Here is a 113,317-nt window from a genome sequence, read left to right on the forward strand (position 1 = left end):
TAATGGAAGGGTTCATTTTTACTTGGCTTCAGCTCAGAGGAATATATGTAGTCACTGGGGCTTGCCTTACTGTTAATGAATGGAAACAGGCACCTTACAGGGACAGATAAATCATATCTAAGAATAGTAACATTCTTGTTCAGACCCGTGCAAGACCAGTGGTACAAAGGTATGGGCGTAACATAAACAGCAGCTGCTCTTATGCTTGATACCTGGAAACTCAAGAATGTAGACATTTTTCCAGCTTTTTGCTATCCAGTGAATTTTCAAGTGTATGGCTCTGCATAACCTTGAAAACAGTTTCTATTGTCTGCTGCAATAGAAACCCACACTTTTGAGAAGCCAGGTTTCATCTGCAATAAAGTTTCTGATAACACAGGCTCTGTGTGCAGTAGATTTTGGCCCAAAGGCTGTGCCAAGTGGAGTCATGCACACACAAGTTCAGAAAATATAAGGGGAACACAACTAGAACAGACAAATCTTGAAAAAAGCATATTTATTTTAAAGTACAACCCAAAGTTGTATCTGTAAGAAATGCACATGGTATCTTGTTTTTTGCACAAGTCTTGGCTGTGTGCATTTCACTTCAACTTAAAAATGCATTCAGGTTTACAAATGTACAAACAGCATAAAGTGTATTACAGTCTCAACAGAATGCTCTTACATTCAGCCACTTTGCTCTTAAGGTTTTGTGTTGGTTTTGTTGGTATTTTTTGTTGATTTTTTCCTTTTTTACATTCTTACAACCTGTGTTAACAAAGACAGCCTTATTTTAAAAAAATACTCTGCATTTTAGCACAAAGTGCCTTTTGATTTTAAATTAGAACTTGGATAACACTGGAAAAAATTTAAAAACCCAAACTTTTCATGAAAGTATTGCATGCCAGGACCATTTTAGAGTTCAAATTGTTTCCTAAATAAAGATGGCAGATGGTAAAATATGAAACCAGTGAAACTGTTCATATTTACAGGCTTTAGCCATAGTTGGGATTTGTGACCACACCCAGACATTTCCAAGCTTATCTGCAATCTCACACTACCATATCGCAGGACAGACTTTAGAAAGGAGCGAGTGATGAAAGCATGACTGATGGGGAGTGGGGCAGGGGGAAGCAACGGCCTGAAAACGACGTTTCAAAAATTTGCATTCAGAATTGTATCATGACCTGAATTAAGAGTTCTTTCTTTTTGCTTTAGTTTTCATGAGGATAGTGTGAATTTGACCAAGGATCTGAACTTCTTCTTCCAATCGTTGGGCTCCAAATTCTCCAAGGATTGTAGGTCTGTCCCATGTCTTCAGCAGGACTGGCAACGGTGGCAGCAGCGGGCGGCGGCGGAGCAGCAGCGGAGTTTTCACTACCCATGAGATCAATGCCTGACAATGTGTTTGTTGGAGTGGTGAAGGGAAGGCCACTGTTGAGATTACTTGACCAAATGGAACTGCTGAATGGAGTGGTAGACCACAGGCCACTGGGGTTGCCCAGGATTGACTGCAGTAAAAAACAGAGCAAGGTAAGTGGCAGGCTGGTACGCCTCAATTTCCACCTTGTTTACAGCCCCCCAAAAGAAAAGTATCCAAGCAGCAGCAACAAGGAGCCTGCTCTGGAACCCCTTCCATTGTCACTGCAACACAGAGCTCTGGCCTCTCTGTACAAGAGCTTGCCCAGATGAACCACACTGCTCCTGCAGCTGAATGCTCCAGAGCTGCGCGGGCTGCAGGGTGCAGTCATGTTACTCTCTTTGAGCTGTTTTCATTTCAGCTGAGGTGTCCCATACCAGTGCTAATTTAAGCACTATGAGTATTCAACACACGAGGGCCAGAACACTTAAGCTCAAACATACTAGTTAAAATGAGGTAAATAAACATGGTTTAAGTCTCAAAAAACAAAAAAAAAAAATTTGTAAGATAGCAGTGGAAGATAATAGCAAAGTCCTTTTTTCATCTTTTTGCTGTTGCAAATTTATCTCCCTGTAGTCAGACCTTGTCTCTTTTGGATGAATCTACTTGTGTTCAGTCCCACTGTACCTATTCCACATTCCCAGTATATACTTTTTCCCCATCCAGAATTTCTCCAGATGAAGGGAGAGGGGATAGGAGAGCTGGCCGTTTATCACTGAATTCCATAAAGTCTGTCCTGGCTCAAGACACTTTGAAGTCTCTGACAAATGGTCATGGTGCAGATGCAGGTGAGTTCCAGCACATCACAAATGCATCTGGGATATATAGGACAGGTATGGCAAGCCTAGAGAACATATGCAGTAACACAAGGCTCAGGTTCTGTCTCAACTGTATTTTACTAAAGCCCAAACAGTAGCAGACAGAAAGCAGAGGAACCTGACCCGTGGTGTGGTGGAAAGTGATACCCGGAAGCAGCCAAAGATGGAAATGAGAAAGGTTAGCATAACTTTCTGCTAATATTAGCACAGAACCTGCTACATGTAAGGCTTCTGGCACTACATAACCCAGTGCCAACAGATTTAATGTACATATCCTGTAAATTCAATTTGTAAATATATTGGAAACTTGATACACCCAACAGGCAGCAGACTTGTTGATAAGTGCTGTTAGGTACAAACATCTTTATGTTTGGATTTAGTGGCTGGAGATAGGGCATCCCTTCCCAAGATCTCTGCCCTTAGATAACATACACTAAAGGTTAACCAGTATCAGTGTACCCTGCATCTGAAAATCTAAATAAAAATTCCTTTAGGAAAGAAAACAAAGTAGAATCTGAAAATTTCTTTCCTTTAGGTTTTTGTTCTTTGCTCTGGAATGAAGAAGACAGGCTCAGTCTAATGATACCTGAAATTGGCTTGATGCTAACACACAACAAAATTTGCTGCCAAGGGCTGGAGAGGAGTTCTGAGCATTACTTGGGGGACTGACCAGGCCAATGACATCAGGACTCTCCAATGTCATTGAGAAACTGAGCCAGACCAGGGTCACAGTGTATTATTGTCACATAAATAAATGGTTGTATTTAAGCTATACCAGCATTAGACTACTAAACCTACAGTAGGAAACACTCACTATGCTGCTTGGGAACCTACTCTAACATACTAAAAATCCACCCTATTACCTGCTGCAGGCAAGAGGCAGGAACTATTTGTTCCTGCTTGTCCCAAGTGTTTGGGAGATAGTGTTAGAAAGGCACTGGCTCAGAAATCAGAAGCAACCAGGAAAGGAGCAGCAGAGAAGAGCACCTGCTATGCCCTTTCAAGGCTGGTGGAAGGAGGTACAAAGTGGCTGGCAGGCAGAACTACACACAAACAGAAGAAGGGGGAGTTGGAGAACGTGGTTAGAAAGGAACCTGGGGAGAAGTACCAGCAAGGCAGCAAGGCTAAGGGAAGACAGGATCCAGAAGGCAAAATGGTACTTAGCACAGAAACAGAGTTGTTCATACAAAGAAAAAGCAAAAGGAATAAGGAAGGAGAACAACCAAAATCAACTCTCCAGAAACCTTCCTAGAAAAAAAGGGTAACACAGAAACCACTGCCTAAATGCTGTTTGCAATAATAGCTTGATTGGCTCTTGTCCCAGAACAGAGGAAAGGGCAGGCCCTGGCCTGGTACCTGCTTTCTTATCAGGCACCTAGAGCAAGGAGAAAAGCCAGGCTTTCCTGTTCTGGCTTGCCATAAGCACTTGAAAATACCACTATCATTTATAACAGCTTTGAGTATTTCAGTCAGTTTGCTGCTTTCTTCTTGTTTATTATGTGATCTCCTTGAGAAAGCTCCTAAAATATCCCCTCTCAAACCAAAGTACTTAAATGGAGTACCTGACACTACTTCTATACTATCTGTCTGGCTTCCATCTTGATGCTTCCCAAAGCACACTTCTAAATCTTTTTCAGAAGCAGCTGGGAAATACAGGTTAAGAGCTAGAGAGCTTGTTCTGGTTGTCCTCAAGCCCTCCCTCTATCAAATACTGAGAAACTTGCCCTCCATGTGACCAAAATCCAAGCACCTTTCCTTACATAGCTTCAGTGAGGTTCCAGCTCTGGTTGTAACCACATGACAAGGACGGGATCTGCAACCCTGTGTCTATAAGAAGCTGTGTGACCTTCTTTGGCTTCCCCTGTCCCTGCCTTCCCCCACTCCATCTGAACTGCTCCCAGGTGAAGTAAACACTGCCTCTTACTCACTACAAAAACATTTTCAGAAGTCAACATGAAGAAGGATTTCAGCTGGCAGTGAAGACAGCTGTTGCAGCATAAGTTCTAGTCTGACACAAGGATGACAGTGCAGCACTGCAATCTGTAAAGTTGGGGTTTTTCTCCTTTTGCTATACTCAAAATTTTCATCCAAGTAAGTAATCAGTTTAAAGACTTCACCTTGTGTTCAGTCCTTTAGTATTTTTTCCTAAACTGAAAAGAATATATTCAAGTTGTTTTAGATAGCTTTTTTGGGACTTTGTGTTAATTTACAAACAGGTACAATACTGGATTCAGAAAGCAGAATCAAAGTGTGAAAGTTATCATATTGCCTATTTTCCAACTGTCTATCAAACTGGAAGTAACATATGCAGTGTCCAGCCATGGCACAGAAGCAAACCTGAAGGATCTGTGGGAGCAGAACACACTTTTTTAAGTGCTGCAAGGCACTCTTGTGAGAAATATTTTTATGGGAAGCAGTGTACATGGATTCATCATCCCCAAGTGAGGAGACTATTGTCCAACAGCCATGTCAACTTAAATACACCAAGATGAATATGTGTAAGTTCCCTCTTCCTTTATTCTTCAGTTGATTCCTTTCCATCCCAAATTTCTCTGTATTAAATTGGATGGCACATACAAAACAGGTTGGTAACAGTAATAAACCACTGTATTTGGATGGACTGAATACTTACTGCAGTTGTATGAGTTGGGGAACTTGAGCTTGTTGGCCAGGAGGGTACAGAATCTGCAGCTGAAGGATCCCAGATGGATGATGGAACATTATTGAATTCATTCCAGTTTCTCTGAACATCCTGCCCATAAGCAGATCGAGCTGAACCAAGCTTGCTAAAAACCTCTAAAAATAAAATGAAATAAAAATGAGTAAATTACTCTTCTTTTTCCAAGAACAATACCTTTCACAGTTATTTCCCATATTTTTCTAGCAGGTCCTGCTGCAGTGATATTAGAAGAGGTCACATAATAATACAAATCTCATCTCATGTGAACAACATCAGACAGGGCCACAAACTTGTCATGGTTACAGTGGGGAAAGAGAGTTGAACACTCGCTGTGGGTAATTCAGTCCAGCCTAAGCACAGCAGTACTGAGTCCTGGCAGTTCTCTGTGACAGCAGCACTCATTTGCCTTGCAGCACTCCCTTCCCAGGTGACTCCGGGTAGGAGGCAGCACAGGGAGTGCCCCAGCTCTGATCCCATCTCTGCTAAGAGAAGGAAAAGGAAGCACCAGCAGTCGTGGCTTGCCTGCTTCTCACACACACAGAACTGATCCCAGGCATTTTACTGGTGCACTCAGAGCCACGGGTGCCAGGTGTTGCTAATGAAGAGGAGAGAACCCCACAGCAGAAGCTGCCATTGTTTGGATTTCCAGCAGACATCAAACTGTTGCAGTAAAAAGCATTTTTTTCAGTAGACACCAATGCCACATCCAAAAGCTTACTTTGCTTATCATCTTTTCAGCCACCTCAAAACATACCACATGTGCCCAAGTACACAAATTTTCTTAAGCACAAAGAGCATCCACACCCTGCAATCTCAATGCCTGGCCATCTCTATTACATTTATGGAAATTTACCTGAATATTTAAATACATTAATTAATTGCTGGGTTTGGTATGCATCAGTTCATTGTGCAGCTATACAAATACTGCAGGAAAACACAAGAGGAAAGCAACACAAGGGTTGGGCCACTGCCTCACTTAACAGAGCCATGTTTTTAGGCAGGTGTTTATGCTAGGAAACCACAGGCCTGCTGGCACATTTGTGGAACCTACAGTAAAGTTTTGAGGGAGGGATGGAGAGGAAGAAAACTAAGGAAATAATCCCTGAAATCTAGAAATTTTACTGCAACAGAGAAACTCTAAACTCAAGCATTCTCAGCCCATTGAACATTCTATGATATTTCACTAACTTTCTCTGGAGTGAAACACAGAATGTATCACCAAATTTTTAACAAATGTCCCTACAGAGTCTTCCCTTTCAGGAGTGAGGATGGAAACACTGTCTGTACTTAGACCAGTGGAATGAAGGCACAACATTTCTCTACCTGCATTTGAATATGGAAAAATATTTGAACAGAAAAACTCACCTCCAGTTAAATTAAAAGAGTGTCCAAATGCAGAGAAGGAGTTGAGGGGTGTGAAATCAGGACTGCTGGGATTGCTGATAGGACTCCACAAACCCGAACTACATTTTATGGAGGAACAGGAAGGCAATGCACAACTTATTAACACCGTACTATTGACAATATTAACCTATGATCTCTATGCAAATGTATGTGTATATATGTTTAGTTATATATATTTATATATATCCATATAAAAATATATAGTTAAAGATATACTAAATAAATATTTAATGGTGATCAAGAGTTAAGAAATCAGTTTGGTTTTGTTTTAACGATAGATTTTCGTGATAGACATTTTCCTGTGTTAACACCCACCTTGGAGTAACACAGTAATATAGACACAGTGCTCTTTAATCTGCAGAATGAGCATCAAACGAACATGAGAGTAGCTCTTTTGACTAGTTTTCCAGAAAACTCATGGAGTTCAAGCCATATTAGAGTTTTTTTTCTCAAGCAAATAAAACTTAGTCACTTGGAAGGGATAAAAATACACTCATGGACAAGCTTCTTAAAAGTAACGAGTGAGTTAAATGGAACCAGTGTTAAACATCCACCAAAACAAAGAAAACTCCAACACACAAACCTCACTCACAAAGCAGCTCCTTTGCATATGGAAACTTGAATTCAAGTCTCTTTCCCACTCCAGAAAGGTTACTGCTTTTTACAACTGAGGGGCTCAGTGCCAAAATGTCATAAAAGACATGTCCCTTAGGGAATGTGACTCAGTGCAGCTCTATCCTGCGCCTACAGAAAGCACAAAGCTCACTGACAACTCTGGTCTTGGTGTTAAAACAGGAGTGAAAGGTGTTGCTGTACAGCAAGGTACTTTGCCTGTGAAACTCCAAGTGACCTTGGTACACACTCCTCAGTACTGACAGAGCCAAGCTGATTTCTCATTGTGTGGATGCCCAGGAACACAAGGTTGTTCAGTTACTTGGAATGAGAAGAAAAAAAAGCTCCCATCACATCCAGAACATCCTTCTCTCTATTTTTGAGTCACTTGCAACTCCTAAACTTTCCTGCAAGGTGAGAGGTGCTGTGCCTAGACTTTAAAAAAGTTAAAAAAAAACCTAACCAAAATTAATTCTGTCACTCCTTTCAAAATGGCATTAATAGCATAATCTTATTTTCTAGGGGTCCAGGTATTTGCCTAGAGAATATAAAAATTACCTGTCAGAGCCATCACTGTCAACAACTGTGTGAGAAATGCTGATATTGCTGGATACATCTGTCTTGCTTGGAGAAACCTTTGGTAAACCACTGCCACCTGCAAGAATGTGTATATAAAAAGTTGGTACAATAAACCCCAGCAAAATATCATAATATTCAGGAAATATTTGGAATTACTAATAACTCCAAACAGGTTCTAGTACCTGGACTTTTGTCATAACCTGCAGCTACAGCAGCGAAAGTGGGGTTTCCATTCCTGCCTGGAAGAGAAGCTGCCTTTGCCAGCTTATGTTTGGTACCATTAGGCTGCTTGGGTTTTGTTTCACTAAAATGAGAAAGATACAAAAAAAAAAAAAGAGGGGAAAAAAAAAGAGTAAGGTTTTGGACTTCAGCAGCTTGATTTAAAAAGCAGCAATTTAAGCTAGCATTCAAGAAAACGTTTAAAACAGCTCAAGAGTTTATGTAATTGCACATTTTGCCAATCTACCAAGCTGTACAGCAAAGCAAGATATGCACAGTGGTGTATCTGCAGAAAAGCAGTTTCTGTGGAAAGAGGAAACAGGTATGAAAATAGGGAGATGCCCGCAGTGAAGCATAGTTCCACAGGTGCTCAGTGCCTGGGAAATCAGTAGGAAGTAGGATCTGGACTCACTTGCTGCAGCTGCTGTTGACGATGCTGCTGTAAGTGCCTCCTCGTGGCCCAAAAGTGAAGGATGTGGGAGGAGGAGGGGGAGATGGAGAGGCGGGTGTTGGAGAGGGGTGGCGCTGCTTCAGGAAAGCATCTGCATTCAGGGTTTGCAGAGAGAGCTTATACAGGTTGTCTGTGGCTATAAAGAGAAACACAAAACATCTTCCTGTAGGATTTACATTACAGAAAAGGCTTCTTGAACTTCTGTTATCCCTTCTGTTCAAATGGGGGAATTACGAAAAGGCTGTTTTCTCCCAGCGATGGAAGCAGCAGCTCCTCTATGCTTAGCTGTGGTTATTCAAGTCTGCTGTTTGTTTTCAGAGAGACTGATTTGCAACAAAACAACCAGGAGGAGGTGAGTTGGTTCCCGCACAAGGGGTTTACAATGCAACCAAAAAACTGTAACAGTGTTCTAAGCTAATGACTGCATTAAGGTGTTTTCAGTGTTCCCTCTCAAGGAAAAATAATCTAATTAGTTCCAAATTCAGCTGGACAAGACCAAGCAAAACCCCATCTACTGTAGAAAATACATATATTTTGAGCAGTAATTCTCATTTTCTCAATTTCCCCAGAAGCTTCTGAATCCTGTTAATCACTGGAGAGCTGTAGAGTGACCCATGTTCTGCCCACATTTTCAAACCTCCCAAATCATATCAGATGCTATATCAATATCAATATGGGGCCCACAGCAGAAAAATGGAGTTCAGCTATGAGCTGAAAAGGAGACAGGAAGATCTATAAACACATCAAGCCTATCTACAGATATTAATTGGACAACACTCATTCTGCCACTGTCTAGTGATTACTTACAGCTGCCAGCCTTGTGGAGAGGCACAGAGTCCCACTCTGGTGGTGGAGAATCCTTTTCCCCTTCTGAGCTGCTGGTGTTTCCTAGCTCCTGTGCAGAACCACTGGGGAGAAATTTTGCTAATACTGATGGTCTGTTCTCCATTAACTTACTGCTTGGACCTATTAAAACAAGAAAAAGCAAGTGTGTGGGTAACAAACTGAACAGCTGTCTTCTCACACCAGACTTAGAATTCAGCACTCAAGAGGGGTTACAGACAATGATATAAAACTCTTGAGGTATTTACAAAAACCACCTCACACTACCTCTTGTTTTGGGGAGGTTTCTTGATTTAGAGCCACTTGACAGAAGGTGTGGTGTAGAGATCTTGGATGGAAAGGTTTTTCGCTGCTTGTTTTCCAGTGGGGGAGTATAAGACAATTCCAAGGGACTAGAAGATAACAGAAATGCTTTTATTTTAAAGCTCTGAAGTACTGAAAAGCACTTTTATTTATTTATATATATATATATATATATATACACACATATATATATGTATCTAGAGAGAGAGAGAGAGAGAGAGATAGATATACATATATGACCCACATTGCTCCACACGTTTTAGGTTCACTCACATTCCAGAAGCAGCTTTCACCCTGGAGCTCCAGGATCACAAAACCCATTTGATTATACAGAGGCAACAAGGAATGGCAGCTGCCCTTTTTCTACTCTGCCCCTACACACCCCTGTCAGATCCCATGGTCCTAGTATGCTATTGCCTCAAATGTACAGGATTGTTTTTTAATCAATAATATAAAACTACTAAAATGCACCACCAAATTAAATTGGCTGTATGTCACTTTTTTCCTCCAGGTATTTGATTCTGTCTCTCAAACTTCCTAGGGGAGGAACTGTTTTCCCCATGTCTTGCAGAAGAATTTCAAGCCAGCTCTCACTGTGGCCTTTGAAAACTGTCACATGTAATGAACTTGTGAGTTATAAGATAAAGCAAAGTACATAATTATAAGAATAAATAAGGAAGAGACTTTGCCAGACAATGTTTTCAGAAGTATTTTGAAGAACATTAATTTCTTCTAACTATAAACTCAACCTACTATTAATTACGACAAGAAAAACACAGCTGATATACCATACCTCAGTTTGGTAAAGTTTACTTTTGTGGCACTTGGATACCAATCTGATTTCACAATACTATTTTGGAATGCACTAGGTATGGTATGACTAAGATTCTTCATGTTTCTCCCTGTCTATGCTCTGCAATCAATCACATGCCAGTAAGGGGCAGGGACTGGCAATGGCAGCAGCCTCCTTTAATGAAGTACCCAAGCCTGACCCTACTCTATGATACAAAAAAGGAAACTGAGGCTGCAGTTTCCCAAGGGCAGCTAAAGGCACTCACATCAATGCTGGCTCAGTGTGCTGCCCCTAGAAACATTAACCCCACTTTTTGTATGCAATACCTGTTATAAAAACCTTAACATCGCTTCGCCTGACTTTCATCGCTGGATTTAGCTCTCACTTATGCGCTGTGTTTCCATTAAGTAATTTATTATTTGCAAGCTTCAGATATTCCCTGACATCAGGAAGAAAGAGGAAGTTGCTTTAAAGGTACCTGTTGTTGGTATTTGCCAAACTGGCAGCTAAAACAGCCAAATGCAGATATTTTTATCAATCCATCTTCCCTGTAAACATGACACATTCCCTACTAGACAGCTTCATTATGCTTACCTGGTTTTCACATCTACAGGGATTTCTTTCTTGATACTTGTAAGCATTTTTTTGGTTTTCTGTTTTACTGGGACTATTTCATTTTCAGGTTTTTCTGCTATAACTTTTCCCTTTTGTTTCTCAGGCTCCTATAAAAGACATAATGACACATTAATATTCACAAAAAACAAAGTCCCTCTTGCATCAGAACACATGTAACAAATAGGGCTGAGGAAAGAATGCTGTTGGTAAGCATGAGCATTTTTGCAGTTTTGAAGGTCTTTTTTTCATGACTTAATGAGTTTGCCTATAAAATATGGTTTCTATTTTTTCTATTTGGAGAAACAGAAATGGAAATAGCAAATTAATGAGCTTTAAGCAAATCTGATGTTTGCAAATACACAGCTCCTCTGGCCATGGCCTCTGAGTCTACTTAATAAGATACTAGCTCTGTACTGAGACCTTTACTGCATCTGCTGCATGCAGTCCAGGCCACCTAAAACAGACTTTTCAAGAAAGCAAATAATATGAGCAACTTCACAATTCAATTTATTATTTTCTTTAAAGCACTTCTAAGTGTCTAAATAAACTTCTAAGACTTTCTAAATAAAGTATATCTCAAATAGCCATCCTGAAAAAATCAACAGCAACTTTCAAGCGACAACTTACTAAACTGTAACCTTTAAAATATATCCTACAGATTTCTTTTTTCCCACAGCTATAATCCCTGTCTTTTACAAAGTTCAAATTTAAGAAATCAAAATTTATGATTGGTTTTCTCCCCTTTGGCATTACCTCTCCTTTCTTCGTCAGAGTTTTCTTTAGGACAAAATATTTATGACAATCCAACCACTACACAAATTATAGACATTACTTAATTACCTTGGAGCATGTGAGCTGAGTAAGTTAAGCAAAGGCAGGGGTACTGTATAAGGTAATTAAGTTAACTACATGCTGACAAGTTACCACCATTGATCTGAGCCTTTTTAATTGACAAAAGGCATGATTTAGCATGCACCTTAATTATTGAATGAAATTAGCACCCGTACTTTGGCGTTTTATTCTGCAAATAGAACTGGCCAGGAGACAATTACCATAATGCTGCTGACAGCTGCTTGCTAATTCAAGCCACAGTCACCTGGGCATTTTCAGTCCTGAGACTATAGAACTTAAGCATGTTCACAGTCAGAGGTGGAGATTTGATACAGTGAAGGCAAGAATTGGGAAAGGTGCTTTTTAATTAACATTCTTCCTTTATTAGGTATTATATGAAACCTGAGAATGGTGTGGGGGAGAGAGACTGTGTTCCTACTCCAACAGGTGACACATGGCCATACAAGGGCCTCCTTTTCTCAGTGGCGCCGTACCTCTTTGAGAAGTGGTTCTGTGTCTGGGTTGGAGGTTTCTGTTGTGGTTGAAGAACTGTCATCATCTGCCAAGGAATCCTTCAGCTCATCCTCCTGTTGCTTTCCTTTCCCTCTTCTGTCCTTTTCTTCCCGTTTCTTCTGTGGCTTAGCCTTGCGCTGAACTGTTTTCCCTTTTCCTAGAAAGATAAGGATGCTTCAGATTCTCAGCAGCAGTGCCAGCGATGGGCTAGCTCCCTTCATTTCGGAGGCTACCCCATGTGATTAAGCCTCTGAAGCTTGTTGCCTGTTATGACACACCAACCACTTTTGCCCCTTTGCACCAAATGTGAGCAAAAGAAGAACCCTGATCTCCACCACTGCATTTATGTTCCTGAGCAGTGTCCCCATTGCCTCTCTGTGGATATGGGCACCTGGCTGCCTGTAATTCCTCTCTGCCCTGTTCCTGACATTCCTTTTAAACACCACAGAATCCAGTTTGACAGTTTAACCACATAACATTAGATTTAAATTTCTGAGGATGGCAAAAGCTCTATCATCCAAACAAATGAAGAACAGAAATGACCAGCATGCTTGTCAGTTGAAAAAAACCCCAACAAAACACAAAACAACTTGAAATAAGACTACTGTGGATGAGCAAAATCAGTAATAGTATTTATCTAGCAAAGAGGTAAAACACCCAAATGACCAAAACCTGAAAATCTCACACCCAAGTATAATTTCTCCTCCTGACATATTTTATTCCTTTAAAGTGGACTGTATAGAGTCTCAATACAAAGTAGCTGTGCATGCTTGTGCATGGAGTCTTCATGAGCTTACCATTGCCTGCTGCTGGATTTGAGCCTTCACAACAGTCTTATGTCTTACTAGTTGTAGTATGTGCCTTTACTCATAGGATCCTTCTTAAGATACTGCTCTTCAAAATATGCATTCTCATTTATAAGCTACACAGTACCTTCATACAGCCTCCTGGATGGATGTAATTGTTCACTCAAAGACTCAAGTAACCTGTGCTGAATAACTAGATTCTGCTTCTTCTAGAATTTGTGCTAGCTTGAGCTGGAATTGAGACTAAAAGCACCATGACAGCTGTTATATTTTATTGGCAAAATGGTAAAGTTTGTACCAAACAAGAAATTTGCCTTCAGTATTTTGGCAAATACCAGAGACATATCAGTGCCTTCAGACTTTGTTTTTTAAGACATAAATATCAGTGTTTTCAGTATCTAGGACAACAAAAATATTAGAGATAAAAATATTCTTTTTGAATGCAAATAGATACGTAAATACAAGCAGATCTTCCTATGAACACTTTTTTCAAGGTTGGCTTCCAGCATATTAAGGGCATTTTGGCTGGGCCTCAGAAGGCCTCATTCCAAAATTTGCTTGAAATGTAATCCACATTCAGGATTGCCAAACAGTTTGATGTTCATAATTAGAATATCTATGTAAAATGTTACCATGACATTAAAACGTAACATAAAGCAGCTGTTTAACAAAAATCTAATGCAGCCTCCACTGCACTCTGCTAGGACCCAGGTATTGGGAAGCTGAAACAAGACTATATAAGACAGCAATTCTGCACAGTATTTTACGACAAACAGTTTTTGTCCAGAAGCTGCTGCTTCTGCAAAAGTTTGTGATTAGCTCTGAATACTTATCTAAAGACAAATACCTATGTATGCATATAGGTGCAGATAGATTATCAAACTTCCCCTATAGTTTTATGTTTTTACATTTTAAAGAGGACAAATGGAAATGGACACACTACATTATCTGGAGTGGGAATATGCTTTTGAAATCAAACTTGGTGCTCTCCACATATTGTATAAAGCTGCATCACAAAACTCTCTCAAGTGCAAGAGCTGCTTCCTTCTTAGGAGGAGCTAGAAATGGAAGATGTGCTCCCAAGTGCTTTCAGGCATTCAGTATGTGGACTGGATCAGTCCACTGTACACCCATGTACGCTCATATGTGACCCATGAGAATGTTGCATCCTTAATACCAGACACTTTGCTTTCCAGAGCTCCAACACTGCACTGTTTGCCATTATGGACACCATCCACGAAACCTCCCTACCATCACATCACCTTCTGTTGTCCTATTTAGCCTTTATGGAATGAATACCTGACAAACTGATGTCAGTTCTCTTAATTCCTCCAACCACCTCCCACTGTGAAAACTAAAAGCAGCCCAAAAACAGAGAAGTGTATTTTAGCAAGATACCAAAACCTCACATCACTTCAGAGTCTTCACTTTGAAAGTCCAAACACATCCTAACATCCACTCTGAACTAATTAAGAACTTTCTACTCATTACCACCTAACAGAGTGAAGTTAGTTCTTTGGTGAGGCACAATCTTACAGATGGTGCAGTGTTTATATGCCTTCCCATGATTCATTTTCTTAACTTAAATAAGCAACACAGTATCAGTGGCATTTCTGTACAAGTGTTGGTAGCAAAAAGTGTAAAAATGTTTAGAAATAAACATATTAACACTAAATAATCATATAACTCTGGGATGCAATTGAAATTGCTGATATAAAAATCATAATTAGAAATCCTACTTCAAGAAGTGTTCAAAAGAAGACAATAACTGACAATTTCAAAAGTCTAAACATATCTAATGTAAGAAATTCAATTAATTATTTTAAGCACTACACAACTGCAAAGATGAGCAAGTCCAACTCAACTCTAGCCTCATACAAAAATGAATGCAATGTATAGACACAGGTGCCTTATACTAATTTGCTGACCACCTGACATTAAGGATTTTCTACAACTACAAGTCTGGGCATGAAGAATTCCATTCCTAAACAATAACACAGGGGCTATTTGCCCATCTCTCTCTCTCTCTCTCTCTCTTCCCCTCCTCCCTTTCTCCCTGCCTGACTTTTCACAACACACTAAAACAACTTCCTTTTCCCTTCCCTGAGCCCCAAGCCCAAATGATGGACGTGGGAGGGACGGATGCCAACTCAAAGGCAAAGGAGTAACAACAAATAGCATTTTTCTTCTTCAGAGAAATCAGGTGTCTAGATATTCACACCTGCTTTCATCAAAACATGCCACTGTTTTTGCAGGAAGAATGACAAGCTAGCTCTGCACAGTGCATTTCACTACCATAAGGTAACACAAGTGTTCAAGACAGGCACACAGCACAGGCAGGGACCACAAAGAAACACTCCTTTTCCACACTACGAAAATGTGACCTTTACAGTCAATTAAATCTTGTTCTGTGTTTTACACAGGGAATCATCCCATTAAAACAGAATTGTATTATTACCTTTGTTTTTTGCAAGTGGAGATGGGGGCTGTTCTGTAAACACATCAGGGGAAGGGGATTCTGGGTGGTCAAAGTCTTTTTCCATAGTTTCTATGAGCCCAGTGAGATCTGAATCCTCTGAGCTGTGCCTTCTGCTGCTGGCACATTCGCCGTGAGGCGGGCTGAGAAGCGGGAGCTGTGGCAAAGCACTTTCAGTCTGTTGCTCTTGCTGCTGGGGCCCGGATACTGGGGGTTGCTGGTGGGGCTGCTCTGCCAAAGCTGGTGCCTGCTGCTGCTGCATTAGCTGCTGGTTCTGCCTTGTGCCCTTGGCTCTTTTGCCTGCGGCATGAGTCTGAGGTGTGGCACCTGAATCCAAGGTAAAGGGCCCCGTTCTGTTTACTGACTGCATGGAAGCTGCTTGTGCTGAAGTCCTGTTAGTTATACTTGAATTGGTTTTGGATTTGATGTTTTCAACATCAGGTGCATTTCTATTGCTGTGAAGGTGTGCTGTTGCATTGCATTGCTTATGATTCCCTGCACCGGATCGTGAAGACGAACTGCCTGCTCCATAAATTCCTCTGGACGAACTGTGATTAGAATCCGATCCAAGTGTATTCAAGCTGTAAGAGTAACACATGTTTAAATGTACTCCACAATGTTTCCACTCTTCACCATGAAAAGAGAATCACTATAGTCAAAAGAAGCCTTGAACTATACTATTCTTGGCATACAACCAGCAAAAATGCCTAAAATTGTTTTGGCAAGTCAGTAGCCTTTACCATTTCCTGTTCACTCGCCTGCAGTACATAGGAACAAGAACACAGTAAAATGACTGTTGATACATATGATGGAGGGAACACTGAAAGGAGATGATGTTAACTTAAGACACCTAAGATAGGAACTTCTGGTCTGCAATTTTTTTTTTTGCAGTCTGTACATTCCATTTTTGAGAATATTAAAAGGAAACTTGGCAGGGTTTGGTTTTTGGCGAATATCTTTTTTTCCTTTTTTTTTTTTTTTCCCCCAAAAGAAGAATATTCCTGACAATCAAAAAATTCATTTTTTCATCCAAGCCATATTTTTACAAGCATCTGTGGGGATATCTTTATTCACTCACCTGTTCTATACAGCAGTATTACTTTCTTACTGGCCTGATAACTAAATAAATAAATGGTAAAAGTACCTCAAGAAGCCCAAACATTTACTTACTTTCCATCAGATGAAATTCCAACTATTCTCCTGAGATCAAGTGGCCTTCCCATATCAAAGGGAGGGTTTGAGGCCTCAAAGGACAAGCGTCTTCTAAATGGCTCCCAAATTCCTTGAGCTTCTAGATAGGCTGTTCCAATTACCAAGAGAAAGAGTACACTGGAGAGAAGAAAGGTAGTCATCTAAGAATTTATTTCTTAGTTTTGAGCATTTAAAAATTAATGACTAATCACACAGGACAAAAAGTTTGTATCCTGTACTAAAAATACTAAAAATTGCATCCAAACCACAATTTTGTCTGACAGAAACATAACATACACAAGACTGGCATGATCTGCAAATCACAAGCACTGAGAATGGGAGCTAGATGCAAGCCTGACATGCAGCTGCCAAGCGTATTAATGTAAAAGAAAAGAAATTGGACTTCAAAACCTGGAGCCACAAGCACATAACTATTCAAAGCAACAGAGATGATTTAGGGAAGGCAAAAATAAAAATCAAATTTAAAAAATTGGACTATACAAACTCCTAGTGTTCATTCCTAGAAATTAAGGATAACTTTGCAGTGATATAAAAGAGTTATTTTAGGGGCAACTAGCAAACACATATATGATGGCAAACCAAAAGTTAGAGGCAGTTTATGCACAGGAATCTTGGAATATTATAAAATGTATTAGGACTCTTCTCTAGTCTGCTGCTAAGAAGGATTTTTGTATCTTTAGGAAAAAGACACAGTAAGGGAATGGATTAGTATTCTCTATTCTTTATAAAGTCTAATTAACAAATACAGCACATATAAAATTATCAAAGCAAACTAAACCTATGAGCTGAGAAACATTACTTACTCTGTCAAAATTAAAACCAAACTCAGCCTATACATTTCTAGCACATATATAGAAGAAAACCACATAAGTACTCACTCAGCACTTTAAGTAATGCAGTGTTAGTGATGACACAAAATTTCCTAAGTAACAGAAATTTTCTTCTTACTTTGGAAAATGCAGTTTCCTCACTAAACACTGCATTACTTAGGAAAGTGCTGAAGAGTCAAAAAAGAAAATGAAGTGGGCTGTAACTTCATCTTCTCTTTTTCTCTTGTTAATCCCTACAAGGAAAGACAGCCTAAGTGAACAGTTGCAAAATGAAGAGCCAGTAACTTACTGTGGGGAAAAAAAAGGAACATGACATTTATGTGATAATGTTTTGGATTTGCAGAACACAGAAAGACCACTTTTTCTTCAGAGGCATCTACAGTGCCAAAACATTTCACACTAAGATATAAGCTTAACACTAATGAAAAGAAAAGCAGCATTTGTTGCTATTGATAAGTAAAAACTCATACTGGTAAGTTTCCATGCTAGGGTTTTCTCTGCATGAAAGCAGTGGGGTAAAGTGTCTCACATCCAAGAGGTGAGCAGGACATAGGGTTTATAACTCTTGATTTCAAATAAAGAAGGTAGAGGTTAGACTGTGGTTAGACTTAGAGGTGGCATTTTCAACGCATAATTCAACAAGGTATAATTAATGTCTGTTTGCTGAGGAAAAATGTGCATTAATATCCTACTACGTAACCTGTGAGTGTGCAGTATTACAAACAATGTCCTTCAGGTTCTCAGAAATCCCATTATTAGTATCACCAGTTGTCTGTCACATAACAAGCAGCAGCAAAGTTAAATTCATCCAAGGCATCTGCTAAGCTCATTACAGTCACTGCCTTCTATCTCTAAAGCACAGTACTCCAGAAGGATGCTTGCAGTTCTACAGGAATTCACTGCCATCAGTGCTTTAATACCTGATACGTTTCAAGTTTGGCTTATTTATCAAAATCCCTAAAGATTATCAGAGCTAACAGGAGTATGTACCTCACTTAAGGAAATAGGTTCGAGCAAGAAGTGTATTATTTTGTCCTTGGTTTGAGCAGAAAGTCAGCACTCCTTTGCCTTAAACAGCTCACACTCAATCTATAGGAATGTTTATCAATTTGATCTCCTTTTAGCCTATTTTATTTTACAACAATTAGAGCATGTGCTGAATACCCATGTGCTTCTCTGTAACCCATATTCGAGCAGTGGCAGTTTGTGCCCGTACAGCAGTAAGAACAAACACACACACAACCTCATTATTCCTGAGATGATTATGTACAGTGCCAGTTCCCAGTTGGGCCTGGGCAGTGCTTCTGCACACGTTGCCAACATGTGATATGGAAGCGATGCATTCAAGATAAATACAAATTCAGAGCCTCCTGCAGTGATGAATTTTAATTCACGTATAACTCTGGAAGCAGTGAAATCTGGTGTAAACCTGGAAACAACATAAAGCACATTAGAACTTTTCATATGAACAGCACAAAGGTTTTAGGCAATTTTTATAATTCATAAATTACAAATTTAAAAAAAACCCCTGTAATTCAACCCCATCAATTACAACACAGCCTAAAAATACTTGTGTATCTTTCAAATACCTCGAGATGTGTTTGATTATGTTCATTAACACTTAATGATTCTAGATTACTCCTGCGGTACCATATGAAGTTATAATACCTGAAAAAAAGGTTTTACCACACCTGTTAATGAAAGCTATGAATGCAGCAAAAATGCAGCAGCAGGTCTAAGTAAGTAATGGAACCAACACTTCACCTTTGAGTCACAAAACTGACTGTTCAAAAACATCACCTCTATGTCACAGTCTCATCTCAAACTAACTGTTCAGAAATACTATTTCACTGCAGCAATATTTCCTACATCCACCTGCAGAACAGAAGCAACTTCTGAACTTTTTAGATACCAGTTTCTGAATAGTTAACTTTACAACAAAGCACTGTTAGAAGATCAGTGTTTGGTGCAGAGATTTTTTACAATAAAAAATTGTAAAAATGATAGAACTACACAATCACTGTCATTAAGGCAACAGACAAAATATTCAAGACTAAAATACTGTGCATTACAATAAAAATCCTTGGACCAAAGGCTCTCTTCTTCATACTGCAATGCACCAAAAGCATATGTAGGTCTAGGTCCCATGTGCATTCACAAGTTAAATGAGGGAAATTTATATAACCCCATATAGTAAGATTATTCCAACACAGCAAGTTATACTTGCTAGATAGTAATAGAAGTAATAGTACAGTCAGTCACAAAAACACGGTATAATGAAAAATCAAATAGAATTTGCAAGAAGAGAGAAAAATGTCATTTTGTTGACAATTGCATAATAATGTAAAAAACCCCTATATACACAAAACTTCAGTAAAACCCCTTAGAATTTAACCACGAGATGTCTGAAACAAAATTGAAATTCCAAATATAATCCTCCATTTAGATGTAAGAAAAAACACTTACAATATGACAATGTCTTTAGAGGCATTGGCACTTAGTGCAAATTCCTGACAGTTAACTACTTTAAATCCATATCCTTCACATGTGTAGCCACTGATTTCCATCGTTTTCACATTAATTTGCAGCTGCCCTGTATTTTCCACTTTGAACATTCTCCTCAGTGTGAAATTCGGTTCTTTGTATTTCATTTCTAGAAACAAACAGCAGCGGTTAGTGTTACGCTAAGCAGATATCCTTCACTAAATTAATATTTTGCAGCAGAAGAGAGTTGTGTCAGTATTACAGCATGAGGGAGACTAGCAAGGTCCACTGAAATTAACTTGTAGGCAGATTCCAATCACTGTCAAGATAGGGCACCTGTACACTTCCAGAACTCCCTAACCTCTGACAGCACTGCTGCCCCACAAAATCACCTAAGCTGCAAAGTGCTTTAATGTACTGCCTAATGTTGTGGTATTTTGTGAACAGTCCCACGAAGAGAAGAATTAAAACAGGGTTTTTTTGTTTCTTTTTTGTGGTGTGTCTTAAAAACAAAAATACATGGCTTAACTACATATATCTTATTAGCAAAATATCCCTAACCACAGGGGGTAAAAGGCAATGACTAAGCTTTACTTCAAGTTTTCTTACTCACCCCTCACAAAAAGCAGAATAATTAACATGGCACTTAGAAATGTCTGGAAAAATGTGAACTAGCAAAGCAGATTTTAATACCAGATATAACTAAAACTCTTTTACCAATTTCCTAGGTAATATAGGTACTCTTAGCTCTCATCTCAGAAGCAAGCCTGAGGCCATAGAGCAGAAAACCTCTCTGATCTCAGAGCAGAATCTGGCTGAGATTTCATTTTCATCAAGGAACATGCCCAATGTTTTTTCCCCATTGGCTATGAGCTTAAAGATTATGAAAGTGTGAAGAAAAGAAGTACACAGGAAGTTACACCCATGATCCAATTTATATTAAATTTAGGAACTAGAGACTTTGATAGTAAATATGCCAAGATCTTTACCTCCTCTGTCTTGAATTTAAGTGGACAAAGACCTGTTTTATTTCCTAGTTCTCACATTAAAACAAAAAACATAGTATATTTTGTATTCTGCCTAAATAAAGTACCAATTTTAATGTATTTAAAGGAGTTAAATTTCTGGGTCACTAGAAGAGGGGAAAAGTATTTCCACACATTTCAAGTTTTACACATAAAGTATGATTTCTGTTCAGCATATTAGCTCAAGAAGTACTCACTTTCTGAACAGTCTTTTAATAATGCTTCTGTGATTTTAAAGCGTAAAGAACTTCCTGGACCAGGAGGTTTGCCTGCAACCTTCAAGCTCTCAGTTGTTCCTTGTCCTTCTACCATTATGGCATCTACTACAGTCAAATTATTTCTGTGGGAAAAAAAAAAGTGAGGGGAAACATTCATAAAAGCTTCTCTATAGACTATGAGCTCATATCCCAAATCTGGAGAATAAATATATGTTCTGTTCCACAGCTAATTCCCCACATTACAGAATTAAACAGCAGGGGTCTCAAACATGGTGTTTACAAGACAAAACTCTAAGAAATCACAGCATAACATACACATTCAAACCCCAGTGAAACACTAGTTAAAAGCTGTAACTCTTACTAAGGCATCACACCTGATACAAAAGCAAACTCAATGCTCTTCACTGGAAAGACTGAACTTGCATTGTAGCTTGATCTTGCAAAGGGCATCTCTAACCAGAGACTCTTCTTTCAAGACAGTGTAGGATGTATTTCAGAAATCTAGTCTCCACGTATTGGTGGGTGAGAGGCTGGACATGACCCAGCAATGCACACTCACAACCCAGAAAGACAATCATACTCTGGGCTGCATCAAAAGCAGTGTGGCCAGCAGGGTAAGGGAGGGGATTCTGCCCCTCTACTCGGTTCTGGTGAGACTCCACCAGGACTGCTGCATCACCTCTGGGGTCACCAGCTCAGGAAGGACACAGGCCTGTTGGAACAAGTCCAGATGAGAGGTACCAAGGTGATCAGAGGGATGGAGCACCTCTGCTATGATGAGAGGCTGAGAGAATTTGGATTATTCAGCCTGGAGAAGAGAAAGTTTCCTGGTGACCATACAGGAGCTCCAGTACTTAAAGGAAGCCCTTATGAAATATGGGGACAAAGTTTTCAATAGGCCCTGTAGTGACAGGAAAAGGGGTGATGGTTTTAAAACTAAAATGGGGTAGATTCAGAGTAGATACAGGAAGAAAAAAATTTTTACAATGAGGGTACTGAAACACTGGAACAGATTGCCCAGAGAGGTGGCAGATGTCCCATCCCTGGAAACATTCAAGATTAGGTTTGACAGGGCTTTGAGAAACTTGAAGGTGTCCCTGTTCATTGTAGGGGGGTTGGATTAATGACTTTCAAAAGCCCCTTCCAAACCAAGCCCTTCTGTGATTCCGTGGTAACAGTGGCTTATATATTTATGTTGCTGAATATGGACTGAATACAGTTAAAATGCAGTTAGAATACTGTTAAAAGACATGTCAGAATTACATTTACATTAAATCTTTCTGCAGACACATAGGATTCTACAATTATTCTTATAAAAGAAATAGTTTCTTTATAGCTGATCGCAAGTATGATCTTATATATAAATAGAAAAACAGATAAAAACTCACACTTATTTCAGAAATTTCTCTTACCTGATAACAATCAATGATGAAACAGTTTTATTAAGAACTGGAGTGAACTTTACTTTGACTGACTTTCTCTCACCAGGTTTTAATATTAGACTTAAAACGGAATGGCGAGCCAGGCCCTTTTTAAGTCCCACAGTGGTCTGTAGTGGTTGGACCTTAAGAAGGTGGAGAAAACAAAGCAATGCTTTAAAAAACGGGACATTCTTACATTTATTTGATAGAAATGGTATTATTTTAGCTAGAAAATCGGTCTTGTCCTAAAAAAGGATATTACTCAATGACATATTTTGGATTTTTAACCAGAAACTCTGATAGCACAGGGATTTCCCTACTTATTAGTAAACTGCTTGTGTTTCTACTACTGGAGAAGCAGAACAACACAACAAAACAGAACTGAGCACCCATATAGATTCATAAATTTCTAGTGGAAGAAAGAGATTAGAAATTCTTACATATACATTTTGAACACTAAATTAAAATCTAAATCAAGCCATTTTGGAATACTTTTTCTCCTCAGAATTTTTCATGATTAAGCAAACAAAATAGAAGAACTACTCAAAGTAGTTATTTAACTTATTTAGCTAAGTTTGTTATTTGTCTTGAGACACTGAATAAGCACTGAATGGTAATCTAAAAGAAACTGAAAATGGAGGGGAAAAGTCAGATAAAGAAAGAAGTGCTTAAGATGCGGCATGCTCTATATGAAAAAGCACACACTTAAAAGTAGTTCACAATACTCAAATCACTTAAAAGAACCAACAAAGAAATGAAATAATCAATTCTTTGCTAATTTTAGAACTAGTAAGCACTAAACTGAAGAAAATAATCCTGTCACTAAGAAAATGAGAAAATGCAGTTTTCCTGTAACTTTCACAGTTGCATTATAATGTAAGCATATAGAAAAAGTGACACTTTATTTTTTACATTTGAAGAAATATTTCTCTTCCTAATTTCCTGATAGCCAACAGATACTACATTTATATTACATTTTCCACATTAAAACCTGAAGACATGTATGACTGAAGTCTTATTAAAACATTAAAATACCTAAATTTAAAATTACCAGGAATGTATTGAAATACTTACACAATTTCTGAAGACCTGGAACTCTAGAGTCCTCTGATTGAAATTAGTTGGTTTACTCAAATTAAACCTGAAATGAAATTGCAATTTTTATTTTCTCACACATCAGGGAAGATAATGACATACTTGCATTTATGGATTTTAGCACAAATCAAGTATCTATGGTATATGCAGCTGAACACATCACTTGATTTTATTATTTCTTATTTCCACACCCCCCCTCCCCCACTGTATATCAAGTTAAGGAAGAAACGTAAACACATTTTACCTCAGTGAAAAATACCGATGTGTGTTCAATGGCAATAGATTCAATTCTCAACTGGCCTAATGATTCAGATTCTAGAGGTGGCCAATACTAATTACCAACACAACTGCCATATGACACAATCATTCCTTGCACAATGCATTTTTTCTGCCAAGTGAGAACACCCCAAGGATTCCACAACAACACTTACCGTTCTAACAGCTTATCAACAAAAATGGATGGGTTAGAATACAGAGCTACTGGAAGAAACTGAATATACACAGGAGCATCAGCTGGATTTTCTAGAAAAACTTCTTCTTCCTATTGAGAAAGAATTTTTTTATAAATTTACATTACCATTAATGCAATTACAAACACTTTTTAAAATTATACTATCACTAAAATAACTTACTGATGAGCTGTTTGTGTTGGTAAGAGGGAAGTTTAGATGGCGTGGTGAACTAAGGATGGAAGGCCAGGACATTTCCGCTGTAATTTTCAACTGAACATCCTTCTGAAGATCTGTGTCTACTTCAAATACAGCATTCAGTCTGGAGAAACAGATATACAACTCACTTTTACATTTTGCAGAAACAAATTTTGAGAATATAACTGAGATTCAGATCAGTAAGAAAAATAACCCAAAATGTATTTGATGATTTGCAAAGGAACAAACAGTAGAAAGGAAAAAAATTCCAATAAAGCAACCAAAATTCAGAAAATGTATTTTGCCTGCATATAGACAGTAAATCAGTACATCTGCTCTAAATGCAACGGATACACAGACTGTGTGCCTGCACACCTGTCTAATAAACCTAAAGCAAAGCTGAACAAGTCAAACTAGGTGCTATCCACTATTTCCATCAGTCAATGAAGTTCTTTGCTATTAAACAACCTCCATAAGAGACTTGGGTCCTCTTCTCATACAAGCTCTCCAGCATAAACTGAAACTAAAATAAAAGTACTGAGTTCTCCAGTCAGCAGAACAGACAAAACACTAGGCTTCAAACCCAGAGAAATATTTTGGAGAAACTCCAAATGTCCAAGTCACAACCCCTGTGTTTTCAGAAGCTGTCTCTCCTTTCCCTGAATGATCCTTTGAACAGTTGGGTAATCTTAGCTCTCTTTGAAAGTATCCAATACTTTAACATACATTATAATAAATAATATTAAAGCATATTATATTCAAGCTAGAACTACTGCTTATTCAGAACTAATCTTTAGTAGCATTCTCCTTTACTGTTCTCTTACTGTAGGGGATAGAATATTCTTGAAAGTTACTGGTGTGACTAAATAGAGGATCCTATCTAGGTCAAATTTTCTCAGGAGTTAATAATATATCACCATTATAACACAGAAGAGATAAAGGAGGAATGCTTTTGTTATTCTTTTTAGTTGCATACAGACATTTTGTTTCTTCACATACCTTTTTTTGAAAGGGTAATCTGGATGCTATCAACACAAACGATACACACACTTGCTGTTTATGTTAACTAGTGTCTTGGAGATTAAATCAACTTTATGCATGAGAAGGCAGATGTTTAAAAGGTATGCAGCAGTCTATAGAATTTAACTTTTCTAAATATTAAGTGGCAACCATTTAATCTCAAGGTGTAATACAAGAAAATTTTGTAATTCACTGAAATGCAAAAATCCTGGTATAGTAATGACAGAAAACTTTATGCAATCTTAAAAGTGATATTGAGGATACTATCTTAAAACAGTTTAAGCAGGGATACCGAACAACAGGTATAATCTGGTTTTGGAATTTTTTGCAGAGTAGAGACTGCCTTGTTGTTACAATCTTTTCAAGAACTCCAGCAACTCAGTGAATAATAACTTTGAAAGTTTTCTTTATTTTGAGGAAATTATTACTGTTTTTTAACTTTTAAAATGCTCTCTTTAAAGGCTTTGCAGAGAAGGCCAAGCAATACCTTCTTGGCCCCCTCCCAAAGAGCACAGCAATATTAAGAAGCCTTGTATTCTATAAGAGCACACATATCACAGAATTTTTACTGACTTAAGGCCCGAGCAAAAAAACAGGAATAAAATACTTACCTATGGCTTGAGTTCTGTTTTATTTCTGTCCATTCTCTGAATAAGTTCTCATGCAAATCCCAGTCAGAATCCCATGCATCTTCTTGCATTGCTATGCTGTGTTGAACTTTAGATTCCGCTGTAAGAAATAATGTGTTCTTATAAATCTTAAAGTAAAACCATTACTTAAGGAGAAAAGAAAATTTATTTTAAAGGATTTTCATTATAAAGTTGAACTTTACTTACATTTAGATAGAAAAGGCAATCCTACATAACAATGATCTCCACACTGCAAACCAGGATCAAAATAAATATTTGCAATCTGCAAAACATGTAAGAGCTGATCAACTAAACAGCACAGTTAATCTAACGACCAAAGAAAAAAGAAGGAATATTTCTGTTAAACACAGAAACTTAACATATGCTATAGAGAAAAGAGAACTTACAAATGTTTAGAAATAAGACATAAACAAACCTTTGATTTTTTTCCTGGCTCTAAATCTTCTTTATTACCTCTTAGCCTCTTATAATAAAACCTTACATCTTCTGACAGGGACCGTATGTGTTGTATTTTCACTTTCTGAGAAAAGGAGTTCATAATGTTCAGGCTCTGGTGAACTACTTTTCCCTAAAGAAAATAAAAGGAAAAAAGTCTGCAGGATATGCAATTTTTCCTAGCATATGTATCTATTTATGCAGGCTGGCAAAGACCACAGCACTGCTGAAATGTTAAATTGAGATTTTAACTATGCTATCTTAAAGAAATGCCATTTGCAACACTTCAAGATAGTAAGTTTCTGTAAAGTTGTATTTTTCCCTCCATCTGCTTCCAAACACAGTTCATCCTTCTTCGAAAATTAAGAAAACCTGAAGTATCTTGGAAGAGCTAGGACAACAGCTCTCCTTAATCAAATCATGATAAAAAAAAGTATCAGAAGAAGAAAGGCAAGAAAAAAACCTCAGTTAGATGAGCCTCCTATTACTAAAGGGAAACAGTCTTTCTATAAAAGATCACTGCTAGCAATTAGAAATAGTAATTAATTGCTATTAATTAGAAATAATCTGAAAGGAAGAGTAAAGGGAAGCTACAATTACGAAAACTACAGGTGATGGGGGCTTTTAAAACCCTCCTTCCTGCTCCCAAATGCAATTAAGACAGCACACATCAAAACATTTAAGAAGACACATTTAAGAAGACATTTAAGAAGAAAACAGGAAGTTTTTTCCCCACACCTTTAGAGCCTCCCTTCTTTTCTGAGTCAAACATTATTTTACCTTTTAAGCACAGAAAATGCAGTTTAATTGTCAAGATCAAAATCCTTACAACGCTCAAGCTCTACCCCTGCCTCAGTTGTAAATCAGTGATTCTGTGGTCATATTTTACACCTTACCTCAACACCCAGCCCTGATATGTACAGAGGAAACGAATAATAGAAAGAAAAGCAGAAGAAAAGTCCAACTCAGGACTGATGGGGAGACTTCAGATTTATGTAAAAGAAAAAAAAAATCAGTATGAGGAAATATAAATATCCAAGACTATCTTTTAATGTACACATTTTTCTTGTTTCCCTTAAATAAGTAGTTTAGATTTTTAAAAAATTCTCTAAATTTAAGTGGAGACATGGGAGAGGTCTCTTGCAGGTTCAAAATTTGACTGTGGCCTCAGGAAACACTCACATATTTCAAGTCTCAATAGTAGTAATTGCAGAGGGAAAGAAACTAAAAGAATAAATCCTTAATGGTACAGTCCTGTTAAACTGAATTAGGAGCTATGTCTGACTTGCATCTGTGGATTCCAATGAGTAACAAACTATCATTATTATGGGACAAGATACAGGCTGAAAAGATACATTGTGAGGTAAAGATGACACTATGAAGCAGAAGTCAATCAGCTAACATTTGTTTAAATCAAGACACTGACCTTTACAAGGTCTGTATACACTGTCAGTGTATTGCTGACAACCTTCAACAGAATACCAGAAACCACACTTAGGTACAAATACACTAAAATTATAAACAGACAGACAGCTCTGGGAACCAGGCAGCTGCAGGAGAATTACATCCTAAGTATAAACTGAAAAGCATGTGTTACTAAAATAGTAGCACCTAGTTATTCCTGGATGGTGTAGCTGTCAAGTTTCTTTACCAAACACTGAAACAAAAAGAACTGACACTATTTTTGGGTTATTTTCATAAGTAATAGAGGCATTACAGAAGAAATAAATGCAAGAGTAGCCTGAATTCAGTGAGCGTAAGTTTAGTTTGAAATTAATCCAAGAAAAAGTAAAAGAAAGTCTGCTGTTAATGTTCTCAAATATAAAAAGAGCTAAGTGCTAAACTAATGGAAGTAGTAAGCAAAGCTGAGTGCTCTGAAAAGCTGGGGGCTTGAACACAGTAAATAGTCTATAATCTTGTCAAAGGTGGTAATTATATCTGAATCTATATAGTCCCAAACAAAATGCAGAAGGCCAGAGATCCCCTGAATGAATAATTGTTTGAAAACATTACTAGAAAAAGCATGAAGACAATAAAAACCACAGTAATCTAGGGAAGAGAAAAAATAATGACAGCAAGAAAGCTATGCCTGAGAAACACAGGTGCTATAAGAAGTAGTGTCTGCCAAAACAAAATAAAGCAAAAGGAAATAAATAAAACAAAACCCCCTGAATCAAAACCAAAACATCACAAACAAAATACAAACCAAATAGAGCCTCCCCCTGAAAATAAAGCTGACATGACTGTGGCCTTATTACTGTGAAATACTGGGAACTTTTTTAGTCATTTCAGCCAGAACAAACTCAAAGAAGATTAAAAAAATATTACTTCTTCATGGTCCAACAAGGAATAAAATATTTAAAGTGGCACTCAAAAGGGACATTCTTCACAGGCATTCATCATCATCATCATAATAATAATGATTTCTAATAATTCTAGTAGATTCAAATAGAGAATACAGAAACTGCTTTATCTCCAGTGAATGAAAGGGAAGTGGATCTTTAAGCTATTTTAACTTATTAAAAGTTATGAACCAGTTCGTAATGAAGTTCTAGATGTGCCACCAAGTGTAATAAGTATCCATATAATGATGAGGCTATATAGTAAAAAAATAAATACATACAGATCTTAAAGATAAAAAAACCACTGTAGGGCATGACTGTTTGACCTCAAGAGTAGCAAAAGACTAATTTTTGACATAGGAGACCAGAAAGAAGATGGAATATGTTGCAATTGCAGCAAACATTCACTGAAGTCCTGCTGACTGACCCATCTTCCCTCTGATGAGATCTATCCCATTACATGAGTATTCCAAGATCCCATCCAAGTGAGCTGCTGAGGAGATGTAGGAACAACTCACACTTGGAACATGTGGTGCAAAAATCCCAAGCAACCCCCAAAATAATGACAAACTGATCATAATAGTTCAATAGCACAATCTCTCCAGCAGTTTGACATAGAATTCAGGACAGTGGTCTCCCTTGGAAAAGGACATATAAAGAAAAAAACACAGCAAGTAAACATTTAATCCTCCCCAACTCTCTTACCGGAAAAGAGGGTGGAAGAAAAACATGTTTTGGGGAGCAGGTCAATGAGCCTACAGCAATCACAGCCTTCACTGGTATAGTTAAAATCTGAACAACAAAAAAGAAAAAAAAAATTAGAAAAAAAACCCTTACATTTCCAACCTTTAAATGCCTCTTCCACTTCTAAATTCTATATTCTATATTCTATATTCTATATTCTATTCTATAAATAGAATAACAAAACCCTGAAATTCTATAATTAATCCAGTCTAGGATTATATAGACATTTAAAACATGGAGACATGAATTAAGATTTCAAGCCATCATCATATTCTGAACAATCATTCCATACTGTCAGGAACCACTCCTTTACTCAGTCATCTTCATATCTCTTCTACATGGAACAGAAAAATGTGGTATTATATAGGTCTCATTTGAATGAGGCTTACTCTTTTGGAAAACAGAGGGTAACATCTTTAAAGTTAATGAGGGAAGAAGATACACCCAACTTTTTGAAACATCATGTTATTGTAATACCCTGAGACACACATAGAAAAAGTAGCCTGGAAGGGATGGCAATGAGATTCAAGTACCAATACAGGTAGAATAACTTGTGACAAGCAAGAAAATAAAATGCTTCAGAATCTGTAACTGAAAGGTCACATACATGTGTGGATATACTAAAAAAGGCTTAAAATCTCTGATAACTGGCAGAAATTGGGAATTTCCCATTTTCTGTAGCACCATCAGAACCACACAATCAGTGGTATAATTTCCTGACTTCATAAGCACAGGGTCACATTTGTGTTTTTTCCATATATCACACAAAGATATTAAATAGAGATTGCATTATTGATTAGACTGTCTCCTGCAAAAGCAAGGCATACGACATTGAGGCAACCAGTTGTTCCCTCCCATAATAATCAGTGAAAGGATTCTGTTTCATCAACTGCCAGCAAACTGTGGTGAACTGTAGTATGGTTTAGTGGGCATGGTGGCATGCACTCTTTTCCAACCTTTATGATTCTATGACTCTCCAAAACAGCTTTCACATTGCATTTTGACAAAAAAAGGCTGATATTGCAGCTCAGTTTCAGTAGCTGATAATGTACAGAGAAGCACATTATCAGTGCATGATACGCCACAAGATCCACGCATTGATGCTTTGAGGATATGTCATGTCACTGAAAAACCCAAACTGCAAAGCATTAGGTCAGATTTAAATGGATATTTCTGAAAGCTGGACAAAAATCATAATAAAAGCGTAAGTAGCATTCCCATTGAGTGATGCAGGGTTAACTTGCAAAGATAACCTGACCTCTCAAGTTCACCTCCAGCCTTAACTTCTTCCTCATGCTACAGTCTATCCACTAATACAACACTGAAAGACTAAACAGATCTTTTGGGCAATACCCATTTATTATACAATAAATATACCTCATAATCTGTTGTGATTTGTACAGCTCCATCATGAATTCCTTCAAGTTCCTTTGCTATTAGATTAACTCGGAACACCGCATAATAGCCTGATGCGAGGATCACCTGTAAATGGTAGAACAAGTCACCAATGTATTCCATTTCACTAAAACCAGACTCAAAATCTATTTAAAAATCACTGTCAGTGATAAACACATAAGTGACTAACACAAAAATTATCATTTCCTTGTGGTGATAAATTTCCACTCATCCCAGATTAAGGACAAGCCTCATCTGAGGGTACTGAGATTGGTTGGATTTGGAAAGGGTAAACTTCAGAAACAGCAATTTGATTACAATTCTGCTCCTTAAAATAAATTTAGGAAGCCTACATGCTTTATCAAACTCAAGTTCAGACAAAAATTAAGAATTCTTACCTTTCCTCTGCTAAAATGAAACTGAAAGAAGTCACAGAGGTCTTCCCTCCTACATCTAGCTTTAAGCAATGGGGATTCAAAGGTTTACTTACTGAAGACTGATCAGATGCAGAAGCATTTTGTAGTTCGTGGTGGTTTGCAATTATTGTTGTTCTGTTTCCCTTTTCAGTTGTTAGAAGTTCTACAGCCAAACCATCCCCTATAATATGCCAACTTTTTATGGCCAGCTTAAAAGGAACAAAGGTACTGTTTTCAGTAACAATACTGATGTAAATTTTTTAAAAGATAAACTAAAAATAAATGCATCCTCACCTCTATCGGATTGCTGTTGATGACTACAAATAAAATGCTGGTAGCTTCTGTTGCACTCAATATGCCAAAATCTATAAATCGCTCCTCAGTTTTTGGAGACAGTACAAAGTACTAGAAATATTGATAAAAGTATTTTAGCATAAGTGAAATGTAAAGTGTGCTCAAACTCTAAGCTCATTAAAAAATGCATTAATAACTTTAATACAACACTACCATGACAATCTCAAAATTCTACAGTAATAAATTTCCTATGTAAAACTAAAGATTTAAAGGGAACAAAAAAGAATTTTTCAGCAGACACCAAAGTAGAATAAAGAATTAAAGAGTCCTATAAAGTCTGCCTCTAATTAGACAGAAGTTGCCAAAAAAAAAAGAAAATACTTACATCTAGAAATCCTGTGTACGCTCGGACAGGTAGGTGAAATTTAGAAGCATTGGTGATAAGTAGGATATTGTTATCTACGTGAACAGATGATGTGGAAGGCATAAAACGAAGTGTAAAAATGTATCTGGATTCATTGGGTGGAATTAAGACTGGTTTACTGAAGTTCTGGACCTAGACCAGTGAACAATGAAGACCAAGGTTACAACTGAACCAAGTGCATCACATTTAAGCATTTACTAACAGGTAAAAGCATTCAGTGAAACAGGACTTACTTTAAACATTGGCTTTGCTTCTTTTGGTAACACAACGTCATGTATAAGGACTGCAAAACTGAACGTGTTTGTTAGGTAGATCAGCCTTTCCACAGAATCAGCAGCACTGTCACGGATGTGAAAGAGTGTGGCAGCATGATCAAATCCTAAGTAACTATTAAAAGAAAAGAGTGTAAAGAAAATAAAGATTTTCCTCAAACTGCTTTCCTTACACAAAGACTAAAATTAATTACTTCAAACAGCAGAAAAGGTACATACCCCACACCATTGCATGCTGAAACTATATTACCAGCATTACAGGGGCGTTATTAACAAAGTAATTAAAATAAGAAAAACATGTAATTCAGAATAATAGAAGGACTAAAAGAAAATGTTGAAGCATTAAGATAACTTGCAAATTGTGTATTTCTTATTAGCCAAATCATGTCTCTGCAGCACGAAAATTCTCATAGGTAAGGTTTAGTTTGTTTGCCTTTAAAATACTCTGCCAGTTCTGTTGAAAAAATAGCACCTCATTCAAAATGTTTTTAAAGTCAGCTTAGTCATACTTTGTAAATAAGTAACAAAACCCAAGGAAGCACTGAGAGTTCTTCCAAAATTTTGCTTAAAACCAGAAGTATTTTCTCTACTGTTAATTCATACAGCAATAGAACAGTGAATGCAAAAGCAGAAATATTTCCATACTGCATTTTTAAAATGTCACATCTGCAGTTTTCAGCTGCTCTGAAAAACAACTCACTAAGGTAAATTTTAACTGAAGCCTTGAAACCAACTTATGAATGGCTAAAACTACCTCATCCATTTGTTTCCTGAAAAGCAGGAATATTCCCTTCTAATTTAGAACATCTAGTTTGTGAACTATGTTTGGTTACTGGAAGCTTACCCATCCAACACTTCTGCTTGATATGGTATTTCAAGTTTGGAATAGCTCTTCTCTTTTGCTTTAACAGTTATTTTCCCAGAAGACTGTGATGCTCTTTTTGCTTTTGATGCTGTACACACAAGAATATAAGAAGTTTGTTAAAGCTGACAAAAATTGATCCATTAAGTTAGACTAGAATGAGTGGAAGAATAAAATCACAGAGCTAGCCCAAAAATTAATTATCCATTTCCATGGAAGGAAAAAAAGTGGAGCTTAAGGAAATTCCAATAAGCAAACTGACATGGTATAAAGTCTATGAAGCAAGAGATTCCTGTTCTGAATTCTTTCCATTTAGCACCAGTAAGATGACCTGACGGATTTAGTATGCTTTTCTACAATAGGGAAGCCTGACTGTTGCTGTCATAAATAACTTGAACATGTCCAGAGGATAATTTGGATCCCAGAATTAAACTCTTCACTGAGAATATGGAATAAAACTATCCCTTCCCTAACAGAACAGAAGTCTGAGATTTCTGGGCCCCTCACTTGGAACTACCAGTTGAGAAGAACTTTGGGCCAGAAATGAAACAACTTCTTAATAAAGAAATGAAAGACAAGCTAAAGGTTGCAATAAAGAGAAACAGAATGCATGTAAGAACTCAAACTACACAAGGCTAAGAATGATGCTCACAGGTCTAGCTCCAAGATCACAGAACAAGCAATGTTAGCCTGGTAGCAATAGTGCTCAAAAAAAAAAAAAAAAAGGTATTCAAATACCAATTACGAGAAGCCACTGAGCCCCTAAAGCCCCTGCAGGCAATTAGGACAGCTGAAATTGCAAATATTTAGGGCTGGCTGCTTCACTTATAAGAATTCATCAAGTCAATTCCTGAAATACATTAATACATTAAGTAGCTTAAATTTTTTAACTTAAATTTTTCCCAGGAACCACCATTCCTTCTAAGACGTACCATACGTTAGCCAGGAGGTCCTCATAAACAATTCCCACCAGCTTCAAAATCTGAATGTATTATTACCTCAAGTTGACAGAATTCCTCTCTTTCAGAATTTATAAGCTAAAACATATTTCACTTGTTTTAGAAACCATGAGATAATAAATTTCTGAAGTGCTAATCCATAAATGATAATAAAAAAATCAATCCTCTTTATCCACGCAACTTCTAAAATTATGTCTAACTCACCTACTGCAGGTGAAAGATTCGCTTTTTAAGCAATTCAGGCAGAAAGACTTACAGCACCAACTAGTATCATAAAGCAGTAAGTCACCACTGCTCTAACAGTTCATTAAAATCTCTATAAAAACAGAGGTACCTTTCTACAAAATGTCAGCATATTATTTAAAGTCACACTATGAAGGAGAAAAATCATTGAATAACAAGGTTGGAAGGAGACCTCAAGGACCACTCAGTCCAACCTTTCCTGGCAGAAGTACAGTTTAAACAAGATATCTCAGCACCTGGCCAGACGGATCTTAAGTGCCCAGCACTTAATCCACCCCTTCTAGGGGAGACTATTTCAGTGGCTGATTGTTTTCATTGTGAAAAATTTTCTTCTTGTGTCTAACTGAAACTTCCCCAGGAATAACTTGTACATGTTACTTCATTCATTAGGATTTCTCAAAAACAAATGTCTGTTTAAAATGAAAATACATTTAAATTATCAGTGCCTTAACACACGAATACAGCTATGTTTATTAGAAAAATTAAGAATACCCTCTCATCTGTATTTACCAGTCTAAGACACTTGTTGATCATGAACAAAGACAATCCTTTCAGGAATAACTGAAGTTCAGAAGCCTTTTTCCCGGTAGGAAAATCTGATTTTCTTCTCAAAATTATAAACAGTGTTTTATTGAGAGTGAAAATAATCAAGGAAACTTCAGTAAGTTTTCAGAAGCACTTGACAAGTTCTAAGAAGAGAGGAGCAGTACTTACCATCAAAGCTAATGCTTGCAACTTTGGTATATTTACTTTCAGAGGCTTTTAACGTAACGGGCTTGAAATGTACTGTTATAGCTTCATTCTGTGGTGTAGGTCTAACACTCTGCAAACAATCAAAATATGAAGTATCTGTAAATTTATCATTGCTAACAGGCTGTGAAACCTTCATCTGTCTTTCACAGTGATAAAATTGAAACTAGTTTTGGTCAAGCTCTTACAGGTCTGTCTTTCCTATAACAAAGCAGCATTACAAGTGATTTTAGAATTTTTTTTCAGGTCCTACTCAGTCAATAGACAGGAAAGTGAGTTCTCCTTGGGGACATTTAATTAAGTGGCATTATGGCCAGAAAGATATTAATGAAAGAAAACAAACCTTATTTAAATTAAGGTTTAATTTTCATTCTTAATGCTGCAGGGCTACAATAGCTAGGCTATTTGTTTCTGGTACACTCACTAACAAAACTCTTAACTGACTTGTGCAACTACCAGAGAGAATACAGACATCTCCCTTGTCTCTAATCCCATGCTAAGTCTTAGAGAAAAAAGCAACTAACAGCATAGCAAACGTTTTGTAGGCCTGTGATGACGTTCATTCCACTCTAACACTTTACAAGGTCACCCTTGACATCTGTTTTAACTAAAGGGAAAAGGTAAATGGGCATTACTGGAAGAGCCATTGTGTCATTATTGTGCATTTGTGTGTATTAGCCAGAGCTGATTTGTAGAGGTACTCATTGCTATGCAGCAGGATAAGGGATTCCATGTCATCTGAAGACTATAAAGATTGCTAGCAAACCCTTGAACTAGATTCCATGGAGAAACTGCGCATGAAGCATTTAAATGCTCTTATTCTTGTTTTTCTTAAAATTAGGGTGGCTGCCATGATTCTTCTTCCTCAGCTGACTTTTCCTGCTTTAGGAACAGCTCAGCTGCTCACGTACCAGCTGTTAAGCCACACCAAATTACAGGATACTGAATTAAGGAAACTGAAATGAGTGCTGCCTTACCTTCTGCTGGGCTGCAGAGGTTTAGCACCTTCTTAATAAGCAGCTGAGCCTTTCTTGGTTAGGGAGGAGGAAGGCAGACAGCTAGTGGTACAAACCAATTACAGTTCTGCCAAGCCAAGCTGTCCTTGATTGTAAATTAAAGCCATGAAAGTGTGCATAAATAACTAAGTTCTGCAGACCATATGATCCTTACTGGAAACAAGCAGCACAACTACTGCAGCTAATGAAAAATCTCTGTTAACTCAACCAGAAGTTTCGTATTTTAGATTTACAGCATTGACCTTTGTCCACCACAATATCTGCATACATGGGGTGCAGATATTTGGTATTTCTCTTCCTAAGTCAATTAATAGCTATCTCAATTTTCTTCTAATGAGATCCACATTACAAAAGTGAAATCTTGACACATCTTTTTAAAAAAACCCCTCTTAAAGCAGATGAAATCAAAGCTGTGATAAAGTTCACAACTTCTGGATGAAGGAGATGATAAACATATTTAGAAGCTCTTTTCATGCAAAATGCTTTAATTACTGGTTTGAAATAATGCTGATTTCATTTAGTAAATAAAATTGGAAATAGTCATAAGGACAGCCTGTTACCAGAAAAATGGCAGGTTTCAGAGGTATATACCTCTTATACCACATGTGTAACAAACCTACATGTATTTATTCAAAATGTCTATAGCTGTAAATTTAGTTAAGGAAGGAATTTACACTGTTTTGTTGAAATTTTCTGAACGACATAATGCACATTTCCCATTTGTTGCTTGATTACATGCTATAAAGGAATATACAGAATTAAGACAACTAAGGAAAAAAACAAACATCCTTAAGAATCCTTTCAACATCACCTTCCTCAAATTTCAACCTATTTCAAAATAAAGCTCAAGTAAAACCTGTCCTGAAATATGCATTAAAAATTATCAGATATAGACAGGTCCTTAAAATACATACAAAATAAGTTCCGTCAAGAACATAATATGACCAATTTTCTCAGAAAATTTCCTAACAACAACTTTTGTAAGGAAGAATAATTTTAAATGCTTCAGTAACACATGGCTCTCCCACAGAATGACCCACTCAAGATTCCTGACCCTGTTCTGTGAAGACACATTCAATATTTAGCATAACTGCAAAAAATTAAGACTTTAGATGTTCTAAATGACACAAAGATGGGCTAAAGCTTTGTGCTTCTGCAGTTCTTGAGAAAGACTTTGAAGGTTTAAGGACTCTTGGGCTATATGTATTCTAATAAATTAAAGATTATGGGTTGGAAGACTGACACATGTTCATCTATACTGTTTACCAGTCAGAAGCTGAACCCAGTTTTGTCTTGCCCACCTAGCAAGATGAAAAAGCCCTGTGGCTACAGGTAGCAGATTAAGGCTGGTTCCACTGGCGTCAGAACCACCTCTGAACTGTTTTTTTCTCTTTTACAGACACAACTGCCAGAAATTTCCTGGCCTTGTGTTTAAACAGAGAAACACCTAATTAATTAAAGTTCACTTTCTCCATAAAGAACCATCCAGAACATGGAACAAACTACTACTAAACTGTAATCCTTGATAATTTTGAGATGCATGCACCCAAAGGTGGAGATAAAAACACAACAGAGAAGCAAGATTGCTAAGAGAAATTAACCTCTATTCTAAAGCTGGGACAGAACTTAATACTTCCTTATACAAACACTTTTCAAACTGATATAATTCAGCATCACTAAGGCTATCCTGAAGTTCCCGGTTCTTCATGCATCAAACATGATCAGGACCTCAAGTTTTGAAGAGTCCCTTTGCTTTTAGCAGTCAAACAGGCTTAAAGTGCCTTAAGGAAACAAAAAAATTTCATTAAAGAGAAGGGATAAAACAAAGTGTTCAACAATTAACATTTACCAGATTTTTGATAGAACGGCTTAATTCTTGCAGCATGACTGGTTTATACAGTCATGAAATAAGCATTATTCTCCTTAATAATGGAACGAACCCTACAAAGTGAGGGAGATATTATAAGGAGTTTCAGAACTCAAAAAAGAAAATTACTTGCTCTTATTTTCCTCAACGAGTTTGTTGGACCACAGCATGACTAAGTACTTGAAGGCAGAACAGCTACAAGTCTGGCAACAGTATTAGCGGTCTCTCACACACTGATGACCTGAAGATATTTAGTTCCTCCAGCACCCAGCTTAAACATATGCTAAATATAGCCTTGGCCTTTTCTTCTGACATTAAGGTGAAATTTGTAACACAGCTCTGTCTCACTACTTTTAAACCCTAGCTCTAAAGGGTCAGAAGTCTATTTGTCAAGCTTTCCTAGAAGTAAGCTATTCACCAAGCTCCTTCCAAAAATTCTTTACTCTTGCTTTCCGCTTTGAAATTCATCAATTGGCACAGCAGCAGAAAGTCACACAGTAATTCAAAAGTGAGAAAGGTTACAAACTTCCCATCAAAGCTGTCACTTAATGAAAAGAACAAGTGACTTGATGTGCCATGTGATATACTTAAAAACACATCATGTCTGGACCTGTGTGGTAGCTTTTTCCCTGCAAAAGTGAGTCCCAGAGGCTTTAAAAACACCAAATCAACTGTTTTGATACACAGTAAAAAAATAATTTATTTGGGAAAGTTTTGTCATGACATGTATAATAGTTATCAAGTGGCAGCCTTCAATTTGATCAGTATTTATGGTTTATAGACCATAGTCTGAAGACCACAGATGTTTTAAAAAAAAAAAAAAATGGATATGCTTGGGTCTTTTTTTAAATAGAGGAGTATGAATTAGGCACTACACTACCAGGTATTAGAAGTGATACTGATGTCTGAAAATATGGCTATTTGCATTGTACTCAGCAAGTATATTATACACTTGAAAAAAATAAAAAAGACAACAAGCAAGCTGTCAAATCTAAGACGACAAACATGCAAATATAGCTGGAAAAATAGTTTACTGAATTTACTAACCCTCTCAATGCAAAAATCATACTGGTCTTTTTAGTTTTTAAAATCCTCTATGGAAGTTGTGCTATAACTTACAAAGCTATGACTCCTATAGGATCATCTGACCTCATTAATGCAGTAAGCATCAAGACCTCAATTACCTTTTCGCACTATACTGTAAGTTCCTCTAGTCTTGAAAACTGTAAGTAACCGCTTAGCAAGCACTACAATAGTCCATTGTCACTGTGAAAACTTATAATCACTAAATATTTTTCCCGTTTCTATTTTAAATTCATCTAGCCTCAGTTTCCAGTATCCTAAGATTTTGCTAGATTTCTACTATTAAAACACTGTTCCTCATAGTTACAGCTTCAAGCTTTATAAACACAGAAACGCTCTCCAAGATCTCAGTAAGGAACCTTTGCCAATCCTTCAGTCATTCTTCTGGCTCCTCTGGTTTCTTTTCAACACTTCAACACTTTTTGAAGTGCCCTGGGACAAGGTATAGCTAGCTACACAACTAAATCTGGAAATGAAGGAAGACAGGAAGGGGAGAAGGAAGAAGTGAGAAAAATAGTGGGCAATGAGAAAAATCACACAGGAAAAAAGTATGAATGAGCAAAGGTGGACTACCAGACTAGTGTCAAAATTCTGAAATAAAAACAGAAAGTAGAAAATCCAAGTGCTAGAATTCTGAAGCTGGCTGCACTTCATGTTCATCCCCACTGGTCTTAATGCCCTAAAGTGTTTGGGTTTTTTTGTTATTTCAAGCAGCAAAGCAGATAAGCTCAAGGAAAAAAGGGTAATTTTACAGGCAGCTCTTGAAAGCTACTCTTTGCTTATCTTAAAAAATTATGCTAGGGAAACGCTTTATACACTGATGTGTAAATGTGATGCGCACAAAAAATCTTACAGACTCACATTAATCTCTCACTCACTGAACATGAATTACTGTTCTCAAGTATAAAAGTTTCCAAAGGTTCAGATATTGCAGGTACAGCCTAAAAATGCTGCTCAGAGCATTCAAAGTGGGCCATGGCACAAATTAATTTTACCATGAAGAAAAATTATCTGTTCTGCTATTAAGATACATTTTCAGTCACACATCACCTAGCTTCTAATTCTGAACACTACATGGTGAACTTGTGAATGATCAATTTTTATGAGAAAAAGTAAATCCAAGCAGAAAGATTCAAACTGAAAGAAATTAAACTTACTGTAATTGGCACATCTTTTGTTCCTGAATTTAATAAATGCAGATTTAAAATTTTTGGCAGATCTGTTAAAGAACAAAAAACACACCTGTCTATTAGGCTATTTTAACACGTGAATCTTATACAAAGTCATTTATACTAACTGGTTTTTTATATACCTCCACTGTTCAGTGTTAAAATTTATACTAACATGACAGAATAGCCAGTCAAAACAGCTAGTCCCAAGAATCTGACACAAACTGCATTTTTGTGTATTAGTAGGTATTCCATCCTTCAGCTTACCACTCATATTTCTAACACATTAGGAAGTGAACAGGCTAAAAATACTACGATCAATGACTCTGTCAGATGCACCATGTTCAGAAGAAATTACTCTTACTTGAAAATCTTTACATGTTAAGGAAGTAGTATGGAAAAGTTCTTCAGAAGCTATTTTTTTTTTAGCTGAACAAAAGAGATATACTGTTTTTCATCAGCAATAAATCCCTCTTTACAGTTTCAAAAAAAAAATCTCTGGTTTTTCTGCTTTCTGATATAAACTTTTTTATCACTAAACAATATTAATGGAAGTGTAAAATTTTAAGCCCAAATGTGTTAGAGGCAATTAAAAAAGATCCTATCATAAAACACTTGATCAAGTTTGCATACTTTCAGTTTTCCCTGTGTCTGAAAATTATTGAAATTTACCCAGAAGTGAAGCAATTTTCATAAGTTCACAGAATAACTGAACCAAAATGCTTTTCAGACTAAGCCACGTGTAACTGTGTAACATTAACTTTACTACTGGACTTACAACCTGGTGTGCTAACTACTGCTTGCTTGTACACACCCCAAGTACTCTTGCATTTGTGCACTGTTGTAACCTGCTGTTGTTATCTGTCTTTTTAAAAGCATCATTCCACAAGCAACCCTGACCAGTACAAAGGTATCTGGGCTTTATAGTTTATACCTCTCCCCACCCTATTCCTGATAAACACTTTGAGAACTGAAGAATGGTTTACCTTGTGTTCGTAGTGTACCGAAATCTAGCATTTCTGTTGATGAATAGATTCCTGGTGCTTTAAAAAAAAAAGATACAAGTTTCTTATTATGCTAAGAGTTATTTATTTGAATAACTGAAAAAACCCCAGCCAAAACACAAAACAGACCCAAAAATCAACAAAACCCCAACCACTCTTTCACAAACCTGTTGTAACTTCTACTTCAACAGGCAGAATAATAACTTCTGTGTTGTCTGAGGCATTCGTTTTTATTCTAATGAAGGCTGTATGATTATCTGCTTCTCTTGAAGAAAAGCTGGCTCTCATCACTCCTTTTGTTTCATAGGGAGGTATTTCCTGGTTAATAATCAAAGCACATCTATGAGAGCGCAGTAATTACAAAAAAAGCTGTCACACCAAATAATTACAGTAGAAACATTGAGTATAACTTAAGAGAAAAAGCTACAATAGCAGGAAAATATAGGCTTCATATAACTAAAATTACCATTAAATTTATAAAGGATAGTTGTAATCATCTAATATGACACTGACTAAAACTAGGTAAGATGCAAGAGAACTTTCATGTCCCCTTTGATTAAGTTAACAATTCTATGATTCTAAGTTTTATGTATTCAATTTGTGGTAAAAAGACAGTAGACTAAACTAGCATAGTCTGGCAATAAATGGAAGATATTCAGAAAAAATGTTGACAGTAATATCAAATATTAACTTTGCATATTCTAAGTGTTTTTTCTCCAAAGCAGACAAGCCATACAGTTTCAGTGCTAAATACAAACTAAAACAGTGCATATCATCTCTGTGCAGCCAGAACATTGTGGAGCTCCACATTTATTAGTCACCATGTAATTTACAAGAAAAAGTTAAAATTAATTTTAGTTTCTGTACCATGCCTATTCTATCAATTCTAATCTGCATTCAGGGTTTGAAAGACATCTCTTTCTTTCTGTATTTTCTGGACGCAGCTGCAGCACATGATTAACTTCAGCACTACAGCTGAAATACTAATATTGGATTGTCTTCCTCATCACATCACAGAAGGTCTGAGGATTGGGTTTTTGGTTGGTTGCTTGGTTTTTGTTTTTAAATAGAAGATGAAAACCTTGACTGAAACTTTCTAAGGCACAATGACTGCAGGTGTATTCTTTGAAAACTGTTGCATATCTTAGTAAGAAGATTTCAAGTTCTGTTTTCAGACCCAACATAATGCAGCCATTCATTAAACGTATCAAAGAATGTGATCTGACTCTTCCATATGTGTAACTAGGGATCCAAAGTTGGTCAGATCAAAAAATACTCCTCCATATGCGGACTGCTCCATCCAATCATTCAAGCATTTGGCATCAGAACAGTTTTGTACAATTATGTATATCCATATGTCAAAGTATCATCACCATATCTCAAATAATTTCTGTTACTTTGAAGCTTTTTCTAACTGCAGTGCAGCTCTTGACATAACCAATACAATGATGTATCTGTGTGTTTCCTCCTACTGGTTTGATTTCTTCAAGCTGCCTTATTGTTTTGAAATACCAATGGTTATATGAAAATGCCTACCAATGGTATGAAAACGGATGGATAGAGGAAACAAGAAGATTAGTCTTTGCCAGACACTGGAAGCTTTCACATGTGAGACATCATTGCTTCAACTGGCAACCTGGCCAAGAGAAGCTGAAAAGCTTCATGCTCTGAAACACATCCCCCTTAACTTCTCCTGACAACTCTGAAGGGGCTATCTCTAGGAGCAATGCAATTTGACTAAAGCAATGTCAAAACATTAGGACATTAATGTTTTAAAATCCATTTTCATGTGAACATCTAACCCTCAGCATCTGTTTCCACTGCATTTTTTAAAATATTGTTATCTCTGTTAATACTTATTTCCTTGCAATTTTTGTACCTAAAACTAAAGTACTGCCATTCTAATGGACTTTCTCCAGAGAAGACAAGAATTAAGTATTGTGATTGTCCCTTATAACTCACTTGGAAATACCTTCTTAAAACAAATATAACTGTCACATTACTGTAATGATACACTTGAGCAAGAGACAAACTTAGGAGCCCAATGGCTCTGAAGTCTCTCCCAGACCAAAAACCAGTCATCAAAAAACCAAATAATTCTAACTGAAAAGGAAAACATGTTTTGTATCTTGCTGGACATTATCAATAGTGTGACATACAGCATGGTGCCAAGAACTGTACCTTTGGAACACTTACAAATTTTATTTCACTTAAAGGTATCAGTATGTGTTACTTCAAACTAGATTCAATGAGCCAGACCACAAGTCCATCCAATCCACTACCTTGTCTGTAGCAGCAGGCATGATGAGTAGCAAGTAGCTGCAGGGCATACATGTAGGAATATGCTCCAGAACAGTTTCTAGAACACTCTCAGCTCATGATCTAGGGATTTACTTCATTTATACACACTGATACTTTATTTAGTAGTCTGTAATAGATTTTTCTTCCCTAAGTTTGTTCAGATTCATTTTCAACCCATGTGTGCATTCATAGTAATCTGCAGGAAGGACTTCGTAAATTAAAAACCCCAGCACCATCAAAAAAGCCAAGAAAAATAAAAAAACCCTAACCAACAAACCAAATGGGAAAAAATGTACACTTTTACTGTGGGTTAGTTCCAGCTCACAGGACTCCAGGACTGAAAGCTCAGGTAGGTGTAATTCATTCTAATGGGAATCATTTTATGCTTCATATTTCAAAACAGCACAGCTCAATACATATGGCTTATCTTAATTAAACCTTTCATTCAACTCCTACTACCATAACATTTACAGACCCTGTCATTGTTTCCATTTTTATGGGTTATATTAAATGACTACATGACAAGACAAAAAGTTAGTAAAAAAAACCCAAAGCCTAAACTCTTACCAAACTAAAACCTCTCAAACAAGTACAGTAAGTGCTGCAAGACACGACTACTCACCCATAGCTTTCTTGTACCTCCCTGCTGACCTGTTGGAAGCTCTAAATGGAGATCACCTCCACTGGAATACACTTCTACCACCTGAGGTGGATAACAGGAAAATGTTAGCACTCAACCTTAAAGGGATCCTGTTTATTTATCAGGCATTATCATGTGCGATGGCACAGGTTAGTGACTATTTGACCAGTGGAATACCTTACAAATTCACTTTAATGCTGATATAGCCATTTGTTAGTGCTACACTTTATGTGCTTTCTTGAGAATTTTACTGTTTGTGAATCACTTAACAGAATCAGAATTTGGTTAGGTAAAGACATCAATCCTGCCTGAACATAAGAATGTTTTCCAAGATTACATACTGGGGTATATTGAAACAACACCTTATGCTGCACAAACCACAAAAGATCTGTTTGTTTGCTTCAGTATTCTTTCTAATTACCAGTGAAGTTTAAGTCTTTATTTTTCAGAAATTACAACCATTTTAATAACTGAAATTTCACTGGAAAACCTCAGTTTAGGAAATTAAGAGATCTGTGACTATAATCTACAATGTCTAGAACATCATCTGCATTTGAGCAGAAAAAAAAAGTCTTATAATATGAAAGACATGACCTCAAATAGTTCTAGAGTTTAATCAGAATTTTAAGAAGTACCAAATTACACAAAATTTCAGTATAATACCATAAACAAGCATTTAATGATTTTTCTCTTATGCTCACCTGCAAAGGTTCACTGTGAGGGTTATGGATATTTATTATAGGAGAGAAACTGCTATTTACAGGAACTCGTGCCCCAATAAATGGGCGCAATCGATAGGGGTTCGGAACTCCAATGCCAAACACCTGGTCCAGAAAAAGAAACGCAAACTTAAGTAGCTGTATGTAATTGTTACAAAGCCTAACATGCACACACATTTTAGCAATCCAAAAATAACTCTTTGATTAGTTTTATAGTATACTTATAACTGAACCTTTAAAACCAGTATCATACCAAAGCTCTGAAATAAACTGGTTTCATTTATCTTAATTTATCTTAATTGTGGCTAAAGGCTATTCCTCATTTCTACTATTTACTTACATGTATACTGAAAAACAGGCAATCAAAAAACCACCTTTTTTCTGACACTCTGGAGTAGAATGTCAGATATAGATACCAGCTAAAGGTTAACAAAATATTTCTTTAATCATATCATTATGAAACTACCCATATTAGGAAGCACTTTTGTTGTTGTTTGCAAAACATTGTTATAGTAAGAGTTATATTCTTTCAACAAGGGGATTTCTCTCATTTTTCACTTTTCAGTCTCTCTCATCTGTCTAAATTATCTTTCCGACTCTCCAGGGAGTATTTTTTTTTCCAGCTTAATGAATAACATTGTCTTGCCACTGGACCAGATAGGTAAAGAGCTAAAGGATGAGCTAGCTCCCTACAACAAGCCACCAAAATAACACATGTAAAAAAGGTATTGGGAGGATTTTAAATCCTGTGTAATTTCATTGATCTGGCTTAGAGTACTGCTCTACCCATCTTTACAACGCTGTATCTGCGTTACAACAAACAACAGGGATGGAAACTTCTTCAACTGGGTTGATGGGGAAAAAAACCCAAACCAACAACCCACCACTACTGTGCAAGTATCCTTGGGTGGTTAAGCATCCCACAATAGATACTGCCTTGCCTGATTCACCCTTCACTTTTCTGGAAAGCATGTGATTCTCTTACCTGATAAGTAAATACCCCATGATTAGAAGTGTTAATAAATAAAGTGTTCTCTACATTTCCCACTACTCTTGCGAGGAAAACTACATCGAAGGATGTATTCCCTCCTGGAAGAATTTTCTGGAAAAAACAAAAGCAAATAAGCAGAGGGATAAGGAAAACTGTTTACTGAATAAATAGCATCATGCAGATGAACAATAGTTTTTGTGCTGCAGAAGATCCTCATCTGTTCTTTGTGGAATACAACTGCAGATTTGGAAAGAAAAAAGTAGAACTTGCAAACAAATGAAATGTGTAACATGTACATAAATGTGTAAAAGGCAATAGTAAAAATAATTTAAAACTATTATCTGGTGCAGAATCATATTTAATTGAATTTTTGCACTGAATTCTGAATTTAGAATTCAGCTTACAACAAAAATATTTTAGACTGACAGTTCAAAAGTCACTGGAGAAATGCAACTGCTACAAGACTTCTATAAATGCAACAGGTTGCTTATTATAGACAGGTTTTCTGAATTTTTTCATGCTTACATGGCTCTTGCTAAGCCACAGGCCCTGCAGACAAAACTGAAACTAGAGGAGTATCTGACAGCGATGTGGTTAGGGGTTAACCCTGCCGACACCATGCTTTTGAATATGCAAGTTCCTGTAAAACAATTACTTACAGCTGTAAGTACACTGGAGTGACTACTGCACACCAACACTACTTCACGTGACAGAACATTAGGAAAATTCATAGCAACAGCCTTTTTCTTTAAGTGATCTGAGGAAATGTGCTCACTTCAGCAACAAAGGAGATCTGCTGTTAAACCATCAGCTATAATATACATTTTCAATGTAGTCAGGACTCCTTGTGTTCCTGTGCTCAGCTCAAATTTGCCCTGATATGAGATGAACTGCACTATCTTAATACTTCTAGGTATGTAATTATTGCAATAAATCACTCTTTTAGAGAAGCTTCCATTCAGATTCAAGAGGAGGAAGAAAAGCTAATTTTAAGAAAGTAAAAAAAAACTTACCCTATTTTGGAAAAATGATGCATGAAAATGTGATGTTGTAGCAGATATTGATACTAATGTAATTGTTTCTTCTGAGCTAGGGTTATGTAGGTAAACTTTTTCCATTTTTGGCATTCCAACTGGCCTATCAAAAGAGAGAGAGAAAAAATTTACAAAGTGTCAGAAATCTAGACAATAAAGCATTGGACTTTTTTCCCATTACACCAGATAGGAGCAGAAAAGTGATGAACACTGACAACAGAGTTTTGCATTTAATTCTTTTTTCAAGTAACATATGTATCCTGGACCTGTGAGAATTACTTAGTTAGTATATTTTCCATTATTTTATTGTTTACTTCTCCTGAAGTTTTACCTAACGTTGCATCACGCTCATGAAATTCTATTGTCAAATTTTTACTTCAGAATGAAAAGAAGCAAAGTTTTCTACTCCTATGCCAGAACCTCTAAATGATTATCTTCAGACAGGATGTACACAGGAACTGAAAATAAACAGAACCCAACCGAGACAAAAGTCTAAATGCAAATTTTTTTCCATGATAGATTATAAGTAGTCTTACCCAGAACACAGAATTTTTCTGGTATTACATTTTATAATGTGCTCTGCAGAATTAAGTATGCAGACATCTGCAGCAACAACTATTTCATTTCTATATTGTATTTGAATTCATACCTTATGTAAAAAAATAAAGGCTTGAGATAAATTCTAGCATTTAGGAACCCTAAAACAAGGAAGTCACACTGTCAAACAATTGCACAATTTTTCAGTAACAAGACATGCTAACAAATTTATTTGACACAAGCTTTTGGCCAGTTTCTTTCTGCTTACAACAGCTGAGGTGACAAAAGATGCTTCAATTGCAGCAATTATTTTTCAAACTACTGTCTCTTCAGATTTTTTTCATGCCTCTTAACTCTTACATGTTAAGTATCAGCACCAAAGCACTAATAAAGCATGCAGTTTACAGATTAAAAATTGCTGCATTTTGAATTCTGGAATTCAAAATAGTTAATTCTTAACTTTCAGGCCACATGTAGTCCATGTAGCACTCTCTCCCATGTCACTTGCTCCAGACACTGCAAGGACACCAAAACTACTGGTAAGAATTACTACCTGTAGTACCTGCAGCAATGATGACCAGAAACAGGAAGCTGTTCCACCATCCTCAATTAACCTTAACAAATCAAATTAATACGTGCTATTGCAGTCAGTTTTTCATCTTAGAGCAGGGTATGGAATACATCTCAAAAGATGAAGCAACATAACTTTTGTTGTAAATTAAAGGTTCCAGTGAATGGAGAATTTAGTGACAATAAAGAAACTATGCCACAATTCACAAAGTGATTGTGGTTACAGAACCTCCTACGCATGAGACATGGGCTAAAGAAGCAGATACTAAAGATGATGTTACCAATTCAAAGACACAATTATTAACCATCAATAATTGATATCATCACTAACAAAAATATATGTGCAGTCTCCCACTGTGAAACTCTTCGCTTTGCTTGCTGAGTTCACCTAATTTCATGACTCCATCAGCAAACACTTGTTTTTGATCCTTCTTTCACTGTCAAAGAATCTCATTTTGACTCCTCTAACTTCACTAGTGACAAATTTCTATCACCTTCCAAAACATGTACAAAATGAAACATCCGGGTTAAACCCTAACAGAAAATATTTTCATCTCTTGCTAGCATACGTGGGGATGTCAGAAAAGGAAATGGTTTATCAGCTGTGACATTTTGCATTAACTACTGTAACTGCTACACTGTTGATCAATGGAATTAAACACTAAACCTATGCACCTGTTTTTCTTTTGCTAGGAAAAAGCTTACCAGACCAGAGGAATCCAAGTGAGAGCCAGCCCTCCAAATTTCCTCATCTCTACCCCCACCCCCACCAGAAATCCCACCATAAAAACAAACATGCAAATCCACAACCAAGAAAAGTGTCTGCTGATAGGGAGTTACCCAGCACACCCTGAATTATGAACCCACTGCTTTAAACACTCTTTCATTGACATCACTACAGGTGGCCTTGAGTATTTTAGCTGCTTGGTAACTATGAAAAGCAGAAGCTTCTATACCACTCAGCATTTTTGCAGCAAATTCCTTGTTTAGAGAAAGTGGTCAAACCTTAAAGCAGTACATTGATTCTACCAACACCACAATTTTTTTTAAAAAGGGAAGAAATAAAACAGTCAGTCTCCTCCAACACTGAAGAAAGCCCTTGCAGTCTGAGGATCAGCTGTCTGCTACCTAGTTCTTACTACGATTTTTCACTCTCCTTAGTGGAAGACATGCTCCCAGTGCCTTAGTGCAACTCCTCTGCTTGCCACAGTGCAGGTTTTGGGTACTTCTCTTCCCCACAGCATGTTCAGCAGCCCATCAAGAAGAGGAAATCATTCTCCTACTCTGTAACAAAGCACTCCAATCACTCTTCATATGAGGACTTAACAGCAAAAACTAGAATCAAACTGAACAGTTCCTTCCAAGCACAACAGCAAGAAGAGAGAGTTGAGTAGATTTTAATCACTGTATTATATGTAAACAAATGGCATGACTAGCGTATCATCTCTGGCCTCTAAAGAGAAACAGCTATGTACTGAAAACTGAAGATCAGAGTTGACTTCACTGACGCTTGTGATGCATCATGTGTGAAATATTACAAAGCCAAGAAAAAGATCTTGAGTGAACTGGCAATATTGAAGCACCAGTCTGCTCACATCAGAAAGGTAGTTTGCAAATAATACTCTTTAGCCAGGAAATATTTCAAATATTAACAATCTTTAAGACCTTCATGCTTTTCCAGTTCTGAAAAGAAGGGACTATACTTCTGTTTGAGAAGCTCAAGTCTATAAAAACAAAATGGTAGGGAAACAGCCATAACCAACACCACATCTCACTAATTTAATATTCCAGACTTAAGTGCCACAGGATAATTATAGGTAATAAAGGCAGAAGACACTAAAAAGGAATTCTGATGTCAGGATTTTGTTTTTTTTTTAATTTTACCGTTTTGCTGATTATTCTGAATTTGAAACAGCAAGTCTCACATTTGGCTGAGATACAGCTCTCCTTGTATTCTTTAAGTGTGATGTTATCCAAATATACAGAAATAGGACCTCATAAACCTCATCTGTTTTTCCTGCCATCAGACATGGTAAAATCCAGGTACGGCAATGTGCAGCAGACAGCTCTAATGAACCTGCATTCCAAGCAATAATCTCATATGGGATGCTCTCCAAACTGCAGATTATCAAACCACAATGATCTGCACAAGTATGGTTGTAGGTGATGCCAAATTTTAGAGCAGAATTTCCCAGAGCAGTCACAGCTAGTACTTTTCATTGTGAGAAGATAGTATAGACACAGACCTTCAGGCACACATGAACTATCAAAGCATGTAAGATTTTGCTTCTGATTCTTTGTCCTCGCATAATGCTAGGTGAATCTACACTGATAAAAAACCCTGATACCATCATCTAGATGAGAAGATGCTAATTAACAAGGGTGAGGTGCCTGGTCAAATGGGTAAAGAAGCCTGTGTTAATGATCTTTACTGCTGCAACTCAGCTCTTTCCAAAGTCTGAGTTAGTACCTACAGTGTTTTGTAAGCATGTCCTTGTAATGGAATTCATGGCTGTTCCAGTGATCAAAAGGTAGATTATTTTAACAATGGAAATCAGCTCTTGTAAATTTTGGAGAGATGAGTTCTTGACTTACTGGCCCAAAACTGACTTGAAAAAATATATAGCTATTCATTGTGAAGCAAACACATACTGAGAAAATGCTCTTTTGAAAAAGAAACTAACTTTTTTTCTTACTGCATATAGTTTAAGCATCTCTGTAAAATGCTTACTTGATTTATGAAAACTGATACAAATCTATTACAGAAAAGCAAAATATATGAATTCAGCAGATACATTCTTCCTCTTCCATCTCTTATTCCTTCTAATGAGACTGGAAAGAGATTTGAAGTCAATCAAAAGCTTCCTAGATACATTTTGAAATGCTGGGAATATAGGTAAATATACTCAGTATTAAATTCTGGTAAATTTTTCATGCATTTTGGAATTTGACATGTTTTCCCCCCATGTATTTTTTTTCATTTAGCATCTTTGGCAACTGTGGAAACAATTGTAAATAAAATGAGTTGTCACACAACATATCAGAAGTGTCACAAGGGTTAAATCAGTATCCTGTCGTACAGTATCCTGTCAGACAGGGGTGAATAACAGATGCCTAAAGGCAGAAGCGTAATGTGGAAAGCATACAAAGTCAGGTGCCCTGGACACTGTCCTAGGCTCAGGAGCTTCCTGAACCAATGAAGACAGTTCCCCAGCCAGAAGATTAGACCGAGCAACCTCCAACAGTAAGAACTTGGGTGTTAGCTTGTAACGTATACAAAACAAGCTGGTCTTACAAGGTTACTTCTAGAGACTGAAAAAGAATGCCTTTTGTGCCCCATTTTGAAGAAAATGCTAGTCTCCTTAGACAAAGGAAGCCTGCATAATGTACAAAATTAGAGAATTAGTGAGTAGAGCATTCTTCCTGCTTCACACAAAACCAGTTGAGTGGCACAGGCACTCAAGTGGTTTCTTTACCTGAAGTTAAGAGTAGCTGAAGCATGTACATCTGCATTCTCAAACATGTCTCCAACTCAGAAAAGCAAAAGAAAACAGAAGGGTTTTGGTTTTGTGTATGTACTAACCTATAAGTTGGTTGTTTCTTAGCTTCCAGATTTCACTGACTTAACAGAGAAAGTTCTTTGACACTAGACAAAAAGTTGGTGCCAATGTAACATACTAAATAGAGCAAATGCTCCATTTTAAGTTAGGAATCTTACTTAGACTGCACACAACAAAATCATGCCTTTTCCAAACAGTTATCAAAACCACATATACAAGTAGTAGAGTTTATCCAACCATGTCACCAAGTGTGATTGGAATGAATTTAGGAGTATAATGAACTTTCAGCAGCATTGTGCGGTCTAGCATGATATGTGAACAAAACCTGAGGCAGATCTGGATGAAATGTAAATTTACTGTCAACAATTTCTCACATTCAACAAACTCCAAGGGAAACAAAGTTTCCTTTACCAATATTTCTTTAAAATTCCAACAGTCTCAAACTCTCAAACTTTAGAAGTGTACCGTATGTACTGTGTAAACATTTGGATGCACATTATAGGCAACTTACTTTTAAGTAAATGTACTTAAAATGTAGGAAAATTAGCAATCTAAATTATTAAATCTAAATAATTACTCTAGTTGCTAAAATTCTTCATTTTTTTTTTTATACAAGAGTTCTTGAAGAAAACAGACCATTTTGCTAAACTTTTACCAACCTCATATTACTTGAAGGCTTTGAGGGTATTTGTATCTACTGTATATATAGTAGATGCAAACATTTCATCTACAGCTCAGGAAAATTTGCAGTAGCTAAATTGTTAACAATATCATTTCTCCATTTTCTTACCATGCTAGTCCTCCCTTAAGTTTTACACCAGTCAAGCCTTACAAGAGTGTAAATCAGTTTACACTGCAGTACAGCACATTCGTGATACGCCTTGACTTTCTAAATGCCCCCTTTTCATTTGTCTTGTTCTTAGTTCATGTAACGTACATGAAGTACAACTGTAGGTAATGCAGTCTAGATTCAAAGGGAGGTATATTAAGAAAGGTTTAAGATAGGCTGATCTACAGATTTTTACCCACTCTGACACTATCCTGTCCTTAAAGTAAAGCGTGTCCCTTACATTACTTAGAGTAACATAAGGTCTCCACGCCTGCAAGAGGGTCTCAATATTTGAACATTGCCAAGCAATTGCTTTCAAGCCCACCTTAAGCTTTCATAGAATATTCTGCCAAATACTAGAGCTCACAAACAAGAAACATGATAACATTACAAAAATCCCCTAATCAAAACACTTCAAAGGAAATTCAAAATGAGATTATCAATATAAAACTGAAACAAAAAAAACTTCAGAATACTGCCCTACCATGAGAAAATTTTGTCTGAGAATGGGACCTTGCTCAAATTGAGCGAATGAAGAATGTCCATTCACCATAGAAGAATATGCTGATCAAGGATTAAAATATTACTGTAACCAAAAGTATAATTTCATACATTACCAACCATTTCTATAAAACAGGGATAGAATGTAAACTTCATTTAAAAAAAAAAATTGATAACCAGTTCTAGCTTATGTTATATTTTATATCCTAAAATACTCAATACACAAGCGGTCCATTATCAAAAGGGACTTCTATCAAAAAATTTAGTTGAAGAACATAAATTTAACTTTTGGTACTGTCAGAACTGAATTAACAAAGGTGAAGGCAATGTACTGAGATATGTGAAGACCCACATTCTCCCATAAAGTAGTTGCAAGGACCGAATAGAAACTGCCCTGTAAAAGTATTTTTTTAGCCTTCACCCCAGGTGGCCATCTGTAAGACCCTCTAATATGAAGACATGTCTTAAGCACAGAAAGTCATATAGATAATGACTATTATGCCAAAGTAGCTTCTGAGCAACCAACTCCCAAAGCTACAGAGAATAACATAACAATTACTGTTTGTAGGTTAGAGCACCTCAGTTATTTCCATTTAACAGCAGGAGAAAGTAACAGTTTAGTAGAGAGAATACAAGGAACAGAATGCTGGTAAAAATGAAGTCAGCTAGTTGGCAGTAGTGGAGCTGGCTTTAAGAGGAAGGTTTTCTTCTTCTCTTTAAAGCCCTGAATCTCTGATACTCAAGATGTTGCAGAATTTGTTCCAGAAAAGTACTGGTGTTGCTCCAGAAACACAAGAAAGAGGCTTACACATTAAATAACAAATTGAGTATTCTACACTTAGTCCAAGTAGTCCCCTGGCACAGTGATATGGGAGAATCTGCCTCAGTTCTATCCCATTCCCAGAGGCTTAATGCATGCAGAGAACATCTGGGATCTCTTCAAGTGAGCTGAAGATTTGCATATGCTTTTGCATATCCTAATATACAGCATGCATTTATTTTGATAAATGTGAGATGACCTGGACTACCTTCAAAGTAGTAGAATATGGTAGTGTTTACTTTATATTAAAACAGCATTAAAAACCCTCCAACTGTTATAAACCAGAAAGCCACTGTAATCTCATCTCCAGGTGGAATACAGGAAGTGTGTCTACAGCACATATTTATCAACTTAATACAGGTTTTGATTTTCTGAGATCCTTAGATAAGTAACTTTTATTAACTATTATTCCTGCTTAAGTTGGCATGTTTTTGAAATATCTGATTAAACACACACCCTCTTAGCAGACCAAAAATGTCACAGGAAGAATGGCTTGACTTACAACTGAAAATAAATATTAGATTTTTCTTTAGCCTAGGTATGATACCTGTTGATAGCTCAGCATAAACATAAACTTGGAACAAGTTTGCTTTCCTAAATGCTACATGCTACTTATTAACAAAACACCCTTTGGGTATAGTACGTATTCAGAAACTAAACATGCATTTTATGCCTTTTCTAAAACCCATTAATAACAAAGACAGAAAAGCCAGAATTTGAATGTGAAAACCCTGTCTGTTTTAAAAGGCAAAACCCCCAAAAACTTAAATCTGCATTATCTGACTTCCAAGGTGCTTGGCACCTGCAGCTTGTTCCCACCATAAGGCTGAGTTACTCAGCATTTCTCAGAGTTGGTTCACAGATTATTTTAAAATAAACTTTGGGCCTCCAAATCTAAACCTTCTCTAAAACTGTTTTTGGCAATTTACTTAAGTTTCAATAAATCAGAAGAAGATTTCTGCCTGAGACTATAGCCTAAATGACAACAGATAAATTCTTGATATACAGCTACCAAAAAACCCCATCAAAATCAAAGAAGGAACACAAAGAATCAAGATCTAACACACCTTATTTTAGGTTCCTTATGTTAATAAGGAACAAAAGGCAGCAATCCCCCAGTACAGTTTGCATGTATGGTACAGAGCCATTCCCAAGTAAGAGATCTGTGCTACTTTTAACACTATATTAGATCTATACTATTTCTTCAGTGCGTTTAGCTTTGACAAGAATAACTTACATTAAAAGCTGAAGTATAATGAAGAATGACAAAGTATTTATGGCACTGTCTTGGATTTACTTGTAGCAAGGGGAAAAAAAAATCATCCTTGGAAATCCACAAAACAAAAAAGCACACATAGCTTTCTTCAGAGCATAAGCATGCTAACTCTAGGTAACCTTTAAAAGATATCAGAGAACATCACATTTATTTATAGTAGAAAAAGATGCATAAAATACATTGCCAAAATCAAAGTCTGGAACTACTATGAACTGAACAATTTTACAGTTTTTAAAAGAATATAACTTAAATCAATAGGTAAGTTTACCATAGCTCTAACAAAAAGCATACTGCTCTACAAGTTTGAATTCACATTGCACTCACCAAAATAATTTATTAACTATAACCTAATTTTCTCGTAGCAGAGATGCAGTAGAGTTTACCACTAGATATTGTGCTATTCAGTTTAGAAACTCAGTAACTTCTGACCTAGGACCTACCAGGTCTACCTACTGACATTAGGAAGAAAAACCACAAAATCACACAACTTGAAGGAAAAAGAGGGGGCAGAGTGACTTACTGTGTCTTTAATCAGAAGTAAAGCAATAATAAATAATAATAGAATAAAGCAAAGTCTAACAATTTTGTTAGACTGAGTACAAATAAGTTTGGTAAAATAAGGCATTTTCGTGTAGCTTTGTTATTTAGTGACATTTACGTTGTTTATTTTTTGTATAGAGGTGATTTCTGGAAAGCTACTCGGTGCAAACAACACGCAGTTACAGCTTCTGTTCTTTCAGAAAGACACAAGTATACACCCTGTCAATACACAGGAGCTTCCTCACACAACTTTGTAGTCACCACACTGCACACCAGTCTTACCAACAGAAAAAGCTACTATATTTTTGTTAATAATCTGTGGCTTATCTGTAAATGAAAAAGCCTTTCATCCAGCAGCAGTACTGGCTGAGGATGGGGGAAGAAATGCTGTGCTAAGGCACACCTGGGCTGATTTCATTCTTCCAGGCTGAACTGGTAACTAAGTGTTTGAAATGCCTTCAGTGCAGTTTACATTGGTCTAAGTATCAATCATGCACAGAGGCTCCATGAAACTTATTCCAGAACCACTTTCGACTGTTGGGAAAAAGAGGGATTGGAGCTACCTATACATAGTATAGCTCATGATAAGACAAGACTATAGTAGTTCTCAGAGGAACTAACAGATACATTAATGCAATGCTTAATTTCCTTCCTTCTCCCTTTTGTTTAATAGAAACAGCAACCAGTTGCAAGGTAGAGAACATGGAGCTAATTTTCTTGGAGGCTATTTGTTCTCCTTGAGGCTGTATTTTCACAACCTAACATTACTGTTCTAATAATTGCAGATCCACGGTCAGTTTTTTGCTACCAAAGCAATAGTAAAACTGATATGCTGGGGTACATGCTCCCTGACACAGATTATAGTCAAGCAGAAGGGTAATTTCACCTCAGAACATTACGTTCTAGACTTAAAACCATCCACTCTGCAGAGCAGCTGTACAAGTACCTAAAAAGTACAAGTACCTACATCATCAAAACCACAGCAGCTGCCAGGTCGCTACATGATGCTTAAGACAGAGTATAGCAGCCCTCTGCAGGTCAATTACACTTACAATCTATTAATGCAATCTATGTATACAACCTTCTCTATCAGCTTTAAATGCTTCTCCTATTCATTTTCTGGGTTTTTGTTTGTTGTTTGGTTTTTACAGTGGACAGGGTTTTTTTTTTTTGTTGTTTTGTCTGGTTTGCTTTGGGGATTTTTTGTTTGTTTGGTTTTTTGTTCTGTTTTAATTTGCATAACTAAGCAGATCAAAAGACTTTTCAACTTACTGTTCATGGAAGTCCAGCATTGGTGGCTCAAACCGGAGAGGTCGGCAATTTCCCCGATACAGGGATACACTGCAAGAAAAATTGAAATGCTGTAAAAGATACTACTAAATGACATTTTTGCTCCCTTCCCATCTCAAATAGCCCTTTCTTAACAAAATGTTAATACTAATAAAGCAACTAATTAAAAAGAATAAACAAACAAAACAAACTCGTCCAGTCAGAATACCATAATTTTACAACATGATTATGTGGTGTCTCCAAGAAAGATTATGCAAGACCACATATCTTGAAAATGGGACATAATTGAAGTGTGAACCTCTCCTTTATATAATGATGGCTGAGTGAAACAACACACTAAATAGGTTTACATCATCTCTTACAGCAATGCCCAAGCATTGCTATGAAAGATGTTTTGGATATTGTTCAATGTGTAACAGTAATTTACATGCACATCCTGAGTTTCTCCAGCTACTTCTGTACTAGTACATAAACAATCTTGGATGATTTGAAGGTACTGAGGCCACATGTGAGAAAACACCCAATATTGTTCAAAATTTGCAATATCCAGAAGACAATCACTCTGCTCTGGAAACATTCCTTAGCTTTGCCTTCTCTCCCCAGAAACTGTTCAGGAGAAGTCTGGTAGATGAAGACCAAAACTTAAGTAGCACTCAAACAATCCAACAGTGAAGTCAATGAAGTACCTGGAAGCATTCTCTACTACTGCCTATTTTATCAGTACAGTTATATAGAGCACAATAGTTAACCCACAAAAATTGTAAGTAAAAAATACAAAGCAGTTTAATTGATGGAAACATTTTTTATTATTCAGAATGATGTGAATGTGACCACAGATTAGCATTTTTGTAACTGTAACACTTTAATTGAGCTGAGTAAAAATCCTATTCATACAAAAAACAAAACAGCAAGACAACACAAAAAAAAAACATCAGTGGGGAAGACTAAAGAATAGAAGAAGATTGATGGGGAAGACTAAGGAATAGAAGAAGACCAATGGCTCCTGAATGGCAAGACCAACAGCTACTTTTTTTTCCTTCAAATGTTTTTTTTTTCTGATATTAAACCAACATTATTGCTTTAGATCCTTGTTTTCTGACTCTGTATCTATCCTAGATGTCCAGATAGAGTTGCAGCCACTTGCCCTGAGTAAGGAAAGCTACTCCATAAATACAGGTTTACCCAGAACTATACACTTCTGCCTCAACAAGGAGGGGCAGCCAGGAAGTGGGACACGCACATGTGGCTTTCCTTATGAAAGCTGAGGCCTTGAGCAAAGATCAATCCAATTCCATCCGGTACAATTCCAAGAAAACTAATTATTGATCAAATTCAGATGTCTTTCCATACTCCAGAACCACTTCAACAAGGAAGCTATTTACAGGAGTAAGAGTTTAAGATTAGGCTAGGAAATCTTAATCATATCCTTTAATCAAAATCAAATCAAAAGCTTTTTAAATAATATTACAATGTCTCAATGACTCACTCTAAAACTCTGCTACTGAATCTTCACACTTCAAGTATAATACACAGCATGCTAATCAATTTCCAGCACTCTATGTTTGGATGTCAAAGCATCTTCAATGCTACAGAGCCTAGTCACTACAAATAGCTTGGTCCACATAAAAGTAATAAAACACTATCAGGACAGGAGTGTGCTTAGTACATCCAGTCAGCCTTAGTATTCAATATGTGTGCATGTACAAATGCCTTGTGTGTGCAGATCACAGTACAACAGAAGTGAAAATACAAGAAGACACCAATAGGAAAAATTGTATTCAGATCTACAAAAAAATTAAAATCTTGCTACTATTAAGTGCAGCTGTAACACATTACAGTTGTCAAATAAGAGAGTGCTTGGGTACACCTCAGGCTAAAGTCAAACCTGAAATTGTAGAACAAATGCTCAACAAATTCAAGTTTACAGAGACATTGGACCTAGGAGAATACAACTGGAAAACTATATAAGCAGTTAGGTTTTTAAAGGATAAATCAAATGACTAGTATGTCTTCAGAGTTTACAGTCTAATTTTAAAAACCATTTAGAGTGCATTTCTAAATGAAAAAGGTCAAAAAGCTCCTGTACCCCCATTGTCAAGGTAACACTAAACTGAAACCACTCATCTTAAAGTGATCTTAAAAAGAACTCTGTCCATTTCTTCCGAAATTAAAACTTTGGATGGTTAGCCCCTCTTTTGTATTGGTAATTATTGGTAGAATGACAGAGTAATTCCTTTTATGCAAAAATATGAAAACTATTTACAATATTTACAAAAATGATAATTAATATCTTTATTTCAAATGCATGAAAACACTGTCAAAAGTAACTTGGCCTAACTTGAACAATCATGACATACTCAATCCTCCACATACGTGTAAAGGTTAGGCAACATTTTCTTAGGCCACTGAGCTATATTATCCTGGAAACCCAGTTGGACAACACAGACTTTTAAAATTTGTTACATTTGGTTAAAGCTTGGTAAAGGCAACATCATAATGAATGCAAACTATTATAATAAAAGTAATGACTGTAATAAGATTCAAACAGGAGCAAGCAATATTAGGATTCACAAACTATGCCTACTGAAGAACCCAACATGAGTCAACTTGCAGCAGACTAGAAAATGATTATACTGTCTGCTCCACTGGGCACTTGCTCACCAAAGGCTGGATACACCCATGGGTAGGGCAACTTTACAGCATAATGACATGAAGTTAATTACTATCCTATGCATGTAGAAATATGGCTGCCGGTCTTATATCACAATTTAAACATTTCTCCTTCCTTTCCCCTCCAAGTTTTCTAACTTTTCAAGATAAGAAGAACAGCGTGAAAAAAATAAAAGATGCATTTGGAAGAGAGGACTGCTGCTATCTGCCAACAAGCAGACCAAGAACTGGCCAGGAGACATCTGAACCCATAACTGAAATGTTCTTAACATCTTTTTCTTTCTGCAAGAATTTTGATTTTAAAAATGATACTTGAGAGTGAGATACACATAGTCCCCAGCAAGATCATTATCCTTCCTGTTCCATCCATGCTGGATCTGAGTGGGCATTTACCTCCACTACTAAGATACTGATGCTACGCAGATGCAATTCACTGAAGCACAACTTCATGTCTCGATGTTTGTCACAGATGCTGTCATAAACACGGTCAAAATAGCAATGCCTGCAAACACTGTAGCTGATATAGGTGCCCATCTGTGCCAAGCAACAATATTCTTCTGTCTTAAGGACATTCTTCAGCACTTCCATAATGCTTTGCTGTTTATCAGAGTACTAGGCACTCCATTTTAGATAATCAATGCATATCTTTGCATTTGGAGATGAAGAAAAGGCTTGTCACATACAGTATTTAAAGATTTCTGCAAAGTTGGGCAGCAACTGTGTCTCTGTATCCTCAGCTTACCTTTCTAGCTGTTCTGGGATTTCTGTAGGAGTTATGTGCTCTGTGGAATCTTATCTGTAAGATCTTTAATTGCTACTGTAGAAAATTCAAATCTAACCATACCCCACATGAATTTTTTCCCACATTACTTCAGCAGTTGTTTAAAGGGCTTTTCTTTCCTCTCTTGTGCCACAAATTGTAAAGAAAAAAAGATAGTAGAATTAAGCTGTGAACATAATTCTCATGATTTTATTTAGCAACAAGAACTCTTCTTAGAAAGCTGCTACTTTTTTCCATTACCACAAAATCAAATAAAAGCATATCTAAAAATAACTATGTGAACCTTTAAAATGACAAATTGACAAATACTTTCCAGTTGGTAGTTTTTGTGCCAGAATCCTCAAAAGAGCCACTGCATACTTTTTGAACTAAAAAGTAAGTAACCTGAGTGCATCCACAACTTATTAATATTTAAAAATGAGGCTCAGCTGCATATCTCAGAAAACATTTTTTTAATTTTTAAAACAATAGGTTTTTTTTAGAAATATGGGTATTAATCATAGGATCAGTGAGAAAGTGAACTCCCACAAAACAACTGACCGCTTCAGTATCTGACAGAAGCTACTGATAAAAATGCAGATGAATAAAAAGACTAACAACAACTTTTTTCCATAAACTACCCAGATAGTAGCTGCCTCAGATATATCAATATTAACCTTGTATCAGGAAAACACACTCATACCTGACAACGTTCAAAGCTAACAATTCTCAAGGGGGAGTGGCTGGGGAAAGAACAGGGAGAAGCTTGAATAGATGCACTGTAACCTGACCATGGGCATGAACAAAACAAATTAAATTGCTAGTTCATTTCCATCCTTCCAATTAGTGCTAAAAAGTAGATCAAAGAACTAAATAAACTGTTTAAATAGGGAAAAAATATTGGCAAGCTATACCAAGATGAAGAAGTAATCTCTAATAAGGACAAGGAAAGAAAAACCATCTAGAGAAGTATTGTTTTTAGCAATGCCATTGAAGAAAATCACCTAGAAAAAGCCTTAAAGGAAAGATTCATGCAAAATCACTAACAGCAGTGAGAGAGAAAAACAGAAAGCAAATTTGGTATTTACCATGTAACATGTTATCAGAGTGCTTGTGATGCAGATTTTCATGACATTGTGACTGAACTTCAAATAAGCCAGCACTCTTTAAGTGGAACAGACTATTTGTTTTCAGATATCTAAACCAGTGTTTTAACAGAACACACTCTAGAACACTGAAGTTTCCCATGCAATACAAGTTTCCAAGCAATCTTCTTAGCTGAGAAATTAAAAAAATCCTGTAAGCAATCTAGTCCATGGCTTTAATCTCAAGAACCACCAAATTCAGTTGTTTTCTGGGAAGCAATATTGCACCTAATCTGTGGATGTCAATATAGGTATTTTCTTTCTGCCATTGAGATTAAACAAGATACTATGCCATTTAAAGAATCTCCATAAAGTCTGGCTGTATCCAAGAAATACGCTAATCATTGTTATCTTTCGTTCAGCTGTCATTGCTGTAAATTCATGTTCTCATCCTTGCAATCTGACTGACATACTGCAGCACATAACTACAGCTGTTTGTATTCCTGTCCACAGCTGGAGATTCCATAGGCTTTTCAAAACTTGCAAAAAGAAGGATCTTAAGCCCACAATTAAGCAACTATGCACACAGTAAAATAGGAACTCATCTGAAATGGAAAATTCTTTTACCAGATTTCCTGAAAAGGAACAGAAAACAGGTCATGGATAAAATGTAACTGTATTTACTGAAAATGCTCTACGACAGTTTGCTGAATGCTACTGTAAAAGAAACAAGTTTCATTATTACTGTTCAATCCATGCATTAAATAAACAAGAATATCTGATGATTCTTCAGAGAAAAATTAGGGACCAGGGAAAAAAAAGGCCACTGGTTTTCCTTCTCAGATATTATACATGGCAAACTCTTCAGTAACAGACTATGTCTTCAAGACAGAAGAGGATAAGACAGGGTCATGGGTTGTCTAGTCTGGAGAAAAGGAGGCTCAGAGATGACCTCACTGCTCTCTACAACCACCTGAAAGCCATGCAGCCATGTAGGGGTCAGACTCCTCCCAGGCAACCAGCAACAGAACAGGAGGAAATGGCCTCAAGCTGCGCCTGGGGAGATTCAGGCTGGACATCAGAAAAAAATCATCATGTGGTTAAGTACTAGAACAGCCTCCCTAGAGAAGAGGTGACATCACCATCACAAAATGAGATGTACAACTCTGTGATATGGCTTAGTGGGCATGGTGGCACATGGCTGAAGGCAGGATTTGGTGATCTTGGAGGTCTTCTCTAACCTTAATGATTCTATGATGGGACAAAGGAACATGAGGAAGCATCTATCGAAGAAACCATCAAGATTTTCTTCGAAGAGTAAATCAAGAGCTTTTGAAGCAGGCAAACCTCCTCAATAAAAGAAATGACAGAAAAATGATTTTAAAAAAATCTACAAGCAAAGTCTTAGTTTTATTACACAGAATTACTCTGTGGTATACATTACAAAGTGGATTAAACAATTACTCAGTTTTTTATTCCACATGTGAAATTTCTTCCTCATGAATCGCCACAAATATGATCAGAAGGACAAACCACCTCTCCTGCAAAGACAGGCTGGGAGAATTGGGGCTGCTCAGCCTGAAGAAAAGGCTCTGAGGTGACCTTAGAGCACCTTCCAGTACCCAAAATGGGCTACAAGAGAGGTGGAGGGACTTTTCACAAGGTCACTTATTGCTAAGACAAGGAAGAAAGGGCTTTAAACTGAAAGAGGGAAGGTTTAGATGAGATATTAGGAAGGAATTCTTTATTGATAAGGCAGTGAGGGACAGGAACTCAGCCTATGGCAGAGGGATGGAAATAGCTTATCTTCAAGGTTCCTTCCAACCCAAATCATTCTATGATTGAGCTGTTCAATATTGAAAACTATCTCACATTTTAGTTTCATTTCTTCTGTATGAGAAAAATAATTTTTAAAATCCCATGGTTTGTATCTGATCTTTTTTACACTAAACCTTTATTATTCCTATGAAAAGTATCACAAATCTTATGATTGAAATTTGCATTAAACTTTTACACAGATTCTTACCTTTTCTGCTGATATGAACTGAGGCCTAAAGTTGTCTCAGTCTGTAAAAGAAAATAAAAATTAAATTTAAGAGACTGACAGCATTATACCCCAGTGAGGGAAAAACCCCAGCCTAACAACATGGCAACTGCAACAAGTTAACAATTCAGAGCTTGAAAGAAAAAAGGAGAAGTTCTGAACTGAAGAAGAAAATGTAAATTGGCTTTTTCCAATTAAAGAAATTAACTTTGGCCTTGAATAAGAACTGTGGTAGTATGTCCACAAACTACAAAACAAGCAGCAACTTAACCTAAAAACTGAGACAAAGAAAATGTACAGGAAATTATAACACAGTATGGAGCAAAAAAAAAACCTAGCATAGATAGATATGAGAAACAAACTACAAAGAAAAGCATATAAACCAAGAAACAGTCCACCAATTATCTCATTGATGTAATTTAACACCTAGAAAACAAAGAAGGCTATAATCTCCATTTGACTAGGAAACATCATCTCCTCCTCTGCTAATGATCTTCTAGCCTCTATTATTCATACCCTTCCTTCCACTCTGCCGGACATTTCAGTTAATTACCTGAAAACAAGGAGGTTAGGTGTCTAGGGATTTCCAATCGTTTACTCTTGCCTAAGAAATACCAACTGGTTTAGAAGCCTGCATATGCGGTGTCCTTCTGATACAGCTAATGTTAAAACATACCAGACTTGGAAAACTTCTGTCTTCCCACAGGATTTGGGGATCAAACTGAGGATTTTAGTCATCCTCTTAAAGACATTTCATGGCCAAGCTAAATACTTATCTCCTGAGAGTGGGAAGAAAGCTAACAGGTCTGACAAAGTCTATAGTACACCTTGACCAGTTCACCTTTAGTACAAGGATGTCACTTGTTTGCAAGGGGAATGCAAACTTGCATCTCATTTCAGAAGTAAAATTCAAGTTCCTTTTTTCCGGACCCTTCACTGATTTCTATTTCAGCTAAAAATTACACTTTCTTTCTTGTTTTGCTTTTTCTAAGCTAAAAGAATTTTTTTAACTTGTTTCTTAAAAAATATCTTTACTTAAAATATAGATTCTTTTATTACAGGAATTTTGATTTTGCTATTTGGAGACACTTTTTAGAAATTTTATAATTACTCCTATTAAATAACTGAGTCTACAAACATTAATGCTTGATTGATGTCAAGGATTAATTCTGGATTGCACATCTAAGTCGTGTTCCAGATTTAAAATAAAGTTATTTGGCTTAGTCACCCACCAATTTACATCAAACTAAAGAAAGCTGGAAGTGTACTACATTGTAAAACAAAGCTAATCTGTTTGTAACTTGAGGATTTATTTGCAGTTTTGAAGTCAGATGATGGAGCTAACAGGCTGAGATCCTATGACGGCAACTAAAACAGCCATCTATCAGCACTGTCTCATCCTTGACAGACCAACTCTGGCTCTAACAAGACAGCACATTCTATTAAGTTTTAAATAATTCTATACAGAAAGTTGTTACATGTACTCTTAAGCATCACAATTGGCTGTCAATACCACTAATATTAGACTCAGTCTGAAATTCCACCCAGGCCAACTTTTAGACAGAGGGCAGTGGAAATCAAATTTAACTCCCAAAAAAAGCAGAAACAAATGGAAATACACATAATTGACAAAAGTGCAGCTACTACATTGCCACGGCTGTAGTTAATTGTTGAGAGTTGAATTATCTGACTGTACATGCAAGATTTTTCCCTATGTTCTGAAATTACTGATTTGCTAAGAAAATATTAAGTCAAATATTTGTAGATCAGGTTTAAAATCATAAATCACTCTGCTAAGACTTTGGAGTCTTTAGACTCTAAAGAGACCAGCACATTCTGTATTTCTAGTTAGTAGAGACTTTGGACTTTGTATTTCTGAGATATATTTAAGAGCAAAAATCCATCAAAGATTCACACTTACAAGGAAAAGCCTGGTTTTTGCTTTCAGATGTCCATTAAACACAAGTAGTATGATAAATTCCTTTTAATTACACTTTCTGTTTTTTGAGCAGGAGCTGTTTGCTTTTTCCTTTGTTTGTTTTTGTGGGTATTTTGTTGTGTGGATTTTACTGGGGTTTTTTAGTTTGTGTTTTGGATGAGGGTCAATCAAGAGCAAAGAAACAGCATACCAACTTCTGCAACTATAGCATCATGGAACTAAACCAAAAATAAATCTCATGTGGCAGTTTCTATAATTACCGCTCATTTTTATTACATGTCAATCTTTCAAGTCATGCAGTAAACAAAAACATACAACTGTGTTCAGTTACAAGTCTAAATACTTTTTAAAATTTGATCTCCAGGTATAATTGTGGATCTATTGTACTGTAGTCTGGCCTGCTATTTTTCCTATGTGACTACACAAAGCTTCCAGGAACTAAAGCCATGTACCTGATCAATCCACTGCTGATTTATCAGGTAAAGAGAAATAAAATTATGCCCTTTAAAAAATATAGCTTTGTCTTTTCTTCCATAAAGAATACATTGTAAAAGAGCAGAATGTGATTTATACGGAACATTTATTAAATCTTATCTGTATTGAAGAAGCATTACAAATAACAAAATATATGTATGTTAATGTACAGATCAGGAAGTATGATGCACGTGCACACTATTAATATTTCAAGATATATAATGAGATAAGGTACAGGAAAAAAACCCTTCAGTTGGATTAATTTCCCAATCCAAATCCCTAACAACAAAACCTAAGGTCAGCACAAAAGAAATAGTAGAAATACACAACTGAGTGAGGAATAAAAAAGCAAGAGAGGGAAAAATCACCCCTTTTTACCAGTACTGGGCATTTATGATCCTTCTGCCCAAAAGCCTTTGTGTTTAAGCCTTGAAGATAGGTGATTCTTTTATAATTTGTATTTTTTTAATTTCAAGACAGCATATAACATTTAGGCTGTTGTTCCTAATAGTATCATGCCTTAATTTAATCTCTTATATAACCCTAGAAGGATTAAACTATAAACCAAGAGGATTTCAGTATAAAGATCTTGAGAAAACTTGCACACAGTGAGCTAGAATATTTGAAGGCAGTCAGCCAACACCACAGTTTCAAGACATAAGAATAGTTTTTCTCCACAGGCTTATATTCTCAAGACAGATTTCACAGAGAATCTGTACCTCGAAGTACACTTTGAAGAACCAGTATAATTGGGGAAGACACCAGACAATCTTGCATACACAGAGAATCAAAATTTATACCTTACAGCCTGAAGGCTGTCTCTAAAGAAATACCCAGGTTGTTTACTTCAACCAGAACATGAAAACAAAAAATCCCACCAAACAATCACAACCACCAAGTTAATTTTAATGTCTCATCAATTTGTTATAATAGCTATTCTTCACTTCTTGGTAAGAGTTCATATTACCTAGCACTACATTCAGTCATCTAAACATAGACATCTGCTGCCACTTGAGACAAATGTCCTAGGGCAGCCTGCCTGGTCTCAGACTGACACCCAGAACACAATTTCTCCTACACCCTGTGCCATATCTGCCAGGTCCACGTAGATGCCCAGGACATCTCAAATAGCACTGGTTACCTATGTTTAAGCAACTGAACTAGAAGCTCACAAGTCTTCAACAAGGACAGTTGGGGCAATGCAAGGAGGCAGACCCTCTTAATCAAGACCTGGGGTTTCCAACACCAAATATATTTCTTTAATGTTAACAAAATTCTCAACAACGCAAGTTTTCTATATTCCTACACAAGAGAGTATCCACACCAATTTAAAAGACTGTTGCAGTCTGAAAGACTCAGAACATTTTACATCTTGCTATTTCATAGTAAGGCTGGTTCCTTCTTGTAGAAGAGGTACCTGCTGCTTGCAACTAATTGTTGAGAGACAGCTACAAAATCAAAACAAAAATGGCAGCTGAAGTCTTCATTATTGCACTCATGAGCTCTATGCTATTAACTAGCATAATTAAAATAAATGTAATTAACGAAGAATACCTTGCTTAAGGTAATAAAAAATGAATGCTGTAACCTTAAAGGTAGCTGAAAGTGGACTGAAGTCATTCTTGCCCTAGTCTTTCATGATCCAAACTCACATAAGGAAACAAAAACATCATCAGTTGACTGTAGCTGATGCAAGATGTGCTATTTGCACTGACTTTGCAACAGTCACTCCTGGGCACCAATTACTTTTAATCTAAAGCCTGGGGATGGCAATTCTTCCAGTACAAGGAATAGAAGAACTTCAGCTGCTCATAAGCAATGGCAATGAACTAAGATGGGTCTTACTCCTTTGTAAAATCACACACATGGGAAAGAAAGCTCCAGGGGCCATCAAGTCAGCTGTTGCTCAATGGAGATCTCATTAGTGAAGGTTGCTCACAGCTTTGGACTATCATGTTTTGGGTATCTCAAAAGATAGAAATTCTGCAACTTCTTTTGATAACCTGGTCCAGTGTTTGAACATCCTCAAGTTTAAAAGTTTTTTTTTCTTGCATGGGTTTGGGAATCTGTGTCCAAAACATCTCATCCTTCCACCGTACACAAAAAATCTGGTTCTTGTTAATTCCACACTGCCCACAGCAATCACTTTTCCTCTTTGTCTTTTCTCTTAGTAGTTGAAAAAAATACATCTGAACATGAGAAGCGTTCCAGCCCCTGATCATCCTGTATTACTCTGCTGAGCCTACTCCAGTATGTCAGTGTCTTCCTCACACTGGGTAGCCCAGACTGGACACAATGTTCAGCTGCAGCCCCACAGGTGGGGGGGAAAAAAAAAAAATCACACTCTTTATCTTCTGGGTCCACATTTGTTCATAATTCTGTAGGCTGGCAGTTGTCTTTTCTATAACAGCACATGGACAACTTATGTTCACTACTTATGTTCAACTCCTCGTGTCTTTTCTGCTGTCATGGCCCAGCTTATCCTGTAGCACCGGGTTGTTCCTCTCAGGTGCAAGCCTTGCATTTGTCTGAGCTGAAAGTCACGAGATTCCTGTTAGCCTGCTGAAAGACCTCTCAAAAGCCGCCTTGCCTTCCAGTGTAACAGCTACTTTTGCCAATTTGGTATTATCTCCAAACTCTCCATACTATCAAGCAGGCTGCTAAAGACACCATTAAGCAATGCTGTCCTCAGTTCTGGGCTCTACCACAGGTAACCAACTGCCAGCTGAACTCTGTCCTGCAGAATAAACACACCAAGGTCAATGGTCCAGCCACTTTAGTGCCCACCTACCAGCCTGTACTCTTAGCACTTTGGCTAGACAGGTATCAATAGAGATCACATCAAATCCCTTTAAAAAGGCAATATACAAGATAAAAATTTGAGTAAATTAAAAAACACACTAAGACTTTACTCCCCGAAAACTCTATTGCTGATACACTGGAACTGAATGTTTGCCACTTCTGTTAAGAGAATTCCTTGCTGTGCCACAGAGAAAGAAGTACAGATCATGTAGAAAATACTAAACTTCCACCAGTAAGAGATCAACACAGCTGAGTCCCACAAAGGTAATCTGGTTCCATGTCTTCTGTGTTACAAAACCACTGCACATCATATTAAGGTCCTGTCTCTTTGTCACATTGTAATTCTCACTACCAGTCTTTGTAACAAGCAGTTTACAGCAACTTATGAACAAAGACAGCAAAAATGTATGAAGCATATATAAGCACAGAGGTTTTCTTTTCCCTCCCTGTTTCAGCTATTCTGCAAACCAGTAATTATCAGTAAAATATTTTCAAGAAGTTTGACTGCAAAAATGGTTTCATATACTTATGATTATTGCAGCAGATTCATGCTAAGATAATTTGACTGAAAAGTCTTACCTTTTCCTTTTTAATTTTAGCAATACACTACTTTAAAAATGCTACTGCATAAGCAGAAGTATTTTCCAAACAGTCTGAATGAAAAAAATAGAAATCATTCACTCTAGAAAACAGTAATCCCAACTGCACTGTGCAGAAGAATATTAGATACCCAAGGCAAAAGCTCAAACAACAAACAGAAGGACCTGGGACACAGCTCTTTATTAACTAAGAAAAAAAAAAAAGAAAAATTTGCTTTGAAAAATAAATTTTACTTTGCCATTCATTTTTCAAAGTAAAGTCCTCAAAAAGTGAGCCAGTATGTTGGCTTCATATGAAAGGACAAATTACTAAAAGTAACAGTTGTAGTTTATTTCAGCCCTCCTAATAGTTGCAGATGACATCATTGTCAGAGACACGAAGCATCTGTCAGGTCTGGACAAGGATTCAAATAATCAGGACACATGTAGGAGATGGCCTGACACTGACATAGCAAAGTTCAGATGAAGGAGAGCTTAAATGTAAAAGTGGGAAGGGAATAACTGATAGCAAACTAAAGAAAACAATGTGCCTGGAAAGCACAGTGAAATACAAACTATATTAGCAAACAAGATGCTCTCAAAAATGTACAATTCATTTTGGCATTACTAAAACAAGTGTTACCAGACAGGGAGGGAACTACTCTGTCCTCTCTCTGAGCACAATGTCTCAAAAAACTGCTACACTTTAAGTAGTGACAAATAAAAACCCAGTAAATTTAAAGAGTGTTGTAAAAAACTTGCATGAAGAAGCTGAAGGTAGATTTTGGCAAAAAATTACCATGATCATGAGGCAAAACAACCTAAGAAAAAAACCCAAGTACAGGTACCTTTGAGAAAAAAGCAGCAGCAAAACCAGCATAGGCATGAAACTTACATATTTCTTTACAAGTTTTAAGAACAGAAGATTCACCTGCCAGGCACAGCCCACCTACACACACCACCACCTGAAAAATGTATACATAATCTCCCAAGGTCCATTGCAATCAACCAAGTCTATGACTCTGAAGTGCCCAACAACGATTCAGACATCTGCAAACCACCTACTATTGAAGAAAGAACCCAAACCCTGCACTGCATTTACATTAATACTATTCTTACCCTATGTTCAGCATCTAAATGATTATTTGAATTAATTTAATAATTTTTAAATTTTTTGAAAAGTTCAAAAAGTTGTCTTCTTAAAGGGCCCAATTGATGTGAATAGACAGAATGAAGAAATTCCCTGGTTATTTCAATTTAATCCACAGGCAGAAGTAGCATAAATTTATTTAAATAGAAACCTTTAGTCTGAACAAATATGCAATAGAGTAGAATTCTCATTTTCACTCTGGCAAGACAGAAGGTTGAACTATGTGGTACAGCACTTTTTAAACCACACTATAATTCCACACCCAAAGAGTACAGTCTCTACTTTTGCTAGTTATCCAGTAACATGAGCTCATGAAATTTCCATTGTCAGTTTATTTTTACCAATTAAATGTTTTTCTACTTAAATATTTAAAGATCTATTCTCTTTTAATAAAAAGCTGTTTTCAGTCAGACTAGTCAAACCAAACTTTTCAACACATTCTATTTATGTTTTACAACAAAATTTCTAAAATGTACTGAAAGACATAAGGAGTATTTTACCAACATTATGTACACCAAATTAGTACAAAGAGCCAGTATCAAGAGGAAGGAATTGGCAGGAATCCCTAAAAATAAAATTATTCAAGGCTTGGCATTTGATTTACCTTACTTGTAAAGCAACTCTTTCAAACAAGAAAAAGCTTGCTTCTACTCTAAAAATATACCAGATTCTTGGGGAAGTGGAGATAAACCAAGACTGGAGATAGCTTTGATACCTCAATGATTATTAATCACTTTATGTACTGAATTGGTTATTTTTTTCTATTAAAAAAAAAGCAAACAACCTGAAGGTAACATAACGTTAGACAATACCAATTTACTACTACATTATGGTATCTGTAATTAACAACAGACATTTGTGAAATCTTATGGAAAGCCCAAAAGAGAAAGAGTGGGTGACATCACAGTGGGTTTAAAACTTTAGTAACTGCTGTTCACAAGATGTAAGTCTGGTTTTACAACAGTCTAATTGCTTTTTTTTAATTGCAGTAACCAGTCACAAGAGGTCACCATATCAATATCTACATGAAAAAATCCAAATAATTTGTAAGTTGAAGAATACAACGTACGTTACTGTTCTGATATAAAGGAAGTGGTTTTACTTACCTAGGTCTGTTTGGCTTAAGAGCCACAACCATACAAAAACATACAAACCATTTATCAGAAATTTTGTCTCTCTTGTTTTGTTTTAAATCAAACATTCAACAACATATTAAGGGAAGTGGCAGCCCAATGAGATCTAAAGTACTGCAAATTCTATGGTGCAGCATGCAGGGTTGCTTGACTTTGTCCCACCATAATATTGCTACATCTTGCAATAGTTGGTATAATTAACAATCGTTTTACTTTCCCTTCTTTATATGACTTATTGAATGGCTCACAGCAGTACCATTACTTTCTAGTCTAAGAACTAGTAGTTAATAGAGTGCTAAAATGAGTTTCATAACCTTGTTATGTCAGTTATGTCATCCTAACTACTACCACCATCTCAAAATTTCAGCATATATTCCTTAAAATTAACTTTTTTCCTCTTTTGACTCAGACCTACAGAAAACTGACAGGAATGGAAACATCATACATGAAAAACAACTATTTGCAGCAGTAATTACTTCATTGCAGTAATTATAATTTCTTTAAATCCATTGGTAACTTGGTTCCAAGAACTGCCTTTAGATTTGGGAATCTTGCAACACTTGCAGTTCCTACATATGAGCTAGCTAACTGCATTCCAACTCCAGATCAAGATGAGCCTTAAACACAAAATATTCCCCAATTTTTCTGAGAAAAAAAGAAAACTGGAAAGAGAGACAGGCCAGAGAGAACCTGTGGTAAAACCCATGAGTTTTCCCAACACAAAACATCAAGGAATCAGAACCTCTGCCCACAGCGAAGCAGTCTGTTGAAAGTAATTTTAGAAAGTCCAAAGGTTCTGTGGACTTGAGCTTAATGCTTACTTATTTTCAGAACTCCACTAACCCATGAGTTCAAAAAGCAGCTATCAAAAAGATGAAATATTGCTAGTTCAGATGATTTACTCAGACTACATACCTGCAATAAATCTCCTTCATCAAAACGTAGCATTTCTATTATGCCATCCGACTGGATGAAAGCTGCAAAGAAAAACAAAAAAAATAATTTAACAAAGACCCATTTTGTTATTAAATCGAAAGAAAAATTTAAACATCTAAAATCTGTTGTATTGCATTTTGAAGACAGAGCTATGACAAACCAAAATAATAATGCAAAATAACAAACACAAGTCTGTGACACTAAGTTTGCTCAAGAAGTACCACACTTGGCAAATTAGTCTTGTACTTTAAAAATGTTTAACTCCCAAGGGAACAACTTCTTCTAGGGTCCCAAAAAAGAGTGATTGTACCAAGCTAACTCTATACTTCAACAAATATCACAGGCTGGGTAACTGAACAACTGAGTTAAATACATCTAAGCCCACAAAGAGTTCAGATACAAACAATTTCTGTTTCATTTACACACCAATAATCTTAACTGTACATCTGGACAGCCTCCTTCACACTTCAGCCTAATCCTTGGCATGGCAACAATCCACTCCATCTTGATAGGAATATATTAAAATTTGAAACAGTTTAGAAGTGTTTGCACCATAAGACTAGACTCCGCAAAAAGTCCATGCCCCAGTCAAATATAGGATTCTCAAAACACTCCACTCATTTCCTCTACACGTTTGGTCAGGCAATTATTTTTCAGTTCTTCTTGAAATGTACGGAATTGAACTTTCTTCTAAAGACAAAGAAATAAGAGCATTGCCCTTCCTGTAAAATATAATAATCTGTACAAGAATGAGTATTATTTAAAGAGAAAATAAGGGTTCAAAGAGTTCTACATTTTACTCCCCAAAAATCTACTCACTCACACACACACACAAAGGAGGTTGTTAGAATAAAATGCAGTAGCAATCTCAAATGATAAAACTGTATTTTTTTTAAAAAAAGTCCTGTAAGTAATTCCTCCTCTGCCCTATGTCCTTTTTCCATGACTGTCTTTATCATTTACCATTTATGCTAGATGAAGTTGAGTGAGTGGTAACATTCCTCTCTTTCCAAAAAGAGGAACTTCAACAGGAAGAAATTAAATATTTCCCAGTACATAGAAGCACAGTGGATGCTTCTGGAAGATGGATTTTGAATCCCAGTCTGAAAAGGAGGCTTAGACCTTTATCTCCCACTTTGAAGCTCGGTGTTCTAACAAAACCCATTATTACAATGTCACCAACAATGCGACTGACTGACTCTATGATGCTTTAAACAAAAAATTTCAGTACTTTTAGAAAACAAAAAGCACTCTTGGTAGACAGGAGTAAAGGCACCTACCACATAGAGAATCATTAGCTTTGACATCTATTTGCCCCAAACATTTCCTCACTGAGTGCTTTGTTGTCTCCTCACTCAGTACCCAAAACTCACTACACTACTTAACATATCACTATTTGCAAATCCCATTTTGCATCCCTGACTTCCCCACACATTTTGTTATCTTCTCCTTGAAGGCACAAGCTCCACAACCTTTCTTTCATATGCCCCAAAATAAAAGTTAATATAAGACAAAGATTGCTGCTATCATCTCCAAAAGTCGCTTTTATTATGCAAAAAAACCTCAAAAAAATTTAAAAGAACCCCAAACAATAAAGTTTTATACAACTATTTTTTCAAACTACCATACCACACAATTCTAATGTGTTACAGGCTGAGAAAGCAGCCCAGCTTAGGTAGAGTGTGAGAATCACCGGAGAGGAGAAAGGGGGAGTTCAAACTATAAACAACATGCATACCCTGCAATATTTACACTGACACTGCAATATTTACAGTGGCATGAAAAGTCCTTGTCAGTTGTGTCAGCAATAAGTTAGTATTTTTTGCGTGTGTGTTTATTGTTATTACCTTAATGTTACTCAAAACAAACAAAATCCATCCTTGATCCAAGAATCAGGAGTTTGGTCAATCATTTATATTGAAGAGCTATACAGAACACACGGCAAGAGATTAAAAAGAAACAACAAAAAAAACCCCGAACCAAAACAGCATTTAAAAAGCTGTTACAAAATCAAGTCCTACAGTTTATGAAATTTTGAGCTTTTAAAACTTAAATTACTGGAACAGGTCTGCCAGTTTAAAGTTTAATGCCAGAATAAAGAACAAGTGAATTCTTCTCAATTTAACTGGCAATACATATGATGCAAAACATTAATTTAATGGTTGAAACTTGGTTTTAAAATCACTGAAAAAAACTCTAAGTAGTCTTGTAGTGCAAGACATTAGAAAATGAAGCTTTGACAGGTTAGGTTAAAATGCAGAGTAAGACAGTTAATCATGATTTCACAGAAGTGTCAAGGCTTATCCTCTGCACAAGAACCCCAAATTACAGATTAACTAGCAGAGACAGAAAATTCTCAATTTTTAACTTGAGAAGAAATATAAAATGAAGTTATATTTTGTCATGTATTGGATTTATTGGAAGTTCAGCAATCACAATTAAAAAAATTCTAGATACAAGCAAACCTCCCTATTAGTCAGAAGGAACTGCACCTCTGAAGTTGGACTTTTTGGCATTCTATTGCTTCTCAGATCTCTGGTTTGGAAACAAAGAACATACAGCACTTGATTGTGACATCAGGCACAAACAAAAAAAGTAATTACAAAACAACTTTTTATATAAATAATCTATTAACAACCAGCAAAGCGTAAACGGCTATTTCATCTGATCACAAATTCCTAGTATTTTTAAGGCTTTTTTCCCCTGATTTAAATAAGATACAGTCAGTACAAACAGCAGAAAGCAGTAACAATTCTTCCACAAGGATAACACACACTGAAGCCCCCAGAAACTAGCCTAAGCTTTCTACCCAAACATCTTGAATTCGGACAGACCTTCTGTAGACCCCAAACACTTTTTCATCCACTCTTTAGTTACTTCATCTTTGCAACAACTTATGAACAAAAGCAACAGATATTACAGAACATTTTGAGCAGATATTCTGTTAAACAGAAGTGCTATTCATCATTATATCATTTAAGAAATGTTTTCAGAGAGCAGATGACAGTGCCAGGTGAAGTCAGATGCACTGCAAGGCCTGGCTGATATCCATTTCACAGCAGGCATATCTCAACTGAGACGGTGATGGAGTTGCTGTGGTTATACCTTTCATTTTGGTTTAGACTAACTTTCAAGCCTGTGTTTCTCTTTATTGGTTACTACATCAAAGCAACGAAATGGCAAGTAAATACGCATACCCTCATAAGATGAAAGCTTTTTTTTTTTTTTGCAACAGGCTTCTCAAACTCTCAACTCGGGATGAAGCAACAAGTCACCTCATTCAAATGAGGCAAAACTAATTACATTTTTAAAAACCTCCACTGACGAGTCATAAAGAGTCACCCGAATCCTTCTAAGAGCAGCTCTCAAACTGTCCAACATGGACCACAGAGAGGACAAAGTCTTCTTCAAAGTGAAATGCTGACAGTGCTCTTGTGGGTATTTGTTTGCCTGTTCCAGAATTAGAAGCAGTTGCTCATCTTTTGCACTTGTGCTACCTGACCTAAGCAAGTTCACAAACTTTGCAATGCAAGCCCCAAACCAGTTTTTACTGTCTTTTAACACAAAATATGTAACTCACCAATAGACAATAGGTTATTACCAATGTGCAAAGTCACTGTAAGTAATTAAGCATGAGATCACTTGGGCATACTTTATTAGGTGAACCATTCCCCATGCAGAGGGGAAGATGACTGTTTTCTGCTAAGTCTCTAACAATTTCCCCTGAGAAAACTTCTTAAAACTTAAGCTGATACCACCATGGTCCATTACCAGTCTAATACTGTATCCAATACTTTAATACTCTAGAATGGTAAAATGCAGCAAATTAACAACTCCTGCCTGTGCCATTTCAGTCATCCCTGCCACATGACTGACAACTGCTACAAAAGGGGCACAACATAATATTTGGGGTAGGAAGCAATTCAGCTGTCATAGCGTGATCTGCCACTGCACAAATCAGCAGCCAAGAAGCCAAATGACACATTACGAAAATCATTTCTTCCTGACCCTATGGACAATTGAAGCCCTGAAGGCTGAGTATAATAGCTATTAGTCAAACTCTAAATGTTCATGGACCAAAGAAGGAAAAGGATACATATGCATATCTGCAAATTTCAAGACCAGAAGAATCAGTCTCCTTTCCTCTTCATCTATACTGAACAGAATACTTTCTTCTGAGAGGTATACACAGATTCCTCTGAACATAAAACCTCTGTCCTTTCAAGCTTTGGCAAAAAGAAAATGTAACAGATTAATCTGTAACAACTTCAGTCACTCTCGCTACTAGGACATTATATGATTTCAGGGTCAAATTTTTTCAGCTTCTAGCTCGCGTATTCTTGGTTTCCTCTTCTCAGACAGTAGGTCACTACCAATAGAATATATAGAAGCTAACACTAAAAATATCCTGAGTTTCATTTTCTGTTTGTTTTCAATCTATAACCTTTAAAATGCAACTTCTTTGATTAAGTCAACTTTACTATGACAAACCCATAAAAGATAGCTGAAAAAGACCATGAAGCTAGTCTTCCCACTTGGTCCAGAACAGCTTGTTCTACTGACAGCACCTTCTGAGCTTTCCAAACTCTTTTAAAAATGGCAAAAAAACTACCACCACCACAACCACAGCCCCCAGTTTCCAAATCACAGCTTTTTGGAAGACTGAAAGCACTATCAAGTCATTATTACCAGTAGATTCCTAAATGTTTTCCCCTGCCCTTTCCAACAACATCACCATGCTTGATGGTAAACACCTAACATGACAAAAATTAAGTCAACAGTAGCTGAACTCAAATTCCTCAAAGCTTAAGCAGCATCTTTTCACAAGTTTATACACTAATAAACAAACCTTGCTCAAACACACCCCTATTTTGATTGTCTCTTCTCCAAGCCTTTCACATTTGGGGCTGAAACAAGAAAAATACAGACCTATAAACCATCAAATAACAAGAAAGTTTTAAAATCCTACACACCTCCAAAGCAAACAGGAACTTAATATCAAAATCACTTTAGCCAACACCAGTCTTTAGCTGCAACTGAATTACACAAAACAGAATAAATTTGCATGTAATGCAAGAGCAGGGAATATGCCAAAGCTCTTGGTACACAACAACAAAAATAATCTCCATGGCTCACAGGTTATGAGGCCTACTCTGACTGAGATCTGTTTTTTAAGGTGGCTTTGCACACTTTTCTTTAGCCACTGTTAATTTCTTCATTTTAATAGGAAAGTATATTCTGGCATATATACTTACAAAAACTATTCTGAAATATAACTTAGCTCTGGAACAGCTAAGTCAATAGCAGTGCACTGATTTACTTTTATGTTCATCATGATCATTACATGCTTTCAAGAACTGTTTTCTTTTCTAAGTCTTGTCTAAACCAGTTTTAAACTGGATTTATACTAACCTGTATCATCTAGTCTACAAATTTTCTCTCAATTCTAAGAATGGAGTCCTATCTTACCAAAACAGGGAAAGATAAATTATTTAAATAATCCCTAATTTACATTAAGGGGTTTTTTTTCAAGTCCAGTTTCTAATCCTTTGTCTTAATGACTAAGTTCACTTCAAGGTAACTATAACCACATGAGCCAATTACAATGTGCTAAATGCCACTCACTTCTGTCTATGCAATTGTAATTGTTAACATTTGAATCACTACTGGTTGAAGTGCAGAACTAAACCTGGAAAAGTTATTTTTAAAGCTTTGACTACAAATTAACTGCTCACGCACAATCACACAATTTCAATCATCCTCAACAGTGGAAAACTGAGCAGCATGGGGAATACAGGCAAGTGGATACAGAATGAAAAAATAAAATTATTATGGGTGGAAAATTACATTGTGAAAAACAAAATATCATACAGGTAAAGGAAAACAGTATTATTACACTGTAATGTGAGCAATCATTTTAATCAGCTTCAGGACTACAGAAGTCCGGTGAGCCTCAAGAAACATGTCCCAGTTCAGTGTTCAACACAAATCTGTTTAAAAAAGGCCTGTGGTCTCCAAGACACACGAGTCAGTGTAGCCATCAGCCTGGACTTCTGCCTACATCCCAACAGGTGACTGTCCACTGGAAATGTAAAAGGTCACTCTCATATGAGACAGTGAATGTCAGGCAAGTGAGAATCACCAGCCAGCAGGCTTGCTTTCCAGCTAAATCCTCTTGCACCTACCTAGGCAATTTGCTTGTTTATTTTCCAGTACTCCATAACAAGAAGAAACTAATTTTTCCAACAGACCTCAGAAAGGGCCATCACAACAAAGACAATACATGTGTAAAGATCACATGTACAAATGCCACACTTCGAAGTCTTTTTATGCAGAAACATATTTATTCTTTTTTCATTATTAAAACCTCTAATGACCATCCCTCAAAAAACCAACTAGCTGAATTTGTATTTTCTGTTTATATATTAAATTTGAAATAGAACCATTCCTAGATAATGCACTTTAATCATCATGTGAAATGAAAAAGCAATACATTAAGCTAAATAACAAAAAGACAATCTTCATCAAAAACCTTATTTTGTACAAGTGATTAAAAAAAAAATTCCGATGTTACACAATACATACTCAAGTAAGTTCATATGTACCAACCTATGCCCAAGTTAATACAAGTGGAAGTGACACTAGATCATTTGCACTGTAATACCTGAGCACACTGCTGACTACTTCACAGTGGGGAGGGGAAAAGATTTCTACTTTACTGCATACAACAGCACAAGTTGAGTGTATCACTGACACCCAACTAAGCCTGCATATAATCTTTCACTAACTTACTTTTGTGCCATTTCTGCCTTCAGATAAAAGACAAGCTTCTTCACCCAGCAAGGCCCTTCTCTAGTAAGAAGAGCTGTCACATTGCACGCATTCACTCATCACTTTTCCCCTTAGTTAAGACTGATGCTGATTTTTAAGAGTTCAGTCACCAGTTTTTAAAGCTAGCCATGGAACAGAAAGTGACAATATGATTCTGATTCAAAACACAGGCTCCAGACAGACAGTGAAGCTACTGCTTAGACTGAGAAAGGAAAAAAGTGAGTCTCCACCCTGAAGCCCCTGCTCATGCGTCTGGCCCACAACATTTGTTTCACACTTCAGAAGACAGTGCAACTGCTTAAAGGTTTCTTTTAACACTGATGTGTTCTGTGATAGATATATCCTTGCAAAAAAATTAAACAAACATACATAGAAACAGACAAGCTCACTGAAAGTAACAAGTGCCACACCTAACAATCTGCTTTTATTTATTTTCCTAACAAAATGGCATTAGGTGATTTCAGATCGACACGCAAACCCCCTGTATTTTACTTATATACCATTATTCTCAGATGCTTATTCTGTACTCAGCCTGTATTTCTGCCTTACAGAAATGTACATTTCCATCCACTTCAACTAAAGCAATTATTATTTTCATCTAGTTTTTTGTGGGTTTTTTTTGTAATGAGTTTAAAAATTCATCTGCTATTGGCCAAAATGGTGGATTTCAGGTGGTAGGAATAAAGGCTATAAAATTTCACTTGGAAAAAAACGCCAAAATACTACTTTGAAAGCTTCCAGATGCTTTAAGTTGGTGTTTTAAACTTTTCAAAATTTTTATTTGTTCCTCCAAAGATATTTATTTCCTGACTCCAAAATGCTTCTCAAGAAATAATACTCAATTCCATTCATAGGGGGGTACGAATGAGAAAACTTTAAAATATATTTTAAAAAAAATTAAATAAAAAGGAGAAATAATTCTCTCAGCAGGAGAAAAAACTTTCATGCATGCTATTTTTAAGCCAAAAAGAACAATACTCCTGACACTCATGGAAACTTCTCAGAAATCTTTTAAAGAAAGTAAAAAATTTAAAAGGAAGCTAAAGAGAAAACAAACATCTGCAAATAGTATCCATTTTTTTCTGCTTTGGGCCATACAAAATGTGGTTTTCTATTCTTTCAAATTACAGCAATTTTAAAATTTCAATATGTTAAATTAACTTATACTCCCGTACATGTATAGTTATTAAACATGTACAGACAAAATTATTTGGAACTACCCTCAGAAACAATGAGGCAAATTGTTTTCCTGCAATGAGAGGCAAAAAACAAGAGTCCCTTCAAACTACTCTTAAGGATTTGCCTCAATTTCTCGAGTTTTAGAACAGAAACTTTTCATTGTGGTAGTTTTAGTACTCGTGTAGCACTGAAAACTGATGTGTGAAAAGAGAACATACACTTAATGGAATTCTAATCTTTTTAGCATATAGAAATATTCAATATGGAGCTCGCCAGAAACAACAGTTCATTGCTTCTGGAGCCTCAGGAGAACAATGCATTAAATGACAATCATTTCATTTATTACCATTAATATCACTCTTCCAAACTTATACTCTCATGAAATGAACCACTGAACAGACCCCCACTTACATAAAAAAAAATGATTGTGTTGACACAGTGGAAAGACCTACCTAAAAGGTACGTCCAGGATGATTAATGACATTAATAAACACCAACAGAGATCAAGCATTGTTCTCCACACCATAGAAAAGAGGAAGGAAGACGCAATTTTCAGAGTTTCCAAAAAGCCCTCCACAGAACAGGAAGGTGACAGAGGCAGGCAGATACCTCCTGACATCTAGATGTCTTGCTGGCAGTGTGAATGCAATCAGCTAAAAGCTACAGCTTATGCTCTGCAGACACTACTCAGTTTTCCATCCTCACTCCTACCTTGCTACCTACTACAGAGGATGCTTTCTATCACTCATCTTATGGCACAGAAACAGTAGTCTACTAAGTGAGAGTTCTTCTCTCCTCCCTGCCCTGATTTTGCCTCCCTCCCTTTTTGTCTTGACCAGTTATCATGTAGGGTAGAACCATATGAATTTTTAGAACAAGGATACATGGACAACACAATTATTTAGATTTCGCTGTGCAACAGTTGCAACTTGGTTTATACCAAGTTACTGGGGAGATGTATCATTGGGAGGGAGGAGCACAGTATCTCTGCCCCTCCTATGCTCACTTAGCTAACTCAAGTGTCCACTAGAAACAGCTATTAAGCCTGAAGACAAGTAAAAAAGAGTGACAAGATAATGCTTGTTCAGCTACCATATAAAGTTTATAAATACAACAATTGAAGTCCAGGAAAAGGTAGAAAAGGCCTAATGTTAAAGCCATAGTGTTAATGATGTGGCAGTAACACTACTTATTGATTGCTGAGCACAGCAGTCTGTTGACTTGCCATGAGGGAACACAGACCAGCAGGAAAAAGCTGGCTGCAAGGTCTGATAAAACCAGAGGAGAAAAGGGTGGAGATGAACAGCTGAAAGTTTTGAAAGAAGATAATACAGAGCAAAAAAAAAATGAAACAAAACAGGCAAATTTCAGTTTGGGGGGAACGCTCCAAAAACCTTAATAAAAATTAAAGGTGCAAGTAGGCATAGGGAAATGAAAGGCTTGCAGAAATGCAATTTAGCTACCTATGACACCTTGGAAGCAGTTACCCCTCAGAAGTAAATAAACAATCTCTTCTGGTCAGACTCTTTTACAAGCAGCTGTGATGATCCAAGTTGACAACTGGTACAACATAGATCATGAGTTCACCCAGTAATTCCAACCCTTAGGCTTACTGACAGAATATGTTATGGAGAGACATCTAATTCTACTTGGAAGATTGCAACAACCACTCATCACTTAGTTGCCCCCTAAGACAAGCCTTCACTCAAAAATACCTCCCATGTCTACTTTGATATGCTTAGTACTCAGTCTCAACCCAAACAGGCACACCTGTACTAAATTCAACATTAGAGGCACTTTTTTCAAAAAACAGCTATTTTTAAAGCACAATTAATTAAATAATGCTAAATAAATAAATGTTTTATTCAATCTCTGAGATACTTAGTCTAGTCTTTTTCCCTAGAGGAATTTCATTTAATCAAAGGAAGAAGTCCCAGCACTCACTGAAACTCTGATCAAATTTTCCCTGATGAACTGGAAGTTCATTTCAGTCTTTTCTCCATCAGATAATATTTCAGTAGTACTGATGGGCAGAGTGACCTCACCTGTGAAGATTCAGACTCTGTCAATGACAACCATCTCTCCTTCAGCATCAAATGCAATCAGGTTTCTCCCAAAAAAATGAATTTATTAATCTTTTCAGTATTTTGGAAGATACAGGTCAGCCATTTAGTTATACTACAAGGCAACTGACAAGATATATGATAATATAAAAGTAGCTGTATCATAATATGAAAGTTACACACACACACACCCCTTCCTTACCTTCTTATACTTAGGAGAGACAACTTAAAGGGCAAGAGTAGCCTCAGTACTTCCTAATACACACTAAATAATGGTAATTTCTGGTATCTCTAAACTGCCTGTTGCTGGCTCCAGAGATTGAAGTTACACACAGGTTCAGAATACCAAAGCAAACACATGAGGAAATGGTTTCTAGTAAGGACCAAGTACTCCATGTCCTCCATCGCAAGAAAGGAATAGTCAAAAACTTGGCAACATTAACTATCCAAATCTCTCAGTATTTCCTCAGACATAATAGCTGCACAGATTGTTAAGCATTACTTTAATACATCTTGTATATTAACATGTATACCTCAACTGAATGCATTGTTTTTTGCCAGCAGCTGGCAAAGACAAAAACTAATAACTGTATTATGCTTCACATGAAAGATAGGACACAAATATGCCTTTTGAAACAAATTTTTCAAGAGAAAGAACAAAAACACGGGGACAAAGCCTATGTGATCCACGATTACAGAAATAAGGAATGGTTGACAAGGTCTTGTTTTTATCTGTGATCACACTCTTTTAGTGATGCAGCAACCCATGAACCTTCCTGGTACAATTACAACTCTGCTTCTACCAAAATTATATCTAAATTACTATTACCATAGCAGTGACTTCACCACAGAGTTACATTAAAAGACTTCTGTCTTACAGATATTCCCATCACCTGCAACAAAACTATTGCAAGCTCCAACTAAGTTTTAAGATCACAGGGGAAATACAAAATATTGAGACAGAGAAACTGAGGGTGGAATGGACCTTAAGACTGTGATCCAGCTCAACCTTCTGCAAAGTACAGTGAATGCTGAATTTGGATGATGTTGCTGTTGTTTAGCTGGGCCTTGAAAACCCCCAGAGTCAGAGATTCCACAACCTCTCTATATGTTTCAATTCCTGGCCATCCACACGGTGAAACAGAGACTCATTATGTCAAGGCAGAAGATCATAGCCATCCTGACCAGGAGCCCATGACAGATGGGGGAGTCAGTGATCCATGCAGGAGCCAAGCCGAGCGGACCCACGCCTGTGCTGGGCTGCACGTCTGGGCTGGTCAGCAGGCCCGTGCTGCACGCACTCCGTGGCTGCAGGGGGAGCCCAGCCAGCCCTCTGAAACAGAGAAGCTGCAGCCAACACCACCTGTGATTATGCCACCAGAGTGGCCTTGCTTTATCTGAAAGTGCAGATGGAAGCTCCCATGTGAGCATCCTTTCTGCCTGACAGCAAAAATTATGAATAGAGCTGTCTTCTTGCAAGGAAATCCAGCAACAGAGCAACATGGGGGTAACCTTTCTATGGATGGGGTCTGCACAGTGTGTTGCACATGGACTCTTCAAAGGTGTGTTTGGTGCTGTACAATTCAGGGTTCCCAGCATCAAAAGAGATCTAAGATTATCTATACTATTATCTCTTTATATGGTTAGCTTCAATAAACAGAATTTTCAATGGTGTTTTATAGTGTCCAAGAGCCTCTCTTATTCAGATCATTACAGAGCAACATCTCCCAGCACTAAACAAACTTTCCATTTCACTTTATGACCACTGTCATAGGCTCCAGCTATGCATCTCTGTGAGGAGTTTGGCTCCATTTTCCTCCATAAACTACTTTGATATTGGCATGCTGTCACAAGATCCCTCAGCCTCCATTCCTAGGTCATGCACATATTGACCATCCTTGCAGACTTCCTGTGGGATGGCAGAGAACAAAACTGGACACAGGGTTTTAGGTGTGGTCTATTAAATGCTGAGTAAACAGGAACAATCACTTTGCTCAGCCCAGTGGCTACACTCCTATATGTTGCCAGGGTACACTGCTGACTCATGTATAGCATTTCCAGGTTGTATTCCCTGCAGGTGGTTATTCTGTCCCATCTAAAGGGCTTTCCATTTGTCCTTTTTGGATTTCATGAAGGTCCTGTCAGTTCATTGTCTTCTCCTGCTTACATCTCTCCAAAATACAGACTTGCCCTTGAGCACAGATACATTCCAACTCCAGATCAGAGACAAAGATACAAAGCAGGACAGGTCCCAGAACAGAGTCAGGAAGAGCTCCTCGCAGTCAGTCTCTGAGGTAGAACATGAACCACTGCAGGGAATAAACTAAAACCATACACCTTGTAGTTTATCTAGTTGCCTGGATAGTTTTTATCATTATCTACAAATTCCACTTGTAAATATTTGTACAGTACTTTGGTGTAACTCACTGATTCACTTAGACTTCTTCTGTGTTTCTAGATGTTTTAATATTTATTTACAAGCTTCAGAACAACAAGTCTTTAAATTCATTTAACATATTATGACACGTATCAGGAAATGCTGCAAACTACTTAAATTAGTACCATTCTTGTATACAACTTTGTCTCCTATCATCACTCCTTCAAATGGTGATTTAAACTGTTTAACATCATACTAATTGTGCTTCCTCACTTAACTTTAAAAAACCTAATCCTATAACCAAGGGTTGTCTGGAATTTTTCTCGTTTAAGTAACTTTAAAAAGTCCACGCACATCCTATTATATCAAATCCATACAGTCCAACATAGATCTAGGTGTTCAACTGAAAAACAAACTGCTTTATGAAGAACAGGTGATGATCCATTTATAAAATAACTTAAAAAAATAAGCACGTTTCATTAGAGTCAGCCAGACAGTTCTATTACATAACATTTTGTAGCTTCATATAGTACACAGACAGAAGGAGCTGTTACGTGTGTAGTTTCATTTCTTGCACAGTTCCTTCCACTAAATTTCACTCAGATATCTCTAAAACCAGTTTGATAAGGACAGCAAAACTCCTGTTCTCAGATGGTTCTCTGCTGCTAGCTATGCCAGGTAGTAGGAGGAGAGGTATTAAAAATGCATCTATGATAGTCTTAGTGAGAAGACTAATCTGGTAATTGTACCAGGAAAATCTCAAACTAGTGAAACACCTCAATTTTTTCCTCCTTTTCAGAGATTGGAATTACATAGCAATCCTTCAACTCTTTGCTATTTCCCCACTACATCCAAGGTTTTCAAAAAGAGAGGGATATGATCCTGGTTTAGTCCCTTTAATATTCCAGAGCAAAATCCAAGGCTGCTTATGAAAAAATGTTAAAACCGTATTTCAAAAATGCTAAATGCAAATGCTGCATCACATCTTTGCTGCAGTCAGTAAATCACTAATAATTCCATAAGAACAGTTGATACAGAACAGTCCTGCATACCATTAAAATTTTAACAGCTGCCTCAATCAAATCTGTATCTGACACAAGTTTATTCTTTGCTTGTATTTATGACTGGAAAGATAAACTGGAAGTATTTGGCTTTAATGGTCACTGGTTCCTTCGGTTTCTCCCTATGCAAGAAGCAATTCTGCATCCTCTGTCTTGGTATAAATAACCAAAAATGCTAAAATACTAACACAAATTTTTTGAAAAACAAGAATTATTTTTAAAATAACTATAAACTTGAGTTCAAACTCAAGTTTGCTAACTTCCACAGTGTGAATAGATCAGATCAGATCAGTTGCTTTCATTTTAAGGACCAATTGTGCTCAACTTTTGGAACTACAGGAGAATGCAGCCTTGAAGTGCCCCCAGAATCACCACCCCACGACCTGATCAGAGATCTAGTTAGAGGAGGTTGCTCAGGGTATTACTCAGTCCAGTTACAGGTACCTCCACTTATTACTATGAAGAGTGGAAATTTAATTCAACTGCTGTCCTTTAGAGGAAATAAATAAATAAATAAATAAATAAAGGCACTTTCTTGAGCTCCTGTTATATCCAAGTAACTTCATGCTGTAGACTGACAAAGTCAGGGGCGCTACACTGGACAGAAGGTATGAGCAAGAGAAATAAACGAGATCATTACAGACTTCTGTTCTTGCTGAACACACAAACACAGGAACAAACCAAACTGGTTCTAGTCTGTGCTTCAGTCACATAACTTTTACTGCTCATTATGCATGAACCACAGCATCCACCACTTACTGTCAAACTCCCAGATCATTTACCAAGTTTACTGCTTGAAAAGATTCTTTGAACTTACAGACTCAGTAGATCACACTGTGTAAGCATAATGTGTATCACTTTAAGCAGTGTAAAACGGGGTAGGCTTTGAAATAAAGTGACTCACAGCAAACATCCAAGCAAACAGCTGAAAATTTTAACATGCACAAATACATCCAAATGACTCAGAGCAATCCATACTGCAATCATTCACAAAAAAATCACAACTGAAAGCTTTAAATAATGCAAAGCCTATCAACTTCCGTTGATACACTCTGTGGAATTTCATCATATTAGGCACTACACAAATCCATAGCAAGTTCCTTCAAGGGATGACAATCCAAGGCCCTGAACTGAGTGCACAATCCTTCAATAACGTCTGCAGGTGAGGGGACCCCAGTCTGCTTCCCATGTGCTATATAACTGAACACCACTGAGGGAGAAAGAGGTGCAGGGAGAGAATAGCACCCACTTTGAGATCACATTGACGGTCATGGAAAACGTGGGGTCTCAAATTCCTGTCCACTGCAGTAAAATTTTTCCTCTTAGTCCAAAGATTTCACAAACAAGGAAGAAACTATTCAATCCAACACATGGTCAATATTTTTCATTCACAAGTGCAAAGACACAGTGCAAACCTAAACAGCTGTCCCACACTTTAGTTTCAAAACCACAGTGAGATAGCATGGTCAATTTTTATCCACTGTGTTTTCCTCACACTCTTCATGATTCTGATGTGCTACTTCAGCTGCTGGAGTGTTTTCAGTTTGATTGAGGTCCTTCTTTTTGAATCACACTTTGATTTAAGTCAGGGTCAAAACACCACATAAAACTTAATGCTGGCATGCTGTAGATTAGTTCTGACAGCAGGATATGACAAACTGGCAGTATATGTAAAGAGATTTTTTTATAATATTAAACATATAAGCTTTCTCTCAATCATCCAATATTAGTCTACTTTTGATAATCTTGTGAAGCATCCTGGTTTGCTATTTTAGATATCAGTAAAGAACAAAAAGGAAAAGTTATTTGTTTGAGATTAGAAATAATGACAAAAATGAAATCAGAGCTCCAACATATCAGCACACTGCTCTGATGACAATATCACACACTCAGTAACTAACTCAGTTTCTAGGAAGCTAGAAGAGAATACATCAAGCACTAGGAAAAAATGGTCCTATTTTCACTGGTCTATCTGGTGTCGTAATGTAGATGTTTAAACAGACTTTTTTTTCCCAAATCCAGCACTAAGATGTAACTTCAAAAATTACAGCCAGCAATTGAACACAGCCTGAATATCAACCTTGCTCTACCTGCACCTCTCTTGTGAACAGATGGGTAGGCAAGAGAACTATCAAAGTAGTCTCAACAGGCTTTCAGTCAGCTGGCCAAATAAAAGGGGATTTTTAAAAAATGAGTTTAAAGTGAAGAGTATAAAGTAAAGATTTTCTAAAAATACATAAATGTATATAAATAAGGGACCAAACACAAAACAGTTCAGGTAAAAAGCATCCTCATGTCAGACATTTATCTTCAAAACATTTAACTTATCATGGGGTTATGACATTACTATGGCTTCCAGCAACCTAAAACAGAGAAGGCTATTCTGTGTATATTGTCTGTCCTTTCCTCCCCCTAAAAAGAAAAACCCAAAACAAAACAAACCGCAAAACACCAAACGAAAAGCACACCAGTATAAACTGATAAACTGTCCTCAATCCATGTGGCAATACAGAATGTGTCAGTCACACTAGGAAAGATAAGCCTTACAAAAATCCTGAAAATCATACGTATTTGCTAAAGAAACTAAAGTTATTTTTTGCCCCTCCTAAATAGCAAGAGGCTCTTTGAGACTGAAATTTTTTCCTGCCATGTCATTCTTTTGCAATGGTTCAGAGATTTCCTAAGTGAAAAAAAACAAACATAAAATTTTACAACCTTCTCAGTCTAACTCATTCCTCAGCAATACATGGGCACCCATGAGGACCCAGCTAGGCACAAAAGAAGAAAAGTCACATATCAGTGTTTAGTCTGAAATTGTTTAAGGCTCTCTGGCTGGTTCATCCACAGTTTTCTCTACTCTGATATCTGTTCAGACACCAAATAATCTCCACAAGTTGTATTTCTCTAGCAGAGAGTGTACAGCAATGCCACAGTTCCTCAAGACTTTGATTTACAGCTAGAACATGCAAACCATTTCAGTTTTACTTCTTTCTTTTAGGCAAAGATGTTTATGTTACATTTTTCCCCCCTCAAACTTCTTAACTAAGATTGGGTACTAGAAACAGTCATGTCTATCTAGAATACTCCAGCATCAGTCTTCTTTCTACTTGTGACAGCTCCATCCATAAAGAACTGCTAGCTGGTCCTTCTCCACATACAGCCAGCATAATCTTTTCTCCATCAGCTCCAGCATTCCCCCAGTTTCTCCTCACATATATTCAAGGGAAGAAGAAAAGAGTGTCCTCCACATTCGTTTTTCACTTTCTTTTGTCATATTATGATCTATTCTTCGCACATTATTCACCTGGCACTTGCTTCTATCAAGTTTTTCTCTCTACCAATTTCACTGGAGTATGTACTGCACTGTGTCTTACCACAGACACCTTCAACTCAGTAGTGCTCAGGAGCAACAATGCACAACCTCAGCCCTAATCCCTATCCACAGCTTCCTTCCTGCAGCTGTAGTGAAAAATGTATGCCCACATTTGGAAGATGGAAAGGATATTCCTAGCTACTTCCCTGCTTCCTCACCATTATTTTTAAACTGTGCCTTACTACGTTTAACTTGACACAACCTGGTAAAAGCTAAGGCACTTAAGGACAGAGCCTTCCTTTCTTCTCAATTACTGGTTCATTTTGAGCTCCCAACCTGGTCTAAAGACCCAGTGTCTAAAGTGGTCCTTCCTCTCCTGTGCTCAGTCACTACCTCTTGCACACTGATTGTACTTATACTGTAACATAAGACCAATGGGACTAGATCTCACAAGTCTCTTTAATTTTTGTCTTGCTTTAAAATTACTGTTTAGCTTATGTTTTGTTTTGCTTTTTTTAAATCCAGGGTTTAAACAGTCATTGTACTCAGCAAACAGAAGACTGCAAGACAACACTTTCCAACATGTGATTCACAAATGCAGATTGCCAGTGAATTCTGCTCAGGAGTCCATAAAAGCTGAATAACTGAGGAAAAAAACCAAACAAACACCAAAGAAACACTTATGACCTTAGATGTACCACTCACAGACTACCCTAAGCAGCAGAACACTTGGCAAGAAAAACACACGTTAGAAATCTGAAGACTAAAAGAAATCCATGTTCTATTAGAGAAACAAATTTAACTTTTGAAAATGACTGGTGTGCTGCTGGGATGTTTTAAGTAACAGACCGTATAAACAGAAGTAAACATTATCAGTACAAACCATTCAATTTTCTTGAAGGGCTTCAATCGTATCTGTTCAAACTCCATGAACCTAAAACTGCCTTTGTTTATTTAGGAATGCCAAGAAAGCCCACATAGAAAAAAACCAGCATCTTCTTCACAAATTAACCGAACCAGACCATGGCCTCAGCTGTCACAACTTTTAGGGTATGAATCAATTCCCTCACACCAGTATATGACATCACTGAGAAAGCTTATAAACACATATACCTTACTACCTGTGCAGGAATGCAATCACAATCAGAGTTAAAAATAGAAATTTCTCATGGCACCTCTAGGCATACGACTAGCCCCTCCTTGCTAAGCTCCTATTCCATACTCTTTTTATTCTTACTCTTTTTTATTCTTACTCTGTTTCTTCCTGCCAGACCTCAATCTCCTCCCTCCTCCGGTGCAGCAACTTGCCTGAAAAGCAAATTCTCCTGTCCAGCCAAAGTAAATCTGTTTCACCTGCTTTAGTAATACATTATATTTACCTGCTGCTTTTTCATGCTGCCACACAGCCATGCTTTCAAGTAGACTAGGAGTCTGCACCTTGGAAATGCTTGAAAGCTGTTCTCAGCAATGTTAAGATTATGCTTAGGTGTTTCGCTCGGGGCTTTTTTTCCTTGCTAAACCACAATGAAAAGACTTCATGCCAAGATCACAGACACTACAAGTTAGGGAAAGTCAGACAGTGACTTTATAAAGTTTGGAGAAAACGCCATCGACCCTGCAAAGGCTCCGAATACCTGTCAAAAGTTCGTGAACGAAAAGGGGTGTCCCACTGTCACTTGGTGAAGGAGTAAAATCTAATCCATACAAAAGCGTGCATTTCTGCCCTTTCTCATGCAGCTTCACCAGTCTGTTTGGCTTGGCTTCGTCTCCTGCTGGAAGCCAGCCGCAGGGAAACCAGCTCAGCGCGAGAAAGCCTCGTATTTTATTTATTTATTTCCCTTTCCCCTATTTAAAGGGCAGCTCCAGCTCCATCCCCGTAGCTGTCAGGGAGGAGAAATCCCCGCGAAACGTCAGCGACACACACACACAGACACACAGGGACACAGACACACACACACCCGCACTCCGGCGGCCGCGGTGGCGGGGCGGGGGAAGCAGCGCCGCGACTCCCCGCACGCCCCGGGCAGCGGCAGCCGGCGGGATGCGGGACAAGGGACGGCGACCCCGGGGCGCCTCCCCAGCCGCCCCCCCCCCCCCCCCGCCGGGGAGCGGGCGCGGGCCGCGGCCGCCAACGGCCCCACCGCCGCCGGAGGAAGAATAGGAGGAGCGGGGGGAAGGAGGACAAGGAAGGGATGGGAAATCTGGGTCTCACCTTCCTTCTCGGCCCGGGCCGTGTGGAGGAGCAGCGCCAGCGCGAAGCGCAGCGCCGCGCCCCGCCAGGCGGCCACCCAGCCGCCGGCGCGGGGGAAGGGGCAGCTACCGGGGGAGCAGCGGAGGCAGCGGGGGGAGCAGCGGGGGCAGCCGGGCGCCGCCGTCATCGCGCTGCCGCCACCGCCGCCGCGGGTCCGCCGAGTGTCCGCGTCTGCCTCCGGCCGGGCCGCGGCGCGCGCGCGGAGGAGCTCGGGGAGGGGCGGGGCGGACACCCCCGCGAGCGCGCGCTGCGGCTCCTGACGCGCGTGTCACGGGCCGGCCACGCCCCCTGGCGAGGCCACGCCCCCATCGGGCGAGGGCGGAGAGCAGGTGCCATTTTAAGTGCGGGCAGGGCGCCCCTTCCCTCAACCCGCCTGCTGTGGCCATAGGGGTACCCACTAGGTCGCTACGTTTTGGGTCTTGTTGTTTTTTTAAATTATTATTCTTTTCTATTCTTTTTCCTCTTTTTTTAAATGTGATTTTAGATCTCCTGTAAGCGTTGGCTGTTCGCGGTGGGGTCATTCCGCGTCTTTAGCGCTCTCTTCTCCCGGTCTCCGGGAGGGCCGGGGGACGCTGTTGTTTCCCTGCCGAGGCCGTCGGGGCTTTTCCCAGGCACGTCCAAGATGGCGACGGGCGGGCAGCTCCTTCTGTGCGCGGTGCCGCGCGGCCTCGCTGGAGAGACGGGGGCGTTTCTCTCCGGCGTTCCCGTCCTTTTCCCGTGTCTTCCCAGCTGGAGGCCCGGAGTGTTGTGCGGCAGGGGTATCGATAGCTTCACCCTGAGGGAATCCCTTCTACCTCAGCTGCTGCGCCGGGCCGGTCCTGTCGGCACAGCAGCCTTGGCCGCAGCAGAAGCGGAGCACTGGGAGGTTTTGCGTGCCTTAGGCGCGGTGAGACCCTGTGCTGAAGCTGGGGTGTGACACCATGCGTCTGCCACTCTTGAGGGAAGACGTGTACCTACGTATCCCTGTTCGGGTGACACGCGTGGCCGTAAGGCCTTTGGGAACGCCTGGAATGAATTTGCAGGAGGGGAGAAGGCGCATTGTTAAATATATGAGGTTGGTGTCTGTCAAGTGGAGGTTACCCTGGGAAATGGGTCTGTGGAACCAGTGCTGACAGAAACTGTGATACCAGGTGTGCCATGTGGAAATGCTCCCAGTAAGAGATGTGAACTGGTTATTGACTGTTCGGGGCTGGTAGTCTCAAAGTCATCTTGAATAAAGTGTTGAAAGCAAAAATCTGTAGTACAGTCTATTCGCTGAAGAACTGCTTTAGCTTTTTAGAATAAAAACATGTATGCATCCACGTGCTGGTCTCTACTGCTCATTTCACCACCTGATCAACATGTCACACTGGGTTTGAAGTGGTTGAACACATCATTGAGTTTCATCTGTCACAACAGGATAACAGATCTTGGTAGTGTAATAGAGCCAGAGTCTCTAAGGGACTAACAGCCTAACTAAAAATAGTGTTTGTTATGGCTCTTACACAGTCGTAACATGCACTGTTCGTTGTTAGAACTCCCTAAAGACACCTTGAAACTGGATGTGGTTGTTTTGCTGAATGATGGCCACAGCATCAGCTAGGTTTATTTTCAAGGCAGAAATGGAATGTTAGAAACTTTTCCCAGCAATAATGATCGTTTCCAGAAGACATGTGAGGGGGAACCAAAGGCTTCTGTGTAATTACTAATCTTTCAAAGTTGCATAGTCTTTTGACTACTGCATTGAAAATGGGTATATACAAATCAGTGATTTATGAGCATGAGTCTCTGTTCATATTTCTCAGAACCACCCAAACCACTGTAAATATAAAGCTTGATCACTGCTGTCAACAGAAGCCCACATGTTGACTTCTGTGGGGGTTAGGTATGTACATCAAAGAGCACAATCAAACCTAAGAACTCAGAAAGATAAACAACAGTTAGTGATGCTTTCTTAATACAGTGGACCCTGTAGGATTTTGATTTTACGTTCCTAACTGGGCTTCTGCTGTAGACACATTACTCTTCTGGGAAAAAAAAAAGTCAGCTATTTTTTATTTCTCATATTTCGAATTCAGTATTGCACAACCAAGCAGCCAGACTTTCTCGTAATTCATGCTGTAGAGCATCCTACCCACTAAAATGAATGGGAACTCTAATGAAACTAAGATGTAAGCATGGCAAAATCTGCCTTGGAGTAAAAATGGAAATGCCAACTGTGCTATTAAAAAAAAAAAAAGGCCATGATATAAATGAGTAAAGAACCATGAGTCCTACTGTTATAGTATCTATGAATCTTCAACCTTTCAGCATTAAAAGATGGGCAGATTTTATTTGTTCTAAATACAGAATGTCTTTTGAAAAAGTTATTATGAGTAGAAAACAAACAGCTCACAGTACATATTCTCCCTTTCATCTTTGTCCAGAACACCCACTGTTTTCTGTGCAGGAAAAACCAATACAATATGGCCCAATGTCTGTAAATGATAAAGCAGAAAAGCATTCCATTAATTTATTTCTGCTTTAATCTGGGTTATATTATTTCATACATATTTCAGACTCTTCAAGTTGCTTCATTTATACATGCAGTGCATATAATTATCAACATTTGGATACTGCAGTGTTGCTTGAGCATGTTGAACAGTTTAAAAAACAATTTCTATACCAGAGAAAAAGCTTCTTATAATAAACTATGACAAGACATAGAATATAGTTCTTATGGAAGTGTATTTGTGTTCATAAACAGAAATTACATAAATACTTATGCACTAAAGTTCAACAGCTGACTCATCAGATGTAGGAATGCCCTGTTCTACAGGAGAACACATCAGAAAGACTTTGAAATAGAGAGCTGTACTCTGATTCCTGCAGTCATTGCCAGCTTTGCTAGCATGACTGCTAGAACAGAGTAAAGTTAACACCAAAGGAGTGCAGTGGTCAGTCCATCCTCAGTGAAAAATTGTGTACCTAAAGATTGCTACATTTACTGAGCTGTGGTAGCTTAAACTGTTCCTTCTAAGCACAGCAAAGTGCCGGCATTCAATTATCATGTAAGATACCTTTGTTTATAGTCTATAGCCTTTTTCTTTTTTTTTTTTTTTTTTTTTCCACTGGTCAAGGAACCAGACTTGCTAAAATACAGATGTGTGATTTCTGCCACCTTGATATGGAAGCAGAAATTTCTGGGAGAGTATCAGTCTGCTTAGTTAGAAGCTGTAACCTTTTCAACTGCTGGTACTCACTAGAGATTATCTGTCTGACAGACTACAAAAGCAATAATCCATTGTTTGAACCACCTTGTCTCTCCTGCAGGGAATTGCCTCTTCTGTGGGACATGGATCAAATCCAAGGGATGTTGCACTCAAATAAATGATAAATTTTTGTGGGGTCAGTTTCTCAGGATCTGGGAGCACATGAACTCTCAAGTCAGCATTGAGATTTCTGTCATGAATGTGCCTTAGGTTACTTTCTTTTAGCTTTTACCAAATCTTGTACATTGTTAATTGGTAAAAGATAAACCAAGCAAAGGAAGAAATGGAGATAGAGGAGGCTGTTGTGTAATTTGTGTAATCCAATCAACTCCTAGTAGCTTGTTTATTAGTGTTTTTCAAGTTATTTTTAAATAACTTTAAAAATTCCCCTGAAAATTTTGCACAGACTCTGCTTTTCATTGCCAACAAGATTTTCTGATAGTCAGTCTTTCCCTGCCTCTTTTAATTTATTCCTACTTGTTCCCATATGTATATGCCCAAGTATTTCCTTTCCATTCTTAAGGTTTGCATTACTTAAGCATTTACTGGCTGGAGACATGCCTCCATCTACCTCTGCTTTAACAAAACTGGATGCATTAAGCTCTTTTAACCTTTCTCTATAAAACCACTCTTCCAGATAATGCTTGTTGCTGTTCCTCAAATTGCTTCATTTGCCTCAGTGTTATGATGGATGACAGAGAAACAATGCACATAGCACCACTGAGTCTGCTAGGGAAAAGTTGTCCTGGAAATGTTTTCGAGCTGCCAAAATGACTTTGCATCAATTCAGTGCTCTCCATCACTTGGCTGTGTTTTTGAGCACCCTAAAGCAGAGTTTACTAGCCGGTGGATCTGTGGTGTGTCTTTTACTTGCCAGTATTGGACCTGTGTGCTGAAGGCAGCCCTGCACTGAGGAGCAGTGGCTCGGGACTCCCCCACTGCTTCACCTTCTGTGCCAGCTTCAAGTCATTGAAGGGCTTTGTTTCCAACACTTTGTTTCCAACATTGATGGCATTGTGAAACTTGTGCATGACTTGAGGACATATGATATATTGGGATTTTAATAGTCAGGATTTTGTACAAGATTTATTTTCAGTGAACCCTTGTTACTTTTTAGTCAATGATTTTATTTTCTAGATAAACAGTAAATTGGGGGGAGTGGTACTTGTTCTACTTCAATATTCTGTTTGCTTAATCACTCATATGATCATGCACCTAAATTAAAATCCACTTTCTTTAAACTTTCTTTAAAAATTTTACATTTTAGGCATTAAATGTAATGATCCAGAAGTTACTTTCATGGAGAAAGGGATGATGACCTTTTGACTGGGCTCATAATCTGATGCACACGTGACTCTGATTTTGGTTTGCCACATCTCTCTAATAAAAGAACAGTAAATAAAAGATGCGGTATTTTGCTGGCAATAGTGCTAGCTGTAGTATCCCTGTTGTGGACTGTTGCTGTGGATACACACCTGGAAAGATGCATGAAATAAGCATTAGCTTCATTTATTTGACCACCAATTCGGGTTTCCCTACTGGTACATCAGTGTCTTTGAAATGCCCTGTCATTGTCCCTCTCTCCTGCAGTGATCCTAGCACCAGGCAGAATGGGCTGGGCTGATCTGGGATGACCTAATTAGTTGTGTCTGGCATGTAGGTTTGATATATAAAAAGGTGAAGGCATGGAGGAGGCTGTCTAGAAATGGCAGTACAACTACAGTTGTGTGGCTGTAGTACAGTAGCTGCAGTAGCTGTTACTTGACCTAATGCATTTGCAGTGTCCTCATGCCCTATCCCACGCGGTGCTGTGCACTGGGTCATAGTGAATTTGGGAGATAGAGCACAAAGGGCACTATCCCGCCTCAATACCTGACATAGCAGAAGACTTCAATGCCAGGTTAGGTTTGTGCATACAAGCACTGTCAGTGAAGAGAACTGCTCCTGTTTGGCCATGTGTTTGTTAGATGCCTTGCTAGTATGAGCCAGATATTCCAGATTCACTCCCCAAGGGTGCAGCAATACAGCCCCATTTGCTGTCAGCACAGTATTATCGCCTCTCCCGATGTTTGGCAGCCTGGCACAATTTCAGGTGTAGTGGATAGGTGTTTTGGTGTGACAGAAAGATGTGTGATATTTATTCCACCCATACTCCACACTGATTCAGCAGATCTGGAACTTTCTAATACAGTCCTCCTCTCTGTCATAGTCTGGTAGAAATCCAAGACTGCTGACATGGTACCATAGTGTGGTATGTACCCACGGAATCATGCTAGATAGATGCTAATTTTATGGTAAATCCTGTGTATTGAACTTTCTTCCATAAGAGCAGACATCTTGTGCTAAAACATCTGTGACTGCAGAAGTATTCCACTGATGCAATAGAAAAACAGAGAAAGAAATAGAAAATAAATGGACCTGAACAGAGTGCTGATAAACCAAATATCTTGTTCAGCCCAAAGATACACAGGACTGCATCCTTAAGTTCCTAAAGCTTTTCTGAGTGTTGAAACTTCACTGGAAACCTGTTCTTTCAGTAAAACTGGATTCTACTAAAATAGTGATACACTCAGCTATGTGCTGTATTTTCTGATGAGGACATCCAACAGCATTGCAATGATGGGCAAGTGCCAAAGGGTTTCTGTGCTTGGGTGAAAAGATGTTGGCTTATACTCAGACTGAAGTGAAACTCATTTTCATGGAGAGTTTGAAATCATCAACACAATCATTTTTCCAATTGTCTCCATGCAGATTCAGAAGCTCAGCCACATACACCTCCAACTGAAATTCCTGGCCAAAGTTTATCAGTCCCAGATTACCTGCCAATGCTTGCGGAACCTATATCATAGGAGGGTATTTTTTATGAGGTACTGTTGATTTCAATTTACAAGCTGAACAGAACAATAGATGAAGCGTGCAAAGAGGGCATACATCAAATGCTGTGGATTCCAATTGCTGCATGGGCCCCTCATCCTCAAAGGACACCGAAGTCAGAGACATCTGCTCATAAAGATTACCTTGCAGGATAAGGCAGGATGAAATTCTGATGGTAGAATTTGATTAAATGCCTTAAAAATTGAAAATGGTTCAATCTGGCTTTTACTGCTTTCTGTTCATGTGTTATGTCTTCTGCTCTGTGTTTTTAAAGTCTCACTTGTGAAGCTTGAGGAGTTTGATGATTACCTCATTCTCATTGTCCTCTAGACAACACCAAATACTTTCTCCATCTTAACTGAGTCATATGCTCTATGATATGAAGTATAAGTAAGGGAATGTCTGGACTTTCCTGTCCTTTCAGGTAGCCTAGGTTATCATTAGTACTGGCAATCCGTATACAGGCTCTCAGATATGCACTTCTCTTTTGCTCTGCTGTTGTCTCTTTCATTTCTGTTTCTGGGTTGGATTGTATAAATGATGGCTCTTCACTCTTGCCTGACTTCCCCTCTGCTGCTGTGGGTAAGCATCTCTTTCACTTCTGCATGTTATAATAGAAAAAAAAACAAACAAAAAAGATGAGACCAAATGCTAGGGTAAACTCTCATGGTACAGCCTTGTCCGTTTGGAAAGATTTTCCATGATATTCTGTTGATGTGAACTGATCGACATCACTTTAACATGTCTCTCATGCTTATTATCTCATCTCTCACACAGGGAAATAAAGGCTTCCAAGAAGCACTACAGAGATACTTATGAGTGAGGGTTAGCTCCAGTACAGACTGTACCAGTATGAACATTCAAGGCTCTATTCTCTCAGCCTCCATGTTTGTTTGTGATCTCTTCACCTTCTTTTAAAATGTGCTGTGCAGTCCTTTTTGTGCTATAAGGTTCCAGGGGAAGGAGTGAGATCTGAGGAGATGAGGTGTAGAGTTCATAGGTGTTGTCCCCCTTTCACCCTTCAGAAGAGACACCAGGCAGGACAGAAAAAAGAAAGGCAGAAAAAGAGAGAAGTGGCACCAGCTGAGCAGGACAGGACTAACAGTGCTCCTGCAAGACACTTAAGTAACAGTATGGAGCTGAGCAAATGGGATATAGCCAGTACTTCAGGAATTTGCTGCAGTTCCAAGTGCCACCTCATCCTAACGGGGCTAGCATGTTTTAGTTTCCTGCAAGATTTTATGTAGCATCTATCAAATCCCAGTCTTCATAAGCTGAAATATGGCTGTCTTTTGTTATACAACAGAGTACAAAAAGATTCAAAAGACTAAGGGCTGCCTTGAATGAGGAGCTGCGGTTGGTTGGAGTGCCAAGGAAGCCTAATTTGAGGCTCCCTCATAACTAGTTATTTTTTTGGAAGAAGTTTGTTTTTAATAAGAACCTGCTGCTCTTCTTCCAGGTGCTGCTTTCCCATCGAGCAACACAAGAGCTGTCAGCCTTGCTTGTCCAAACTGAGGCATAGACGTCTGGGCATGCATCAGGGTGGAGGTGGAATTTCATCTCACAGAGAGAACTGAGAACCCAGAGAAAACAGAGCATTTTGGAACTGATGTTCTCTCTGGAATATTAAAATACCTTATGCATACCTCAGGGATTATATCCGTACCGATGGGTGTGGAGAGCTGCTTGCCTGCTCTTATACTTTGAGCTGCCAGGCTGCAGGCCAGCTCTGATATGAAAACTGAAACCGTGACAGTGTGACACTGTGTGTGCATTTACCATAACTGTTCTCTCTGCAGGACTTATCAACACAGCTCTGAGCTCTTGATTAGTGCAGCTACCTGATACCCAGACCAGTCTGGATAACATCCAGCTGGCTCGGACTATAAGCAACTGCATGCACCACCTTGCATGGCACTTTTGCTCAGTTGCAGTAGTCAGTTCCCACAATGGCTACTGCAGTAGTTGTACACAGACATGGAGTGAATTGCTAGTCACTGCAGTAGAAGAAGGCTCTTCCTGTGACAACACTCTTAGTATATAATTTCATCTTTCATAGTACATAGTCCTTTTGGATTGTTCAAGTAAAATGTAAAAATGACAATATTTTGAAACCAAAGGAAAAACAAATTAAAACCAGAACAGTGCTAAACTGACATATTTAAAATTATTTAGAAATGAAATTAAGCTTTTCAAGACAAATGCGTTTCTTGTGGCTTCAAAAGAAACAGTAAGCAATAAAATCCAGACTTGTGTGTAAATTATTTAGGTGGCAAATGGGGAGGAAACTGTCATGGAGGGTTTAGCTGAACAAAGTACATTTGCAAGTTCATGAAAAACCCACGTAAGAGAGAGTTCCACAGAAAAACTGAATAGTATGACTCAACTTGATCCAGATAAGATTATCCATGGGAATAAAAGACAAACCTTTGATCTTGGTTACTATGATAGAAAATTGAGCAATAAATAATGGTTCTGTTAATGTCTTAATCATAGCTTATACATTATATTCTTTTGCTAACATTCCTTTGCTTCTCATTGTACTTTGACACAGTGTGATTGCATGACTGTATCAAGTAAACTCTGTAGCTCTTCCAGAGGAGGCCTGTTTCCTTGTAGCCCACCAAAACTGGATGTGTCAGAAGAAAGGGACTAGATGAAAAGCAGCCAAGGGGTCCTCCTGGCTGGGGATTGTGGAGTCAGCCATCAGCCTGCTTTCCTGGAAATACTAGTAAGAGGAGCATCCCCAGAGAACTGTTTGGGCAAACAACGACAGATGGATCTGGGTAGTCAAACTTCTTGCTTAAGCAACATCTGCTGGTGTTGGAAGTATTCAGAAAGATACACCACGCTTAAAAATGAAACAAACGAGTCTGCAAGAAGAAGAAGAGCAAACCAAGATAAATTAGCTGTGATAACCTACATTTTAACCATAACCCTCCATGAAAAAGTTGCACAGCAGAAGTCCTGCCAGGTAGAAAACAGAGATCATTCAGTATCATAATCAAGCCTGAGCCCAATAAGAGCTGGTCATGTCCTGAAGTTCCGGGTATTAAACTCTCAATCCTGCTTAGAACATAGTTATTTCTAATGCCTTCTAGTTTACCTGCACATTGCTTCTAAAGTACGGGGGAAGCAAAACACTTAAGAATTTTGGTAGGTGAAGCTTTGTTAGATTCTTGGTGGTTTGTGAGTTCTTGTGATCTTTTTAAAGTCAGAAAACTGAGATACAGAACAGTTACACTGATCGAAAAGCAGGAAGAGAGAACGCCAAGGCTTTGAATAGAAAACATATAAATTCATAAGAAAAGATATGAGGAAGCATATTTTTGAAACTATTGTCTCTAATAAAAAACAACAAAACCTAGTGCTACTGTGATGTTCTATGAAATTCTCACACCTTTTACTACATTTCACCTATTTGATCATACGTTTCACCATATTGAGCTAATGACTGAGCAGGCTGTAAACTTTTGCTCAAAGATAATAAAGACACAGTACCCTGATGAAAAATCTCTGTGTCTGCATGTAGCAGATTAAGGCTGGTTCCATTAGTGTCAGAATCACCTCTGTACTGTTTTATTCACTTTTACAGATACAACTGTCAATAATTACTTGGCCTTCTGTTTAAACAGGAAAACACCTGGGCATTGATAAATGAGTTAGTACCTTAGTGGCAACATGTGTAGGAAGCTGTGTTTCTGGAGGACAAGTGAAAACTGAGTTATTTATAGTTTAACCTTTCATTTCTTTTCATGCTTCATATCTTTGAAACCAGTGTCATTTTTAGCTCTTCAAAATTCAGAGGCACCAGTTTCATTTTTGCAAACCTACATATTTAAAGAAGGATGTTTAAACATTGGCAACTTTGTATTTCTAAATGTTAGTGTTCTGGTTTTCATCTAAATAAAGGAAGCAGGATTTTCTGTTGAAATATAAGTTTGTAAGCACAAAAGCTACAGTTGGGAAAATATGTGGAGAAAAAAAAAAAGCCTATTAAAAATATCTGTGTTAAAATTGGACTGTAATGACTGCTGCAATATTGCTGTTACCAATGCAGTTGCCGTAAAAAGCAGAGTACCAGGGCCAAGTACAGAAGCAAGAGGAATTAACTTTTAGCTACTCCAGCAGGGCAGAGCCCTGTGAATCACACTAGGAAGCCTAGATCAAATCCTCTTATGTAAACATCATACAGAGCTGCCTCAAATCCTCCGCACACCCTAGGAGGACTGCTGATGTGGCACTCTCCAAACACACATTTGCTTTGCGTAATTGTGGGCAGTTGCTCTCGGGTGCAGGAGGGCTAAGTGTGAGCCTTCATATTGTCTGCTCAGGGAGAGCAAAAATAAATACGGGAAGGCAAACTCTGAACATGGCTGTGGGCTCCCAGGGCCACCCCATACACCTCTTGTTGTTGCTGACCTCGCCAGAGACAGGATATCCTCTCCCCAGCACACCAATATCTCATGCCTGATTTCAAGCCCTTGAAGAGCCAGGTGGCCTGTCTCAGTCCTAGGTTCTCCTGGATCTCCAGTCATGTCACTGGTGTCCCCCTGCTTTTCCCAGCAGGTTGTCTGCTTCAGTGAGGAATGCTGAGGACCCATCTCCTGTTTTACACCAATGTTTAACTTGCTGAATCAGGACTCCATGTAATGAGTCAGACCTGGCCTCTGGTGACTAATCCTGGGCACTCCCTTCCTCCTAGGCAGCAGTAGCTCCTCAGTGTTCCCAAAATGTTCAGCCAGGCAGCTACAAAACTGGAAGCCAGATGTTCTGCTTACTCCCACTGAACAAGTGGTGGCTGTTTTTTATTTATACAGCAATGTCAATTTTTAGTCTGAACTTAATTTTTTTCTTTTCAATCTGTGCAGTTATATGATCAAAAAGTATAATCCCTGCAGACACAGGTCCTATAGTTTATGGAACTGATTTTCTTGAAGAAAGTCTGGGTGGGGTTCTGTGAAATTTCTATTGGTGCTCTCACTGAGCTGGGATCAAATGTGAAATAAAGCAAATATCTTAGGATGAATACCTTATTATAGGCATGGTTTTATCTATGTGAAGTTTTCTTCTTCCAGGTTATTCTATCATTCACACATAGAAGTTTAAGACTTACAGAAGCACTATGAGTAAAAGCTCTAGCACAACTTCCATTTTCCTCTCCTCACCCATCAAATACAAGAAGTGTGATATAATAAAAACATAGCAATTTCCCACAGAGACAGCCATACAGCACCACAGCCTGGTGCTCTCTGCAACCTTTCCCTATTTTGTTCAGCAAGAATTTGAAAGCATTATCAGTTTGATCACTGTTGTGATTTCCGTGGTTGAAGGAAGCTCACCAGTCCTCACAGGGTCTAGTGTGAGAATGCCTGCTCAAGTCAGGGGGATACCCTTAATTCTTGATTCTAGATTATAAGTGAGACAAAGTGTTTGTTCTATCAGCCAGGCCCATCCATCCTGTGAAATTTGTCTCTTCAAGGTCTCAGTGCAGAAACCAATGGCATCCCTTGAGAGTTAAGCCTTCTTAACTAATCTTCTAAAAGCTTGAGAGACATTTTGGCTTGGTCGGGATCTTCCTCCTGTGGGTTTTCCTGAATGTGTTCAGTTTTCACCTCTTATATTAGATAATTTCTTAACCTCTGAAATGTCTGTGGCATATGCATGAATATGAAAGTTACTCTGCAGACCTTGCAGTAGTTTGTGCTCTGTCTTGATTTGTCAATGTCAGTGTAACTAGATGATGCAGACTCACAGTCAAAACCAACAACCCATTCAGCTCTTGACTGCAGGAAAGTTTGCTGCTATTTTGAATTACATTTCTTATAGTTATTGCAAAGCTTTGATTTCACTGTTAGTTAAGTGGCGGAGTAGGGTTTTTTTTTAATAGTTCCAATATAGGAAGGTCAAGATGATGTGGATGTGGTCAGGTCATTTTCCACCACCCAATTCCTCATAGGTAGCCACTATAATAAGGAAAAAAAAAAACCAAACCAAAGGCAGATTGTGGTATATCACTTGATACTACACCCAGTTGCATACTCAAATCCTTGCAAATTTAAGGTAAATGGATTGGTTGTATTAGAGCAATGGCTTCTATTCTTTGTCCTCTGTGAATATTTCCCTAATACTTAGACAAAGTGGGATGTTTCACAATTCTTTGCCATGACATGCTGTGAAGTGTTTGGCTGTTGTCCTTAGAATCTGGTAATGTCAACCAGATTTTTGTTCTTATTTGGAGCTCAACTTTTGATGCCACATGAGGCAGCATCCTGACAAGGAGAAAACCTGATGGCACAGCTGTAGTTTCAAATATTCCAACAGGCTCATTTAGGCATACTGTTACACAATGACCTAGTTTAGAGCTGTCACGAGGAGCAATTAATCTTTGTCACTCCATACTCATTCTAGAAGCACCTGAAGCCCAAAGAACTCCCTGGAGCCACATCTCTTCCTGCCAGCTTTCTGTGGAGGGGTTCAGTTCTGCTCCAGAGCACAATTACTTGCTTCAGTATCTCAGAACACCTTCAGGGCCCCTAGATGAAGGCAGCTCTCAGTACAAGAGCAATAGAAATACTGATCACAAAACATAATCCATTGAGTTTACATACCCAACACAAAGTGGATGGGAGATTAATTTCTTTTGAACTCTGGATCAGACAGTCATTAGTAGCTCCCAGTGTTATTAAGGCAGTACATTTCCTTCCCATTCAGACTCGTATGTATTTCCATGGATCATACTTTCACCAAATCACAATTATTTTCAGCTGTTGATTTCTGCTTGGAGCAGCAGGTGTCTGGACAGCTCTTCACACATGTTGCTCTGGTTGTTGGGTGCTGACATCTCTGCAGCTCCTATTTTCCTGGATGAGGCCTCCCTCTATATGGGCAACTCCACCTCCTTTGGGTTTTTGTCTCTGCACCATCTACAAATACTGTCTGGCCCAGGAGGCCCCTAAAACAGCTTTTTTCACCTGACCCATGAGACGCCTGTGAATGCATTGCAGTTGGGCCTCCTCCAATTCTTTAGTCACTTCACTAGAAATGTTTCCTTGAAATGCTGCATCTGGTCTAAATAACTCACCCTGAGGCTGGGAATTCACAGCTGATACCTTTAAAAAAACACCCTAAGTTCTGTCTCAGTGTTTATAGCTCCATTGCTAGCATGTCCATGGAGCTATCTTCTGCAGCTAACAAACTATGAGTTGCCTTTGTGCAAACAATTTTCAAAGCAAATGTTAACACAAAAGTCTCTAATAGTTTCCCACTGGGCACACAATCTCCGTGTATTACTCACTCTAAATTCAATACACAAAGTTCTGCCTTGTTAAACCTATCTTCTGACAAGAAAAGGGAAACCCCCAGCAAAGCTTCCTCAATGCAAGTACCTTCCTCCATCCTGTGGAGGCTTCCCTTCTGCTGCTTTTTGGTTTGCTGTTTAGTCACAATTTCCAAGGAGACATATTTCTGTGTTTTTCCTTCCTGCACATCAAGAAAAGATTTATAAGACTTTGTTTTGCAAGATGCACAACCTAGACATGAAAAATTTTGACAAACACTTTTGGCCTTGACACACTGTCAAGATGGAGTCCTGCTTTCCCTTTCCTTTCAGCTCAGTGACTGGAAAGCCCTCCTGCTCGATGACAACAAATTTCTCTTTAGAAGTGTTTCCCTATTTTGACCCCACTGCGTAAGTCCAAAGTACACAAGGGCTACCAGGGAAAGGCCCAGCATGGACAGCAGCAGTGCCCCTCTTTACTGCCTCTGGCTCAGAGGCAGCAATTACAACATAAAGCTGCATAGCGGGTAATTAATGAAATACTGCACCATCTTTTGGAGGAACTGCTGTTTGGCCTAATATTTTTAATCTACTTATTCCCTCACCTGTCTAGGAGAGAGCAGGCACTGGGTATTGCAACCTGGAGGTTGCTAGAAAGGTAATGGCTGAGTTAAAGACATGCTCAGGTTTTTGCAGAGGAAGGCTTAAGTCAAGTCAGGGCAATGATGGGAGACTTAAAAGACTCTTCTAAACCTGAATCTGGCCCTTGAACTGTGAGTATCATGCAGAGTCCTGCTTTTAGGTGACCAGGCTTGCTGCTAATACACTTTTCTCGGTAGACAAACAGTAACCAAGGCAGTTTGCCAAACTGCCTTGTCCTCTTTATTAGAGTGGAAGAATATTGACTCATACCTCTGCCAATTTGTTTGCTGTGTGGTCAAAGATCCATAGGGACTAAGGCACTGTTCCAGGTGGGTTACCAATACCTCTGCAATAAAATATTTTCTTAAGTCTTTGTCTTAAGTAAAATAGAAGATTGAGTAGATTAAGTAGATTAAGTAAAATATGAAGATTAACATTAGAATAGTACTTAATGGTGGTTTTGCTGTCCTTTTTACTTCTTCACAGGAAAGAAAGGCCTAGAATAATTTCTTATTGTGGCAGTAAAATCTCATCTAACTTTCTCAGCTCTTTATTGTAGAATGACTTCCATATAGCGCTACAACTCATGTGTAAAGGTAAACAGCATTATTTTATTTTTTCTGTGACTCACTGAACATAAGTCCACATTTATTCAGACTTCATGGTGCACAATGATGTGTAGGAAAATTATAGTTACCAGGCAAATGAATATTTTAGTTAATTTAATTTATGTTGTATATCTGCCTCTAAAATAAAATGCAGATATTTGGGGTAAAAGTTTTGTCTGAGGCCCATGGCTTGTGATCTAAGATTTTGTAGGCAGCAGACAGACTTTTTATTCCTTTATGTCTATGGGAGAACTAGAGTTATTAATGCTGATAAAATAACAGCTGCTGAATGTTATTTCCATATGACCTAGCAATTATAGCACATGCCATCACCTGATAACTTAGTTGTTCTCTTTTACAGTCCTCACTGTGATGGTTTCAGATATTTAAATTCTTTATCCTTCTCCCAGTGTATCAGATGACTCTAAACAGTCTGTGTGGCTCAAAAGGCCCTTTGCACAAGGCTCTGCTTTTTTTCTTCTCCTAACGGGGAATTTGCTTAGTAAGCAGGGCCTTCTGGGCTCATAAATAGAAATACTGGATGCATGTCCTGTCTCTGTGCCTGTCTCCTTCTTGCTAAAGGAAGGCAATTTTTAGGCTTTTTTCCATAATTCTGACAGTGAGAGTTACTGAATCCTCATTGCCAAAGCTATCTGAGATCTGCCCAGCCATCTGCAGTATCTCTGAGATTATGATGCTGCACCTCCTATCCCTGTGGTATGACTTCAGTGCTTTCCTTTTGCAGAGGAAGGAGAAGGACCTTTGGAAGCCTCTGGTCCCATCACACCTGGTAATCCTTCCACTTACCTAGCATACTGTAAATTTTTATTAACAACAAAGGCTCTGATAGAAGAGAAGCACAAGGAGTTATACAAGGAAAAAACAACTCATCTATAAAACTATTTATTTTCTAAGTTGATCAAGAGAGTAGTCATAGATAGTTCCTCTTACTCCTTCTTCCAGCTATTAGACACTCCTACAAAGACTATATAAAACCAACAAGCAATTAAATGCTGTATGTTGCTAAGAATTGATACATATACATGTTTCAGTCTGCAATCTGTTCCTTTCCTCTGAATCCAGGCATGGTGAACAAAATCATTTCTATTTTTAAAATTCTAGAAGAAATCACTTAAATACAACTATTTGAAGTGGAGCAAAGGATACCAGCTACAACACAGAGATTGACTTTTTCTGGGTGTTCATGAAGTTATGCTCCTGCTGGTCTTTGTTGATTTTCCATAATTCAATTGTCCCACTACTTTTTATGCTTGACTGCTGAACAGCTTTTTGTCATGGGCTTCCTTTGACTAAACAGATACAGCTGAAGTTTTCCCACTGCCTGAATTCTTTAATTGGAAAAGACTCAAGACAAATACGAGAGGCCACCAGATCCCTTCCTGTCATCTGTAAGTGATTTTCAAAGACTATAGAGAATGTTGTAGACATGTCAAGTTTTCAGTAATCTCAGAAGGAGAGAGGGAATATCCTAAAATAAATACCAGGTAGTATATGTTATCTGTCCTGGGAGGCCAGCATGCCAATTGAACCAAAAATATGCTCTTCATTAGAAAACTGCCTGCAGCTTTCATCAGCTTTAGCTGATTTTTTTTTCAGAGTGCCATATTTACCAAGGTGTAGGGCAACCCTGAATGGAAGGTGACCTCTCACTGTCTGTTTTAGCAGGTTAAAAAATCAAGTATCATTGTGTGCTGAAGAGTCCCTTAATTATCATTGCAATGCAGAATAATCCCACCTCTGACAAGCCATCTCTAATGCCTGATGAAGACAGAAGAATTAATGTGGAGCAGGAAGTATGCTGGTTGTAAGGGCTGGGCATGTTCTCAGATGAGACAGTTGGTGGTTCCATGTGAAAACAACAAAAAGTCATCACATAAAAGTTACAGGAGAATTTCTGGAGAAAAGTGTACAGAAATGACACTAAATTACATCTTCTTCAGTAAAGAGCACGTGTTTTTGTGCTTATGATACCTGGATGATGACATGGATAATGACCTCTAGGGCAATAATGTAGTTTATGGGTTTCTACAACATAACCCATTCATTGGTGGAAATAATTATATCAGTAATTAAAGGAGTACTTTACAAATAGATCCTAGGATCAACAAGTGTGGGAAACCACAGCAGATTCAGTATTTAGTTTGGCAACCAATTTGTAAAAGAAGAAACCATGAGCTCCAGATACTCCTTGTTAGCAGCAATGCGTTCAGCTGGCATTTCAGGATGCTGTTATAGGTATTACTACCCTTAGAGACCTTTTGAAATGTTCTGTAAAATCACAAAAGTAATTACGTTTTTGTCCAACCTTATCCAGGAAATAAGGAGACAGTCATGCCTTTTCTATATACAGTCAGGCAGATCCCAGACAGAAGAAGAAGAGCTGCCTTCTGTCTTGGAGTGCTGCTTTAATACCTGGGCAACTTGTGATTGCAATGTGAATTCCAGAGGTTGGCTAAAAGTCCTAAACATGATACATTCATCTCAAACTCTCCACATACTGAATATGTCAGTACTGGAATGTGTTATGAAAATTACTTTATTTAATTTAGTTGTTCTATGATGTATACTAGTTTCTTTAATCTGATGATTAATGCTGAAAAAAATTCCAAATATCCAAGTTTACAAGGAGAAGTTCTCTCTCTTCCTCCTTCCCTCATGGCTGGTTCCAGAATCTGGAAGAAAAGCCTCCAAATCATTAAAGGTATAGAGAACCATAGAATCATTATGGTTAGGAAAGACCTCTAAGATCATTGAGTCCAAACACGTTTAGCTAACAACAGTATTACTGTATGTAATAACAGGTCTGAACAGAAAGACTACTCAATTTTTAAAAATTCTGCAATTCTTCTGACTGATCCTAACTTCCTGGAAAAATTCTGAAGACATCCTTCATATATAAGGTCCTGATTGCACACATAATCATGTGATTGCCTGAATTTAGCTGTAGCATTTAGACTTCCAGCTTACAAGAAGTTTGTTGGGGGCCATTCCCAAACATTTCTATTCACTCAGCCAAGCAGAACATAAGCTGTCCTCTAAAAATAGGGAAGCTAATATAAAATTATTTTGTTTGGACCTGTATCCCAATATTGCACATAGTTAAAGTGCTCAGAGCCACATGAAAACACAGCTTGGAACCACAAGAGAAAAGTCATGGCTCAAGGATGTATTACACATATGTGAGGACTACGCAGATGACTTGACAGCTTACAGATGCTTGGGAGGAATACATTTCAGGAAGGCCAGGGCTGTAGATCATTGCCTGGCGTCTCTTCAGCTCTGTAAACTGTTCTCTCCAGGATCAGGTTTCAGAAAGGAATGCCGTCACGGGAGATTTTACCCGATGACTAAAACTGCTGACTTTCCAGTGTGATGTTTAACCTCTCATTCCACGCTCCACGCTTGCTTTATTTACTAATCCAGCCTGTAGCTGTGATGTGGCAGAAGAATGGGGATAAACTATGCCTTGAGAGTATATGTATGAGTAGAGAAAGTACCACGCATCTCCCTAGCCACTGTACTTGTAGAAGCCCAGAGAACTTGATTTTCTGTCAAGTTCTGATTGTGGTGTGGGTCATCACACCTCTCCTCTGAAACAGTAGGAAAAGCTCTCATCTGCAGACAGGGAGAGACCATGAACAGGAATTGGACCTCACTCTCGGCTGAAAAAACAGCATCCACAGAATAGAGCATCCCAAGCTGCAATATCAGCTGAAAAAATAGATATAGAATAGAGTGTCCCAAGCTGCAATATATCTTCTATTTACATTCTCCATGCTGGGAGGGAGGATCTGGACAGGGTCCACTGCAAAGGCAACAGCTGCAGGGAGGTTTTATAGCCACATGGTTCACTAGACATGGCTTTCTGGTGTCAGGAGATTGATTTGGAACAACTCCGACAAAATATATCTTTTAGTGTATTTCAACAAACCACCATCAAGGGTGAAACCTCCAACTGCTCAGAAAAATCAATAATACTTAAAGGATAACAGTTTCTTAATGTGACATAAATACCAAGTTTCTTATTACCTGTTCTTTTGTAGCAACAAAAATATACCTCAAGACTGAAAAGTTCAAAATGGGAAATCATGTAAGCATTGTTAACTTGTGCTATCAACTTGGTTCTGTTACCATCCATGTTTACATGTTCTTTATGAGTGACAAGGTTTTATCCTGAATCCCAGCTGTCATATAATTTTATGAAATTTCTCCTTCTTGTCCTTCCCCTCCTATGAGAGGTTGATGTCAGCAGCAGAATTTGAAACCAAAGGTTTCCTGAAGCCTAAAAAAAAGAGAAAGCAAACCAACCCATCTTTAATGTGTATATACATATACACCCATACATCACAGGTGTATGTGTAGATGGTGTGTGTGGGTGCATCCTTGTGTATCTGTCTGCCTGTGTGGAGGGAGCGTAGGAGAGACACATTTCATGATCTTTGTGAAGGCAAGGATTTCATGTTTGGCAAGGCAGTTCCTGGCAATGCCAACCCTCTAAAAAAAAACCAAAAGCCCTTAATGAAGGATTGCAGATACACAACCAGTTTGGAGAAGACTCAACCTGTTGCCAGACTAGGCCATTTAGGAGTCAGAAGATTTATGACTGGATCTTGCAAGCATTTGATCCACTTGAGCTGTTTTTCACGTGGATAGAGGTGGTAGTCAGTAGAGAGCAGGAGCTACCCAGGAGGGAGAACAAAAGCTCAATCTCTTTCAGCAAGAGATTCCAGCACCCTGATACTGCACGTAATTTTCTCACTCGTGGTAGTAGTTTGCATCATACTTTGTGAGGTCATATGCTAAGGATCCAAAAATTACATTCTTCCTCATGAGTAAGCCTTAGCATGATCTGGAATGACTCATCAGGTTAAAGAGTTGTACGGTCAAGCCATTTATGAAAAGACTCTTTTAAGTATCAGCTGAGTTTTCTGAGAAGGATATTTTGTGTAAAAAGCATGATGATTTTCATCCACTATATATTAAATATTTAAGGAGGTTTTTTTTTGGTCAAGATTTTTAGTTTCATAAACTGTAGACTTTCTTATTTGTTTCTTGTTTTTATTTTTTAAGGTGTAAAGCAAAAAAGTCCAACATAAATGCTGGCAAATATACTATCCAATATATTCAGACCTATTTGATTAACTTGTCAGGCTTGGTTTTTACCAAGCTAATTCTGTGGCTATGACAAATTGTATCTTCCAGATCTGATTATTCATTATACATCTACTATGAATTTCAAGTTCCCTCATGCTTAAAATACAGTACACGTATAATGGCATTAAGAATTAAAATATGTTTCTTATTCAATTTATGACTTTCAGTTACAGAATTTAAATTCTAAAGATGTTGCAGAACTCATCAGTTAAGTATACTGAGCTAATTAACAATGATAGTAATTTTTTTTTGTCTGCAACACATATATTTTCAGACCTGAAAGAAATTACTCGATTGCTTATTAGGGATATTAGCTTAAAAGCTTTGTTTTTGTTTCAGTGGTGGGCATATTTTAATCCACATTTGGAGTAAATAATGAAGGAATCATCATTGCATTTATCAGAAAGATTCAATGATGAAATTAAACATTATTTTAGAGTATTGTTTTCCACTGTTTCTCGAGTTGCATAGTGAGGACTTGGGATAAGCATTTCCTTGCTGTACTATAGGACAAAAACTTTGCTGTCCTGTGGTTGGGAAGCAGGATTAGAGTTGAGGTTCTTGGTAGCTGCTGCTCAGAAACCACAGCCTGGCCCAGTGCACACAGATAGCTACAGGGAGGTTCCCTCAGATTCCTACAGATTATGGTTTAAATGGGTAAGAGCTGTGTTCCAATTGTTACATTATTTTCACATATCTGTTTCTCTGGAAAAAGTGATTTCATGCTTTCTAATATGAAGATGACACACACAGATACTACTGTGATATTACAGACACACAAACACACATACAAACACACTTCTAAAAATAATTTGTTTTTAATAATGAGCTATTTTCCCTGTGTGGCTAACTTTATTTTCTCAATTCAGAGCTAAAAGAGAACTGTAAGTACAAATTTAGGTAAAAATTGCATAAGAAATTATTTGCAACAAGCAGCCAACCACCACTTCATTACACTCACAGGAAACTCCCTCCCCTCGCAACAAAACAAAAATTTAAAAATGTGACTCTGTATGCAGAGCCTGACATTATCACTGCTGACTTCAGCTGCACACCTGTCTTTTATGACAGTAGTGTAGTTTGTGTACAGGTCTTCACAGGCTGAGAATATGCAGAGAGAAATGCAATGTTTTTGAAAATGCCATTAAAGTAATAAGCAAGAAGGAGGACACAGTGTTATAAGTTTAAAAAAGAGCACAAGCTTCCCAGTGTCATTCTGATACATCTTTTACCTTGGGAAGGAAAATAGCACCTGGACAAGTTGTCAGAAGCTGCTTTTCCTTCACAAGTAACTTCAAAATACAAGTGAAAGACTTTTCCAAGAGATATTTTCTACTTCAGCTACTGCTACTAGTCTGGGAAATGCATCAATTCAAGCAAGTGCAACAGCTTGTATTAAGAAGGCCTCAACTCTAAAATGAACTGAAAATCAACAAATTTTTGTGTTTTACCAGTCTGTCAGGAGGATTAAGATTTGATGTCAATAGGCTACACTTCTCACAGCCCTTTTATGTGTGATATCTATGATGATACCTTATTATCTCCTTTCCCTCCATTCAGGAATGCCATCCTCTTCTGCATGGAGGAAGCCCCCTAAGGCCATCTCATCTACTTTTAAAAAGTCTCTTTTCTGCTGTGGTGCCTGTAAGAAACTGTTGAACAGCTGCTGTTTAACAGTTTGAGTGAGGTGGCTGTAAAACAGGAGCTGAAATAAAAGCATAAGAAACTGATACAGAGGGTTTTTTCACATTGGTCTCTCTTCCCCGCTCCGAAAGAGTTATGGTGCTGTTCTTTTAGAGTCTGGTCTACCAAGGGCAACTAAAGTGCAACACAGAGCACCAAGAACTGTGAGAGGTTCTTATAAACATTAATTAAATATTTTAAACCAATTATATGAGCACCCAGCTCCAGTCAACTGAGGCTGATTACACAGGCAGACATTTTGCTGCTGTTGTTTCCTCCCTGTTTGGCAAAAAATAGCTGAAAAAGGGTTGTTTTTTTTTTTTTGATTTGTATAAGTACTTTGTGCCACTGCC

The 113,317-nt window shown here is 37.8% G+C and overlaps 1 protein-coding gene across 1 annotated transcript; it reads right to left on the reverse strand.

Moving 5' to 3' along the window:
- Positions 1–479: 479 nt before the first annotated feature.
- On the reverse strand, positions 480–91,521 carry TMEM131 (transmembrane protein 131). The gene is made up of 41 exons (XM_014251342.2): positions 91,435–91,521; positions 72,378–72,439; positions 63,369–63,409; positions 56,810–56,878; positions 46,884–47,007; positions 45,865–45,981; positions 44,862–44,984; positions 44,143–44,223; positions 41,387–41,537; positions 41,202–41,258; positions 40,204–40,265; positions 35,045–35,153; positions 33,111–33,219; positions 32,228–32,381; positions 31,956–32,126; positions 31,571–31,681; positions 31,351–31,485; positions 30,843–30,947; positions 29,427–29,513; positions 26,360–26,512; positions 26,131–26,206; positions 25,906–26,023; positions 24,260–24,398; positions 24,059–24,168; positions 23,607–23,673; positions 22,524–22,675; positions 21,091–21,233; positions 19,851–20,037; positions 18,628–18,813; positions 16,513–16,671; positions 15,325–15,923; positions 12,042–12,217; positions 10,696–10,823; positions 9,273–9,397; positions 8,970–9,128; positions 8,124–8,298; positions 7,675–7,796; positions 7,472–7,568; positions 6,263–6,360; positions 4,850–5,013; positions 480–1,490 (listed from the first exon to the last, which is right to left on the reverse strand). The coding sequence occupies exons 2-41, from the start codon at positions 72,408–72,410 to the stop codon at positions 1,194–1,196; spliced, it is 5,469 nt and encodes a 1,822-aa protein (XP_014106817.2). The 5' UTR covers positions 72,411–72,439; positions 91,435–91,521; the 3' UTR covers positions 480–1,193.
- Positions 91,522–113,317: the final 21,796 nt, after the last annotated feature.

This window comes from Pseudopodoces humilis, chromosome 2 (assembly GCF_049639895.1).
Source record: "Pseudopodoces humilis isolate 2021_Gansu_Grassland_sample_001 chromosome 2, ASM4963989v1, whole genome shotgun sequence".
NCBI classification, from domain to species: domain Eukaryota; kingdom Metazoa; phylum Chordata; class Aves; order Passeriformes; family Paridae; genus Pseudopodoces; species Pseudopodoces humilis.

What these genes read in the sequence shown, in the direction of transcription:
- TMEM131 (XM_014251342.2), bottom strand. Translation starts at nt 72,410, where the DNA reads ATGCTACGTTTTGATGAAGGAGATTTATTGCAG. An exon ending in CGGTACACTACGAACACAAG is followed by an intron (nt 40,266 to 41,201) that starts GTAAACCATTCT and finishes GTTCTTTAACAG; the next exon opens with ATCTGCCAAAAATTTTAAAT. An exon ending in TCCACTTGCAAAAAACAAAG is followed by an intron (nt 12,218 to 15,324) that starts GTAATAATACAA and finishes TTATCTTTCTAG; the next exon opens with GAAAAGGGAAAACAGTTCAG.